The 144,179-nt window shown below is 33.9% G+C and overlaps 1 long non-coding RNA gene across 1 annotated transcript in view; it reads right to left on the bottom strand.

Moving 5' to 3' along the window:
- Nucleotides 1-138,323: 138,323 nt before the first annotated feature.
- The window catches only part of LOC149534416 (uncharacterized), a 6,884-nt gene continuing 1,028 nt past the window's right edge, over nucleotides 138,324-144,179 (bottom strand). Inside the window, exon 2 of the long non-coding RNA XR_016357191.1 lies at nucleotides 138,324-143,582. This is a non-coding gene — a long non-coding RNA (uncharacterized LOC149534416). The remainder of the gene's footprint in view (nucleotides 143,583-144,179) is intronic.

Here is a 144,179-nt window from a genome sequence, read left to right as displayed (position 1 = left end):
TGAAAACTATAAAGTTCTTCCAATTTACATTAAGCATTTACATAACCCATTAGATTATCATCAAAAGAAAATTGAAATATAGTCCAACATGATTTACAACTGAGATTTAATAAACTTTTCTATTAAATCCCAAAGAATAGAATAGAGATGAATGAAAAGATAAGATTTAGGATGAACAATTAACGTTCAGCATTTGTATTAAGTTCTTTGAAATTGTATACAACTCAAAAGACCATCCCTATCAGAATATAATACAATTAGACTAGCAACTGCTAACTCTCTATTCAATTCTAGAGAAAAATTATAGTATGCATGGGTTGACTCAAAACATGAACAATACTTAGTTTAGCCAAAAGAAATTTAGATCCTCTTCTAGCCTTGGAAACTCACTTGTATAGTGTAAGTTGCAAAAATCTTAAGGTCTAGAGGGAAAAGGATAGTTGTCCTTAAACAAAAAGGTTTACATACAAGACAAAAAGTAATTTTCACTGCTATACAAGGAGAAAAAACACATTTGTAGCCTTTTTCTTGATAACAAAATGATTTCTTTATTTGTTTCTTTGTGGTGGGGCTAGTTCTATTTTGGAACTTTCTTGTTCCTCCATAATACATGATGATTGGTCCTTTTCTTCTTTTTTACATCAGGTTGTGGGACCACATTTTCCTCTGAAAATATTCTTAGCTCAGTTTGATAAGGGATTTATGAAATCAATTCCTTTGTTCTCTCCTCAACTATTTAAATAGCTTTATCAACAAATTTCAGCTCCTCTATAGTTGTTGTCTTGTCCACAAACTAGTCCTCAAATGCCACCTACAATAGTTGTGAGGCTAAAGAATAATCTACCACCCACTTGTTAAAAATTGTGTCATCTAGCCAATTGAAATTCAGAATCTCTCTTTCTCTTTTCCCAATCTTTTTTATTCATCAAAATCTTGTTGGAAAGAATAAAAGAATAATTTGACTTGAATAACTTCTTCAACAGTTATTTTAAACCATATAGTTTTCTTTATTTACAACATCGTTTAATCTGGCACTCATTATTTCTTTTAAATCATTCCTCCACTCCTCCTTGCCTTTTATAATGCCCATGCCTCTTAGCACATGGGGAAATAGATCGAACTAATTTCTGAGATTTTAGAGAAACATATTCTCAATTTGCTTTGCAACATGTATCTTTTTGTTAAGAAATCAATAGATCACTTTCTTGATCAAATATTTTCTCAATCTGGTCATCAATTATATCAATGATAAAGAAACATAGAGTGGTGATGATGTCATCCCTAATGATCCATTTATTAAAAATTTCTCTCAAGGTAGTCTCATTGATCTCTAATTCCTTCCAAATACTAACTAACTTTAAGAATTTTGAATAGAAAAGAGTCCATTTTACTCTATCCACCAAAAAATAATTGTGTCCCTTATCCTACCTTCATGTTATATACCCAATTCTACATGCAATGCCTAGAGTTCTATCTTTTCTTCATCTAATTCCTCTATAGTGTAAAAATCCTAATGTTGAGGTGTATCTAGGATCTCCATTAGAGGTCCAGTGGGAGGTGGGGGAGCTAGGCAGGAGGCAATTAAAAATTGGTTGGGTTCTTCTCCCACCTTTCTCTTTCCTTGTTTCTTCTGTAGTTTTGAAATGATTTTGTCCATTTCATTTATTCTTCCCCTCTCATCATATGCTTCTAGCACTTTTTCAAATTTTGCATTTAACTCAAGAATTTATTCTTGTCTTTTTTAGCTGATTCCAAACCAAAATTAGCTACTTCTTTATTCATTCGAGCAACTCTCTCACTGTACACTTCCCCAACTCTATACACCACCAGGCTTCCCATTTCCTCAGCATCTGAAACTTCTTGGAGTCTTTTTTTATCTCTCTTCTAGATAGACCATATTACTAGGGCCTTATGATCATTGCTATATTTTACCAATTTATGGTCTTCTCTTACCTCTTTCTTAGTATTGAATTTGGTTTCCTTTACCTTTCTTACTACATCAAAAATCATTGTGTTAGTGTTGACATGAAATTTTTCACCCTTACCTAAAGGTAACCTTGTGTAATATGGAAACAATCTTGAAAGTGTGGGACTTTTCAATTAGAGATTGAGCCTCCAAAGAAGTTTGGCTTCCTTACTATCAGCATGCACCTAACTACTTCCTAAGAGGAAAAGTGAGAAGGAATGCATGAAATAAATCTACCTATTCTAATCTAAGAGGGGTGATACACCAAATAATATTGTTCAATATTATCTATGCCCAAGGAAGCACAATTCATCAATACAATTCTCACATATACAAATTCTATCTTAACTTTAACTCAATAATCATGCATAGATCAAAGATCAATAAGATGATATAAGGAAAGAGCTTCACTCAATATCATCTAAAGATAAATTGACATAGTGTATAACTGAAGAATGAAAGCAATACATCAATACAAGGAAAGAAGATATTGCCTAATATATTAATGAAAAGAAGGAGATGCAATAGAGAATTATATTCATTTATAGGCAAAAGGTAAATTACAATATTAGAGAATATAATAAAATGCTATAGAATCAAAGAAAAGGCTGGCCTTTGGAGGGTTTACAAAACTTTCTTTTATAGCTCAAGCATAACTGAGAAACTTCTTGTAAGACCCCACCAAGGGATACAAAAGAAATAGCATAAATTTTTACTAAGTTTTCCAAATATTATTTTTAAAATATTTTTTTTAGATAACATATAACAACAATCTTAAAGTAGTAGAAGCAATAACATACAATCATACATAAGAAAACATAATAGATTACATTCCTTAAGGATCCCAAGACGTTGAGTCACATTTAAACTTAAATAAAACTAAGTCTAATAAATAACACATCCACATGAAAGAATAACTACAAATCCAAGTATATTTAAATAATATACATTTTTTTTGAATGCCACTTGGCAATAAAATTCAGAATGCACAATCATTCACTATACATGTCACAGGGTATGAAAGGCTAAAAGAATATACATTTATAAAAATAGATTACATCATCCTTTTTGGATCCATGAAACAAGTACAATACAATAAGTAAAATCATCCATCAAATAGATACAACCATCCACCATAATACAGAAAGACAGAATGAAAGGAAATGTAGAAAAAGGAACTCTAGCCATGGCATCAACAGATGGATCTCAATGGTAAAAGTAAAAAGCACTACCACCCGACCTTGTGGTAACCCAAAAAGGTCCACTCCCACCATGCAAGGGAAATAGTCTCAAGTCCCACATAGGATATCACTCTCAAAAATCAAATTAATATCTAGGTCAAGGAAAACCCTAAAAGTAATCTAAGTCAAAGGTTCCAAGATAAATAGACATCTAGACCCAGAGGTAAACAAAGACACATAGGAAATCTATACTACTAGTGGGAAAGTGTCATCACACGAAGCAACTCTAGGGTTGCCTGAGTAGTCTTTTAATCCTTTGACCCCCTAGTGACTCTATGGGGCACTAGTATCCTTTCGTATTGACAAGGCATACTAACGATGCATGGTCACAACCAAGCATCCTCTCTACTCTCATCCTAGTCTGTACTAGCACTCAAGGCATGGGCGAGGAAAGACAAGACTCTTATTAGATTCATTTTACTATCATTTAGTGTAGTGTTTTCACTTGTTAACTACTTACAATGGGTTACCCTGGCAACCACTTTGGGCCCCAACCTCCATTGCAAGCCACTTCCCAACTTAACAATAGATTACCTACCCTAGGCTCATAAAAGTACAAATCAAAGAATCACAATTTTCCACCTCAGCCTTATACAAGTGATTGGAAAGCATCAAAAGATAATCCACAATAACACCTCAATTCTTTACAAGCAACTGGAAAGCATCCCAAAAATAACTAATCAAAGACTCAAAGGTTAAGTCAAATATGTCATATCGTTCCTCACATTATCATACAAGAACACTAAAAGCAATAATGAACAATAGATCCAAACTCATCATAAAGTATACCAAACACATTACCATAGTTGAGTTTAAAATATCAAAATCAAAGCATCGTCATAATATCATGAACATGGAACTTCCAAGCCTCTAGTAAGTGTCCTAAGACTGATCAACACTCTAGTCAACCCAAACCCAAAACATAAGACAACATACAGTTAATAGTGTAGGTTTCATAGTTTGGTTTTATTTTCAAAACACATACTTTGAGTTAACAGTAGGGTTTAAATTTTCATTCAATGTAATTTTTTGAATATATGAATTTTATAGTTTATCATTACAACTTAATCCATTCTCACTTCAAAACAATTTGCATAATTTATCCTTAATTTATGAAGTCACAAATATCCCCATTAAATATTACAAGATAATTTAAAATAATTATCTATAAAATTATTAAAATAATAAATATCGATCATTAAATAAAATACTCATGATTCTATTAATAATCAATTTATTAAATAATCATAAAGTAAATATGTTTTAACATTATTGAATGATACTCATCAATAATATTTTTAATTACTAAATTAATAATTAATAATTAATAAATTAAAACTTAATTTAACAAAATTTAAAAAATTATAAATTATAAATGCATATATTAAAGCATTTAAGGCTCCCCAACCTAGAAAGCTGTGCGGCCCCTTTTGATCGATGTTAGTCACAGTGGGTCTGTGGTTGTAGTTGCAGTACAATGTATTGTTGTCACTGCCATAGTCCTCACTGCAATCAACACAGCATCAAAAGTGTTGTCGGGAAGGGAGGTGGGGGTAAAATCTGCCTCTTTTTTTTAATTTTTTTTTAATATAAATTTTGATATAAAATGATTTCAAAATTGCCCCTCCCCTATATATATATATACATGTACATGCATGTACATGTATATACATGTATATACATGTACATGTATATACATGTATATACATGTATATATATATATATATATATAAACATTTGCAAATTTAGTTTGATAGGAAAATCTAGATCAACCGGTCAATTTTCAATTTAAAATTGATTTCTTTTCAAAATTAACTCTGATCAATTAACAATTATTCAATTCATGGAACAAGGGTTTCCTAATTTTCAATCCTCGTGTACAAAAGAATTCATATGAATAATAGTAATTCACAATGAGAGATTGAAAGATTTATCACAGACCAAACTTTAAACAAACAATTTAACAAGCATGATGAAGACAAGAAATTTGAAGAAACATAATGCACTGGGTGAATAAAACATGAGGCTCTACCTGGTTCTAATGCTAATTCACAATCACCCGAAGATTGTTAGAGAAATCTCTTCTCTCAAAACCTTCTCTCTAAAAATTCCCTTCTCTAAAATTCTTGGTCCCTACAAAATGAACTCCCAATCTTTGATATGGAGTTCTTCCCTAAAATCAGGGCATTGATTATGTGATCATGTGAGGGAACTCGCTGATCACAATCTTTTAACTCTTTATTAACTTTTTGGATATTCATGCACACTTTATGCAATTTAAAACATCTTTCATAAATTAAGTTCTCTTTCACTCTTTATTTAATTTTCAAAGAGTTTTTAATATAATATTTATTAACTTAAGTAATAATAATATTTAACATTTATTTAAAAATGATCTCCTAAATATATTATTATTAAATTAAATAATTATTATTACGCTCTCAAATTAGAACTATAATTTTCTTTTTAAATTTAGTTCTTTTTATTTAATTAATTTCCCAATTAATTAAATATAATTAAATATTGAAATTATCTTAATAATTTTTCATTAAATTGAATCATTAATTAATCTTTTAATTTGACTTAATTAACAGAAAAATCATCAAAGTATAATCAAGCATACACGAAGTAATTAGTACCAAAGTAGTCTCATCATAAAATCAACTGAGTATGAAAACAATATCCAATAATCTGGAAAACATTGCTACTAATCATCAAGCATAAGCATAAACTGGCCTAAAAGAGTTCGGCAATAAAATCAAGAAAGTTAACTAGGGGTAGGCACTACACTTCTACCTTAAGCCAAAGCTCAACTACTATCATTAAATTCCCAAAGAACAATCGCTACTAATCCAAAGAAAATTTTATTGGGTGCATGCACATATGTAGAAAATCATGTCTTCATATTGATTTTGACCTCAAAGAGACAAAAATGGTGGTCATAACTGCATAGCCAACCAAGAAAGGTAACTCAGAGCAATGGTGGGGTTTCCTTTGTATCAAATAGGCATGGAGATCATCAAAAAGTAGTTGTAGACAATCAAGGAATTAGTTCACCATTAAAGAGTTTCCTTTAAGAGTGTTTTCAATACACCAGATTAGATATGTCATCAATCTGACTATCAAACCTACCACGTGGCACAATAATACTAAACCATTTTGCCACCTTACTTAGACTTTCAACTATCTATTGACTTGTGCTCATCACCTTGTTAATTTATTTCCTTCAATAGTTGTCTAACCTTGGGAAACTATGAAGCGCTTCATTTTATGTTTATTGTAGCTTCACAGCTTACCTTTAATATATTCCCTTAACTGTTACGACCCTGCAAGCAATATGTAATTAGAATAGGTAGTTTTCTTTCATGCATTCCTTCTTCCTTTTCCTCTCAAGAAGTAGTTAGGTGCACCCTAATAGTAAGGAATCCGACCTTCTTCAAAGACTCAATCTCTAATTCCAAAGTCCCATTCTTTCAAGATTAATTCCATATTGCATGAGGTTACCCTTAGGTAAAAACTTTAGGCAAGGGTACAAACTTTCGTGTGAAAAGTTAGAAATTTCCCATTCTAGAAGTATGAGCACTCCTAAATCTTTCAATAATTTTCTTCCCCTAAAGGGGTTTTTTTAATAAATTCTTGCATCAAAATGGTCATTATCTTGCCCTCTATATCAAATTATTATCTATTAGGTTGCTCTTCTTTTGCTTTCTTACATTTTGCCTCAAAATGTGTTATATTACTTCTCCACAAAAATTGAATGAAGGCCTTGGATTTCACAAAATCTTCATCATCCAAGAATCTCTTGGTAGCTTGTTCAATAATAGGATCCATCTCTTTCTCTTTGAAATCTTTACTAGTGAGAACTAACAATGGCATGGAAGGCTCTTCGGGCATTCCATCCTTTAATTTTGATGTTGTTGTTAAAACATCATTATGCCACCCTATTTGTTTCAATCGCTCCCTCAAGGAGTCTTCACTGTCAAAGTGGATAGGGCTTTAAGATGGAGAATATTCTTCTACCATTTATGAGGATCCTTCATCCAATTACTACCTCTTTATAGCTAATGTTGAGGGTGGGATATCTTAATGTTTCCTTTTGTAGAGTGGTATAGGTTGTACAACTATATTTTTGGCAACTACATATCTTTCTTTTCTCTGGAGGGTGTACTACCCTAGACTGATTATAATTTTATTTGCCATTCTCCTTTCTACCTCCTTGGCTTGATATGGGTATGCCTTTATTAATAATTCCTTATTTTCATCTAAAGTTTACATAATCCCAACAAAATGTGCCATGATTTTATTTACTTTATCTCCCCAAAACTTGATATCAGCTAAGGGGTCATATTTCCTATCTAAGGTATTGAAAAAGTCCAAAACCTTACTATAGACCTTCCATTTTTCCTTCTCCAATTCCTTCTCTTGCAGAGAAAATTCATTTCTAATTATATCTTTAGTAAAGTAAACTATTTGTTTGTATGATTTAGCCTTATTTCTTTCCTTGAAAATTTCATATACCCTTTCTGAATCAATAAAATGAGAATGGGATTAGGCCATTTGATATTTGTTTATGAACTTGCTGAAATTCCTCCATCCTCCTTTGGTGAGCACAAAATTGTGAATGACTATGAAATTTGGAAAGATAGTTCCCCTAGATCTTCCAACTAATTCCCTCTCTTCAAGTCCTCCAACCTTCCATACATATTCAACAATCCCTAATTTCAAAGGCACTTGGTATGGTAGGACATGAGATTTCCCTTAAAAATCATATACTCTAAAAACAATTGAAACCGAGTAAAGGATAATATATCCCTAGTTGTGACTAACCTTCAAACCCTTAGCATGATCTTTAGGCCTGGTCAACTCTAACAAGGATTGGAGAATTTGAGGGTTGTCTCTAGTTAACAGCATCCTCATCTTTGAAGAAAAAAACTTGTTAAAATGGATCAAACTAATATATATGACTTCCCAAGTCATGTCTATGCTCTAGAGCTGAACTAGTAGCTTCTCTCCATCATTTTCTAGATCTAGTTTCATGTCATTTGTAAAGATAGAAACACCCTTGTATGGGCACATGTACATCAAAAATGAATACCCAAAAAAGGGCTTATCAACCTTACTTCTTTGATTACCTTAGTTGTTACCCTAAAAATGTTATCTTTGGTGTAGTTCTTAATAACCCTCAATATAGGATCATACATTTTTTCCAACAACGTCAACAAATACTCGTCCATGAAAACATTAGGGACAACCAATTTCCCTACATCAAACTCCCAAATATTGCTTAGTGGCGTATCACGTTTTCTCTATAAAACCCCCCTTCTAAACAACTCCAAACCACCAATAGATGTCTCAACATCTCTCAACCAATTCCCCTTTTCATAGAAACCCTCGTCAATTCTTAACCTAGGGTTTTTAGGGACTAATTTCTTTTCTTTTTTTGCCTCATTGGTAGAAAGCGGCAATTGTCCCAGAAAGTCATCATGTACATTTCTATGATGATAATCCCTCTTTCTAGAAAAATATCTTTGAGGAGGCATATTATCAATTCATAAAAACTTTAAAACTAAAAAATCTTCACTATAATGTTAGGGCACTTACTCACAAGTCATCTGATTTGAGGAAGACAATTTTTTCATAACTATTCATTATATGGAAGCTAAAAATACAAGCTCTTTTTTCCTATGCTTCAAATTTGTTTCGTGTTATAATAGGTTATGGAGTAAATTATAGACTTTATGCAAAAAAAAATTCATACGAGGTTTCCTTGAAACACCATTAATGCTCTAATAGTCAAATTGTGCATGTTACACTAAGAATTTGAAAGATGGTCATTGATTTCGACAGAATCTAATGGCTATGATTCAAACTTTGAAATTGTACCACCTTTTACCTAGTGTGATACATGTCTAACTCTTGCATTCTCACTTTTTTTAAAACTCAAAAACTTTTATTACACAAGAATACAACCATCCCTGATCAATTTGCATCTTATGATCAATAGCATACTTGTTTCCTTAACATTCTTTTCATGAGATGGGCTCACTCAGACATGTGTCATTCCCTCACATTCTTGTGTTGGTTAAAACCTTTAGATCTTCATTATGTGAGAATACAAGCACCATGGATCCTCAGGTAATGGATGGTTAAGATCTCTGCCTACTACTATATTCAAAAATTGGCACAAAGGGACATGTGGCTAATTCTCACATTATTGTTTTAGTTAAAATTCAAACAACTCTATTTTGCAAGGATGTGACAGCCATTGATCTTGACTTGATTTGATAGCTATGAGAAATTATTAATCTTTTTCATGCTCAATGTTCAAAGAGAATCAAAGCATGACATATGGTATTCTATACTGATATCATCCCTGTTGCAACTCATAACACAAACTAGTCCCACAAATTCCACATGTCAATTTCTCACATTCTCACTTTGGTTAAAAGCTTCACACTTTGACTTTGTGAGAATACAACCACAATGGATCTTCATCTAAATCTATGACTACAATAAAATGTGCATTCTTTAGGATGTTGAATGTAATACAGGCCCATAGGAACACTTGTCATCTTCTCGCATTGTCGCACCTTTTAAATGGCTAGCACCTTCTACTAAAAATTGGCTAATAGTGATATGTAATTATTGTCATTAATGGAAACACATGATGTACATGTTGATAGGAAACCTTAGAAATAAAGATGCTTAGTATTTGGCTAATAGAAAATTGTCTATAAGTATAGAATTTGGTTTACAATAGTGTATTGTTTTGTTTATAACATGTTGCAAATGTCATATTATGACAAGAAAAGTTACATGGAGATATTATACATGTCGGCGATGATATGTATAACCTTAGAAGTTTGTATAAATTGTACAGACAAGAGTTAATCATGTTTTGATGAAGCAGGACAGCGGAATTGAAGGAAAGAATTGTTTTGTTTCTAAAACATCTACTTGCCCAATTAGGGCCGACATCCTAGATGTTTACTCTAACTTGGAAAAGTGAATTGTGGTCTTAGTTGACCCAATAGTATTTTATGTAAAGGCATGGTATTTATGCAAAGGACTTCTTGTGATAAGAAGTGTGCTATTGTGTATCAAGTGTGCAAACTTGTGAGATTATGTAATTGTGAAGTTATGCAAAGTCAGTGAACTTTTGTGAAAGTGATATATGCAAAGTTTTGTATGAACTATCTAGTGATCTGAGATCAAGCTAAAGATCAAAGATTAGTGAAGGAAGAAAAATAATAGTAGATTACATGTTTGAGCAATGAGCTCTTCTTGTAGTTGAAATTGCATATTTGGGCAGTGGGCTCTTCTTGCATACTTTATACTACAACTCCTAACAGAGTTGGAATCTCCTAACAAGGATTCAAAGTCTCCTAATAGGGACTGGTTATACTAAATTTTCTCATTGACTCCTAACAAGGGCCATCCTCTAACAAGAAACATATATATTAGTATATTATCTAGTGGGTATCATCCCCAGCAAGCTTTTCCCTTGGCAGGGTTTCTCTAGTTAACAAAATATGGTGTCATGAGTTATCTTTGTGCATTGTCACTGTTATTGTTCAACATTACTTTATTTTTTTGTTATGCATGGTTTAAAATAGGTAATAATATCTATTTGGTGACTAAAGTGTGTAGATTACTGATTCACCCCCCCACCACCCACCCCCCCCCCCCCCCCCCCCCACGCCCCCACTCTTAGTAATCCCTATTTCTAACAATTGGTATCATAGCATAGTTAATTTAAAGAGGCTTAATAGCTTAAAATTAAGATCCCTATGGATATGGAATAGATGATGAATAACCTCAAAGAAGCTCTTGAACAAATTGATCTCCTTACTGAAGAAATAGATAAGCTAAAGGATAGATATGAAGACTCCAAAGTATACATTGGTTAGTTGAAAGAAAAGATTGAACATATGAAATCAAAGCCTGAATCTACTAAATCTAGAACTACCAATGATGACTATTCAAAGTTGAGATAGAGTACAAGATCTTGAAGCATGAGTTCAAGATTAAAAATCTAAAGTTGAATTTGAGAAATGATCCTAGCCAAGTTGAATCTGATTTGAAAACTAAAAATGCAGATCTAAGAGCAAGTCTGGCAAAGAAAACATTTAAGTTTGAAGCATTGAAAGAAGATCATGAAGAACTCCATAAGTACAATACTATTGTGAAAGGTCAATCTTCTAAGAAACCTAAAGAAATTGAGCAAATCAATGAAGTTAAAATCTTGGATAAACCAAAGAAAATGGAGACTCCCAAGACAACCAGGTATGAATTTAGAGGTAAGTGCTTTTATGTAATGAAATAGGTCATATGAAAAATGATTGTACTAATAAGTCATTTAATCATGTTAAGGACTTTTATTGTCATAATTGTCATGGTATGTATCATAATGAAATTGATTGTAGGAAACCTAAGTATGATAATGATAGAAGAAATAGTAGAATGTATAGAAATACTAATCGTGCATATAGAAGAAGATCTAATGAAAGGATATTGAGAGAAATAAATTATTATGATGATAGAAGATAGATCGTGTGTTATAAGTGTAACAACTTAGGACACATTGCTTAGAATTTTTATGCACTTGATGATCAGTAGAATCCTAGAAGCAGAGCACCTGTATGTTAGTTATGCAGTAACTTTGGACACACAGTGAAGTATTGTAGAATGGACAGAGACTTTAGAGATAGAAGAAACTTCAAAAATAGAAGGAATGAAAGAAGGAACCAGGAAAAGAACTCTGGAACTAGCAAAAGCAATGAAGAAAAAAGAAACATTGTTAGTGAACTTCAAGAAGAACTTAATGAAGCATTTGTGAAAGAAACAAATATCTCAAAAGAGAAGTTAGATGATGATGAGACAGGAAGATCAAAGTTAGTTGTTGAGTTTGATTCAATTAATTAAGCTTGTTCACAGCATCAAAATTTAAGAACTTTGTGCAGAGACTGAATTAGAGGTAGTGAAGTTGAGAAAAGATGTATCTAGTTGTGTTTAGATGGTGCCTATGGTTGCTTGTGATTTGGAACTCATTTAAACAAGTTATGATGGAATTCAAAGTTACTAGGATTATAGTAAAAAGTTGATTCTATAAAAAAAGATGAAAAATACATTTTTGCAAAGAATTTCATGATGCAAAGTCTTGAGAATTATTTTCATGATAGAAGGAGGGTATAGTAAACCTCGGGTTCCATTTGAAGGTTGGATAGATGACTCTAGATAGTTCTCTGATTGCAAAATGTAAATAGAAGCTTTTTCATATTTGTGAAGTACGCAATTAATGTAAGTTTCAAGTTGATGCATAAATGGAGTTAGAATTGAATTTTACTTCATTGTGAACACATTCAAAGTAAAAATCATTCTAAAGTGACTTGTCAGAGTGATTTTGAAGCAAACCCTATTTTTGGAAAGAGGTATTTTATCATTTTTCTACAATATGTGTTCGATAAAAGATATTGTTGATAAGAATCATGGATATGTTAGTTGTTCACAATTTTGATAATGAGGATAGACCTAAGTTTAAGGTGGTTTCCATAAAACCTAGTGATGAAAACCCTAACTCTACATTGTCTATCACTCTGACCAACCTAGTCCATCTGGAAGATGTAGAAAATTATTTGAATTACAAGTTTGAGTCTATTGGTAGTGAATATATGAACAAAGATATGGAAATAGTCTTTAACTATGGCATGATTATGAAGCATATATTTGAACACTTAAAGGAATTTGATTTGTTTAAGTATCATTTCTACCACAAGCTAGATACAGGTGAATGGACTCAAATCATATTGAGTAGGATACATGATGGAAAATTGTGATGCAAGATAATGTAGTAGACATCTCAACTGACCTTATTCATGAGGTAACTAGTCTTAGAAAACAAGGTTGTGTACCCATAGGAGAGAAGATGGTTAAGAAGAAAGTAGAAAGTTACATTAAGGCTATATACAATGTGAAAGCCATGGTAATCAGCTCCATCAAGAAGGATGGTGTGAGATTTCTTAGTAGAATTATTGCTTATTTAGTTTGTGCGAGTTCTAAGATAAATGAACTTTTTGCTCAATTTATTTATGTAGCTTATAAGATGTGTGTAGAGAAAGAATAGGTAAATCTAAGCAAAATACTAAGGATGCAACTCTTGGAGAACATTGAAAAGATTAAAAGAACAAAGAATGGTGTGTTAAGATTCCAATCATAGATAAATCACATATTCTTTCATGTGTTGAAGAGATTTCCTTAATTTTTAGTAATAGATATAATGAGTACTTACAACTGTACTATGGAAAAGATTATAAAGGTATGCAGAAGGCACCCTGCAAACAAGGTATTGGATAGTAGCAATTTGATTATGACAACATTCCAAAATGCGATGAAATAGAGATTTAAGATCTCACCTAATTGTGGATAGGTTCAAGGAGGACATATGTATATTAGTTGATATAGATCACACCTACATTCAAGTAGTGGAACCTTGGGAGATATTTCTAGATCCTTTGAGTTATGAGTTGAGTGATGATGTTGCAGTTGGCTACATTGACTTGTTGTTAAATTCTAATAGAGATAAAGCTAAGTATAGAATTGGCATGTATGATGAGATCATTTAGCATGTTCATCAAGCAACATTAGAAAAAGCATCTCACAAGAAGGTTGAGTCAATAATGAAGAAGGCATTATCTGAGGCTAGAATGATAGAGAGTGAATCTAAGGCCTTGAGATAAACAATGAATCAAGGTGTATTGAACATACAACCCTTGTCAGTTTCATTTGTTGAGACAACCTTGGGATAGAGCATACCATATGTAGCAGTGTCTAATGTTCAGTCCAGTGAACACAAGAGAAAATCAAAGAGATTAGTTGAAGTAGTGTCAACTAAGACTAAGAGATTCAAATAGATGGCTTTAGGACCAAGCTGAAAAGGTGACTCCACCTAAAAAAGCAGCAAGAAAAGCTCGGCAACCATGGAAGCCAAAGATTGAGAAAATAAACATAGTAATTGCAAAAGAGGGGAACTTTGTTTAGATGAACAAGTTTTATGATCTTTATAATAATTTTGAGAAGGATCAGATTGATATATCTACTATAAAACATATCATTGTAAATGATCTAAGCATGAAAAATATAAAAGGAGTAGTGGACTAGAAAATTTGTGAGAGACTTATAGAGAAGAAAACTCCAACAAGAGAAGAAGATCTTCAACTTTGAAAGTCTATTCTAAGGACCATCTACAAGACTAATTATGAATATGAAATTAAGATATTGTTGAATAACCTCGCTCCATACTTAAGAAATAAATTGAAGCCATTCTTATTTATGGGTGGTGAGAAGGATACATTGAGAAAGGAGACTGTAGAAGCTATCAATCAAATGTTGTCAAAATCACAAGTAGCATCTCCTCTAGCTCCTAGAATCTTGAAAATGTTAGTCAGTAGTGACACTATGAAAATTGATCAAACCAATGTTACTCTTAGCATTAATGATACCAATTCATTTGGTGGTTTCGATCCAAATATACTAGACACCGAGTATGTTGAACAAAAGTTAAAACAAATTGAGGAAGAGAAGAGACTAATAGAAATTGAAAAGCAGAAGATAGAGGAAGCCAAGTAGAAATTTCTTGAGGATGAAAGGAAAGAAAGGAAGATGAAGATAATAGGAGAATTACGGAAGAAGAAAGGAAAAGGAAAATAGAGGAAGAAGAAAGGAAAAGATCTGAAGAGAAGAAAGAAAGACAGGAAAAGGAAACGAAAGAAGAGGAATAGAGGAAAGCTAAGGAAGCAACAAAGAAATAGAGGGAAGATGAGACTAAACCATTTAGTTCATCTACTCTGCTCTCTCTTGCAAGTTTGGCTACTAATGATGATGATCAAACTAATCTAATTTCATCTTTATCTAAACTTTCAAAAAAGAATAAGATAGTGAAAAGTTCATAGAGATCACTAATGGAAGTGACTAATAGATTGCACATTACTTTGATAGTATAGCATACTGGGTTAGATCCCAAACTGAGAGCACAAACAGTGCTAAAGTCTTTCAATGAGGAGTTTACTAATTTTCTAATTGTTGCAAAGGTGAATGCTCAAATTTCCCATGATGCTAACTTTCTTAGCACCATTTTTCAGAACATCAAGAATGACTTAGTCAATCTTGATACATGCATAAAAGAACTTTGGAATTGTCAGCAGGAAGGAAAAGTTTTGTATGTTAAGTGTACCTTATCTCACAAACTGACTAAGGATTTGGACAGTTAGTTAGAGGCAAAGATGAATGAGCTAGAGGCTTTATCTAACCTAATCCAGCACCCATCTAGCAAAGTTGATGATATTGAGAGTCAAGTTGCCAATTTTCACAACGAGATCAAGAAACTAGAACTTCAAAAAGAGAAGATATTAAGGAGAACATCTGATTTTTGAGAATCCATTGCTCTAAAATTATCATTTGTTGAAAAATAGCTAGAAGAATGTGTCAAGGCCAAGGACACATATACAAAACTTTTGTATTCAAATATCAATGTAGTTGAAATTGCATCATATGCATTATGTGCAATTCTTACATCAGCAGAATCTACCAAAGAAACATGGAATAAAGGTATGAACAGTTTGAATACCATTTTTAATAATTGTATGAAGATTATTTCAGCATAAAGTCAAGGACAACAGTTTTGAACATTTTTTGACAATATCATGACATTTTGACCTTTTTCATTGATGTCAAAGGGGAAAAGATGTATGCGAAAATTGTATACATTAGATTTTTGGGAGAGATACATGTGTAGTATGAAATATATTGTAAGGGGGAGCATACATGTAAAGTTTTAATAGATGTAATATTTATTTTGATAAATTTATTTTTGTCACTAAGCCAATTTTCCCTGTTTTGTTGTCATCAATGCCAAATGGGGATATTGTTGATAATTTGCTAATAGTGATATGTAATTTTTGTCATTAATGTCAACACATGATGTACATGTTGACAGGAAACCTCAGAAATAAAGATACTTAGTATTTGGCTATCAAAAAATTGTTTATGTATAGAATTTGGTTTACACCAGTGTATTGTTTTATTTATAACATGATGCAGACATCATCTTATGACAAGCGAAGTTACATGGAGATAGTATACATGTTGGTGATGACATGTATAACCTCAAAATTTTGTACAAACTATACAAAATAAAGTTAATCATGTTTTGATGAAGCAAGACAGTGGAATTGAAGGAAAGAATTATTTTGTTTACAAAATATTAACTTGTCCAATTAGGGTTGACATCCTAGATGTTTACTCTAACTTGGAAAAGTGAATTGTGGTCTTAACTGGCCTAGTAGTATTTTATGTAAAGGCATGGTATTTATGCAAAGGACTTCTACTAATAAGAAGTGTGCTATTGTGTATCAAGTGTGTGAACTTGTGAGATTATGTAATTGTGAAGTTATGCAAAGTCAGTGAACTTTTGTGAAATTGATATATGCAAAGTTTTGTATGAATTATCTAGTGATCAAAAATCAACCTGAAGATCAGAGATCAGTGAAGGAAGGCAAATAATAGTAGATTACTTGTTTAATTAATGAGCTCTTCTTGTAGGTAAAATTTCATGTTTGGGTAGTGGGCTCTTCTTGCATACATTATACTACAACTCCTAATAGGGATTCAAAGTCTTCTAATAGGGACTAGTTATACTAAATTTACTCATTGACTCCTAACAAGGTCCATCCTCTAACAATGAACATATATATCAGTATATTATCTAGTGGGTATTATCCCCACTAAGGTTTTCCCTTGGCTAGGGTTTCCCTAATTAAAAAAATATGGTGTCATGAGTTATCTTTGTGCGTTGTTACTATTATTGTTTAGCATTACTTTATTGCTTTGTTATGCATGGTTTAAAGTAAGTAATAGCATCCAGTTGGTGACTAAAGTGTGTAGATTACTAACTCACCCCCACTCTCAGTAATCCCTATTTCTAATGCCTTTATTATGCGACAACATGAGGACCATCAATCTTCCTTATGATCAACATTCGAGAAAATGCAGTGTATTCTATCCTTTGGGGACCTGCAAGAACACACAGCAATTCCTCACATTCTTGCATTCTTTGAACATCGAATACTTTCATCTTGCAAGGATGTGACAACCCTCGATCCTTACTTAAATCAATGATCAAGAAAGAAAATTCAATCTGATGCAGGAACCAATTACAACAGAATATTTGAAGTAATATGTTTTGGGCATCACTATCCATGCATCAAAATCTCATATGTCACTTTGGTTAAACTTCAATCATCTTTATTTTGTGAGGATATAAGAAACATAGATCTTGGCAAGATCATGGGGTTATTGTTAAAATGTTGACTTATTTATTTCCTTAGGTCCCACAAAATAGGTGTCACTCCCTTTCTTTCTCACTTTAGGTAAAAATACTACATCTTCAAACTATGAGAATGTAACATCTATAGATTTTTAGGAGATCAATAGTTACAATAATAACTCATCACAAGGGTTACAAAAGGTAATTTTTTGGCACACAGGCTAACCACAACAAAATGATAGGTTAAAAAGAGTTGTGAGTTAGGGTAAAAACTTAATGTCATGAAAGACTTCAAAATTAACAAAGAAAACCTTTAAGAATAAAATTTTAAAAGGAGACTAGGGTTTTTCAAAGTATTTTACATTAATATTCAAGGTTCAATTCAAATTTTCCACCCTGGAAAAGGATTCGACTATTTTATTTTTCACAAATATTGTAACAAATTGCAAGAAGATAGGGCATAAAATTAGGCTTTTTCCTAGGGCAAAAAACACACAAGAAATGAAAACCCTAATTGATCAGATAGTTAAAAATAGATTTTCATAACACATCTTTATGATTTTTAACAAGGTGAAAAACCAAGCCAATAATGGCTCTGTCTAGGGATGATAAATAATCCATATTCATACAAGGGCTTAGAATATCTAATAGAAGTAGACCACGTACTTGATAAAATTGACAACTTTCTTAGAGGGAAATGAACACAAACAGGAAAAATACAACAAATATATATATAGGAAACACGTCTATACAAGGATTTGCAAAATATACAAACCTAAACTACTATTCATGGAAAGAAAAGTTCCTTCAATAGAAATACTTCTTCAAGAATTATCCATGAACTAGAAATTCAAGGATATGTCCTAATAATTCTTTCAAAATATATGAATCTTCACCCCATGTGGATTCTATCAAGTATGGGCCAAGACAAATTGGATCAAACCTTGCATGATTTCCTTTGTCTTCAATCCTTGCATTCCACATCAGAATCATGTCTTCAGGCTAAAAAAAATTTGCCCCTGCCTTCTTTTCATATAAATATTTTTCTTGCTACTACAACTTTGTATTTCTGGTAGAGGCCTCCTTCTTGATTTATTCAAACCTACCAATTCATTCTCTCTTTCTTGCATGTCATCTACTATATCATCATCATACATCTGGAAGTAATTGTATAGACCTATTAGATTATTTTGAGGCATTCTAGCTTGGACTACATATACTAAATCAAAAGGTGAAACATCTATTACCTTTAATTTTCACTCTATGAGCCCAAATTGCCAAGTGAAGCTTCGAATCCCATGCCTTTTTATTATCATCTAGTGTCCACTTAATGATCTTCAAAAAAAAATTTATTAGTTGATTCAATCTTCCCATTCCCTTGTGGATGATAAGGGGATGATGTTTATCTTGTAATGTCATACTTGTGACAAAATTTTATAAATTCATCTTATCTAAAATGCATGGAATTATATGTTACTATTCTTTTAGGAAACCCAAATCTAGTTATTATATTATTCAACAAGAAATTTTTTACCACTTTACTAGTATCTTTCCTGGTAGGAATGATCGCTACCCACTTTGTGAAGTAATCTATTGCTATTAATATCCATGAAAAACCAGTGATGTACTTAGTTGATATTTCTCCTATGAATTCCATTCCCCATTTATGGGAAGGTGCTTTCAATTCCATTGACTTCAAAGGGGTATTCCTAGAAATTTTTTAACCTTCCAATAAATCTTTGTCAAGGATCACATTTCCTAACCAGAGCTTGTGCATCTTTAAATAAGCTTGGTCATCAGAAGCCATCTCTCATTACTTTATGGGCAGAAGTTTTTTTCCATGTAATGAACTCCACATACTCCTAAATGCATTTCAATGAGTCCCCTTTCTAACTCCTTATGATTAGTACACTTCAACAATATTCTTTCAAAATCTCTCCACCATAGGCTTCAATTAATAATGATGTATCTAATTTCCTATAATTTCATAGACCTTCTCTCATTATTAGTTAAATGAGATGGAGCTTCTACATGTTGCAAATAGTATATAACATTTATGTACCAATCACAGTTATCCATGTCACATATGTCTGACCTGTGGTTCTCATTCCTAACATTGATATGGTTAGCATCCAAATTTGAATGAGCCATAAATTTTGCTAACATTTGGCCTCTTGCAAATTTTGCAATCTAAATCTCAATATTAAACTCCTGGATTATATTAATACATCTACACCTCCTGCCAAACACCTCTTATTGAGAGAATATATCTTTTATTGTTGCACTAGGCACAAATGGAATAACAATGCCACCAACTAGATAACACTTGAAAGCTTTCACATCTTTAACAAGAGCATGTGCTTGCTTCTCATTAATCTCATATTTTAATTCTACAAGTTGGAGTGACTTTCTAAAAAATGCAATGGGTTTTTCATAACCCTCTTTAGTCTTTTGAAGGAGGACTACATGAAAGGATGCAAATGAAAAAATATGTATGGGTTTTCCAAATTTGGGGTCCTCAACGCTGGTGCATTTTTATGGCATATTTGATTTCTTGGAAAGCAATAGATGGTTCACCTTCCCAATTTATTACTGCTCCTTTTTTTAGCATTTTAGAAATAGTTCTATTGATCTCAGCAAAATTAGTCACAAAACTCCTAAAAATATATATTTGGCCAAAGAAGGACTAAATACCTTTGACATTTTTGGGCTTAGGGACCTTATCTATTACTACCATTCTTTTTGGATCAATCTTAACTCCATCTTTAGACACTATATGGCCAAGAAATTTTCTTTATGTTACTTTGAAGCTACATTTCTTTGGGTTCAATGAGACTCCATACTCCAAAGCTTTTATGAAGTTCTTTTCTAAATGCTTGTAATGGTCTTCAGCTTTCTTGTAATAAGTTGTTAGATCATCTTGATATACAACCATAAATTTTTCTATATATTATTTGAAAGAAACATTCTGGAATATAGCTCCTTCTCTAATTAAACTGAAAGGCATCCGAACATATACATATGTTCCCCAAGTATTTGTAAAGGTTGTCTTAAACTCCTTCTTCTCATCAACCATTACTTGGTTATACCTAGAAAAACTATCCATCATGGACATCAATTCATAACTAGTAAACTATTGTAGGATGGCTTCCATGTTTGGTAATCCTAATTATCTTTCAAGGAAGCAATATTTAGATTCATGAAGTCCACACACAACCTAATGTCACAATTTTTCTTTCTTACTAGCACTAGATTAGATACCCATGAAGAATGTATGATGGTCTTAATAATCCTCCCATCCCTTAGCTTCATAATCTCTTCTTGCATCTTGGGGGTTAATGTAGGATTAACAAGTCTTTTCTTTTGTCTGAAGAGCTTGAGATTTTTTTTAGTGGTATAACATGTTAAAATAAGTCTTCCCTATAAGCTTTGAGGTCATGATATGACCATGCAAAGACATGCCTAAATTTCCTTAATAGGTCAACTAGGGGCTTCCTTTTTGAAGGAGAAAGATTTTTTCCTATATATACCTTCTTGGGAGACTCAGTTGTCCCTAGATTTATTTCTTCCAGTTCCTGTGGTTTCTTTTCATTGACTTCTAAATCATGAACTCTATCATGATTGTCAATGACACTCTCTAACACTACTAATCCTTTAAGAACTTTGTTTTTTTTAGTTACAAAAAGTCTTGGCCAAAAATGGTCTCCTTTCCATCTATATTCTCAACCAAAGTACTCCAATCTAGTTCCTAGCCATGGTATTTATCTTTAGTTAGGAGAAAATTTGAAATGTCTTTATCATCCTTAAATACTTTCCAATCCACTATGTTATCATGAATGGATGGCTTGTTCTCCATCTTAATCTAAGAAACACCAATAAATGATATGTTATCAAGCTTAATGGCTACATTAGCCAGTAGATCAGTTATCTTATTGTTACTCTTATCCATCCAATAAATACCAAAAGCATCAAATGCTTCAATTTGATCCAAAACAACATTTATGTATTGTTATAACCTTTTATTCTTGGATGTATTTGTCTCCTTAATCTAAGACATAACCAACTTTGAATCACTAATAGCATGCAATTTTTTGATATCATGATTTGTTGCCACATTTAACCCAAGTAAAAGTGCCTCAAACTCTACTATGTTATTGGTACAAGTGAAATTCAACATGAATGAGTACCTAAATTTGTATTTTTCTCTAGGGATATAAAAACTACTCCATCCCCTGACCCATCCTTAAAACTATCCCCATAAAAATACATATTCCAAAGATTCTAAGAACCCAGGCATTTTTCTACTTCTTGTGAGATTAATGGGACTAGCTTTTCAACTTCTTGAATGGTGATTTCTATCCTAAAAGAATTTATCTTTGTATCTAGAAAATAGGTATCATCTATATCAATATTATCTTCAAGCATATGGGTGACCCTTGTCTCTCTATCAACCTTGATGGCTTTATCTCCTATGTGAAAAGTGGAAAAAGATAGGTCATATTGTAGGCTACCTCCCATTGGAATGCTCCATTTTCTTGAGAGCAACATTCCATATTGTGGAGGAATATCAACTACTAGGACAGTCATAGTTAAGTCAACATCAAGATAAGCAACTAGTCTAAATAGAAATGCATTAATTATACCTATGAAAGGGACTTCTCTAGAATCTATAGCCCTACAAACCAAACCAAGAGCTTCCATGATTTTAAATGGCATTACAGTGTTAGAGGCTCTTGAATCAATCATGCAATTTTTTAAGGTTTTTCCATTTATGATTAGGTTAAGGAAGAAAGGGTCAATATTTTCTATATAATAAGAAGATAAATTATCCAAATACATTTGAGTTATTTGAGACATGACTCCATCTTTCTTTTATTTTACTACAAATGGTATTTCCTACCCTATTGATGACTCCTTTTCAACAATTTTATTGTTCCCATTTCCTCCTAACCAAGAGAAGGATTTACTTTTATGTTCTTATGTCCTAAACATTTCAAATAGAGGAAATTTAATAGTAATTTGTGATAACATAGAAATCATATAAATAGGATAATAAACAAGAGGTTTAGATAAACTACCTTTGGCTACTTGTACTTGAGAAGTAGGCTCCTCCACTTGTCTAACAATATCAAGACTTGATTTCTTTTCATGTGTATTCATCTCGACTACCTCTACACCTTGGAACTAAACTTTCTTCTTAGGTTCCCATTTTTTAGCTTTAATTTCCTTGATCTTGACTACCACTATACCTTATTCCTTAGGGTCATCCTTCATCTTATGGGTTGTATCTTTGATAAAAAAAAATACTAGATGTTTTTCCCATGGGATTGTTTATTGTCCTATTTCTTAGATTATAAGCACTTTGAACTTGAGCCACCATCTCAATAGTTATTCTATCAATCTCTTCCTTGGATGGTGTTCTCAAATTTATATTCCCAACATCTAATATCATATTGCATGTTCTATCATTACTTTGATCTTCATTGTCTAAAAAAACTTATTGATGATGTAATCGATAAATATTTCATTGATTGTTGACATCAATCTCATATTCTTCCATATCATATTCTTCACCATGGTTACATAGATTAATCATATTAAAAAGCACATCTTCATGGCTCTTCTCTTCCTCTAATCCTTCAAATTGTGTTTTCTAATTTGTACAGCATGATTGGGCAACAACACAATAGTCAGTTAAGTAAAGGGATTGGAAAACAATGCACTAAGGCATATCCTCCATCATATTTACAAAATTCCTCTATAATAGATTAGGTATGGTTTCATCCTTTGGGCCATGGGTTGGGTTAAGAATAGGCTTTCCATCCTTCCATTTTTTGGTATAGGGATAATTTTGCATTCTGGTTTTCCTATTATAACTATTGTTAAACTGTGGTTTCTCACCAGAGCTAGGCTTATTTGTAGAATTTTGAAAAGGATTCAAATTCTCCAGCAAATTTAGAACCTAATCCCTCTTATCATCCTCAAGCTTTTTGTTTATGAAAAGCTTGTCACCTTCCTTCCTATTTCCCCTAGGATTGAATAATTTTGGATCATCTTTCCTTCCCAACTTATCATATGTTTTTCTATTGTTTTCAATGTTGAAAGTTATCTTGAAAGCATCCCTCAATGTCTTGGGATCTTTATCTCTTAGAATATAGGTCATCTTGCTATCAAAAGCATTGAAAAATATAGTGAGACACACATTCTCACCTAGTCTCATGACTTGAAATAGTTTATAGATTCCCTTTCTTACATTAAAATCAAATGTTGACTCATTCTAATTTTTCTTGATATTATTGAACTTGTTCAACATGAATCTTTCATTTGTGTTATCACCATATTTCTCTTTGAAAAGATTTTCCAAATCATCCCATGATCCAATACTATCATCAAACAGTCTTCTAAACCAAACCCTTGTTAGAATAACTAAGAAAACCCTTGATCATAGGGAAAACCTCAGTGGGGATGGTACCCACAAGATGATGTACTAATATAAATGTTCCTTGTTAGAGGATGGACCCTGTTAAGAGTATATGAATACATTTAGTATATATGAGTCCCTATTAGGAGACTTTGAATCCCTATTAGGAGATTCCAACCTTGTTAGCAATTGCGGAAGACAGTTGGACCCACTACCCAGATAGCTTCAAGGGAAAGACTAATGAACCCACTGTCCAAATGATATATGTATTATTCCTTGTAGAATAATAGAATTATATTGTATTGTTCCTTCCTCTTCCTCTTTCCTATCAACCAGACATTTTCTCCTTTTGATCTTGTAACTAGATCATAAATCTAACATCTAATAATCCCTTGGATCACTCACACGCATTCCTCAAGCACTCTACTCCTTTTCACACTTTGCACTTCATACAATGATCACCATACATTACAAACAAGGAAAACATCTTTCCTTTATACCTTATCTTCAAAATAATTCCTTGATTCAACCATAAGGCTTTCCCAATTAATTATAATAAGATAATTAATTAATTACAATTACAATAGCACTATCAACTTATATTCTATATAAAAATTCACACGTGCAATATTAGGGCTTGTGCACTCGTTGATGTCATCAGATGACTATTCTCTATTATTGTTTGATTGTGCATCTTCTCATTGCATCTTAGATGTAAGATAGTGAACAAACATCAAGAATTTATTTCCCAATACTCCATCTTTAAATTACTCTATGTAAATTGGGTACATCTTCTATATGTTTTAAACTTAGACTCTACACACTTAACCACGTCATCAGGACATTGTGTCGTACATGTCCATAATTGTGCATTGCCAAACAATCAAACCATTGTGCATACCATTAAGATCTATTTCTACTACTCAACCAATCTTTATAGAAACCATGTTATATAACAAACAAAGTCATGAATGCAACATGGAAATACTCTCCAATACTTAGGATACTCCCTCAAAGTAGTATCATCAACATTCATGCTAAGAATCTCCCCCTTTGGCATTGATGGAAACATAGCTGAAAAAACCATCTAAGTTCCAAGAATACCAAACAATGTTCTTCTACTATTTTTGACTAGCATCAGTTGTTCACATGATAAAAATATTATCAATATAATAGGTGCACACTCCTACTTCTTATACATTAATTTTTTTCTTCACACTAAATAATTCACAATTCATCAAATGCATATTCCTACTTTCTTTCATGAATCTTTCTAAATCTCTATAAAGAGATATCTCTCCTACATGCATATTCTCTCCCATATACCTAGGAGTTCTTCTCTCCCCCATACTTAGGAGATGTTTCTTTCATGCATACTCTCCCCCATTGACATTAATGTCAAATCTCTCAATCTCAATGTTACAACATACCAATTGTTAAATACCAATTTCTAATATGTTGCACCAATTCTTCAACCATCTCAAGTGTCCAACAACACTATTCAATACCAAATACCATGAGTCCTCGATGACTCAAATCATCATAGATACTCACCCATATGAGAAGCATTAGCATTCAATCCAGGCTAACAATAGTACTCTATACCACTAGACTAATGCACTCTCTACATTATCTACTTAGAAGTGGGCAGGGGCATAACCCCAAGCATACCTCTTAAGTACTTAAATGTATGTTTAGGTAAAGGCTTTATAAAGATATCTACTATCTAAACTTTAGTACTCACATACTCCAATCTGATGTTGTTTTCTATTGCTTTCTCTCTCAACACATGATACTTAATAGATATATGTTTAGTCCTAGAATGTAATATAGGATTCTTAGACATACTCATTGTACTTGTGTTATCAAAATAAATGGTAATAGGTTCTTCAAACTCAATTCTGATATCCTTTAGCATTTTCTTCATCCACATAACTTGATTACAACTATTTCTTGCTGCAACATACTTGCTTAGCCAAGAAAGAAATCTTCCTCCAAGAAAGAATGCTCTACCACTGGTGCTCTTTCTATCATCCATGCAACCTACCCAATTTGCATCAGTATATGCACATAGAGTGAAATCACTTAATCTGTCATAACAAATTCCATAGTCAAATGTTCCTTTCAAATATATGAATATTCTCTTCACTATTGCAAAATGATACTCCTTAGGATCAGCTTGAAATTGAGCTACAATCCCAACTGCATTTTCTATATCTAGTTTGGTGTGAGTCAAATACTGCAAACTTCCAATCATGGATTTTTACTTTTTGTGATCTACTATAGGTGTCTCATCTTTGTTGCATAACTTGTGACTAGTTATCATAGGTGTAACAAAAAATTTATAACTTTCTAAACCAAACCTTTTTAATGAATCATTCAAGTACTTAGCTTATGAAATAAAAATGCCATCACTATTCTGCACAATCTACAATCCTAGGAAAAAATTCATTTCTCCTATCATGCTCATTTCAAACTCATTCTTGATCTCTTCAAAAAACTTATCACTTGCTTCATTATTACCTCCAAAAATTATTTCATCAACAAATATTACAATAATCAGCAAACCATTTTCAACTTATTTCAAATACAAGTGTCTATGTGTCATAACTTTAGCAAATCCAAGCTTTGCCAAATAAGTATCCAACCTTGCATACCAGGTTCTAGTTGCTTTCTTCTGGCTATATAGAACTCTCTTTAGTCTTCATACCATGTCTTTGTCTTCTTATAAAGGAAAATCTTTAGGATTCTCAATATATACTTCTCCTTCAAGTTCTCCATTTAGGAAAGTTGATTTAACATCCATCTGATAAACCTTGAACTTTTTATTTGTTGCATAAACTAAGAACATCCTTATTTCATCCATTCTAGCTATAGGTGCATATGTCTCTACATAGTCTATGCCTTCTTGCTATGAATATCCCTTGCATGCAAGTCTAGCCTTGTTCCTCACAACTTCGCCTTGCTCATTCATCTTGTTTCTCAATACCCATTCGGTTTCTATCACATTCTTATCTTTAGGTCTAGGAACTAACCCCAATGTATCATTCTTCATAATCTAATCAATTATTCCTTCATTTCTTGAATCCAATGATCATCTTACATGCTTAATTGATGCTCTTAGTCTTAACTTGAGATATCAAACATATCTCATTATTTACTATATTCCTTGTCATCAAACATTTGTCTTTGCTTCCAATTATCTACTTAGGAGGGTGATTCTTTGTTAGATTCCTATTAGAGGTAGGAGTTGACATCTCAACTCTTATCTCTTCTCTAGGTCCAGATCTTTGCTCTCCTCTTTTCTCAATAGTTAGCACATCATTCTATAAATCATTTTTAGTCTCAAAGAAAACTTCATTATTCTATCTAAGAATTTAAGAATTATCTTCTTCTTCATCTAAATTATAATCTGCCATATTTTCCTTAGTTCCAAAATTTTCATCAATCCTTAAATTTGTACATTCAACTATTGTCTTAGTTCTATAGTTAAAACATTGGTATGTCTTTCTTTTCAATGAATAACCAAGAAACATGCCTTCATCACTTCTTGGATCAAACTTACCAATATCATCATCTCTCTTAATGTAACATTTGTTCCCAAATATTCTGAAATACTTAACTAATGGTGAATGACCAAATCATATCTCATAAGGTGTCTTATTCATACCTTTTCTGGTTTGTACTCTATTTAGAGTGTATACTATTGTATTGACTATTTCTCTCCAAAATATATTAGAAACATCATTCTCAAGCAACATCGCTCTTTCTACTTCTGCTACTAACATGTTCCTTCTTTTAGCAATCCCATTTTTCTCAGGTGTTCTTAGTGAAGATATATGTCTTTTGATTATGTTCTCTTCACAAAATATGGTAAAATCTCTACAGGTGAATTCTCCTCCTGACGTAGGCAAAAGAGGTGAATAACTAGGGCCAAAGGCTCACCCAGCTATCCAAACCACCCTGCAAGAGTTAACACAATGGAAGCAAACACAAAGAATAGCAACCAAAGGAGGAAAAAGAGTGAAATAATTTTATTGATTCATCAAAATATCTTCATATATGCCTAGCTATAAGGCCTTCTGGGTTAAGGCCAAATACAAATACATTTACATTCAAAGATCAAATAGCAAATTTGCACTTTTCATTATTCTCTCTAATCCCCTCTCAAAAACTTCTCCCTACTCTCTTTCTCTTTGTCTCTCTCTATGTTGATTCTAAGCCTAAACACTCTATTTATACTTGCCAAAATGGCTTACAAAACATTCTACAACATAGAGAAGCCCCAAGTCAGCTCTTTACAAATATTAACTACCTAATAAAAATTAAATGCGAGCAGAGTCGGCCCAAACTAGAACCAGACACAGACAACTTAGCAAATGAAAATTAGCATTCAACACCAATAGGAACTTAGCACCCAAAGGAAATCACTCAGCACCCAAAGGAAATCACTCGACACCAACAGGGGCTTGGCACCCAAAGGAAATCACTCGATATTAATAGGCGAATGAACAAAGAGTGCAGCATTGCCAAAAACCCAGGATGCTCTTGTATCAGACCACCAGGGTTGGAGAAAATGATTCTCCTAAATCATGCAAGTGTCACAACCTAATTTGAGTCCAACTCAGATTAAGAAATACATGTAGCATCTTCAATTGGTCTATTCTTCCATTTCACCAAATACTCATAGTAATCTTTCCCTCTTGTACTCTTACCAATTCTTTGATCCAAAATCTATTCAACTTCTTCAATCTACTTCTTAGGGTAATCATTAAGTACAACAACTTCATCATCTAACTCCTGATACTTATACAAATTAGCAATATTGAACATAGGAGATATATTAATGTCCTCAGGTAACTCAACTTGATAAGCATTACCATTGTCAAACTTCTTCAAGATCTTACAAGGTCCAAATTTATTCATCTTTAGCTTGTTGTATGTTCCAACTAGGAATCTTCCTTTCTTCAAATGAACCATCACCTCATCACCAACTTGAAAATCATGATGTCTTCTAAATTGATCAGCATTCTCCTTATACTTCTGATTACTTTTTTCCAACCTCAACTTCACTTCCTTATGCAAAGACTCCATAAAATCAGCAAATTCTTCTCCTACAGCACTTTTCTTTTCTTCACCAGCAACATCTCTCAAATTTGATATACCTCTAGGATGCATTCCAGTAACAATCTCAAAAGGTGTCTTCCCTATACTCTTATTCAAAGAATTGTTATATGCAAATTCAGCTTGTGCCAATACCATCTCCCAATTACTTGTCTTATTCCCAACTAAACATCTTAGCAAATTACCCAAGCTTCTATTCACAACCTCTATTCGTCCATCTATCTATGAATGGAATGTAGAACTAAACTTCAGCTTAGTACCCATCTTCTTCCACAAAGTCTTCCAAAAATAACTAGAAAACTTACTATCTATGTTAGAAATAATGCTTCTTGGTAATCCACACAATCTCACAATCTCTTTAAAGAAAATTTTAGCAACATGCTCAACATATGATGTCTTCTTACATGGTATGAAATGAGCCAGCTTAGAAAATCTATCCACTACAACAAATATGGAATCATACCCTTTCACTGCCTTAGGCAATCCAAGAACAAAATCCATACCGATGTTAGTCCAAGGTTTCTTATGAATAGTAATAGGTGTATACAAACCAGTATTTTGACTCACCCCTTTTGCAACTTGATAAACTCCACAACTAGGGCCAAAGGCCAACCCATCTATCCAAACCACCCTACAAGAGTTAACACGATGGAAGCAAACACAAAGAATAGTAACCAAAGGAGGAAAAAGAGTGAAATATTTTTATTGATTCATCAAAATATATTCATACATTCCAAGTTGTAAGGCCTTCCAAGTTATGGCCAAATAAAAATACATTCACATTCAAAGATCCAACAGCAAATTTGCACTTTCATTCTACTCTTTAATCCCCTCTCAAAACCTTCTCCCTACTCTCTCTCTCTCTCTCTTTGTCTCTCTTTGTGTTGATTCTAAGCCTAAACACTTTATTTATACATGCCAAAATGGCTTACAGAACATTCTAGAACATAGCAAAGCTACAAGTCAGTTCTTTACTAATATTAACTACATAATAGAAATTAAATATGAGTAGAAGTGGCCCAAACTAGAACCAAAATGTAGATAACTCAGCAAATGAAAATTGGCATTCGGCACCCACATGAACTCAGCACCCAAGGAAATCACTTGGCACCAAAAGGAAATCACTCGACACCAACAAGACCTTTAAAGCTCCCAAAGGAAATCACTCGGTACTAATAGGAACTTGGCACCCAAAGGAAATCACTTGGCACCAATAGGAACTTGGCACCCAAAGGAAATCACTTGGCACCAACAAGAACTTGGCACCCAAAGGAAATCACTCGGTATTATCAGGAAAATGAACAAAGAGTGGAGGATTGCCAAAAACCCAGGATGCTCCTACATCACCTCCTTTATCTAATCTCAAACACTTTATCTTAACACCATATTTATTCTCAACTCTATTCTTAAATATGTTAAACTTCTCAAAAGATTCATATTTCTCTTTAAGAAATGCTACCCATATCATTCTAGTGAAATCATCAACAACAATCATAAAGTACCTATCACCATAGAATCTTCTTGTTCTAGAGGGACCACTTAGATCTATGTGAATGATCTCTAGCTTTTCTATCATAGTAAACTTCTTGTTAGGGAATGATACTTTCTTCTGCTTAGCTAAAATATATTCTTTACACACAACTTTAGTAGGCTTTGTAATCTTAGGCAAGTCTCTAACTACAAATACATTACCTTTGGATCTAGTGCTAGTTCCAATTAGCTTATCATCTCTATATTTGATAATGCAACTCTTCTCAGTGAACTGAAACTGATAACCCTTATCCACCAACTATCCAACACTCATTAAGTTATGCTTCAATCCATCAACAAAATAAACACCATCAGTATTAGTTTTGCCATCAAGAGTAATGGATCCAATTCTTGTTGTATGAAAAGCCGCATTATTACCAACTCTAACAATACCTCCATCATGATTCTTGAACTTCATAAACTTACTCATATCACCAGTCGTGATGTGAACAACCACTATCTTTATCCAATCAAATTTATTTTCCACTTGGGAAATTAGAGCTCTTTCTTCTATAATTTCTCTATCAAGATCATCTTCCTTGATAGCCAAAAATCCCAATTCATCATCACTTTCACTTTGGTGTTTCTTGTTAGATTCTTCATCCTCATTTGCATACAAAAAATTTACATCTCTATATATTCTAGGCTTAAACTTTCCCTCATAATTTTTCTCTCTTTTAGGACATTTAGATGCATAATGACCAAATTCATCACAAGTCCACATTCAAAGATTTTCTTACCATCTCTTTCTCTTCTTACAAGAAGGGCCATTCCTTCCTCAATCTTCTTGTCTTCATCAGATCTATTGATGCCAGAAAAATCTCCACATGTGCTTGTACTCCCTGTCAGATTAGGTCAAATGTTCAAAGCTCTAAAATATTTGTCCACTCTATCTAGAACTCTAGACTATCTCAAATATACTTCTGTAGATTCTAATCTTCCAAGAAAAATTTACTTTATGAAATCCTTAGTGCAAAGCATTACTCGTTGAATCATCTGAGCTATTTTTTTAAATGGTGGTGTCAAACTTTTCAAGATCTTCCATATTACTTAATCTTCTTCCTTAGTTCTACCATGAGACCATATTCTTGCAACAATTTTTGATATTCTACCAATATAACTTCTTCCAAATTCATCTTCCATCATGTTAGCAACTTGAAATGCACATATCCAATTCTATAATCTCATTCTCTTTACATGTAACTATCACCTTCAGAAGTATATTCTAATGCTTTCCAAATTTCATAAGATGTTTCAAGTGACTTTATCTAACTGTATTCATTCTCTACAAGAGTTGATAGTAGAGCTTCTATTTCTCTTATGTTACACATGAATTGAATAGATCTCTTTCATCTTCACTGCATCCTTCTAGATTTTCTTCTTCAATGATTGTCTTCTTACTCTTTGTCAAGATCCAATATCCCAGACCCATGCACAATAGATGAGTCTTCACCTTCTCCTTCCAATTTTCATAGTTGGCCCCATCAAATCTAGGACTATCCTTTCAGAAAAGATTTTTCATTGATCTCCAAAAGTTGTTAAGCTTATCCTTCAAGGACTTGATGCTCCGATACCAATTGTTAGAATATATAGTCCACTAATATAACTACTCAAGGGGGGTGAATCAGTTATCCAACTATTATCACAATTATCAACCTTAGACAAACTTAACCATATGATTAATATAAATTGAAACCACAACAAGATACTCATACACAATAACACTATATATGTTAACTAGGGAAACCCCCCATTAGAGGGAAAACCTTGGTGGGGATGGTACCCACAAGATGATGTACTAATATAAATGTTCCTTGTTAGAGGATGGACCCTGTTAAGAGTCTATGAATACATTTAGTACATATGAGTCCCTATTTGGAGACTTTGAATCCATGTTAGGAGATTCCAACCCTATTAGGAGTTGCATCAACCCTATTAGGAGTTGTGGAAGACAACTAGACCCACTACTTAAATATATTCAAGGGAAAGACTAATGACCCCATTGTCCAAATGATCTCTATATTATTCCTTGTTGAATAATAGAATTGTATTGTACTATTCATTCCTCTTCCTCTGTTATATCAACCAAAATTTTATTCATTCTTAATCTTGTAACCAGATCACAAAGCTCACATCCAATAATATGTTGGATTGCTTACATGCATTCTTCAAACACTCTATTCCTTTTCAAACTTTGCACTTCATACAATGATCACCATACATTACAAACAAAGGAAAAATCTTTCCTTTATACCTTATCTTCAAAATAATTCCTTGGGTCATCCTTGAGGATTTCCCAATTAATTATAATAAGATAGTTAATTAATTATAATTACAATAGCACTTTCATCTCACAGTCTATACAAAACTTCACACATGCAATACTAGGGCTTGTGCACTCGCTGACATCATTAGTTGACTATCCTCTATCAGTGCTTGATTGCACATCTTTTTAATGCATCTGAGATCTAAGATATTGAACAAACATTAGGAACTTCTTTCCCAATACGCTATCTCTAAACTTCTCTCTATAAATCAGGTACATCTTCTATATGTCTTTGACTTTGACTTTGTGCACTTAACCACATCATCAGGACACTATGCCAAACATGTCCATAGTTTCACATCACCAAATAATCAAACCATTGTTTGTAACATTAAGATCTATGTCTTCTACTCAACCAATCTTTACAAAAATCATGTTATGTTGACATCAATGACAAACATAGTCATGAATACAACATGTCAATACTCTCCAATACTTAGGATACTCCCTCAAAGTAGTATCATCAGAATTCATGCTAACATCCCTTGCATCCTCAGTAAGGGAGTGTACAAATAATTTCATAACCACATGCTCATGTTCCACTTCATATTCATTTAGCATATCAATGAATTTACTGAGAATTCACTGATATGCTCTTCACTAATTATAGCATTATTTCTCAAAAAATTAGTGACCTTATCTCTTAAATTATTTGAGATAGAATGGGGAAAACTAGGGATACCTAAAAAGGTTATTTTCTTGTATTTCTCCATGTAAATAGGCATTTTCTAAAAACCTAAAACATTTGAACTACTAGGTCCAACTCCTTGGTTTTGTATAGGGCTATGAACTTGTTGGGTCACAACTATTTGACTAGTAGTTGTAGAAGAGGAAATAGGTACTGACTAGGAAAAACTTTGGCTATTCACTATAGGGCCACAAATTGGGTTAGAAGGTATAGCTTGTGTATTCTAGTTTGACCAAGATGTTAAACTAGAGGTGGATTTGAGAAAATGTATCTTTCTTCTTATCTTGATGGTCTAAACCTCATTCTCAACCTTTTCCAGTTCTTTATCCAGATCTTCCCTTTTTTCCTTTTCATTTTCCAACTCTAAATAAAGTTATGACATGACAAGGTTTTTTGAGGTAACTTGGGGTTTATTAATTTGTATTCCTATAAATTTTGTCTTTCCTTTATCAGGACTTTTTATACTCAAATCTATGATATCTGCTTCAATATATTTGTATAGCTAGACTTGGGAAATGACAAGTCCTCCCTTTTCTCTCATTAGGCATTCTTGTTCTTGGATTCTTAACCTTATATCTCTCATATCTGCAAAAATGTTTGAATGCAAAGTAACAGATCTTTCTTCCAATTTTTTATTTTTCTCTTTGAGAGTTTCCATTCTTCTAAGAAGGGCCTCTCTCTCTATGAAAGAATTCATTGTGATTACTTCATTTTCTTCTTCCAAAAAAATGCATTTGGCATCCTCCTCTGCCATTTTCTTCCTAAGAGTTTCAATTTCTGACAATAATTCATTAGGGTCTACAAAGGTGGTCTCTAAATCTACTAGATCATCTAAATCTATGAGGTTTCTCTCAATGTGTGGGACTTACCCTATGTTTGTCTAGCATTCAAGGTGTTCTTATACCCCCACCTATAGTTTATTTCTTTAGTCACATTAGGTCTAAAAATGGTATCTCCTATAGAAGAAACAACTTTATCATGGTATATTCTCTCCTCTAGTAATAGGGTATTGAACATTTTGCCTAAAAGTATAGTGTTCTTAGATTCATAATTAAGAGACGAATATTCTCTTTCTATTACTAGTTAATATTGTGAATGAGTAGAGCCACTATCTCTAGGCTTCCACTTGTGGTTAGGATCTCCCTTCTTCTTTGTCTGGTTCTTTCTACCCACATGAGGCAATTCTATATATAGAGGTACTTTTGGGTTGGCCTTTGTGTACACTCTTGTATTTTTCCTTCTATCTTCCATTTGGAACAATTACTTTGAAATATATAGTAATATTTATAGATCCTTTGACCAAGCCACCATCCAATAAATGGAAAAATAATATGGCTATTAGATAGGAAAATACCACAAGAAAAGAAAACATGGAAACAAATCTGACACAAGGGCCCAACACAGAAAGACATTAATATGGTACACTTTGGTAAATGTAACTTTTTCCTATATACAAGGAACTAGTCAAGAACAACCCACATCATCTACTCCTTGGTATTGGAATTTTTCTTAGATTCTCAAGGTTTGTCACTTAAAAGAGACCAACACAAGCACAAGAAAAATATGATTGAAAAATGACTGTAGATGTACAATTTATACCAGACTCTAGTATTTTTTAACAATGAATTTCTTTACATAGTTCCCCAGTAAAGTCATTATTTTGATGGCTTCTAAATTGACACAATTTCAACAACATTTTACAATATCAAAAAACCAAGGAGTCATCTTAAGAACCATAATGGGTATTCTGAGAAGAAGGTAAAAGGGCCAACTAACAAGAATTTGGGATCTTCTCTACTTTGAATTCTACAAGATTCAAATGGGTTTACCTATGAATTCATTTTTATTCACTTAGTATTCAAATTTTCAATATGAACTCCATAAATAATGGATGGTTTAGCCTTCTTTCTTATAACTCTAGAACAGTCCAAGAGATGACAAATAGTTATTTTATCAAACACTAGAACTTCATGAGTCAAGTATAGACTGATATTTCAAACTTCAACAACATAAAAGTAAAAGATTGATTTATATGAATTTTGCATCATGCCAGATATGCTTACTTGATTGACTTCAAGGATGACTAGTGCCTTATTTATTGGGCTACAAACTCATAGGAATCGTACATTTAATTTAGGATCTCATCTTGACACTTTGTGAAATGATTATCAATACTCATTTCTAGATCTCATACTTATTCTATCTTCAATGAAAACCAAAAAGTTCTAAATATAAGTCAACATGAATTATAACTGTGATTTAAAATACTTTTCTATTAAATCCTAGAGAATGGAATAGAGATGAATGGAGAGATAATATTTAGGATGAACAATTAACTTTCTATGTTTGTATTAATTTCTTTGAAATTGTATACAACTCAAAATACCATCCCTATCAGAACATATCTAAATTAGACCAACAACTACTAACTCTCTATTTAATTTTAGAGAAAAATTATAGTATCCATGGATCGACACAAAACATGAACAATACTTAGTTCAACCATAAGAAACTCACACCCTCCTTTATCCCTCGAAATTCACTTATATAGCCTAAGTTGCAAAAAGCTTCAGGTCTAGAGTTTTGTTTTGGAAATTTCTCATTCCTCCACAATACTTGATGATTGGTCCTTTTCTTCTTGTTTTTTATCAGGTTATGGGACCACTTTTTCCTCTTTGGTTATGCTTATCTTAGTTTGATGAGAGATTTTTGAAATCAAATGCTCTATTCTCTCCTCAATTGTTTGAACAACTTTATCAACAAACTACAGCTCCTATGTAGTTGTTTCCTTGTCCACAAACTATTTCTCAGATGCCACCTATAATATTTGTGAGGCTAAAGAAGAATCTATCATCCACTTGTTGAAAATTGTGTCATCTAGCCAAATCAAATTTAGGATCTCTTATTTCTCATTTCAAAATATCTTTTCCCAATCTTATTAATTCATTAATATCTTGTCAAAATGAATCAAAGAATAATTTGACTTGAAATACTTCTTCAATGGTTCTTGCAAACCATATATAGTTTTCTTTGTTTACAATATCATTCAATCTGACAATCATTTCTTTTAATTCATTGCCCCACTCCTCCTTGTCTTTTATAATGCCTAGGCCTTTTAGCACATGGGGAAAAATATCAAAAAAATTGCTGAGATATTTAGAAAAACATATTCTCAATTTCCTTTACAACATATCTCTTTTCTAGTAAAAAACCAATTGATCATTTGCTTGATCAAACATTTTCTCAATCTGGTCATCAATTATATCAATGACAGAGAAACATATAGCAGTGATGTCATCATCCCTACTGATCCATTTATTGAAAATTTGTCTTAAGGTAGACTCATTTCTCTCTAATTCCTTCCAAATACTCACTAACTTTGAAAATTTTAAATAGAAAAGGGGCCAGTATATTATTTCCACCAAAAACAAAATTGTGTCCCTTATCCTATCTTCATGTTGTAAACCAAATTCTACATGCAATGCATATATTTTTGTCTTTTCCTCATCTAGTTTGTATGTAGTGTAAACATCTTGATGTTTAAGTGTATCTCAAATCTCCACTATAGGTCCAGTGGGAGGAGGGGGAGTTGGGGAGGAAGTATAGCTGGGTTTTTCTCCCAACTTTCTCTTTCCTTGCTACTTCTCTAGGTTAGAAATGATTTTGTCCATTTCATTTATTCTTCCTCCCCTCTCTTTATATGATTCAAGTACTTTTTTGAATGTTTCATTTAACTCAAGAAATTTATTCTTGTCTTTTATAGCTACTTCTTTATTTATTTGAGCAACTCTCTCACTATCCACTTCTTCAACCCTATACACCATTAGGCTTCCTATGTGCTCAACATCTAAAACTTCTTGGAATCTTGATTTAGCTCTGGATAGACCACATTAGTAGGACCTTGTGATTGTTTCTATATTTTACCACTTTATGGGCTTCTTCGACATGTTCCTCAGTATTGAATTTGGTTTCCTTTTCCTTTCTTATTTCATCAAAAATCATTGCATTAGCAATGTCCCATTCTAGAAGTATGAGCAATCCTAAATCTTTTAATAATTTATTTCTTCCTAAAGGGGTTATCTTACTAATTTCTTGCATCGAAAGGGTTGTTTCTATTAGGTTTCTCTATTTTTTCTTTCTTACATTTTGCCTAAAAAAATTATATATTACTTCTCCACAAAAATTGAATGAAGGCCATGAATTTCACCAAATCATCATCATCTAAGAATCTCTTTGCAGCTTGTTCAACAATAGGATCCATCTCTTTCCCTTTGATATCTTCAACAGTTAGGGTTAAGAGTGGCATGGGAGGTTCTTGAGGTATTCCCTCCTCTACTTCTAATGTTGTTATTAAAATGCTATTATACCCTCTTGTTTGTTTCAATTTCTCCCTCAAAGATTTTTCACTGTCAAAGTGGATAGGGGTTTGATATGGGGAATATTATTCTACCCTTGATGAAGATCCTACCTCTAATTTTTTTCTCTTTACATTTGGTGTTGAGGGTGTGCTCTCTGAATGTTGCCTTTTATCAAGTGGTACAAGCTATACAACTATATTCCTGGCAACTACATATCCTTCTTTTCTCTAGAGGGTGTACTTCCCTAGAATGATTATAATGTATTCATCATTCTCCTTTCTACCTCATTGGCCTAATCTAGGTATGCCTTTATTAATAATTCCTTCTTTTCATTTAAAATTTGCATAATCCCAGAAAAATGTGCCATGAGTTTATTTACTTTATCTCCCCCCCAATTCGATATTAGCTAAGGGGTCATATTTCCTATCTAAGGTATTGACAAATTCCAAAACTTTGTGATAGACCTTTAATTTTTCCTTATTTTCTTCCTACTCTTGTAGAGAAAATTAATTTCTAATTAGATCTTCAAGAATGTAAACTATTTGTTCATATGATATAGCCTTATGTCTTTCTTTGAACATTTCGTGGAACCCTTCTGAATCAATAAAGCAAGAATTGGATTGGTCCATTTGATATTTGTTAAAGAACTTACCCAAATGCCTTCATCCTCTTTTGGTGAGCACAAAATTTTGAATGGCTATGAAATTTGGAAAGATGGTTCCCTTAGATCTTCCCACCAATTGTCTCTCATCAAGTCCTCCAACCTACCATAAGCAATCAACAATCCCTACTTTCAAAGGCACTTGGTATGGTAGGACACAAGGTTTCCCTTGGAAACCATATACTTTGAATATATTTGAAACCAAGTAAGGGATAATATCTTACCAGTTGTAACTGATGTTCAAAACCTTAGCATGATCTTTAGGCATGATCAGCTCTAACAAGGGTTGAGGAATTTGAGGGTTGTCTCCAGTTAACAATGTCCTCATCATTGAAGTGGAAACCCTATCAAAATGGACAAAATTGGCATATGTGACATCCCAAGTCATGTCTCATGAATTGAATTGGTAGTTTCTCTCCATCCTTTTCTAGCTCTAGTTTCATCTCTTTTGCAAAGATAGAAACACCCTTGTACAGGCACATGTACATCAAAAATGATACCATCAAAAGGTCTTATCAACCTTACCTTTTTTTATGCCAATTAACCCATTATATATCTCCTCAGCTAAGTAAGATACAAAATTAAATATAGAACTCATACCATACTACATAATTTGGGCAATCATAAAAACTGAAGACCCCTAGATGTGATCATACACATCCATGCCAAATATTTTTAAAAGGGATATATAAAGGGCTTGTACCCTAGGATTGAAACATTTTTTTAACAAGGGATCTGGGGTGTGAGATATTACAAGTGAAAGATGCCCTATCTTTGCAAAATGTCCCTATAATGGCCCTCCCCAAAGATATACTCTCTGGGCATCATATCTTGATTGCAAGTCATCCAAGTCAATCTTTTTATTCAATGCAAGGTTAGGGTTCAGCATAAAGACTTCTTTGATTACATCAGTTGTTACCCTAAAAAGGTTATCTCTAGTGTGGTTCTTCACAACCCTCAATACAGGATCATGCCTTTTTTCCAACAACATCAGCAAATCCTTCTCCATGAAAACACCAGGGACAACCAATTTCCCTACATTAAACTTTTAAATATTTCTTAGTGGTGTATCATGTTTTCTCTATGAAAACCACCTTCTAAACAACTCTAAACCACTAATAGATGTCTCAACATCTCTCAACCAATTTGCCTTTTCATAAAAACCCTCATCAATTCTTAGCCTAGGGTTTTTAGGGACCAATTCCTTTCCATTCATTATCTCATTGGCACAAAGGGGCAATTGTTCGAAAAAAAAATCATCATGTACATTTCTATGTTGATAATCCATCTTTCAAGAAAATTATCTTTGATGAGGCATTTTATCAATTCAGACAATTTTTGAAAGTGAAAACTCTTCATTGTAATGTCATGGCACTTACTTACAAGTCGTCTAATCTAAGGAAGATAATTTTTTCACAATAATTCACTATATGGAAGCTGAAAATCCAAGCTCTACTTTCCAATGCTTCAAAAGTGTTTCACTTTATAATAGGCTATGGAGTAAATTATAGACTTTATGTAGAATTCATTCACACGAGGTTTCCTTGAAACACCATTAATGCTCAAACGGTAGAATTGTGCATGTTATACTAGGAATTTGAAAATTGGTCATTGATTTGGGCAGAATCTGATGGTTATGATTCAAACTTTGAGATTGCATCAACTTTTACCTTTTGGGACACATGTCAAATTCTCACATTCTCTCTTTTGTTAAAACTCAAATACTTTTATTACGTGAGAATACAACCTTCCTTGATCATTTTGCATTTGATGATTAATAACATCCTTAGTTTCTAAATATTATTTTCATGAATTGGGCCCACTGAGACATGCATCATTCCCTCACATTCTTACTTTGGTTAAAATCTTTACATCTTCATTATGAAACAATGTGAGCATGTAGATCCTCAGGTAATGGGTGATTAAGATCTATGCCTTCTGATGTATTCAAAAACTGGCCCAAAGGGACATATGACTAATTCTCCCAATCTCACTTTGGTTAAAATTTAAACAACTCTATTTTGTGAGGATGTGATGGTTGCTGATCTTGGCTTGAGCTGACAGCTGGGAGAAATTATCAATCTTTGTCAAACTTAGTTTTTAGAAAAAATCAAAGTATCTCATTTGGTATTATATACTGATATCATCCCTTTTACAACTCATAACACAAACTGGTCCCATAAATTCTACTTGTCAAGTTCTCTCATTCTCACTTTGGATAAAAGCTTCGCACTTTGACCTTATCAGAATACGACCATCATGGATCTTCATCTAAATCTATGGCTACATAAAATGCGTGTTTTCTAGGATGTTGAATGGAATATGGGCCCACATGGACACTTGGCCTTCATTAAGAAACAACACAAGGACCATTGATTTTCCTTATGATCAACATTCAAGAAAGTCCAATGTACTCTATCCTTTGGGGACCCACAAGAACATGCAATAGTTCCTCACATTCTCACATTCTTTAAACATCAAATACTTTCATCTTGCAAGGATGCGATAGCCCTCAATCCTTACTTAAATCAATGATCGAGAAAGAAAGTTTAGCCTGACATAGGAATTGATCCTAGTGTAACAGGTGGCACATTACAATAGAACATTTGAAGTAATATGTTACCAGCCCTACTATCCATGCGCCAAAATCTCACGATGTCACTTTGGTTAAACTTCAAACATCTTTATTTTTTAGGGATACAAGAAATGTAGATCTTGGCAAGATTGTAGGGTTTTTCTTAAAATTTTGACTTCTTTATTTCCTTAGGGCCCATAGAATAGGTGTCACTCCCTCACTTTCTCACTTTAGGTAAAAGTATTGCATCTTCAAGTTGTGAGAATGTGACATCTATAGATTTTCAAGGAGATAAACAGTTACAATAATAACTCACCACAAGGGTTATAGAAAGGTAAATTTTTTGCACAAGAGCTAACCAAAACATAACCATGGGTTAAAAAGAGTCATGAGTTAGGGTAAAAATGTAATTTCATGAATAAATTTGAAATTAACTAAAAAACCTTAAAGAATAAGGTTTTAAAAGGGGACTAGGGTTTTTCAAAGTATTTTACATTAATATTCAAGGTTCAATTCAAATTTCCCTCCCTCGAAAAGGATTCAATTATTATATTTTTTTCACAAATATTGCAACAAATTGCAAGATAATGGGGCATAAAAACTAGGGTTTTTCCTAGTGTCAAAAGCACACAAAAAATGCAAACCCTAATTTCTCAAATAGTTAAAAATAGATTTCACAACACATCTTCAAGATTTTTAACAAGGTGAAAAACCAACCCAATAAGATTAACCCATTTTCAAAGAGGTTGGCCCAGATTTATCTCTTTCCTAAGGATTTTTAAATTCAAGACCTAAGGTTCCTCAAGTTTGTCCATTGATTACTATTGAGTTGTCATTTTGCATGATGCTTAATGATAGGAATCCTTTCAAACTTCTCCCTTGAAAAGCTAATCTAAGGATCAACTCCAAGGTTCTAGGTGATCTTGCAACCTACTAGAATCTGCTTAGTTGAAGATAAATATGAATGTTCATGAGGAGGCCTTTGTTGGTTTTGATAACTTTGGATAAGATGTAGAATCTGTTTACTACTTCAAGAGAGTAAACACATAAAAAGAAATGTATTTCTGTATTTTTTTATTTTTATGATGAATGCAATCTAACAATGTAACTATATGAATTTATAATTTAACTAAGGGGTTAGTAAAGAAAATAACGAAGGTAAGGTGACAAGAAATTTAAGCAAATAACATGAAAGTAAAATCCTAAAGAACATAAGCCACGGAAATAATGCATCTGCGAGTTAAGCTTTCAAAAAGATTGGTGGGTAGCCAATGAAAATAGGAGTAGCACTTCCTTAATTCCACTGATGCAATCATTGATGGGGAATTCAGTAACCGTACAATGTTTCACTTTTCATCAAATTTCAAGGCCATAAAAAGTGTGCTCATGCAAGACAAAAATTTATGCAAGGACAAGATGATGATCTCTTCTCAAATTAAGTACATCAGTGGAATTTATAAACATGTAGAAACACCAAAATTAAAAGATCGCACAACTACAAATAATATAATAAACATTTGGCTTAATTACATTCCATGAACATGCATCCATAAAATATAACACACTTAGGCAATATTCACTACACTCCAAATGTGAGTACCAAAAGCATATATTATTGCAAAATAATGGCGGCCTTGATTACATATTAAAATCCAAAATTTATAAGAAATCTTCTCCTCAATTTGTGCTAAGAGTGAGAGATATCTTTATGCAATCATATGCTTTAAACTAATAAAACAAATCTATTTATGTACAAACTATCTATCTAACTGGTGCTAAGTAGGACTCCATCCATTTTATATCATTAATTGGATGCATGAGCCTTTACATGTCTTAAAACAAAGAAAACATGAGAAAATAAGAAGAATATATACTTCAGTTGATGTAGAAGTGACTGGAAGTGGCAAAAATAGACCCTCCATCTTCATTAGGCATTTGTAGGAGTTAAACTACTATCAAAATGCATTTTTGATGCATTGAAAGCTCTAATTTTGGAACTGGTAGTTAATTGTTGGTGCACCTCTAACTTCTTTAGAATCTTCCAAGACACTATTTCAAAAAGTACACAAGTGCAGTAGCACACCTAGTGTAGCACCATAGTAGCACAAAAATGCAAAATTTCACTAAGTGTCAAAATTGAAATTCTGGCATTTGGGTTTTGTTCCCCCTTTATACCAAAACTATGTCTAGGTATTTTCCCTTGAATTTCTCTCTTATCTCAGTGACTTAAGCTACATCTAAAAAATCTAAGGTATTATATTTTTCCTTTACTTTCTAGTTGTAGTTATCCACTTCTATACGGGTTTCTGCAAAATTCCCAAGTTTTACATCAAGCTCTAATAAAGCTTCTTCCATTTTGAATTCTTGTCAAATATCCTCATCATTAGAAACTTCATCAAAAAAAAATTAGAAATCTCTTAACTATTACCTCTACTAGTATTAGTGTTTCTCGTGTACCATCTTCAAAAATGTCTAGGCATGCATCACTATAATGTTTCTCTAATTCCAAAATTTGCTCTTGGGCTTGGTCCTTGAGCCTATGTATCTTTGTGTGTACTATTTCCATTACTTTATTACTATTAGCAATCTTCTCTATCCAATCATCCATCTTATCCAGTTCCTCAACTATATATACATCCATCAACATCCGATACCTTTGGCCTTTGATTGCCTATAATGCCTGTAAGTCTTTCCCCCAAGTATGCACTTCATCAATTAAACCAAAATCTTGATTAAAAATTGCTACCAACTTGTCCACATTCTCCTGCATAACATGTAATAACTTAAGATTTTCTTGAATAATTAATACATCTTTCTCCTCAAAGCTTTCTCACCATTGCTGACAAGCTCTCAAAAATGGGTCCAACTACACTGCACCCCTATCTCTTCTTTCAATTGTCACATTTAAGGTTTCCTTAGGGTTTATGGGATCTAAGGGACCAACAACTTTGCTCAAATATCCCTTTAGGATTTCATTTTGTTGTCAAAGTGTTACCAATTCTGCCCCATCCTACTCTAAATTTTTGAACACTTCCTTCATCCTTGTTGTTACCATCAACTTTGTAGTTTCCAAGGTTAGCTTCCCAAGCATAACTTCATAAAATTGATAATCCATTGGAGTCAATTTTTCAACATTTGATTGTGGAGGAGGGATAGCTACATGAGCAAAAAGTTCTTGATTCTAATCAGTCATAACAAAAGCTAGTGCTTGTGCATCCTTTGGAGGTGAATAAGGTTTCCTTAGAACTTCTATCAATTCCATTCTGTCCTCCTCCTCAGTAGTGAATAGTTGTTTCTTGTTTCTTATCACTTCTATTTTGAGCCACCTTGGAATATGTTGTACCAAGGATTTACCTTTAGAGGATGAAGGAGTTTTCTTAGCTATACTCTTCCCCTTATCGTTCTTTTTTTGAGTCTTCTCCCTTCATGAGATATTAGCACCTAGAGTCTCTATGTTTGTGGAGCCAACAGTTCTCACCTTGGTGTCTTGGGAATTTTCTTGCAGTTGTTCACTTACCCATCCTTCTTCTGACACTTCATTGATGGATACTTTTTGTGGCTCTTCATCATGCTCTATTTGGACCTATTCAGCTTCTATACCTAGAGGAAGAGGGGCAACTGATGGGTGAAAGTACAAATTTGTGTCACCTTTCAGGCTGACTAATTAAAATGACTAAATTTGAGTTTTTTTATCTAAAATTTTTTTTTTTTTCAAACATATGATGTTGATAAATTTATTCTAGCTAAGTTATATATAGTCTCACACTTTTCCAATTGAATTACCAAAGAAATTAAATTATTTAAAAAATTTGACATTTCAATAACTCTTACTATTTTATATGATTTTTTTTAAATAACATATAAACACCATTTTATAGAGATCATAGTCAAGAATATTCTCATATAGAGTTCATAGTGTTTTAATTAGATATAATATATTGTAATTAAAAAATTCTACAAGTAAACATTTTAAAACTCAAGAAGATGTCAATTTTGAGAAAGCAAAAATAGTAAATCATATGACCTATAGTTGGGATGATGGAACTTCCTTAGGTCCTTGTGATTCGAGGGCATCTAACTCTAATCCTCCCATTGAGGTTAATTAGTTGGAATGTCTCTTATCTTATACCTAACCAAATCAATACCCACAAGCATAAAGTCAAAATCTAACATCTAAAAGACATCAGTACCCATCACATCATGCTCATCTATCCATTGTTGCATTTCATCTTCTAATGTAGTGGTTGGCATGGATTCATTAAGGATAGATGGTGGTGTAATTGTGGAACTTCTCCTCTATTCCTCTTTTGTGGCTTTGGCCAACCAAGTTCTCTGACTCAAAGATAGATTATCCTCTTCATCCTCCTCTTTTTCCTCTTCTAGAATAGCTTTGGGGATTGATGGGAAAGGAATTATTTTCTTGATCATCTTTTGTCTCCTCTTTACTAGAGTCTTAATCTTCCTTCTTTTAGGCATGGAGGTGGAGGCTTTCTCTATTTGTCAAGGTGTAGAAACCTCTTGTACTTCTATTTCTATTTCCCCTTGGCTTTGTGAAACTGGTGGTACTTGGGGATCAACTTGGACTTGTGCAGCTTCTACATTTTTTGGCCCATGTATATTTTCCTCTCCTTGCTATGGAGGTGCTAGAATTTCTCCCTTTTTTTGTTTAGCTTGTTGTGGAAATTTTCTCTTTCCCTTACCTTTACCCTTTTAAGCTTGATAATAACCAACTAGCCTATCAAGTTGCTGCACCATTTTTGGTCTCACTGGTGACTAAGTTGTAAATGTAGTCATGATTGCCTTTTCTCCTCTACCTCTAGCTAGATAGGCTTGTGCATGGAAGATCATTGTCTCAAGAATTGGATCAAGTTTAAATGGTTTCTTGATCCAATTCTACATCAGTTTGATGATGTTCCTTACCCTATGGTTGATGTCTAAGTTTTCTTCTCTATCTATCTCGGCATTCATAATAGGTTGTTCACCAATCTTATCCCTATTGAATAATGGATCAAGCAATTCCTCTATGTCCTACTACACTATCTTCAATAGAATCTTTATCTTCAAGGCCTTCTCTACTAGATACATAGTCATCCTACAATAATCTCTTATGCAGACATCATAGTCATTTTTTGTATTCATCCACTAATCTTCGATGGCTTCTTCATGCTGGAATATTTTACCTACTAAATATTGCACTTTCCCAATATTGTCAAAATATGGACAAGGAGAATTATACTCTTGCAAGGGATATTGATCCCATTCACTTTCAAAAGAAGGAATATCTTACCTTCAGTCCACCTGGAAAGGTCCTATAGTCATAGGCTAGGTCCAACATAGTTTATGTTGCTTTCTAACTTTGTCGTAGGCAGACAAAAGTTGTCAAGAAACCTTTAAGAGAATTAATCTATCACTAGGATACCTAGGGAGCTTCTTAGGGTTGATAGGTGTACCTATTACCCTTAAATATATGTGAATATATAGAAGTGGATATAATAAGCTCTGACTAGTGATATTTGTGTAGCTACCTCCTATAATATTATCTTCACATAATCCCCTTCTATGAATCGGATAATTGCAAAGATGAAAGCATCATTTACAATTCTATATTCTTTGCTTTGCCCTAAAAGCCTCTTCTTCACCAGCTTAGGGTATATAATATATGGTCATGCATTTGCATCCTGCATGTTACCCCTCTTATAAAGCCCTAGATAATCTATTGCCCTTGCTGCTAAAAAGTATGCCAAGTATGATGTCATGTAAAATTTCTTATTTTTCTTTGCCACCACCAACTGCTCACCCAAATTTTGGCTGAGAGTAGAAGCCCAATCTAGTGGCATCTCTACTTTCTTTATTGTCTCAATAAAATGCACCATAAAAATATTCAACACTCCAACTGTCAGTAAACCCATAACTCTACTTAAGATTATGATTGAGTATCCAATATCTTCCTTCATGTATCCTCTCGTCATATCTACTTTGCCTATTTTCTTTCCTAGAGGAGTCTTCTCTATAAAGTATGAAGATTGGATGATCTCAGAAGCCTTGTCAATATGTTCCCCATACCATCTCTCTACTTGCTCATAAGTTAGTCTAATGAATTGATCTGCCCTTTAGAAATGGAACACTTTTTCAATGTTCATGGGTCAAAGATTAAGGATGATCTCTCCTATTATGGTCTTGGTTACCCTCTCTTTAGGAACAAAATTCTCTATAAGGGTCATGATTAGTTTTGAAAACTATACTAACATTGGGTGTGATTTTGCATTAATAAGTCCTAATCAAATAAATGCAAAGATCATTTGAGACCTCTTAGTTGGTTTGTTGCATAGTTTTGAGAACTCTCCCAAATCTATGTCTCAAATCTTGAAGTAGTCATCTTAAAACTATTATTTTGTAGGAATGCCCTGAAACTTGAATACTACTAGTTTTGGTGTCATTTTCTTGCCAAGGGAGGATAATGAAGATGTCATTGTATCTACAAAAAAGTGTGTCCATTACTATGCAATTGAAGAACAATGGATTAATGACACCCTAGATTATGACGAGCAAACTCCTAAAAAACCTAATGCTCAAAAAAAATGAAAACCTAATTTAAAATCTAAAATTAAAAAATGGTGCACCAGGCACACCAACTAGGTGCACTTTATGTGCCCTCTTTTATATGAAAATTCTAGTATGTGTTGTGCATCAGTGCACCTCATGAGGTGTGTTGATGTGCAACTCATACTTAAGTGTGAAGAAATTTTTTTGATTTCTTAAGGTGTGCACACCTTAATTAGGTTTTACAATTTTTATTTTTTAATTTTGTTTAAGGTTTTTGAGTGGAGAATAAGGTGCATAGTAGTGCACCTAATTAGGTGTGCTATTGTGCACCTTAATCTTAACATTGTTTTTTGTTTGTGTTTCAAGTGAGGGACAGAGATGGAAAACCTAGTGTGTTGTGGATCTGCAAAGACAACGAGTTGGAAGATGTGAAATAAAAGAAAAGTGGTGAGGAAAATGGGGTGGGGGGTTATATAGACCCTACTTGCCTTTGGTGTTGCGCAAGCACACAACTATGCATCACCAAAGGTGATGTGTTCCTCATTATTGAGACACTAGCACACCAAATTAGGTGCACTAGTGTGCCTTTTAAATTATTTAAAAGAGTTGTCTGAATTTCTTCTTAGGATTCTAATTTTTTGACAATTGGGCTTTCTAGTTAGAACTCGAATGCAAACTAGGGGACTAGAAGAAACCTCAAAAGGACTCAAACCCCAAACTAAGGATTTGTAAATCCAAAAAATTAAAGTAGGAGGTCCCCATTTTTTATCAAAATGGGCATGCATTGTGGAACCACAACAATTACTCTTACTTTCAAGTTGACCTTTTTTTTTTGTATCCCAAAAATTAGTATATAAGGAGGCTTCAGAATTTAATTTCCATCCATAATAATTCTATAACACACCAAGAGAAAGAATACAAACATTAGGCTACTTCAAGGAATTATTTTCAAGCATTCATCAAGCTCGATTATTTCCTTCTTGCATCAAGCTTCTTCCTTCAATGTGGTTGTTTAGTTTAGATTCTAAGGATGAGATATACCATTCCAATAATTCATTGCATTCCATTATTCATCAAGGAATGTCACATACAATCCCATTCATGCATTTTTTACTTCTATGGTTTCCTTTTGGTTTCTTTCAGTCAAGGCTCTTACATTATCATAGTTGATCACATATCAAATTCAGTCTCATCTACAAAAGTAATTGTAACTTATATTGAATATATTTAATCCTACTACATGTTAGAGTTTCCTTTATCATTATTTCTTACATCTCAATATCAAGGTTAATTCCTTAATCTAGGGATTGACCAAGGCAAGCTCTTATCCAACCAAAACAAAAACTAATTTTTATTGTGTGCAAGAGTAGGATAGCTAACTTGCAACCATAGATCTAGAAACTACTTTCTGAAATACTTCCAAATAAGTTGGGTAGACTTTGTTATTGTATCCTAGGAATATGTCCATATTCCTATAAAGTGTCTAACCACTTTACCATTCATTCAAGATCTTCTTAGAGGCCTATAGAAAATAACATTTTCTAGATTTTCTATTGTGATCATGAATTCACATTCAAAAGTTGTATCACAACTTCAAATCCATGATTTTAGGAGAAAAAAGGAAAATCCCTTGCACATTTTGAGGTTAGTACTTTATCATTCATTTCACTTTTTATTCTATACATATTTCTATGTCTTGATTGGGTTTATTGCATATATTTGACACCTAGATCTATCTTACTCTTCTCATTAAATAAATTAGCTCAATTTCACATTTACATTTACACATCTTTAATCAAAATTTATATTGCATGAAAGGGGACTTGTTTTCACTTCCTTGATGTAATTTGGATTTAGCATTGGCATATCTTTATCCCTTTAGGATTTTCTAATCTAATTTGAGCTATATTTAGACTTATGTTTAGAAGCCCCTCTTTCTCTTTTATTCAATTTTATTGTGAAGTAAAGGCCTTATCCTATTGAGTGCTTCCACATTACCACTAAATAGTAATAGAATCAAACTGATGAATGATTCACTAGTTCCTCACAATAGTGAAATATCAACTTTAAGTACATCTCAAGAAATAATTCAATAAATGGTTTTTAGTTCAAACTATCCCCCAAAATAAAAATAAAAGGTAGAACACATAATATACATTGTCATTTCAAATCAAGAAGAAACTAACTAAACAACTTTAACTAAGGGAAAAGAGAAATTCACTCTCTTAAACTCTAAAGAAGAAGATAAAAATAACACTAGTGTTACCATCCCACATAAAAAATTACCTCATGATTATGAAAAAAAATATGTTTGAGTAAGAACATTGCAAAAATATGATTTAATTAATGTATAATTTTAACTAACAATGCAAGATTAGTCAAAAGGAAGTAGGGGAATATTCTTTGTCCATGGTGTAATCACCCAAAAATGGTCCTTTAGACTACAAGCCTCTTTTTTAGCATTTTTTCTTAATTTATCCTTTGCTTATTATTTTATCAAATCATCACTTTTTTATTTATTCAATTATAACCTATGGTTTGACCACCTTAGCCTAATTCTTTTATTTAATTGAAAGAATTTTTCCTCTTTTAATTAAACAAAAACCCCAAAATCCCACTTATCCTAAGTGTGCACATGAAAATTATTATTCCTAAATTAAAAATAAAATAAAAGACATTTTTTTCTCACATGAGGTGCACACTTTACAAGGTAGGTAAAATCTTTAATCTCATGCACACATCTTTTTCCTTTTAAACATATCTATTGATATTTCTTAGGTACTATTCTTGTCCACATGGATCACCCAAGGCTCATTCTTTACTCTTGATTTTGCCTCTTGTTCTCTACCATCTATTTCTCTTAAAAAGCATAATCTTGTTGGAAATAGAAATAGAAAAGTAAGTTATGAGAGAGGGGGGTGAATCAACACTTAAAACTTTTACCTCTAAAACATTTCACCATTCATCCATCTCATAACTTAACATGTAAACTGAAATATGTAGCCATGCATTACATCCATAGTATAAAGTAAATCAACACATAACACAAAATACTTTGGTTTCCTAGAAACCCTCCAAGGAGAAGGTAGAATTGGCATGGGGATGACACCCACAACTCTTCACTACTATAGCAATAAAGTGTGGAAAATTATGGTTAGAAAGTTTTAATCATAATCTATGATCTACACTATGAGAGGTTTGCCCTGTTAAAGGCTTACAAAGACTGTTAGGTCTCACCTTAACTAAAGGATTTAAACTCACAATTAAGTAATCACTTTATTAGGAAATTTACAAAAGTCTATTAGGACTAATATGTTAAGAGATTTACCCTGTATCACCTATTTAAATGATTCAGTACCTGGTCCTTCGGTTAGCACCTTTTTGCTAGATGTCAAATCTCCTCTTTACAACCTGTATCTTGATCCTCCTAATATAACATGTCTTCTCTAACATTTCACTTTTTTGGCTCTTGATTTAATAGTGATTATTATTACTAGTAGACAAAAAAAATTCTTATACCTAGAGGTAGCCAGTGCTCATGATTAGCATAATAAACTATGTCTCTGGGCCAATTGCACAAAGCACAATACTTCCTACAATTTTGGCTTTGTGAAACCAAGGTGGGAGTAACTTAGGGATTCAATTAACTTCTTGATCCTTACCCATAATCCCTAAAAATAGTAGATTTGGTCCAATTTCTCTAATATATGTAAAACAAGGATGAGCTACAATAGCTAACAATAACCCATAAATTCCCATAGATAGATGGTGACCACCCTTATACACTTGATACAATATTTGATTGATTCAGATTTGAGTATAAATTTGATAATGTAGTAGAATTTACTTCAATTTGTCTCTGATTTATATGACTAGTGCCTTATCCATTGCTACATAGATTCAACTATTAGTAGGGGATCTAATTCAAATAACTTGTAAATAAATTTTATCAACTGTAATCACCAATTCTCATTCTTATGAAATATCCCTTTTATAAACTCACTAACCCTATTGATTCATTGAAGCATTTCCTTAACTCCTTGAATTAAAAGCAACAATAGAACCAATATACAACTTATCTAGATTGTATTCAATCAATTAAACCTTATTTACTAATCTCAATGTAAAAAAACTCATAAAATGGAGACAGAGATTGATAACACAGATGTAGTGTAAGTGACCTTTTGGATTATCCTTTGAAAATATTGATACAATAACTAATAGTAACTCAATGAAACTTGAAATATCTTGTTGACTCTGTTATTGATATGAAAACATCATAAAATTACAAAGCTTGAAAGTAAACTTAGAAGAACTACACATAAATGGACCAACTGTTCTTTTGAGCAAGGTAAAATTACAAAATTCTCAAACCCCTACAATGAGAAAAGAAAAAGAATTTAAAGAAGAGAAGATATTTCAGGATCTTGAATCTTATTTTGACATGTGTCCCACTGAAATTGTCTTCATTCTGATTTTGTTGAAACTGATCTTCTTCATCTACCTGCAATAAAAAACCATAAATGATATAACAAAATATCTCATGTATCCCCTATTAAAGTAATTAGTGAATTATCCTCTAAAGAAATATTAGATACACATCATAAAATATACTAGAGCTTCAAATCTAATCTTGGTTTGTCACTTCTGCTTTGCCATGAAACTCAACTATATTTGCCGACAAAAATTCAATGCTTCCAACTACTTGCTTTAACACATTCAATTCTACCCTCATAATTGTCAATGAAATGAAATCTAATGAAAAAATTGGCTATATCTGATCTCATTTCCATCTAAAAATATCAAATTAGCACTTGCACTAAGGAGATCCCAGAATCATAAATCTTCATGTAGTTGCTTCTAGTGAAGATTTGTACAAAAATCAACTGCAAAAATGGAAAGTGCATCTTTTCCTAGTTCTAGCAGTATATCATACTACATAATTTGGATATAAATCATGTCTCTGAGGTCCATTCAAAATTCCAGCCTGCGGGCTATGAACAAAGTATTAAATTTTTAAAAAATAAAATACTATATAGTTTTAACTATATAATATCATTACATTTATCAAGCTTTTCAATCTAGATGTACATTCAAATCACTTTGAGATCTTAGAAATTCCCTTTTATATCTCACCTTTGCCACTTGTCAAATTTTTATTCACCACTTCACCAAGGTGGACCCCACATCTCCTTATGCATTTCAAATATTTGAAACATTTGAAATTTAAGAGTCTGCAATATTATGATCAAATTGTATTATCATAGCCTTGAATTTAATCTTTCCTGATCTTACAATTACCCTAGCTTCAATTTTATAGCATTGGACACACTATATTAAGCCTCTCTAACCATATGACATTCTCATTGGCATATCATCTTACATCTTCCTTTTGGGCCTCTTGACATCACGACACTGATGGATTATCATGACATTGCAATGGTTCACATCTTATCTTTTGATCATATGCTAACCTCCTGGGCATAGCATCGTAGGCCTTCCACTTTACTCTCCTAATCTCACGATGATCTCCCGAATGATGGTACGTTGCACGTTTCCATTCATTGAAATACTTCCTAAGCAGACCCCACATGTCTATGCAGCATTTGAAAACCATTTGAAAATTCCTCGACCACAAGATAATACAATATTATGAACTCAAACTCATTGTAACATTGTAAATCCAGATTTCAACACCTCTAATCATACACATCTATTATAGTATCATAGCCTTTTGTAACAATTTTGACCCTTCCTATTCTCTTCATGATCTCACAATTATATCATAACATCATAAGCCTTCATCTTTCTACCTATCCACTATGTAACCATCCATTTCCTCTTTTGATTCTATGAAAACCCAACTTGGCATAATATCTTAAGGCTTAAACCTTCCTCTCCAGATCCCATGGTGATGGCATAATATCTTAGACCTTCAAGGCATCCCAGTCTTACGATCTATCATAGCATCATAATACTTTGTTTCTTAATTGCCCAATCATACACCATGACTATATCATCTTACTTTTCCTCACCATGCTTCATAATCTCATGCCACGTTGTGCCCTATTTTGCTCCCTCTCTGCCTTCTTTTGCTTTGGACTACAGCTCCATCTTGGTCATGGACTATTCATCATGGCTCCTTCCTATGGATCTCCTCCTATAGTTCAAAATACCTTCTGCCACCCTATGTTGTGGGATGCTCCATTTCTATGTTGTGGTGGTCTTGTAAATTTCACTTGGTCACCGTGTCACATGCGATAAAAGACCATGCAAATTCTGATAGTGACATGGCACTTACTATATATTTCAAAGAGATCTAACGGTGTAGGTAAAGCATACCTAAATCTTGTCAAAACTAAACTGGGCCCTAGAGGTCGCTATGTCGCATGTGATAAAATGAATGCATCTTTCTATGGTGACAAGTAAACCACCATAGATCTTAAAAGATCTAACGAAAAATGATTATTTTGGGAGATTTGTGTAATAAAAGGTCTTTCAAAGGTTCCCAAAAATATACATATAATTTCAAAATTATTTTCTCACTCAATTTATAAGGTGGAAATAAATGACCTAAAGGACTTGATTGGGGCATGAAACTTGTTCAATTAGGGTTTTTCTTATGCTTAGTCAATTTGGAAAACACCAAACCCTAATTTTCACATAAGGACCAGGAACATTCATAGTAAAACATAATCTTAAAATATGAGGTAAAAATATGACCAACACACTACTTGACTTCACAACTGATTCGTTCTCCTTAACTGATTTTGATCTACTGCTCATTCAAATATCCATCTTCTCCATGTCTTTTCCACACAATATACTCTCCTTAGTATCCTCTTTCACATGCATACTCCCCTTTAGGGTTTACTTCTTTAAATAGGCATTTAGAGATGACCTTAGGTAATAATCAATAGCTCTAGTTGATTTCTGTTGCTGCCTAATGCTTCCCTTTTTCAAATTGGTTACATATATTACATAGGGATGTGTGGCATCACTTAATCCTTATCTCTTCATATTGAAAATTTGATATTATGTCAGCAAAAAATGCTTTACATAGAATTTTGTGCCATTACAAACATCTATGGCATTGATTGGTTACTCGACATCAATAGGCTTCTGATGCTCGACCTTAACTATGCTCTTATTTTGTTTTCTTAGCTATTAAATCACTCGCCATGCACTATCTTTTTGGCATACACTATTTGCTCAACACTTGAGTGACTCAGCACATACTAACTGCTCGGAACCTACTAGTTCTTAGCACAAACTTGTCATATCACTTGGCATGTATTTTCTAGAGATTTATGCTCAGCATGCTCTGATCACTCGACTTGCACTGAACACTTTGCTTGCTCTATTCACTCAACATGCGCTATGCACTTGACCTAAATAGTAGCTCAATCATAGTGATGACCAACGAACTATGTTAGATGATGACTAAGTGTTTTGTCACTATAATGTCAAAACCATAATGAGAGTAGCAATCCCGCCTTTGACATGAGTGGAAAAAACACTTTGTCATGACATATACATTCTTTCTTCATGCATAAGTCAAACAATGTTTACATTTTTCTTGGTCTATATACAAAAATTTCAAAGCCTTCAAAATTTGCAAAAAAAAATTTTGTTACCTTTTTATGTTACTCCCCCTAAGAAAATACTTCATCTATGTTCTATGTCTCCTTCTGGGTAGATATATGCCTTGAGAATATCTCCAAAATCTTCAAAATCTAAAATCTCCCTTTTTTAACACTTATGTCTATGAGGGTTGTACATTGACTATAAATTTATCTAGGAATGGCTTATGAACTTCCATTATGATTCCCAAAGAGGAATCCCAATTCTCTCTAGTTGCATCAAGTGATTGAATCTATATTTCAAGATTTGTTTCCATATCTACTAGACCTTCCTGTGTAGAAATATGGAAATCTTTCTTCATCAATGTCTCTACAAAGGCTTGTTCCTTCTATAACACTTCCACGTGTGGAGTCAACATGGACTCTATGCTAATAAGAGTTGATCTTATATTTGCATCTTTTGCTTGCAAATTGGCAAGCCTTTCTTGTTTCAACATTAGTCTCTAAAAATGTAATTGACTAGTGCCAAGAAATGTTGCCAATGAAGATCTAGTAGACGTAAGATCTCCTTCCACCCTATCAATTTCCTTTTGAGTCTCTTGGGTAAAGACATTGACATTACATAGTTTACTATATAAAGAGTAAATGTTCTCCAAAACTTTCTTCACACTATTAATTTTAGTTGATAAATCAACTTGTCTTAGTTCTATAGCACTGGACATATTATCCATGACCTTGGTGTGAAATTTCTTCTCAGACCATTCCAATAATTTTGCATTGGTCTCCATATAATCATTTTAATCTTATCAAATGTATGTAAAATTTTCTCTAAGATGGTCTTATTGGACAATGAGTCTAAAATATCAAAATCATCAATGAAAATATCTTTTATTTCATGCAAAACCTATTTTTTCTTGTGCTCTCTTCTGAGCTTCTCTTGTTTTGATTTCCTTTGTAGGGCCTCTTGTAGTATCTCCATCTCTTCCAATTGTGATTGTTATTAGATTAAACTATGGTATAACAATCATCTCATCTAAACTCACATCCTCCTATGATGTAGTTTTAGCATTCTTTGGTGTGCTTGTACTTGGCATTGATATATGTAACGGTGTATCCTGAGTAATCTATGTCTCAAGAGTTTGGCTACTAGGAGGAGTTGAAATGAGTAGAAAAGTGACTAGCATCTAAATTGTTGCTTGCTCCTCAATCTCAATAGTTATATTATCCTCTTCTACTTGATCATCCTCTTTCTCATTTTTAACTTGCTTTGGTGAGGTGGGTATAGGAGGTGGGTATAGGAGGTAGGTATAGGACTGGCTTTCTTACCCTTATTCTCTTCATTTCCTTCCTTATCAATTACCACAAGTACTGGTTTACCTAAGCTTTGTAGACTAGGCAATAATATAGCTTGTTTCTCTACCTCTTTCTCTTTCATCTTAATGACAAATTTTGGCATTGCAGATGGTGTATTGTTAAGCTTATCATTCCTCTCCAAAATATTATCTTGTGATATTGATTGTTCATTTGACTCTTTCTCCTTTTCCTTTACAATAAATAGGGGCACAATAGATGTGTCTTGTTGTTTTGTATCAGTGGATGTTATCTCATCCTTTTGAGATTCATAAATCCTCACCAATATGGAATTAATGCATGGAATAGTTGTATTGGTGGATTCTTGCTATAATTTCTTATTGTCATCACCACTTAATGGATTTAAATTTTGTGTGTTGTTATCAATTATGTCCTTAATAGTTACTAAGTCTTGTTGACTCTCTTTCTATCCTTGTGTAGAATTGGTGCTCAGCTCATTAACATTTGTGTGTTCTTGTATGTCATCCTGAGTTGTCTCATCCTATTCTATTTCATTCTTCTCTATGTTTGTTCCTTTCTTCTCTTCCACTATGTATGGTCAATCCATAGATTATTTTGCAAAATAATTTTCTCTAGGTTACCACCTCTTCAACTCTACTTCTCAAAATATGAAAGGCTTTGTATTTAGGAGAAAATATCCCTTTGTGTTTCTCTACAGCCTTTGGGATCTTTTTCTTATCAAATTCAATAATAACTTGAGCTAAAGTAGCCTCTTTGATTTGTTTTTCAGTCTCCAACTGAACTTACATTTCTTCTCAACTCTTTTATATAGGCTTTTAGGTAATGAGTTGGAAATCTCTGAAGGATTTGTCTTAAAAGTAGCCATCACATCATAAATAGCTTCTTCAACATTATGCTTATCTTCATTGTCTAATTTATCAAAATCAATATGTGGAATCTAGATATATCTACATTGTTCTTTACATTCTCACATAGATTATCAATATCAGATGAAGGATTGTGGCTAACCACTTTGAATTTTCTGATGTCATCTAATTCTATACTTTCATCATCTACATCCTTCTTATTTTCTTAGCAGGTAAGCTTTTCTCTATTGTATCATCCTTCCTTTTCCCTTTAGAAAATTGTGCTTCCTTGGCTTGTACAATGGAAGCCCTTGTGCTTGACCTTGTCAAAGGTGCAGCTAGCTTCTATTGTATTTTCTTTGCTACCTTCTTAGGTTTCTACTCTTTCTTCTGTCGTGCTTTCCTTTTCTTTCCTTATTATCTGTTGCTAAAGAGATCGTTGCCATTTTTTCTATCTAGGGTTTACAAACTTGAAATAATGTAACTCGATACAAGTGGAATACCTTTTGAATTGATGGAATAGTGTCCTATTATAGTAGAATCTTATCTTCAATTACTAAAATCTCTTTCTCAATTCACCTTCTTTCTCTTCGATTGCATAGTAAGTGCAAATTATTTTAAAAACACTATATAACCTTGAAATCCTTGCATTAAATTCTTAGTGCATATACACCGGTAAGCTCAGTCATTAAAGGATTTTCAAAACACTTGGTTATCATAGCAAGCTCAAAAACCACTACGATACCTTCATAACTCAGCAGTAACTATAATTCTCCAATACTCAGCAACAACACAAAATGTATCATAATGATAGATTAACTCTTTCTTCTAACCACTTCATTGCATCTTAATTCATGTTGATAAATATTTTGATTCCTCAAATTCTTGGAAATGATGAAAAATATATTATTTCAAATATCAATTCCACACATACCATTGAATGCCTATTTGGGGGTGTTGTGATCACCTCATCAATTGGATAAAGTGACCTCATATTGGCTTGATGTGCTTTAATCTTCCTTCTTTCTCCATGTCATTTTCATCTCCATCTTTTTCTTTTTTGCATCTACCTTTGCTTTGCCTTTGTTTAATTCATTGCTCAGCGTAAGTGACCAAGTTGGATAGTTTATGCTTACATGACCGACCTTAAGACAAATGAATCATATAATCTCTCTATTTAACCACTTTTTGTAATTTTCTCTAAAGTGAGTCCTTATGCAATTTATAGCAACATGATCATATTCTCCACAATAGTGATAACTGTACCTTGTGTTGTAATCCCAATTATAAGAATTTCCATGATAGTTTACCTTTGTTTACTTGTTTTATGTCCACTTAGATTTAGATCTGCATTCATATTCTTTGTGTCCATACTTCTAACAGTTGTAACTATTGGCTCCTAGTTTAATAGTGATTTCAACTACCTTTTATGATGCTAGAGAACCTAGGAATTAGCTATAAACCATTATAGCAACTCTAAAAATCACAAAGAGCCAACTAACAAGACATTGAAGTCTTCTTCTCTTTGAATTCTACAAGATTCATATGGGTGTACCTCAAGAATTCAACTTTATATGTTCTTCAAATCAAGATTTATGACATGAATTCTAATGATAAGAGATTATTAAGCCTTATTTCTTCTAATTGAATGGTGTTAAGATATAGTAACTAGCTATTTTACCAAAATCCTAGGCTTATTAAATCAAGTACAAGTTAACAATTTCATATTAGTTAACAAAAATATAAAGATTGATTGATAATTGTATTTTGCATCATGCAAATCATTCCACTTATATTAACTCACAAGGATGGCTAGTGCCTTATCTATTGGGCTATAACTAACAGAGACCACACACCTACTTTTGATCCTATCTCAACACTTTGTGTAAAGATTTATCTATATTCATGTCCAGATCTCATATGTATCATATCTTCACATAAAACCATGGTTTTCTTTCACTTTGCATTAAGCATTTACATAATCCATTAGATTACTAGCAAAAGAAAACTGAATATAATTCAAAGAGAATTACAAGTGAAATTCATTAAACTTTGCTATCAAAATTTTAGAGAACAAAATAGAGACAAGAGAATAGACAAGATTTGGGATGAAATTAGCTCTCAATATTTGTCTTCATTTGCTTCAAACTGTATACAATCTAATGATTATCTCTATCAAAAATAACACAAAAGACCAGCAGCTATAACTTAGTATTGAATTTTGGAATTGATTTACAATCTGCATGGACCAACTCAAAACTTACATATGATGATGTAATAATAGAAATGCATACCCTTCTCTAGCCTTGGGAACTCACTTATATAGTGTGAGTTGCAACAAGCTTCAAGCATAGAGGGAAAAGGACAATTTTCCTTGGAAAAAAAAGATTTACATAAGAAAAAACTTTCATTATGACAAGGATGCTTGAGAAAGGACAAAAATTGGTGTTTGTTTGCCTTTTGCAACAAAATGGCTTTCTCATTGATTTTCTTGTGGTGGGGCCAATTCTGTTATAGAAACTTCTTGTAAATCCACTGCATCTAATGATTGGCCTTACTCCATCTATTATTCTCTAGGATATGGAACCACTTGTCTTGCATATTTTGTGTCAGGCTCTATAATCTAGACTATAATTTGGATATTAATCACAATTGGTTGCTCTTTTTCCAAATCATCAATTTGAGTGGCCATGTCCATTGTTGCAGTTGGTTGAATATTTTCCATTTCTTCTATTTGAAGTAATACATTAACTAACTGCACTTTTTTATGGCAATTTATTTTTCCACATTTTCTTTTCACCTGCCAATCATCTATCCATTTGTCAAAAAGTGCATCATCAGGCCAATTGAAACTTAATATTTCTTGTTCTTTATTTAGGGTATCTTTTCTCATTCTCCTTATCTCAATAAAATCTTGTTTGAAAGAATAAAAAAATAATTGTAACTATATAATTTCCTCGATAGTTCTACCAAACCAAATGTATTTTTCATCATTTACCACCTTATTAAGCTTGATGCTCATCAATTCATTTAATCCTTTGGCCCATTCCTCCTTTCCTTTCATTTGACCCATACCTTTGAGTGCATCAGGAAATAGATCAAAAAAATTACCAAGATACTTGAGGAAGTAGTTATTTATCCTTCTTTGCCAAAAAAATATTTTATGATCAAAATCTAAGAGATCATTAGCTTGATCAAAAGTTCTTTCAACTTGTTCATTAGAAAAGTAAATGACATGACAACAAAGGGTTATGATGGCATCATTCTTGCTGATCCATTTGTTCAAAATTGGCCTTAAGGTTGTCTCATTATTTATCAATTTATTCCATACATCTACGAACTTTGATAATTCTAAATAAAATAGGGGCCAACCTACCATGTCTACTATATACAAAATGGTATCCCTAATTGTTTCTTCATGTTTGATGCCTAACTCCACATGTAGTCACCATATTTTTGTTTTTTCTTCTTCAAGCTCCTTAGCTGGATAAAGTTGTGGTTATTGAGGAGTATTTGGTATTTATACAATTGTAATGGTATTAAAAGGTGGTACTAGGGGATGGGGAGAAATTCTAAGTGGGGCAAATTGTGTGCCTACCTTCCTTTTCCCAAACTATTTCTCCAATTGTGCAATCTTGCTTTCTAATTGGTAGATCTTCCTCCCTCTTTCATCATAGGCTTCCAAAACCTTTTCAAAATTTTCATTTAGTTCCAAGAATTTGTTTCATATTTGGTTGCCACATCTACACCAAATTCATCCATTTCCTTTTTTGTTAAGGATATATTTTCACTGTCTACTTCTTCAACTCTATAGACCATGAGATTGTCTGTATGCTTAGAATCTGAGACTTCCTAGATTTTGGCCTTATCTCTCTTCTAAATGGACCACATGACCAAGGCTTTTCAGTCATCACTATATTTCACCCCTTTATGGACTTCCAAAACCTCATCCTCGAATCTAAAATTGGTCTATTTTTCCTTTTTCACTGCATCAAAAACTATTGCATTAGCAATGTCCCATTCGGGTAACATCATGATTCCTAAATCCTTTAATAATTGCCTTCCCCCTTTAGGTTTTTTCTATCCAAACTATTCCATGAGGTTGGCTTTGACCTCCTCTTCAATATCAAATTCATGCCTATCTAGTTGCTTTATTTTGATCTTCTTACACCTTGCCTCAAAATTATCTATATTGTTCCTTCACAAAAAATTGTATGAATGCTCTTGACTTAACAAATCTTTCATCATCCAAAAATTTCTTTGATGCTTGTTCCACTATAGGATCAATTTATCTTTCTTTAAAATCCTCTACAATGATAGCTAGTGATGGCATGGGAGGCTCTACAGGTGCTCCCTCTTCTACCTTTGTTGTAGTGATGATAATATTCCCTTGGCCACCTATCTATTTTAGTTTCTCCCTCAAGGAGTCTTCATCATCCATATGTATGGGGGTTTATGAAGGGGAATATTCCTCAACCTTGGATGAGGAGCCCTATTCTAATTTTTTCTTGTTTATAGCAGGTGCAACAAGTGGACTTTTCTAAAATTTGCCTTTTGTAGAGAGGTACAGGTTATACACTTCTTGCTACAAAATATCCATCCCTTTTCTGTAGTGTGTATTGGCCTAGTTTTATGATTGCTCTGCTAGCCAATCTTTTTTCTATCTCAATAGCCTAGTTTGGATAGGCTTAAGTCAAAATTACTTTCTTCTTATTTAGGGTTTGCATGAACCTAGCAAAATTATTCATAAGCATATTAATCTTATTTCCCCAATATCTTATATGAGCTAGGGGATTATACCTAGGCTCTAGAGCATTAATAAATTAAAGAATTTTTCTATATACTTTCCATTTTTATACCTCTTGCTCTTGCAATGAGAATTCATTCCTAATTATGTCCTTAGGAAAATAAACAAAATGCTTATAGGATTTACCTTTAGTCCTATCCTTGAAAATATCATAGAAACCCTCAGGATCAATAAAACAAGAATAGGATTGGACCATCTGGTATTTGTCCAAAAAAATTCCTAACTACCTCCAACCTCCCTTAGTAAAAAAAAATTGTCGACTTATAGTAAAATGAGGAAAGAATGCACCTTTGGATCTACCCATTAGTTCCTTTTCTTCTAATCCTCCTACTTGACACAAGAATTTTGACATCCCAACTTTCAATGGCACTTGATATGGAAATACATGGGATTTCACTTGGAAACCATACACCCTAAATAAAATTGAGACTAAATATGGGATGATATCCCCCCTAGTTATGGCTTATTTTCAATCCCTTGGCATGATCTTTGGGCCTAATAAATTCTAATAATGATTGAGGTATCCTAGGATTATCTTGAGTTAATAAAATCCTCAACTTGGAAGAAAAGTATTTGTCAAATCTCACAAAATTGGCATCAGTGACTTCCCAAGTCATATCTGCACTCCACTACTGAATGGATAGTTTTTTTCCATCCTTCTCTAACTCAAATTTCATCTCCTTGGAGAAAATAGAAACACCATTGTACAAACATGTGTACATCAACATGGAATACTAGCATAAAGGTTTCTCTACTTTGGCTTTGTTGATACCTATCAATCCATTGTGGATTTCCTTTGTTAAATATGTGGCAAAGTTAAAAATTGAGCTCATGCCATACTACAATGTTTGAGAAATGATGAAAACTATAGACCCTTGGATATGGTCTTTCTCATCCATCCCAAAGAGTCAACAGAGAGAAAATTATATTGCTTGAGCCCTAGGATTGAAATATTATTTTAGTAGTGGCTCTAGGGTATTTGTTGTCACCAATGGCAAATGACCTATCTTTACAAAGTGTTCTTGCAATGCCCCCCTCCTCAAGCACACTCTATGAGCATCATACCTAGCTTACAAATCCTCCAAATCAATATTCTCATGCACTGCATGGTTAGGGTTTAAACCAAAAAATTTCCTAATCACCTCTGATGTAACCTTAAAAATATTATCTCCAGCATGATTCTTGACTATCCTTGACACTGGATCATATCTTTTCTATATCATTGTCAATAAATCATCATCAAAGAAAACATTGAGGATAATTAATTTTTTAAATATCAAATTCCCAAACATTCCTTAGAGGAATATCATGTTTTCTCTCAAAAAACCATTTATGAAATAGCTCTAGATCCCAAGTGGATGTTTCGGCATCCTGTAGCCAACTGGCCTTGTCATAAAAACCCTCACTAACCAATAATAGGTTTTTTGGAACTAACTCTCTACCTTTAGCAGCCTCATTAGTAGAGAAAGGAAAATATTCTAGAAAATCATCATGTATACTTCTTTTTTGGTAATCTACCTTTCCCAAGAAATCCCTTTATGGAGGCATCTTATCTATATTATTACAATCAAATTGCAATTTCTCAGATAACTAGAGGTTTTTAGTACTTACCTAAAAAACTTTCTTTCTTAGCTTAAAAATTTGTTAGCAATAATTTGTGGCTTTGATAAAATGCAATTTGAACTTTGAATCTTGTTGCACTATAAAATATTTGTTGCTTGGTACTCAATAATGCAATGAATTGCAATTTGTATTCCAATTAGCTTCACACAAATTCACATTGATTAGCATTGATGTTCTATCAGTTAAATTACAAGTCAAGCCATGAAATTTGAAACCTAACCATTGATCTAGGAAAAGTCAAATGATTTATTTTTAACTCCAAAGGCTGAGTTACTTTTTTGAGAATTAGGAAACATGTCAACAGATTGCTTTCCCACTTTAGCTAAATTTTGAGCATCTTCAAATTGCAGGGAAGTGACGACCGTCAATCTTCATTTGATCAACGATCCTAAAATATCCTAGTTGTCTCTACATTTATTTCAAAACTATGGGCCCACTAAGACACATGTCCCTTCATTGCTTTCCCACTTTGGTTAAACATCGTACAACTTCAAAATGTGGGAAAGTGATGATTGTTGATCTTGATTTGGTCAACGATCATGGGAAATGCAATACCTTCTTTTATTCTCTACATTTTTGGCAAATCAGGACTCACCATTTGGAACCTCTTATTGACAGCAACATTTGGAAAATCATGAAAATAGTTGATCCCACCATATCCACATGTCATCACCTCTCTTTCTTGCTTTGGTTAAACATCATATAATTCAAAATATGGGAAAGTGACAACCATTGATCAAATAAGGTCAGACAGTATCAGGAAAAAGATGATCCTTTGTTAGAAACAACATTTTCAGCCAATAAAAATATGTCATTTGGAACCTTTTCTGACATATTTCCTTTTTTTGCGGCCCACAAAAAGATGTGGACCCACCATCTCCATATGGTAGCTTGTCTCTTCCCTGCTTTAGTTAAAAATTAGACACTTTCAAAATGTGGGAATGCAACAATCATTGATCTTTATAGGATCAATGATCACAAAATCAAACTCACCAAGGGTTAAGAACTTCAAACAAATAATGGGCAAGCTAACCCTAGGAAAACCTAAGCTTTAAAATGAGTTATACACTAGGTTAAAAAGAATTTTCACAAAAAAATTTTAAAAGGCTCACAAAAGCATATAATAAAAGGTTTTTCAAAGGCTTTTAGGGCTTTATAAAATCTTCTCATGCATATTTTGAAACTACAAACAATGTGAACCAACTTTTAAGAACTTAGGGTACAAAATACATTAAGGCAAAAAAAATGAGGGATTTTTCTAGGGCTTAACAATTATAAGATACACAATCCTTGATTTCAACTGGATTTTTTACTATAAATTTCTAGAATTTATAACATGTAAAAAATCAAGCCAACAATAACAATATCCTTCAAATTTTTGAGTGTTTATGGTTTTTGTCTTACATGTTAGCTTAAAGAATAAATTTGACAACTAAGTGTCAATACACTTAACCAAGATCAAGAGTAAGTGTCGAGTAAGATAAAGTGCTGAGTGTAACAAGTGTTGAGTGTTAACAAGTGCAGAGCTATAACAAGTGTTGAGTATAACAAGTGTTGAGTGTAACAGGTGCCGAATGTTAACAAGCGTCGAGTGTAACAGGTGCCAAGTGTTAACAGGTGCCGAGTGTTAACAGGTGTCAAGTGTTAACAAGTGCCAAGAGCAACAAGTGCCAAGAGTAACAGGTGCCGAGTGATACATTTGTGTTTAGGTGCCAAGCTATCTAGGAAACAGCATGTGCCGAGTATCAGTAATACTTCAAGAGCTGAGTAACTCAGTAGATCAGCATAAAAGTTTAAAATTGCACAAACTATGATGCAAACAGTTTTTGCAGCCGACAGAAGGTAAACTTCGAGGGATTTAATGATAAAATTGAATCTTTTATTTTTCTCATGCAATTCGCATGCAGGCAATAAGAAAAATGATAAAGACATGCAACCAATCAGTAAAAAAAAAAAACAAGTATTGAGCAAGAAATTGAGATTCAATATGGATTGTAGATCCAAATCAAACCCTAAGTCTTTGCAGTCTGTATAAGGAAGACGAAATTTCATTGTAAATACATGGAAGGACATACAAGGGTGCATAAGGAAATTTGTTTTCAAAATAAAGGGTTATCATATCACAAAGGATCAAGATCAAGAGAAGGCAGAAAAGGAGCCTGCATTCAGCAATCAAGGACTGTAATCTATCAGGTTTATTATATCTAATACTCTCTAGCAATTGTATTAGAATGAAAATCCTATGGTGATAGGTTAGCTTTACAGCTATTTTGTAAGATCCTTTTGATTAGGTGATTAAAATCCTTTAGTAGGGTGACACTTCATGTTAAGTGTTTGTAAATCCTCTAACCAAGTCACTATTAATATAGTGTAAAGCCTTTAACAGGGCAGGCCTTTAACAGGGAAAACCATCAGAAGTGGTTGAACAATATTGTTGCAGTAAATTTTGTGGGTATCATCCCCACCCCATTTTTACCTTCTTATTCCTGGAGGGTTTTTGGGTTACCAAATTCCAGTGTTATGAGTTATTGATGCATGAGTTTTGTTACATGTTTATTTGATGTATTTACATGCATGCAATTTACTTTAAGTTAAAAGTTTTATTGACTAAAGTGTGATACTTATGATTCACCCCCCCCCCCCCCCCCCTGATAAGTACTCTTTTCATATTTGAATGTTCCAACAATTGGTATCAGAGCCATCCAGGTTCTCACAAGGAAAAGCCTAATAGCTTGGAGGAAAAGATCTAAAGATGGAAGCTTTCAAACTTGGAAAGATCATTGAAAATCAGGTGATAGATGTGCAACTTGCTCTGCATAGCTTGGAGGAATTTAGAAACAAATTGAGAAACTCATTAAAAAAGAGGAAGGATCTAGCCATAGCTGAAAATGATATACACTACAAGGAGATTGATACCACCAACATATTTTCTAGTGGAGACACTAAAGAGTTTGATACAGCAATAGCAGAACTGATGGAGAAAAATAAAATTCAAGCAAATGAGATAAGATCTCTCAAGATGGAACATGAATCATAGGCTATAATGATATGTGAAATTACTGAACAAAAGAAAAGAGCAGTTGATGATAAGGTCATGATGGAAAATGACAAAAGGAATCTTGCAAACAGACTTGAAGAAAAATGTACTGAATTGACAAGGATCTCAACCATGCAGATGGATACACTTGCTCAAATGATGAATCTTCATCATGAACTCAATATGAAAGATATTAAGATCTCTACTTTGAAGATACCAAAGGAACAAATGCAGAATGAATTAAACAGAGAAAGAGAGGTGGCAAAAAATCTCAACAAATCAAGTGAAGCCATCAAATATTTTGAGCAAATACTGAAATCTCCAAGATCAACCCATGATACAATAGGGCTTGGATATAACAGCACTAAAGTAGGAGAATGATCAAAGAGTGCAGAACAAAGAAGTGAAAAAGGTAAATATGTTAAACCTACATGTCATTTCTGTGGAAAGAAAGGACATACATCTAATGTTTGTAGAAGCAAGAATGCCCATCAGCATGACAAACCCAAAAGCATAAATCATTTTCATAAATGCAAGAAGCAAGGTCATCAAGCATATGAATGCAAACATTAAGATTTGATGGACATTGTTTTAATTGCAAAAAGTATGGACATAGAGCTTTTGAATGTAGATCAAAGTCTATGTGGACAGTAAATCAACCAGCAAAGACATCAAACAATGAATTTTGGGATTACAACACTAGGTACAGTTGTCACTATTGTCAAGAATATGAACATATCCCACAGAAATTCATAAGAACACATTTTAGAGGGAACTACAAAAGATGGTTGAGTCAAACTACATGTTTCAGTTGTTTAAAAACTGGTCATGTCAGCAGGAATTGCCCAACAAGGTCAAAGGCATCAAGTTCTAAGTTCAGCAATGGAAAGGCAAAGATAAATGTTGGACATATCAGAAGTGAAATGAATAAGACATGGAGGAAGAAAGATGAGTATAGCACATCAAGTATAGAGATCACTTCACCTAATAGGTCAAGTGATCACACTTCATCAAATTAAGCAAAGAATAAGTGTGTGGGATTGATAAACCAAGTTACATCATAAATCAGTCCCAAGACATATAAGAACTGCAAAAATGAAATCAGCATAAGCAAAGATGCTAAGTGAAAATTGAGAACTTTTTTTTGAAGATATGTCAAAGTTGCCTTTAGGAGCCGAGTTGCTAACAATGACTGAGTTGATAGTTGATGTCGAGCTGTGAAATATCAATAGGAGCCAAGTAAAGTAAAACACAATGGGAGCCGAGTCATGACAAAACTTTTCAAGTGCCGAGTAGACAGTTGGCAGCGTACTAAGCATTTATTACTCTATTCTGAAGGGTACATAAATCTAATTTTTGATCATTTTCCCACCATTCAAACAAGAAGCAAAGCCGAGAAGAGCAAAGAAGATCAAGATCAGCTCAAAAGCCATTTGTGAAGATTTCAACAGTGATTGAAGACAAGTTTCATCGATTTAAGGTATTTTACTTAAGTGCCGAGCTACGTAGGACCTATAAACTTGTTTAAATCATAAAACCTAGTTTGGCAAACAATGGCATCTAGGTCAGGAACCACTAAGGGTATAGAGAGTCATGAAGTACAGTTGGTCAGCAACGAAGTTAAACAACCTGAATTTAAACCCATTCCAGAAGTAGCATACAAGAATGATCCTGCAGGTGCATTATCAGTTATTTCGGATAAAGTTGTTATGTTCCAAGATGTTCGTAGATGTTATAATTGCAAAATTGGTGCCATAGGAGACTTAGAAATCTATAATGCATATGATAAACTATGTGAAAACAAAGTACTAAAAAATGAGTTTTCAATAATAGAAAGAAAAGGATTAACCAAAACCCTAGCATTTAAGACTGTTTTCAAAACTGAATGGGTACAGATAGTTCTGAGCTGAATACATGATGGAGCTTTTTGGTTAGAGTCAGGGCCAGTAAAATTCACCAAGAAAACTGTTCATAGGGTTACTGGTATTCCAACCCTAGATCGGCCAAAGACCCTGCGAAGTGACAAAAGGGAAGTAATAGAGAAAAATACAGGTGCCAAATGGAACAATAGAGGAATGACTATCAACACAATCATAGATCCCCTACTAGATTTTGCTGTGAGAATCATTTCACATAAATTCTATCAATCAAGCAAGTTAAATGGTGTACCTTGTATAGCAGTTGATGTTGCATACAAGATAATCAAAAGGGATCACACTTATGATTTGGCAGAGCTCATGTTTCAATAGATTAATGAAAATCTGGGAGCTATAAGGAAGAGCAAGGGAGCTCAATGCAAATTTGGATCAGTTTTAATGTGCATGTTTTTCTATCTGATGAAAGAATTTCCTTCTATGGGTAAGGTAAGATGGAATCCAGATAAAACAATTGTTGAACAAATTAATGGATACATTGAACAGATGGGTGAAAATTTTGATGCCCAAATGACTGGTTACTTTGAGGACTTCAAAAAGTCCATGAAACAAAGAATGAGAATTCCAGTCTCATTGACTGAGAAATATGAAAAAGAAATTTTTTTCTTGTAGATATAGATTATACCTACATACAAGTAGTTATACCTAGAGTAAGATGGCTTAGGCCACTAGGTTATGAACTTGATGTTGATCAAGCCTCTGCAATAATAACAACCCTACTTGCAGAAGAAGCTGATAAAAATGCAAAAAAATTTGGAACCTATGATGTTGTCAAATCAAAGGTGATAACAGATTTGAAGACTGCTTCAGCAGTAAAGAAGAAAGAGAAAATGGTGAGACAAATCAAGAGAAAATTTGGCATGGAAGAAGAAGGAACAGCAGAAGAAGAGGGAGAAGACATTGAAGAAGAAGGAGATAAACTTCAAGGTCTGACTCAAGGGTTAGGTGAAGATAAAGAGGAAAGTGTTAAGGTAGAAGAGGCCAAGGAAGCACCAGTTAAGAGAAAGACCACAACTCCTTCTGCTCCTCAATCCAAGGGAAAGAAATTAGTTGCTCCTGCACCAAAGAGACCTACCACAAGGGCTGCAGCACAAAAAGCCCAAGAGGAGGCAAAAGGAAAGAAGAAAGACTCAAAGAAGACAGCTGCTGACTCAAAGAAAAGGAAATTTATTCCCCAGCCTGGAACAGATGAGGAGAAAATAGAGTTAGAGGATAATAGTCAATTTCAAGTGGTAAGACACAAACCCTAGACTGTTGTTGATAAATTATGTTCAAAACTTAGGAATAATGATTTAAAAGGTTTAAAGAACTTGAATTTTTCTAAGCTCACCAAAGAAGAGAAAAATAAATTAGAGGAATCTGTGTATGCTATGATGGCCTGTATATAAGCACACACCTCTAGAATTAGATGAATCTATGCCAAGAGAATTGTATAAAATTGTAGAGGATAAATGGCATTTTTGTTTACAAATGGAAAAAGAGATAAGGGAGTCAACATTAGCCAGATTGTTGCCTGATTTGACTAAAGATCAAGTAATAAATGCAATAAAAAGTCATAATAACATATTCACTCCCAAGTATAGAGCATTCAACATATTGCAGAATAAAATTGAAGAGGTAGTTACTAAATCCACAAGATTGTGGAAATAGTTTACAAAAAAATAGAAGATGTATATAATGAAGAATATAAGGCAGAGGTAAGTGCCAAGACAAAGGAAAAGAAGGTGTCAAAAACCAAAGAAAAAGAGAAGAAACTAGTGGAGAAGAAGAGTAAAGAAGAAAAGGAAGAAGAGGCACATAATGAGGAGAAAGAGGAAGAGAAAGATACAGCTGAGCCACAAGATCAAAGTATGCAAGACATATAGGTATCTCCTCCTAGTCTTCCTCATGCCACCATCACACCTGCAGATATCATAAAGATAAATGATGTTACAGACACTTCAAATCCAAACATCAATCCATTAATTGCAGAGGATATGGAAATCCTTGACCAATCATCACTAGTAGCAAAATTAAGTTCAAATCATGTATCGGTCAGTGTTGATGAATTATAGAATCCAGAAGTTAAGGTAAAAGCAATAGTGCCACCCTCAAACATACAAACTACTGGTATTCTATTTCTTCCACCACCACCTCCACCAAGTATAGTCTCTTATACACTTCAAATGCCGAGTACAGCAGCAGGGGAAATAAAAGAAACATCTGAACAACCAACAAGTTCAACCCCACCTAGCAATCATAAAAGGGATATTCAAGTTGAAGAAAAAGATGAGACAAAGAAAAAGGAGGAGACTACAATACAAACATTGGTTGCATTACCAAAATCTGGTACTCCAACACAGACTCTTCAGTAGTCGAGCACAGATGGATTACAGCTGCAAATTAGGACTCCAGGCTCGAGCTCATCAAAGGCAGTCAGGAAACTTCACTATGGAGTTCTTGAGCTTGATGAAGAAATAAAGACCCCATATTATGAATCTAGCACTCTTACTGAAGAAAAGATTAATGAAATTCAGAGTGCATTGGACAAAAGAAGGAGACAAGAAGCACTAAGAAAAGAATACAAGCATAAGCTTACCTTGAATGAAATTAAAGATATATTCACAGAAGCTTTTTACTTACAATCTCCAGATGAGTCAAGACCAATTATAGAGCAACTATCTAATATAGTTGACCAGGTGACTAATGAAGACCAGGAAACAAATGCCAGATTGCTTGAATGGTCAGAAAGGAAGTTCCAAGGTAAGGTAAATAGTAAAATATCTGGTGATATAGCACTGTCTCAAGAAGAACTGGCAAAGAAAGTTATAATAGTTAAAATTGTGCTAGGAAACATATTTTCCCTATACAACAAGTTGTGTGATTTTTCCACATTCACACAGGACACTAGCCAGAAAATACTGAGCTTGTAAAACAATCTGAAAATTTCTAGCATGCAACTCCCCACAAATCTAGCTCAGAGTGAGAAGCATTTTTTCCAATCGCTTCACACACAAAGAGAGTTAGTTGTATCAGCAGTAGAGGAGGCAAGCACAAAAGCTAAATTGATGCAAATTCAATCATCAATAACTCCTCTTTTGGAACTACTTCACAAGGAGCAGATAAATGCCGAGACGGTCCTCAGGAAAGACCCCAATCTTTCTTCATCTGATGGACTTGTACACCTAGCAGCAGAGATTTCCATCTAGCATAAGACATTGGATGTCACATTAACAAATTGGGATGCAGCTCTGAAGGTACTCCTTGAAGTAAATAGCACATTTTTGGCTAAGTATGGCATTTCATTGTAAGACCCTTGACATAAGTGTCAAAAAGGGGGAGAATAAGTAATAAGAGAGTAATAAGAAGTGATTAAGTATGGGGGAGTTAAGTACAGGAATGAAATGATAAGTATGATAAAAGGGGGAGATAGAAAATTTTGAATGTAGGATAAATTAATGAGTCACAAGGATCTTAATTAAGTGTTTTTGCCACTCATGTCAAAGGGGGAGATTGTTAGCTTAAAGAATAAATTTGACAACTAAGTGTCAATACACTTAACCAAGATCAAGAGTAAGTGCCGAGTAAGATAAAGTGTCGAGTGTAACAGGTGTCGAGTTTTAACAAGTGTCGAGCTATAACAAGTGTCGAGTATAACAAGTGTCGAGTGTAACAGGTGCCGAGTGTTAACAAGTGCCAAGTGTAACAGGTGTCGGGTGTTAACAGGCACCGAGTGTTAACAGGTGTCGAGTGTTAACAAGTGCCGAGAGCAACAAGTGTCGAGAGTAACAGGTGCCGAGTGATACAGTTGTGTTTAGGTGTTGAGCTATCCAAGAAATAGCATGTGCCGAGTATCAGCAATACTTCAGGAGCTGAGTAACTCAGTAGATCAACATAAAAGTTTGAAATTGCACAAACTATGATGCAAACAGTTTTTGCAGCCAACAGAAGGTAAACTTTGAGGGATTTAATGATAAAATCAAATCTTTTATTTTTCCCATGCAATTCACATGCAGCCAATAAGAAAAATGATAAAGGTATGCAACCATTTAGTAAAAAAAAAAACAAGTATTGAGTGAGAAATTAAGATTCAATATGGATCGTAGATCCAAATCAAACCCTAAGTCTTTGCAGTCTTTATAAGGAAGACAAAATTTCATTGTAAATACATGGAAGGACATACAAGGGTGCATAAGGAAATTTGTTTTCAGAAGCAAGGGTTATCAGATCACAAAGGATCAAGATCAAGAGAAGGTAGAAAAGGAGCCTGCATTTAGCAATCAAGGATTGTAATCTATCAGGTTTATTATATCTAATACTCTCTAGCAATTGTATTAGAATGAAAATCCTATGGTGATAGGTTAGCTTTATAGCTATTTTATAAGATCCTTTTGATTAGCTGATTAAAATCCTTTAACAGGGTGACACTTCATGTTAAGTGTTTGTAAATCCTCTAACCAGGTCACTATTAATACAGTGTAAAGCCTTTAACAGGGCAAACCATCAGAAGTGGTTGAACAATATTGCTGCAATAAATTTTGTGAGTATCATCCCCACCCTAGTTTTACCTTCTTATTCCTGGAGGGTTTCTGGGTTACCAAATTCCATTGTTATGAGTTATTGATGCATGAGTTTTGTTAAATGTTTATTTGATGTATTTACATGCATGCAATTTACTTTAAGTTAAAAGTTTTATTGACTAAAGTGTGATACTTATGATTCGCACCCCCCCCCCCCCCCCTTCCCTCTCATAAGTACTCTTTTCATATTTGAATGTTCCAACATTACACCCATGTGCCTGATGTACTTGCTTCTTGTAGCTATAGAAATATCCTCTATTTTTTTTCTTAGGGGTTTGATTTCCACTATTACTCCTGCAAACATTTAATCTATGACCTAATTTTCCACAATGATGACAAGTGGGTTTGTTGATCTTTATCTTATTATTCCTTTTTTCACCACTTTTAGATGATTCTCCTTCCTCAGTAGTAGAATATCCCAATCTAGCAATATCATCATCTGTTCTTGGTGTATTCAACAACTTTTCAAAGTGCTTTATGGCTTCACTAAGTTTATTGAACCTTTCAATAAATTCCTTTTTTGCTTTTAATTCATTCTATAGTAGGTCATTATGTGATTTCATAGCTACAATCGCAATATCTTTCTTGTTTATTTATTGATTTGCAATTATCAGTTGATTCATTGTGTCTAGTTTCATGTTTGCCAATTTTTGCACATCTGATGTCTTCTCCTCAAGTTTGTTTACTAGTATTCTTTTATCTTCTTCAATCATGACTTTGTCTTCCTCATCTTTCTTTTTCAGTTCAATTATCTCACACAACATAAATAATTGAGTTTCTTGTTCCCTTTTCAAATTCCTGACTTCTTCATTTAGGGCATTATTCTTTTCCATTAGATCTACAAATATTGCATCAAATTCTTTAGAGATCTTGTCCTCAATCAATCCAGTAGTGTCTTCTTCTTGATATTGAGTGTCATTTCTCTGAATGGCCATTTCCTTTCTACTTTTAAATGAATATTGTAGTTCATCTCTTACCTCCTTAAGTTGATGTAGGGAAAAGTGTGTTTCAATCTTCTGGTTCTCAATAGTCTTTCCTAATTTGTAGACTTCTATCTTCAAGATCTTTCCTCCAAACCTATCAAAATTTACTTTCTAGAGAACAAGGTGTTGATACCAATTGTTGAAAATAACAATGGGAAAGTAAGTTTGAGAGGGGGGTGAATAAGCACTTAAAACTTTTACCTTTATAACATTTCACCATTCATCCATCTCATAACTTAACATGTAAACTAACATATGTAGGCATGCATGACATCCATGTTGGAATTCTTTAGAATAACTAAGAAGGGGGCTGAATCAGCTATCCAAGGTCCAAAAGTAAAAATAAAATGTTTCAATGCTTAGTAGACCCATATCCATAAAACTTTATTTTGCATGCATCCATTAGATCATACAAATCTTAAACTTTGCAGGTTACTGTCCTAGGTCAAAAAAATTTTGTAGAAATGTAAAGATGAAACATAACAGATTTAATAACACATTTGACAAAAGGATTTGATGTGGAAACCCAATTTGGGAAAAACCACTAGTAACATGCTATTTATTCTCACTCTTCTAAACTGATGCCCAATGAAAGGCCAACCATGATAAAGGTTACAATACGCACTATTAAATGTGACTTGGTTAGAGGATTTCAATCACCCTACTAGGCATGAACCTTGTTAGAGGACTTTAGATCATTCACTAGGAATGTCACCTAGTTAAAGGATTTACAAATGATTGTTAAGTCAACCTTAATCCAAATGATTTACCCTAGATTGATACAATGATTGGAAAGTAATAGTAAGGCTTAATCTGATAACAAATTACAGCTCACTTGCAGATTATAGATCTCTATTTCAGTCCTCCATTCTACTTAGCTTTCACACACTTCAACTTTGATAGCTTGTTCACCCTTCAAGTATTCATATTCTTAAGCCTTCTTTCTTTGCATGCCAATTGTAGTCTCTTTTATTCGACCATTCAATGAAGTAATACCCTAGACTCCTTTTCTTCCTTAGGTTCTCACATATGACAACCTTTGCCTCTGACCATCTCTCTATAAATAGAGATTTAATATCTTTTTTCACTTAACCATAATTATTGATTTTAGGGTTAGGTAGGTTTAGGTATGATACAATGAATCTACCTGCTTTTCTATTTGGTTCCTCTAGAAAACTCCTCCTCAATCTTCCTTGAATTCATCATGAAACAGTTCACACAATTCAAGAAAATAAAATAGTTAGCTTAGATTCATCAAATCTATGATTTAACATGAATACTATCACTTGGCATCAATACATTGTCACTTGACTTCCATATTATTTTTCCACTCAGTCAACACTATATTACTCAGTGAACACTAAAGTTTACTAATGTTCGGCATCAACTAAACTTTACTCAGCATAAACTAACAATCACCCAACTTGCACTGATTTTCATCTTTGCTTGGCACCTTTTTTTTTCACTTGACATCAACTAATTTCTACTCAACTTGCACTAATTTCTTGGCAAGGCTTGGAAGACACATTTCATACTTGATCTTTGTCCAGTCTTAACATGAGTAATCTTTCATTTCAAACTTTAAGTAGATAAACAATTCACTATAGTAGCAATATATTACTTGGTCTTAGTGCTTCTTTTAAATACCAAATAGCTCAACTTTTCTCTAGGTGTTATTTTTATCTCCTCTTCTCAAATCCTCTTCATCAATCAACTAAATGATATTTTCATACCAAAAAGCAATTGTCTCACCAGTAGGTAGTAAGTTTGACGTCATTTAAAAAATAATGATTGTTCCATTATAGGTTCTTCACTTCAAAATAGTCTTATATCAAAAATCTCCCTCTTTCGCATTGATGCCAAAACAATACTAAAAATTATACCAAAAATAAAATAAATCTTTGAAATTTCACCCTCTATCAATTTAGTATATATCCTTCCTTTGTGTAGGGTAAATTAAGCTTTTTCAAGTTCCTTTACTGAATCTTCTCCCTCTAACTCAAATCTCCCTCTTACTAGGTAGATGTATTTCTTTAGTTACTATATCTCCCTCAATAGAAAACATTAGGTACACTATCTCCCTCTTTTATAACAATTCCAAAGACTTGTCATCTTTTTATGTAGATATAATCAATTTTAGAGTCTCCCTCTATCACCTTTCATTGTGACTATAAATCTTCTAGTTTGGCTCCTTCATTACTTTAGGCAAATCCTAAAGTAATATCCACTACATCAAGTTGTAAGATACAACCTTTAGCTTGGTTGATGCAAGGCACTACTTATGCTTCTTAAATAGATTTGGATAGGGGTATCACCACTAGTTTACCTCTTAGATTCTCATGAACATCCTTAGGTAAATCTTTTCTGAAGATATCAGCTATCTGCTCTTTTGTATTCATATATTCAATCCTCGCTTCTTTTTCTTCAACTAACTCTCTCGAGTAGTGATACTTGATTGCAATGTGCTAAGTATTTGTGTGCATCATGGGGTTCTTTGATATATCTATAGCACTTGTATTATCACAATAAAGTACCATAGGTTTAGTGGTTTCCTCCTTCATACCTTTGAGTAGTTGTTTGATCCATACAATGTTTGTACAATTTACTGCAGCAGCCACATATTCAACTTTAGTAGTAGATTGAGATATGCAATTTTGTTTCTTGTTGGTCCAGGTGACCAACCTCTTTCCTAAGAAAAATTCTCCTTAATTTGTGCACTTTATGTCATCAATGTTGCTAGCCCAATCAGCAACAGTCTAGGCTCTCAACTCAAATGTTACTTTTTTCTTGTAGTATAAACAATAGTCTTTTGTTCCTTTCAAATATCTCATAATTCTCTTAACAACCATCAAATAATTCTCCTTAGGATTAGTAGAGAATCTTGCAACAATCCTAATAGATAATGCAATGTTAAGTCTTCTATATACTACATATTATAGTTTTCCAATCATAGACGTGTACAATGTTTGATTCACATCATTTGAATTATCATTCTTTAACAACTTGTGTCCTATCACGATAGGTGTGCTAACTAGTTTTGGATCTTCCAATCCAAAAGTTTTCAATATTTCCTTCACATATTTGGACTGAGTGATGTATATACCATATTTCATTTGATATACTTACAAAGCAACAAAATACTTGATCTCTCCAAACATAGACATCTCAAATTCTTTCTTCATTTCATTTGCAAATTCCTTACATAATCCATCTTGACCTCCAAATATGACATCATCAACAAAAATTTCAGCTAGTAAAATACCTTTACCTCCTTATGTCTTCAATTACATATTTTTATTATCATCAGTGCTCTCAAATCCAATCTTCACAAGATAGTTGTAAAGCCTTTCATACCATGCTCTCGGGGCTTGATTTAAACCATATAAAGCTTTTTGTAGTCTACATACCATGTTGTTGTTGTTAGCATCAATAAATCCTTCTAGTTGTTCTATGTAAACCTCTTCTTCTAATATATCATTCAAAAATTTTGACTTCACATCCATTTGATAAACTTTGAAACCTTTATGTGCAGAGTAAGCAAGAAAAGCTCTTACTACTTCAAATCTTGCAACAGGGGCAAATGTTTCTCCATAGTCTATTCCTTCTTCTTGTGCATACCCATTGAAAACTAATCTTTCCTTATTCCTTGTGACTTCACCATTTTCATATAGCTTATTTCTATACACCCACTTGGTTCCAATCACATTCTTGTTCTCTGGTCTAGGAACTAGAGTCCATTTTTTGTTCTTCTCAATCTACTCAATCTCTTCTTTCATGTCTTTACTCTAGTCCACATTTTCTAAGGCATATTTCATTTTCTTAGTCTCATGCATGCTAAACAAACATGTATCACTTCTCAACCTATTCCTTGTCATTGGTATACCATCTTTGTCTCCAATAATTTGTTCAGCAGGGTGATGTCTTTTGACGTACTTAGACAATCTTGGTTGTACTCCATTTTCCTCATTAGCTCTATCAATTTCTAAATCACTGTGTACTTCTCTATTAGGTAATTCAACATCTCTTTCATGTACACTTATCTCAAAATCAAAATGTGTCTCATCTTTTGTCTGCAACTCGATTCCTGACTATAGCTTGGTTCCTAAATACAACTTTTCGTTCATTGTATGTGACTTGGTAGTCACTAAAAGTTGTTTTTGATTTGCAACTTGATTTATAGCATCTTCATTGATAGGAATACCTTCATAAAAGAATATAAAATATTTGTATTCATCTTGTTCATTCATAGGTTCAACCTCATGTACCTTTGTATATTCATCAAACTTCACATTTGCACTTTCTACAACTTTGTTAGCATTAGTATTTAAACACTTATAAGATTTACTTCTTGTGGAATAGCCAAGGAATATACCTTCTTCACTCTTAGCATCTAATTTACCATTCTTGAAATCTTAAATAACGTAGCACTTGCTTCCAAATACCTTAAAATATTTTACATTGGGTGAGTATCCATACCATAATTCAAAAGGTGTTGAATGATACTTTTCTTGACTTGCACATAGTTCAAGGTATAGATAGTTGTACTTATAGTCTCTCTTCAGTATCTCAAAGAAGCATTCTTCTCCATCATGATTGTCCTAGCATGGTCCATTATAGATGTATTCCTCCTTTCAGAAATTCTATTTTGTGGAGGGGTCCTAGGTGCAAATGTATGTCTTTTGATTCCTCTGTCATTACAAAACATCTCAAACTCATGTGATGTAAATTCTCCACCTCTATCAGATCTTAGACATTTTCAGGCTTTTTCCTGTCTCATTCTCAACTCTAGCTAAGTACCACTTAAACATTTTAAAAGTATCAAATTTCTATTTTAGAACTGTAATTGTCATCATCCTAGATTAATCATCAACAAATAGGATAATGTGCTTGTTACCATTGTATCTTTGCAAATTAATTAGTATGAAAAATAATCCACACAAGTAAGTATGAACAATCTCCAAAATTTCTTTAGAGATGTGAGTCTTACTCCTAAAACTAAATTTTTTATCTTGCCTAACTTACATTGTTTACAAATTATATCATCTAGATTCTTCAATTTATACAAACCTTTGACTCTTTTCATGTGATTAATACTCACTAAGTTATCAAAGTTAACATAACATAACTTCTTGTGCCATAACTACACATAATCAAATTCTACAAAAAGACAAGTAGCACCATTCATATCAAGATAAAATAGATTAACTCTAGTTTGATCACCTTGTGGCATAACTACACGTAATCAAATTCTACAAAAAGACAAGTAGCATCATTCATATCAAGATAAAATAGATTACCTCTAGTTTGATCACTTTTTCCAATTAGTTTCCCATCAATATCATAGATCTTAGCTATCTTGTTCTCAAACTTGACTTTGCAACCTAAAATATTTAGTTGTGACACACTCAACAAATTATAGTTAAGTCCTTCAACATAATAAGCATTGTCACATAAGATCTTTTCTGTGAATTTGATAGATCATTTTCCTTTTATCAGATAGGGTGCATCATTACCAAGCCTTGCCCTATTTCCATCATAATAATTTGGTGCACTGAACTTACTTTTATCTCCAATCATGTGATGTGAACACCCACTATCAATGATCCATCTATCACTCTTGTTCACATAAGACATTGCAACATACACCACTTCATCATCATGGTCATTAGATCCATCTTTGGTTTCCTCTTCTGCAATGTAGTAGGACTTTTTACCTTTTTCTTTGTAATCTTTTTTTTGTCCTTGTCTCTTTTACTTTAATATTTCTCTCCACTTCTAGTGTTCTTCTTCTTTGGACATCTAGCAACAATATGACCAACTTCATTGCAATTAAAACACATGATAGGTAACTTACCTTTGAATTTACCTTTGCCTCTATGAAATCTCCTTGCTAGCAGTGATTCTAGCTATTCTACATCTTCCTCATCTATATCACTATCACTAGAAATATACTTGACCTTTTTCTTCTTCTATTTAGGTTCCTTTAATGACAACTTAGCTTTTAAAGCAGATTCAACATTATGAGATTTAAAATTATCAAAATTAGAGAACTCAAATGTAGTGATCTGGTGTAGGGACATCCCAATAAATAAAATGTTAGGACTCTTTTGAAGTCTTTTGAATCATTAGGTTTTTATTAGGAATGTTGGCTATTTATGTTGACCCAGTTATAAGACCTAGTTCCAAGATTGGCACATTATAAGCCCTTGGTCAACTATGGTCAAAGGTGTCACATAGCCTAGAATCTTAGGATAGATTGAGTTTTCATGTTTTTACATGTTTTGGTCCATGCTAGATTGGTTAAAACCAATTTTGGTTACCTTAGGCAAAGTTGCAAAGTTGCTAAAAAGTTGTCAAGCAACTTTTAGCAAAAAAATTTGCACAACTTATAATTTGAATTCCCAATAACCATATTTGGTTTAAATGGTTGTTATAACTATTTGGAAATCCTACATAGACCTTCCAGGCAGGTGGTAGGCATAGAATGTGTAAATTTTCTTTCAAATCAATAAAATATCATTTTTTTTGTAGAATCTGGCGTTGCAACTCATTATATAGACTCATTATGATACATAGGTATGGATTGGTGACATTTTTGGATATCTTGGTGAATAATATTTCTAATTCACTTGTAATGAGATCCTAACTTACCTTCTAACTCCAAATATCCTAGTTTTACTGATTGTTGTTGCAGTTTCTTTTAATTACCTCGAGTTCCTTAGATTTTTGCTCATATCTTGAGATTCCATCATGGGAAATTAATGGCCTTGGGTGGAATCTAAGTGTGAAAAATTTAATTTATGGTTATTTTGGTCTCATGTAAAAATATGCAAACATCAAGGAGAAACTTGATGCCCTATGCATGCAAGATCCAAGTGCATGCTAGGAATGCATAGTAGCAACTTCCACAACTCACTACAGAAAAGGTTTCAAGGCCTACAATCTCATTTACAAGTCTTTTATGTGATCCCCCTCATGTTCTAATTATTGTATTAGAGTTTTTTTTAGAGGTTAGGGTATTTCCTTTGTAAATGGAGGCCTAATTGGTTAATCCTTCTAAGTAAGCTCATAAGTTTTACTGGCTTCATACTCATCTTGAGATCCTAGTGCTTCAGCATGTTATGTAACCCCTAAAAGGGTATTTGAATCAGTGATCCATTCCTTGGCTTGTTTGGATTTTGCTAAAACTAATTCAAGTTTTTAGAATTCAAGGGCTATAAGCCTTGTCTCAGGTTTGTGAAGCAACATTTGGATAGATGTTGCATAGTTTGATTCTAATGATTGTTTCATGTTTTTTAGGATCTAAATAGACTATGAGTATGTCTTAAAGTCACCCCTATTCATGTTATTTTGGGGAGTGAATGTATCAAAAGTACCTTTTAGTGCCCTATAAGAACAACTATTGATCAGTTGTCTTTGTGATAGCTTTTCCTTGTGATTGGGATTTCCTAGGAGTGGTTTAGGTTAAGATAACCATAACCATCATGTTAAACACTTCTAATAGGTGTTTTTTGTTAATTGGCTTTGTAGAGACACTTACTGTATTCATACCTTCAGTGAAGAGGACTTGGGGAACCTTGTTTTTAACCCACCATTGGTTCCATTGCATCAAGTGGTATCACAGTATGGTTCTTGCTGAAGAAGATAAAGAAATCCCTACCAAGCTAACTAATGTTGAACTAGCAAAGATAATGAGAGAAAAAAGAGAAACCATTGTTGCTCTTGCAAAGAGTTTGAAGGAACTAGAAGGAAAGTTGAAAAAAGAGGAAGGGACACAATCTGAAGAAGATCAAAATATGGAGGTTGAATACCTTAAATAAGATGGTGAAGTGCCTACCAAAAAAAGACCTCTCTTGAATGCCCTCAAATCCATGGAGAAAAGAACCATGGAGGGGAAGTTGGAAAATTCAACTTTTAATGGAAAAATGAATGTTGATAAAGCATTGGATTAGATAGAATCCCTAACTAGCTTTGAGTGTGAAGACATACTAGAGAAGTAGAGGGTAAAGATGGAAAAATCCAAGTTGAAGGGAGTAGCCCTAACTTGGTGGAACTTCATCCAGACTAAGAGGGTGAAGAAAGGAAGAAACATGATTTCATCTTGGGATACAATGGTGGAATTAGTTAGGGAGATATATATACTTGATGATTATGGGGCTCAACTCCATAGAAGGAAACAATATTTTTGAGTATTTGAAGAATAGAGTGTCTCAATATTCTATCTTGACCTTGCCTGATTTTAAGAAGGTGTTCACTATTGAAATAGATGCTAGTAATCTAGCCATTGGTGTTGTCATAAGTTAGGAAGGCAAACCTATTACTTTTTTCACTAAAAAAATAAATGATGCTAAGAAAAGATACTCAACTTATGACCTTGAATTGTATGTAGTAGTACAGGCTCTCAAAAAATGGAGACATTACCTTTTGCCAAAGGAATTTTTTATTTATACTAACAACCATGCTCTAAGCTTTTTCAATTCTCAAGAAAAGTTAAGTGTGAATCATATCAAATGGATGGAGCAACTATAGGTAGACACTTTCACATTGAAGGACAAAAAAGGTGAAGCAAACAAAGTGGTTGATGCCCTTAGTAGAAGGGTTTTCCTAATTGAATAAGTTCAATATCAGAACATTGGGATTTATTCCCTCAAACATCTCTATGTAGGAGATCCAAAATTTTAAGAAGAATTTAAGGTTTGTTCTAAACTAATAGGAAAATGTTACACTAATTTTTTTTAATACATTATTCAAAATAATATTTTATTCAAACATTCTCAACTTTGTATACCAAGATGCTCTATGAGACTAGACATCATCAAGGAGAAGCACTGTGGTGGCATGGGTGGCCACTTTGCGATTGATAAAACATCTGACTAGATTAATAGGGTTTCTCTTGGTCTAAAATGTCTAATGACATCAAAAAATTTGTGGAACTTTGCACTATATGTTAGCAAGCTAACAGTGTATCCACAAATCAGGGGTTATACCAACCTTTGCCAATACGTACTAGACCTTGGGAGTCCATTTCAATGGATTTTTTAATGGGGCTTCCTAGAAGAAAATAGAGATTTGACAATGTGTTTGTTGTTATAGATAGGTTCAGAAAAATGGTGCATTTTGTTCCATGAAAAAGTACTAATGATGCCTCACACATTGCTCACCTTTTCTTTAAAGAAATTTTAATAATTTATGGCTTACCAAAAACTATTTTTTTAGATAGGGATGTGAAGTTCCAAGGACATTTTTGGCATACACTTAGCAAGAAATTGGGCACAAATATAACATACAACTATTCTTATTACCCACAAACTGATGGCCAATCAGAAATGGTGAATAGGTCACTTGGAAATTTTCTTAGGTGCCTAACTAAATAGTATAATCAAAGTTGGGATGTTATACTCCCTCAAGAAGAATTTCCTTTCAATGATTCCTTGAATAGGTCCACCGGCAAGACACCTTTCCAAATAATGTATGGTCTACATCCTAGAGGCCCATTGGATCTAATAGACCTACCTTCAAACTTTAAAATCAATGCTCAAGGAGAAGACTTGGAAAAACTCATCAACCAAGTCCAAGAAGAGGTAAATTCTAGATTGTAACAAACAACTCAGTAGTATAAAGAACATACAAATAAAGGAGAAGAGAAGTCCATTTTCAGATTGGAGATAAATTTTGGGCATATCTCAGAAAAGAAAGGTTACCAAAGGGCAAGTATTCTAAGCTACACATGAAGAAGGTTGGCCCATACATAGTTTTACACAAAATGGGAGAAAATTATTATGAAATATCCTTGCCCCTACATTGTCTATTTATCCAATCTTTAATATAGTTGACTTGACTTTCTACAAAGGTGATGCGGGTTGTGATATTTCTAGTACCTCTACAAGTTCAAATCATGTTGATACATAAAATTTTGTTACAAATATCCCTCCTAGAAAACTAGTGACATTAAAGAAAATATTGGAACCTAAAGCCCTTAGAAAAACTAAGACTAAATCCTATATGTAGTGCCTTTGCAAATGGAAAGGATTACCTAACATTGATGCTACCTAGATGATTGAAGAACGGATCCTTCAACATGGCACTACTATTGATCAACTTGATTCAAGTGGAAACTTAAGCTCTAAATTTCATGGGGAGTATGGTGCAATGGTACCCCAATAAATAAAATTTTAGGACTCTTTTTAAGTATTTTGAATCATTAGCTTTTGATTAATAATGTTGGCTATTCGTGTTGACCCACTTGTAAGACCTAGTTCCAAGATTGGCACATTATAAGCCCTTGGTCAACTATGGTCAAATGTGTCACATAGCCCAAAATCTTAGGGTTTATTTATTTTTCATGTTTTTACACGTTTTGGTCCATGTTAGATGGGTTAAAACCAATTTTGGTTACCTTAAGAAAAGTTGTACTAAAAGTTGCTAAGTTGCTAAAAAGTTGTCAAGCAAATTTTAGCAAATATTTGTGAAAAACTTGTAATTTAAATTCCCAAAGACCATATTTGGTTTAAATGGTTGTTATAACCATTAGGAAATCCTACATATCACTTTCAAGCGAGTGGTATGCATAGAATGTGTAAATTTGCTTTCAAATCAATAAAATATCAAGTTTTTTATGCAAAATCTGATGTTGCAACTCATTGTAGAGACTCATTCTGACACATAGTTACAAATTAGTGGAATTTTTGGATATCATGGTGAATCATCTTTTTAGTTCACTTTAAATGAGATCCTATCTTGACTTCTAACTCTAGATATCCTAGTTTTACTAATTGTTGTCACAGTTTCTTGTAACTACCTAGGGTTTCTCACATTTCTACTCATAACTTGAGATTCTACCATGGGAAATTAATGGCCCTAGGTGGAATCCAAGTGTGGAAAATATATTTTATGATTCTTTTTCTCTCATGTAAAAAGATGTAGATAGCAAGGAGAGTTAGAAATAAGGATTACTGAGAGGGGGGTGAATTAGTAATGTACAAACTTTATTTGCCAACTGGATATTATTTCTTACTTTAAACCATGCATAACAAAGTAATAAATTAATGATGAATATTAATAGTAACAATGCACAAAGATAACTCATAATACCATATTTTATTAACTAGGGAAACCCTAACCAAGGGAAAACCCTGATGGGGATATACCCACTAGATAATATATTGATATATAAGTTCCATGTTAAAGGATGGACCCTATTAGGAGTCAATGAGAAAATTCAGTATAAGGAGTCCCTATTTGGAGACTTTGAATCCTATTAGGAGATTCCAACCCTGTTAGGAGTTGTAGCACAGTAGATGCAAGATGAGCCCACTACCTAAACATGCACTTCCAATTACAAGAAGAACTCACTACCCAAACAAGTAATCAAACTTTTGGAGTATAGGTATTGTAACTTGTTCCTTGACTAATCTCTAATCTTTAGCTTGATCTTAGATCACAAAATAGTTTTCACAAAATTTTGCATATATCACTCTAACAAAAGTTTGCATATAATTTCTCAACATTACAATTACATGATAGCCCACTTCTTATCACAAAATGTCCTTTGCATAAATACCATACCTTTACACAAATTGTTGCAAGGTTGGCTAAGACCAAAATATATGTTTCCAACTTAGAGTAATCATCTAGGATGTTGGTCCTAATTGGACAAGTAATTATTTTGTAAACAAAATAATCCTTTCCTTCAATTTTGTTGTCCTATTTCACTAAAACATGATTATCTCTATTTTGTAGAGTCTGTACTAACTCTTAAGGTTATACACATCATCATCGACATGTATACTATCTCCATATAATTTTTCTAGTCATAATATAATGTTAGCAATGAATTATAAACAAAACAATACAATGTTGTATACCAAATTCTATACATAGACAATTTTCTAGTTACCGAACACTTAGTATCTTATTTCTGAGGTTTCCTGTTACATCATGTGTTTCCATAAATGACAATTATTACTACATCTATTACAATTGTCCATATTTACATATGCTCCCCCTTACAATATACTTTACAATATTTTTTACCTATTGTATCTCTCCCTTTAAATGTACTTCTCCCCTTAATAATCTTAACAATTTTCATGTGTACTTCTCCCCCTTTGACATTAATGGCAAAGGTCAAAATGTCAAAATCTATCCAAAACTATCAAAAATGTTGTCCTTCTGCCTTAAGCTAGTAGAATCTTCATGCAATCATCAAAATTTTCCTTAATACTATCCATACCTTTGTCCATGTCTCCTTGGTGGATTCAACAAAGGTGAGAATTGCATATAAAGTATATGATACAATCTCAACAGCATTAAGATTTGAATACAAAAAGTTAGAATAGGTGTCTTTGGCCTTGACACATTCCTCCAATTGTTCTCAACAAAAGATATTTTTAGAGCAATAGACTCTCTAAAATCTGATATCCCCTTAAAAATTTGTTTCTTTTGAAGTTCTAGCTTCCTAATATCATTGTGAATACTGGCCACTTGTCCTTCAAAATCATCATGTTTACAAGATGGATGTTGAATTTGGCTAGATAGAGCCTCTAGCTCACTCATCTTAGCTCCAATCTGACTGTTAATGTCTTTAGTTAGTTTATATGATAATGTACACTTAATATATAGTATCTTCCCATCATGTTGACATTTCTAAAGTTCCTTGATACAAGTATCAAGACTAACCAAATCATTCTTAATGTTCTGATAGATGGTGCTAAACAAGTTAGCATCATGTGAAATATGTGCCTTTGTTTTTAAAACATTCAATAAGTTAGTAAATTCTTCATCAAATGACTTCAACACTGCATGTGCTCTTTGTTTTGGAGCTACTTCTATGTATTGTACTACCAGAGTACTGTGTAATCTATTAGTAATATCCATCAAGGCCTTCTATAGGCTCTTTATTGTTCTATTCTTCTGAATAAGCTTTGACAAGGACGAGATCAAATTAGTTTGATTGTCATCATCCGATGCTGAGCTAGCAAGTGAAAGTGGAGTAGATGAACTAGAAGGTTTAGTGTCATCCTCCCTTTGCTTCTTGGCTACCTCTTTTACTCTTTTGTATTCTTCTTTCTTTTCTTTTTCTTTTCTTTCATTTTATGTCTTCTCTTCCTCTATTTTCTTTCTTATTTCCTCTTCTACTATTATTTTCTTCTTCCTCTTCCTTTCTTTTCTTTTCTTTTCATCCTCAAGCAATTTTTGCTTGGCCTCTTCTAGTTTCTTATTCTCTTCTTCAAGTAAACTCTTTTCTTCTTCAATTAGTCTTAGTTTGTCTTCAATATCCTCAGTATTGGGTTCATTAAGTTTGGAACCTTCAAAAAGATTAGTAGCATCAATGTTAATGGTAACATTGGTCTAATCTATCTACATAGTGTCACCACTCACTGACACTTCTGAGGTTCTAGGTGTTGGTGGAGATGTTCTCTTTGATTCTATCAACATCTAGTTTATTGTTATTGCAGTCTCACTTCTTAATTTATCTTTCTCACCCACCATAAACAAAAATGGTCTTACTTTATTTCTCAAGTAAAGTGAAAGATTATTCGATAATCTCTTAATCTCTTCTTTGTCATCAGTCTTCCAAATAGTTCTTAGCATACATTTCCAAAGTTGTAAATTTTTTCTCTTGCATGTGCCTTCTTCTCAATAAGTCTATCATAGACTTTCTGGTTTACTATCCCCTCAATATCCTTCAATTTCATATTGTTTGCTATAATGTATCTCACAGTAGAGATATCAAACTGATCCTTCTCAAAATTGTTGTACAAATCTTTTAAAATAATCATCTCAAAAAAGTTACCTTCATTATCAATAGTTGTGTTAATATTTTATATCTTTGAATTCTAGGCTTGTCAAGCTTTTCCTGTTGATTGCTTTTTTGTTGTTACCTTCTCTACTTGCTTGACTTCTTGTTCTTCTTCTTCTTCATCTCTAGATTTGACAATTTTCAACAATGTCTTTTGCCTTTTTCCTAGTCTAGTGGCATATTGCTTGACCCTTTTTGTCTTTGTGGTCACTACTTCCACTAATCTCTCATATTTTCTTTTTGGCTCACTAGGTTGCACATCTGACACTACTACATATAGAATGCTATGTTCCAAATGTTAGATTGTGGTGACTGATCAGGAAAGTACTGTACAGTAGCCAACATGGTAGCCAACATATTATGGCCGACATATGGCTAACATGTTATAACCCTAAAGCGGTTTAATACTTGTATAAAAAGGGCTTAGGGTTGGGTATTTTTCATATGTTGTGATACGAAATTGGTTCTTGCGGCGGTATTGAGCTGTAAGGGATTACGGATTGTAATTAGGTTGTAATCACTGGATTGTAATAAGATCGGACTTGCTGTTTGGTGGACGTAGCCCAGGGATTGGGTGAACCACATTAAATCTTGGTGCCTTGTGTTCATTTCTGTGTGTTCTATTATTTTTTTATTATTGGTTATATTTGCATGTAGTTTTTTATTTCTGTCCGTGGTTTATCCTAATACCAAAGATGTCCCTACAATAGATACTGACAAAGGTTGCACATTTAGTATCCCTTGTTTCATGGTTTACCTGACTGCCTCAGATTCACTCTCAGTTGTACCAGTCTCTAATAAGGATTTCTTCATGATTAACTCTATCTTTGTATGTGATGCCTTCTCCAAGGTTTATTGATGAGTAGACTAGGTAATCTCATCATAAGTTCCAAATTTCTATTTTTCTTTATCCTTCTTTGATTTCAACAATAGATCAATATAACCAATTTTGATATCATCATTCAATTCATAACCCAAGGGATCAAAAAAAAAATTCTCAATATTCTACTGCTTGAATATAAGTATAATTTGTATCAACCATAATGCAAATATCTTCTTTAAATATGTCTACAATTGCAGGTGTGATTCTAAATCTCTGTCTCATTTCATTCTGAAATATCTTCATTATCAAGTTCCCCACTATCCAATATTTTATTTGCAAGATGTCTTTTGCATACTTCTATGATATTTTTCATTGTACATCTATCACTGCTCATTATATCTATGACTGATAAATATGGAAATCTTTTAAGTACATGAAAGAATATGTGATTGATTAGTGACTAAAATCTAAACACACTATTCTTAGTCCTCTTGATTTTTTCTAGGTTCTCAAGTAATTTCATTCTTAGAATTTCACTAAGGTTAACTTGTTCCTTCTCCAAACATATCTTATATGCTACATAGATGAATCTGGTTGATAATTCATCAATCTTTAAGCTTGCACATACAGAGTAGGCAATTGATTCTACTCTGAATCTTACATCATCTTGCTTAATGGTGTTGATCATCATGGCCTTTCCATTATACATTGCTTTAGTATAATATTCAACTTTCTTCTTGACCATTTTCACACCTATAGGTACACTTCCTTGTTTACTAAGAATAGTTACCTCATAAATAAGGTCGGTAGAAACATCAATTACATTATCTTGCATCCATAGTTTTCCATCATGTATCCTACTTCATATGATCTGAGTTCATTCATCTGTCCAATTCATGGTAGAAATGATATTTGAATAGGTCTAGTTCCTTTACATGTTCAAATTTGGGTTTCACAGTCATGTCATAATTGAAAACTAATTTCATGTATTCACTCCCAATAGATTCAAATTTACTATTTAGATAACTTCCTACATCTTCTAACTATATTGCATTGTTTAGAGTAATGGATAATGCTGAGCTAGGGTTTCCTTCAGTAGGTTTCACGGAAACAACCTTCAACTTAGGTTTGTCCTCATTCTCAACATTGTTCACTACTAACATATCCATGATTCTATTGAATATGAACTTTTACCAAATAAATTTGTGGAAAAATGATAAAATGCCTCTTTTCAAAAATAGGGTTTGCTTGGAAATTGCCTTGACAAGTCACTTCTAAATGCTCTTTTCTTTGGATGTATTTGAAATGAATAAAAAATCAATTTTGTACTCCATTTATTCCATCAACTTGAACTTGCATCAATTGTGTACTTTGCAAACACAAAAAAGTTGGTAATTACATTCTGCAATCAAATAACTACTCAAGATAATCTATCTAATCTTCAAATGCCACCCGAGGTTTACTATAGCCTCCTTTCATCATAAAAATGCCCCTTAAGGCTTCACTTCATGAAATTATCCACAAAAATGTAGTTTCCATCTTTTGCTATAGAATTAACCTTTTCTATAATACTAGTAACTCTTAATTCCTTCATAACTTGTTTAGACAAGCTCCAAATTACAAGCTAGCTTAGGTACCATCTAAACATAACTGGATACACCTTTTCCCAACTTCAATACTTCTAATTTGATCTTAGAATGAAGTTCTCAAATTCTAATGTAGTAAACAAGCTTTATTCAACTTAGTTGATTCAAACTCAACAACTGACTTCGAACTTCTGTCTCATCCTCATCTAGGTTTTCTTTAGACATGTCTACTTCTTTTACAAATGCCTTATTAAGTTCTTCTCAAAGTTCACTAACAATATTTCTTTGTTTCTCATTTTTTGTGTTAGTTCTAGAATTCCTTTCATGGTTCCTTCTATTATTTCCAATGTTCTTTCCATAATTCCTTTTGTTCCCAAAGTTTCTTCCATTGTTCCTTTTATCTCCAAAGTTTATGTCCATTCTACAATACTTTTGTTGTACGCCTGAAGTTGTTGCATAACTGACATACTAGTGCTCTGCTTATAGGATTCTATTGATCATCAAGTGCATGAAAATTCTGAGCAATGTTTCCTAAGTTGTTACACTTATAACACATGATCTATCTTATGTCTTCATAAGATCTTCCTTCTCTCGATGTCCTTTCATTAGATCTTCTTCTATCTTCAGGGTTAGTAGTTGTAGACATTCTATTATTCCTTCTATCATTATCATACTTAGGTTTTATACAATAAATTTCTTTATGACCCATACCATGACAATTATGACAATAAAAGTCCATAACATGATTAAATGACTTATTTGTACAATCTCTTTTCATATGACCTATTTCATTACATGAAAAACACTTACCTCTAAATCCATACGTGGTTTCCTTAGGACATTCCACTTGCTTTGGTTCATCCAAAATTTCAACTTCCTTTTCTTGTTCAACTTCTTTGGATTTATCAGAAGATTGACTAGATTTAATCTTATTATCAGATGTATCCTTTTCTTTCGGATCTGATCTAATCTTAGGTTTCTTCATAGACATGTTAACTAGATAACCAAGATTTCTCTTATCATAAGTATGTCTTTGTATTAACATTGAATCATCAAGATTTTATCTGCTAGAATAAAGATTCTCAAGCTACTGCTTGCACTAAGTTAATTCACCTTTCATAATAGTATTGTACTTATGAAGTTCTCCATGATCTTCTTTCAATGTTTCAAACTTAGATGTTTTCTTTGCCAAACTTTGTCTAAGATTTGCATTCTCAAACTTCAAATCAGATTCAACTTTGCTAGGATCATTTCTCAAAGTCAACCTCAGATTCATAATCTTCAATTCATGCTTCAAGATCTTGTACTCTATCTTCATCTTTGAATAATCATCATCACTAGCTCCAGAATTAGTAGATTTAGGCTTGGATTGGAGATGTTCAATATTTTCCTTCAATTGACCAACATATACTTTGGAGTCTTCATATCTGTCCTTTAGCTTATCTCTTTCTTCAGTAAGGAGATCATTTTGTTTAAGAGCCTCTTCAAGGTTCTTCATCAACTTTTCCATATCCATAGGGATCTTACTCAAGTTTTTAAACCTCTTAAAATTAACTATGCTCTGATACCAATTGTTAGAAATAGGAATTACTAGGGGGGCTAAATTAGTAATCTACAAACTTTAGTCACCAACTAGATATTATTTCTTACTTTAAACCATGCATAACAAAGTAATAAAGTAATGTTGAATAGTAATAGTAACAAGGCACAAAGATAACTCATAACACCATATTTTGTTAACTAGGGAAACCCTAGCCAAAGGAAAACCCCGATGGGGATGATACCCACCAGATAATATAATGATATATAAGTTTCTTGTTAGAGGATGGACCCTATCAGGAGGCAATGAGAAAATTTAGTATGAGTCCCTATTAGGAGACTTTGAATCCCAATTAAGAGATTCCAAACCTATTAGGAGTTGCAATACAGTATATGCAAGATGAGCCCACTACCCAATCATGCACTTCCAAGTACAAGAAGAGCTCACTGCTCAAACAAGTAATTAGACTTCTAGAGAATAGGTACTATAGCTTCTTCCTTGATAGATCTCTAATCTTCAGCTTGATCTTGGATCACAAAATAGTTTTCACAAAACTTTGCATATGTCGCTCTTACAAAGTTCACATATAATTGCTCAACATCACAATTACATGATAGCCCACTTATTATCGCAAAATTTCCTTTGCATAAATACCATGCCTATACAAAAATTTCTACTAGGTTTTTAAGACCACAATATACTTTTCCAAATTAGAGTAATCATCTAGGATGTCAGCCCTAATTGGACAAGTAATTATTTTGTTAACAAAATAATCCTTTCCTTCAATTCTGCTGTCCTATTTGGCTAAAACATGATTATCTTTGTTTCGTATAGTCTAAAATGACTTTTGAGGTTATAAACATCATCACCATATAGTCTAAAATGACTTTTGAGGTTATAAACATTATCACCAACATGTATACTACTTCCATCTAACTTCTCTAGTCATAATATAACATCAACAACAAGTTATAAACAAAACAATACATTGTTGTATACCAAATTCTATACTTAGACAATTTTCTAATTACCTAACATGGAGTATCTTATTTCTGGGGTTTCCTGTAAGCATGTACATCATGTGTTTCCATAAATAAAAATAATTACATATCTTCATTATCGAATTGTCAACAAGGAGAAATTGGATTCCCTTGGCATGAAAGATCCATGTGCATGTTAGGGATGCATAATAGAAACTTCCAAAACTCGCTATAGAAAAGGTTGTTGATATTACAATCAAGTCTATTTATTAGTGACATATACACTTAATTAGATGGTTAGTAGCTACCAAGCTTATCTTTTAGTTTATAAAAACCAAGTAATTTAGGCTATACCAACTTCTACAATTGCTACTTAGTTCTAGGAACAATATTCAATTCACACTGAGTAGTATCTAACAAGTTGGTAATTATTAGTATAAACCAAGTTTCATTGTGTTTACCAATTTTCTCAATGCAAACCAAGCTCTCTAGTGTTTACCAAGTTTTTAGCTTCAATAATGTGAATCTAGTATTGACTAAGCTAAGTAGTGTCAAACAAGTGATTTAGTTTATACTGAGCTCACAGTGATAGTGTTGACTAAGCTATATAGTGTCAACCAAGCGATTCAATATATATTTTGAGTTTCACAGTGATCATTGACTCACTAGTGTACAATGAGTTTAGACTACTTGGAAGTGATTAGCATGAGTTGAGCTTCTACATCTACAGAGTGCATGATGATGTCAAGCATTGACAATGGTTGTTGAGTGTCAGAAGCTTGCCGAGTTTGTCTTCAAAACCTGAGTAGCTGCAATTGGTCCAACTTTGTGTATTTTGGTGAGACTTGTATTGTAGCCAATTTTGATGAATTGAAAATTGGATTGGTATATATGCAATGTATTATATCAAATCCAATAAGAGAAGAAATGATGCATGAATATAAAAAGATAATTATAAGAGCATAAGTGTGAAGTAAGAAGGCTACAAGCAGTATAAGGAGCAGAAAAGATTTATCCATCACAGCAAGGTGATCATTATACTCCAAAGGAATCTCATTTAGCAAATCCAAGTTGCAAATCAGAAATGAGCCACTGATTCATCCTAATAGGTGGAATAGTTAAATCCTTTCAAAAGGTAGACTTAATAGTCTTTTGTAAATCTCTTTACTGGTTACATACTTCACTATATGTTTCCTTTCACAAGGTAGACTTAACAGTCTTTTGTAAATCTCTTTATCGAGCACATACTTTATTGTATGTTTGTAAATCCTTTTGCAAGGTGAACCTATTAGTCCTGATTTCTCCTAACAGGTAAAATCAATAGAAGTGATCATTATAAGCCTTAATAGGCCAACTTTACATTGTAGTACTAAAGTTTGTGGGTATCATCCCGACCCTAGTTTTACTTTCTATTTGGAAGGCTATGGGTTACCATATTGTGTCAAAGTGTATAAATGTTTTAATGCTTTCAATTTTTAATTCATACAATTAGATTAGAACACATATGAAGGATTAATTAGTGAATTAAGATTAAGTTTTATTGGTTACTAATTCACACCTCCTCTCTCTGTAACATAGCCTATCTTATATTTCCAACAATTGGTATTAGAGCTTTGTGGTTCTCAAATGAAAAGTTTAATAGCTTGAGAAAAGATCAGGGGCAACAGAGTTATTTAGACTTGATAAGGTTATTGACAATAAAAGGATAGATTTGAAATTGGCTATTGGGAAACTTAAGAAATCAAAGGGAAAACTCTCTTAATCCCTAAAAATAAGAAAAGATCTTTCAATATAGATGAATGAAAAACTCAACACTAAATAAAGAATTGAAGATATCTATTCATAAATTAATTTAGATGAAGCTAATGAAGCAATTGGAGAACTATTAGAAAAGAATGGTATACTTCAAGAAGAGGTAAGGAAGCTAAAAAGAGAACAAGAAATTCAGTCTATAAGATTATGTGAAGCCATGGAAGAGAAAAATAAGATAAAAGAAGAAATAGAAGGAAAGAACCATGAAATTCAGCATCTATCCCTTCACTAGGTAGACTTCATTAATCATCTTACTAATGCAAATGAAGAAATCATGAATCTAAGATCAGAGAATGAAAGATTGTAGAATGATCTAAACATTGAAAAGAAAACCAATGAATGGATGATGAAATCTCAAGCAAACATGAATCAATTAAATGAGAAAATCCAATACAGACAAAAATGAAAAGTAGGAATTGGATATATAGAAGAAGATGAATCATCCAAGCAAGGAGCTCAAAAGAATCAAAGACCTAGTTGCAATCATTGTGGTGTGATAGGTCATACATCAAAAAAATGTTGGAGTAATAGTAAAGCTAAATTCAATGGGAAATGCTACAATTGCAATAAGCATGGTCGTAGAGCTAAAGAATGCAAAGAGAAACCTAAATTTGAAGGCAAATGTCACAAATTCAAGAAGCATGGGCAAAAATCTTCTAAATGCAAAACTAAGATATTGAACCCAACAGAATAAATTGTAAAAGCTATATTTGGTTGGGACTACAACACATGGTGCAAATGTCACTACTGTGGAGAATTTGGACACATTGGAATAAACTATGTAAAACATCACATGAGGACAAGAGACACCACTAGAAGATGTTTAATTTGTATAGAACTTGGACACCTAGCCAAGGACTCTATGAGCACTGGAAGAATTGAAGAGGAGAAGAAAGCCAAGGTTGACAATATCAAAAAGCAAATGAGATAGCAATGGATTCCAGAATCTTCTACTCAATAATTGGGTGACTCAAACATTTCGATTTGATCTCCCACAAGGATAACTGGAACTAAGATTCTAAACTAGACATTTTACATCAGTTCTAGTTAGCTAGATGGAAAGATCTATATCAACATTCAAGATGCCAAGGGATCATTGAGTGTCTAAGGAAATTCTAGACCTTACTGAGCTAGGTCAGGTCGTAAGACCCTACCGAGTAAGGTCGGGAGTAACTAAATCATTGTATGGACACTGAGTCATGGATGACTCTACTGAGAAATTAATTTAAACCGAGTGGAAGATAGTATTTCATCAAGCAAGAAAATGTACCAATCGTTTATGGCAATTGGAAAGTAAAATTTGTTAAAAGGGGTGATACCAAATTCATTTGTCACCATGAATTTTCAAAGAGCTATATGCGAAGAGTGATTTCTATGCACCCAAGCAATCTATTCAGATTATTGTTGAGATCTTTCATGTTTTTCATAAACCCTACCAAGCATGGCATCCTTCAACAGCAAAACCAACAAGGGGTTTGAGATTTTGGTTCAAGGAGTTGAGTGGAAAGCACCAGACTTCAAGTTGATTCTGGCAATTGTGGAAATGCTTGATCTTGCCAGAGCTCAGTCACAGATTCCACCTAAGGTGCTACTAGTTAATGATATTCACTCTCATTTTTGTTCTTGAATTCAAGACATTGGAACCCTAGAAATGGATGAAACTATGGAAAATTTGTGTATTAATGGTGCATTAAAACCTAAGCATCAACACTTGGAAACTAAGGGTTTTATCCACATTCCACACATGCCCCAAGAATTTCAAATAAAATGGATAAGTTTTATCCTTAGTTGTGTACACAATGAGTAGCTATGGTTGTAGCATCCTATTCTCATAACAAATAAAATGATTCATCAAATCATAGGGCTCCTAATGTTGACCAAGGAAAAAACTACCGAAACCCTAAGTCGGGTAGAATTGGAAAAGAAAACTCTTGCCAAATGGGATGGAAGAGGTATGAAGATCAAATGTGTAGCTGACATGGATTTGAAGTTTGGAATTCATGTAATAGCACATAAAATATATAGCTCTAGTCATCTCAATAGTGTATCATGTGAGGTAGTTTATCTCACTCTCAAAGTGGTGAAGAACAACATGTTCTTTAACCTTGTCGAGTTAATGTTGAACCAATTCAACAAAAACATGGAGAGCATCAGAACTTTGAAGAATAAATCATGTAAGTTTGGTTCACTTTTAACCTATTTATTCTTCTTTGTACAAAAATTTTTCCCTTAAAAAGGTATAGTTATATGGAGAAAAGATGTGCCTATACTATATCAAATTAATGAGTATACAACAGAGATGGTTGAAAACTATGTCAGTATCATGGATAATTATTTTGATTCATTCAAAGAAAAGATGAATAACATATTCAAAATTCCCAAAAAATTTGTAGAAGATTACAAGGATGATGTTTTTTTTATGGTAGATTGTGACAAGGTATACATACAAGCAATCAAACCTAGAGTGGTGTAGATTAAGCCTTTAGGCTATGAAGTTAACATTGATGACACTGAGGACATCATTGAGGCATTTATGAATGAACTTGTAGATCCCAAGGCCACATATTTTGGTACATATGATGAAGCCAAAGCCAAAATTCAACTAGAGATAAAGCTTCCTCACACTGTCAACAAAGGAAAGAAGAGGATAGCAAAATTGAGACAAACTAGTTCTACTCTCCTATTGATAGAAGGCAATTGAGATGATGTAATTGAAGATGATGTAGAAGATGAGGTAGATGAAACAAAGTCAGAAGAAGAAGAGCCAATCAAGAAGAAAGGTAAGGTTATTATAACCAAACCTATCAAGTCATCTACTATAGTATTTACAAGAAGAACATCTAGAAATAAATTGAAATTGGCTGAAGAAGTACAAGATATGATTTTCAAACGACCTCCACCTACATTTCAAGAGAAATTGAAAGACATTGATTCTAAAGTTGGCATGGAAAATTTTAAATCATCGAGATATAAAACTATAAATGTAGAAGAGAAGAAGCAAGTTGAAGACATGATTATGTCTAATCTAGGAAAAAGGAAATATTCACCTAATCAACTTGCATAGTGAATTACCAAAGAACTTATGGAAAGAATCAAGCCAAGATGGGAACATGCCAAAAAAATTTCAAAGGACATATATGAGCAGAATCTGAGGCAACTCATGTCGAGTCTTAATGACAAAGAAATAAAAGAGTCTGTGAAGTAGAATAAAGAAAAACTTAGTTTGAAATTTAACACTTCCTTAATACTAATCAATGACATTGAACATGTAGTGAAGAATGCTACTAATACATGGAAGAATATCTACAATCTTCATCAAAAGAGTGATTTTTTTGTTCGTGTCAGTGATAAAGAAGATGATGAAGCCAAAGCCAGAATTGAAAAAGAGAACAATGATGATGAAGAAGAAACAAATGGTGATAATAAAGATGAGTAGGAGCAAGAATAGGAAGCCACTAAGGAGAATCTCCCTAAGATTCAAAGCATTGAGGAAACTAACTCTGAAAAGATTGCAACAGCAGTTATGGCCTCATTTTCTCACTCTCCAAGCAAAGCTTTAAAGCCATCAAGCTTAGAGAAAGATTCTGCCAAATTGGTTGTGGAAAACATTGCAAATCGAAGAACTCAACCAATCTTTGCACCTATTCAACTAAGTATTTAATTGACTGAAGTGATCAGCACTTCATCTACCAAGTAGTCAATGGTTCCTCTTTCATTAGTTTTGGCTACTCAGCAACAAGGTATTCCTTCTATTTCCACTATTGTTACTATTCCAAGTATACAAATAATTAGTACAAAGATAGTTGAAAGAAAGCCTCAACCAAATACTAAGGTTTCTAGAAAAGGCAAAGATAAGGAAGAAGACATTGATCTTGATGAGGATATAGTTATCCTGAATTGGGATATCTCTACTCTAAATCTTGATCAAATGCATATAGTAGGTGAGCTATTGTCAAAGAAAGCTAAGCAACAAAGGCTTAGAGACAAGAGAAACAAAGAAAATCAAGTGCTAAAAGATGCAAAGAACATTCTTGCAGATGCGCTTAGCACCAAGGTTGATACCTCTTAACCTATTTTAGATCAATTAGTAGAAGTGGTTCAGAAATTCAATGAAGATTTGAATGGGCAAGAAAAATTGTTGCAAAGAGAAAAGAAGAAATTTGAATACAAAGTATTAGAGCTAGTTGCATAGAAGATTGCAATATATCAAGTAGACTTATCTACTATTCTAAGCTCATTAAACCTCTACCAACAATGTTGCTTCTCTATTCGATAAACTATGTGATACATCTATCTTTACTTAGGAAATCAAAGATAAACTCTCCAAGATAGATAAGACCTGAAGGCAAGCACACACTAGTTGTCGCTTGACCCAAGCTATAGTTCTACTCATTACACAAAGATCAAATTTCTAACTGATATGCAATCAGAATTACTAAGAAAAGAAACCAAGATAAGGGCCACACTTGTAGATATGCAAGGCATGATTATTCCAAACATGGATGCATTGTAGAAACACATTACACATGTCAAAATTCTCATCCATGATAACAACTTCTCCATAGCTGATCACATGATGGAGTTATCAGCAGAAGTTCACATTGCATTGCATGCAAGCATGGTGTTGCAAGAAATTTGGGACAAGACAATGTCACTAATTTTAAAGGTACATTCTAACTTCTTGTCACATTTTGGCATAATCATGTCGGACACACCTTTGGCATTTATATCAAAAAGGTGGAGAATATATAAAAAGGGGAGAATATGTGATATTGCAATAAAAGGGGGAGAAGATGAGAAGATGTATATAATATGTAAAGTATGTTGAATATATATATGTATGAGGGAGCATCATAATATTATACATATAAATGTACAAATATTAATTTAAACAACTCGTACAAAAGCAATTCTAAAAAATCTCAAAAATAGAGTATGTTATCAAGTTGAAGACACAAGATAGAGACTAAAGATTGTTTTGAATTTTTTTTTTTTTAATTCAGTTTTGTTTGACAAAGTGTTTTTGTCACTAATGCCAAAGGGGGAGATTGTTGACATTACAATAAATTTTGTTTATTAGTGACATACAGACTTAACCAGATGGTCAGTAGCTACTGAGCTTATCTTATAGTTTACAATGTTAACCAAGTAATTCAGGCTATATCGAGTTCTACAATTTCTACCAAGTTCGAGGAACAATATTTAGTTCACATTGAACAGTATCTACCAAGTTGGTAATTATCAGTGTAAATTGATTTTCATAGTGTTTACCAAGTTTCTTGATGCAAATCAAGCTCATTAATGTTTACCAAGTTTGCAGCTTCAGTAATGTGAACCTAGTATTGACTGAGCTATATAGCATCAACCAAGTGATTTAGTTTATACCGAGCTCATAGTGATGGTGTTGACCGAGCTATGTAGTGCCAACCAAATGATTTAGTTTATATGCCAAGTTTCATAGTGTTCACTGAGTCACCAGTGTAGATCGAGTTTAGTCTACTTGGAAGTGATTAGTATGAGCCAAGCTTCTACATCTATTGAGTACATGATGATGCCAAGCATTGACAGTGGTTGCGGAGTGTCATAATTTATCTGTAGAACCTGAGTGCTTATAATTGGGTCAACTTTTTGTATTTTGGTGAAACTTGTATTGTAGCTAACTTTGATGAATTGAAAATTGGATTGGTATATGTGTAAGGTATTGTATCACATCCATCCAATAAGAGAAGAAATGATGCATGAATATAAAATGATAATTATAAGAGAAGAAGTGTGAAGTAAGAAGGCTACAAGTAATATAAGGAGTAGTAAAGATTTATCCATCATAGCAAGGTGATCATTATACTCCAAAATAATCTCATTCAACAAATCAAAGTTGCAGATCAAAGATCAGCCACTAGTTCATCTTAACAGGTGGAACACTTAAATCCTTTCAAAAGGTAGATGTTGTCACAAAAGTTTGCACCCTTGTCCAAAGTTTTTACCTAAGGACAACCTTGTGAAACATGGAAACAACCTCCAAGCTATGGGACTTAAACTATGAGGTTGAGTCTCCAAAGAAGGTCAGCTTCCTTTGCTATCAAGGTGCACCTAACTACACTTGGAGAGGAAAAGGGAGAAGGAATGCATGAAAGAAAATCTACCTATTCTAACCTAAAGGTGTGATGCACCAAAATAGAGTTTTCAAACTAATCTTTTCCCATACATGCACTTATGAACCATCATGACACCAAAAGATATACACATCCAGAATTGTTCTAATCTAACAATCACATGTAGATCAGAAAACCCAAATAAATGACACAAGGAAGAAGATAATTCACTTATATATCATTCATAGGCCAAAAGGAGATATAGTCATGCAAGATTGCAAATATCCACAATACAGTAATGAGAGACAATTAGGTCTTGCACAAAACATCAATGGCTGGAAAAGATAAGGTAGAATTTCATATAAGTTTAGAGGCAAAAGGGAATTTATAGTGAACTTGCAAAGCAATGTCAGAGAAAATAGAGAAGAGTCAACCTTTTCAAAATTTATAAAAACTACCTTTATAGCTCAGGAATATCTAAGATATTTTCTATCCTAAATTAAACTCAACCACTACCATTTAAGAGTGTAAAGAAAAATCATGTAGATCTAGAGAAAATCTGGTCTTGGTATAGATTCAAATACAAAGAAATCCAACATTTTCCCAAAATATAGCCTTGAGAAGATAGAATGGCACCATTAAATCACTCTAACCAAGTAGATGGATAAAACTGGAGATGGTGGAGTGTTTTTGTTCATTCACTAGGTATAGCATTCATCGAAAAGTGGTTGGAATCGATCATGAAGATTGAATCATGCAAGAAACCCTATCTTTCTCACCTTTGGCTTGATGAATTAGCAAAGTCAAAAAGTCAATTAAATTTTGCAACCAAGATGGGCCACATGGGCCAATAATATTATTTCTTTTTTCTACCCTAGCAAAGTCTCCACACAGTTAACTATATCACATACTAACCGAGCCAACTTTCCAAATTAATCACAATGTCACATAACGGTTAGCTTTAACTATGACTATCTATCTTTCAAATTGAGTCTACAAGGAAACGTTTCCTTCGAGTGCTTCCCCACACTTCTTAAAGTCCTTGCAATTCAATGATGTGGGAATGTGCTAATTGTCGATCTATGAAAGATCGAGGTCGATGAAAAATTTTGTTACTATGCTTGTCATTGTATCTTTTGGACGCATGAACTACTTAGTATAGACATGGCATCCAAATGGCACCGCATTAAACCCTAGTGGCTCTACTTGTCCACATGTCAAACAGGCACATTACAGATTTCCTTAACTTTTGGACACTTCCACAATGCGGTGAAGTACCATCCATTGATCTTCCTACATCTGACAATAAAAATGAATTGGCCCACCAATGTGCTCTAACAACTCATCCATATCACATTGTGGCCTACAAAAGGGAAAGGCCCACCATATTTCATCAACTCATCACTTTGTCACTATGACTAAAGAATGTGCAACTTCCCATAGTGACAAAGTGACCACCATGGATCTGCTTGCATTAGATAGTAGGAGGTAGAAACTGGCACCCTTTAGAATAGTTGACCCCACATGTTCTTCAACCATAAGATTAGAACCAAGAAAATTCCTTTTATGACCTTATGAAATTTGGCAACATCGTAATATTTTATGTCTTCACCTTTGGCCTTATGATCCTTCAACATCCTCGATCTTACGACATCCCAATCTAATGACATCCTCTCACTCTCGTAGCATTGGAGATCAGTCTCTTTCCTTCCATGATCCTATGAGATCCTCTAACTTTTGTAGCATCAGTGCTTGATCTCTTCCCTTTCACGATCCTATGACATCCCTGATCTTATGATATCCCCTTTGGTTGTTCTAGAATATCATCGTATCACTAAAATTTCTCCTTTCTAATGCTACAGTGCCCTAATCTTATGACATCCTAACCTTATGAATCTAGTGTAACATCAAAAATTAGCCCTTTAAGGCCTCCGGCCACTCAACTGATGTGGAATCTTATGACTTTCTCTATCCTCTTTCAATGTTATGGTTCCTTGATCTATTGACTCCCCAATTTTAGGAACCTTCATATCACAACACTTGAGATCCACTTTCCCGACCTCTCGACCATATCATAGCATCGAAGGACCCCACCTTTTACTTTATCGATCCTACAATATATCACGACATCATGACCCTTTGAAAATTGCCTCACAATCTTATGTCATATCATAATATTAGAGGACCTTATGTTTCACATCCCCAACATTATGATGACCTTTGACATCATTTTGATATTATGATCTTATAGTGGACCCCTTGTCATAGCATCTTACCCTTATAATTTGGGCTTCCCAACCATATGATATCTTATTTTCATGACATTAAATATTATAATGGGAAGTGGTTGTTTATCTTTTTAAATTCAAACATGGTGATTTTGGTGAGAAGGAAAAATGACCAATAGTAGACTTAATAGTCTTTTTTAAATCTCTTTATCGAGTGTATGCTTCATTGTATGTTTGTAAATCATTTTGGAAGGTGGACCTAGCAGTCCTTATTGCTCTCAACAAGCTAGATCATCAGAAGTGATCATTGTAAGACTTAACAGGACAACTGTATACTGTAGTACTAAAGCTTGTGGGTATCATTGCCACCTTAGTTTTACTTTCTATTTGAGAGGTTTCTCAGTTACCATATTGTGTGTCAAAGTGTACGAATGTTTTAATGCTTTCAATTTTTCATGCATATAATTAGATCAAAATACATATGAAGGATTAATTAGTGAATTAAGATTATGTTTTATTGGTTATTGATTAACCCCTCCCCTCTTAGTAACATAGCCTATCTTATATTTCCAACAAAGGCTTCAAGGCCTGAGATCTCATTTATAAGTCTTTTATGTGACCCCCCTCATGTTCCAATTGTTGGATTGGAATTTTTTTGATAGGTCAAGCTACTTCCTTTGTAAATGGAGGCCTAATTATTTAATCCTTCTAGGTAGGATCATAAGTTTTACTGGCTTCATTCTCATATTGAGATCCCAGTACTTTAGCATGTTATGTAAACCCCAAAAGGGTATTTTAATTAGTGATTCATTCCTTCAGTTGTATGGATTTTTGAAACTAATTGAAGTTTTCAAAATTCAAGGGCTACACACCTTGTCTTGGGTTTGTAAAGCAACATTTGGATAGACATTGCATAGTTTGATTCTAATGATTGCCTCATGTTGTTTAGGACCTAAATAGACTATGAGTGTGTCTTAAATTTTCCCCTATTCCTTATGTGAGTTTGGGGAGTGAATGTGTCAAAAGTGCCTTTTAGTGCCATGTAAGAGCAACTAGTGATTAGTTGTCTTTGTGATAGGTTTTCCTTGTGATTGGGATTTCCTAAGAGTGGTTTAGGTTGAGATAGCTATAATCATCCTGTTAAACACTTGTGTTAGGTTTTTTGGGTAAATTAGCTTTGTAAGGACACTTATTGTATTTATACCTTTAGTGAAGAGGATTTTGGGAACCTTTTTCGTAACCCACCATTTGTTCCATTGCATCAAAGCCTACCTACCAAACCTTCAAGAGTCAGATTAGAATCTAGTATACATATTATTTCTTGTATTAAAGAAACTCTAATAGCATATATGGGTAGTAGTGTTATCAATACTTTTCTTAATATAGTATCATCATCTATCTTACTAGTAGCTCCTCTTATAGAATTAACAACATCTTTTATTCTAGAGCAATATTTAGCAACATTATCACCTTCTTGCATCCTCATATCATCAAACTTACCTCTAAGACTTTCAGATTTGGCTCTCAAAATATGTGCATCTCCTCCATAAATGGTGTGAAGAGCATCCCACATCTTCTTTGCACTATCATAACCCTTGATGTCATCAAACTCAACATAACTTAGGGTAGAAGAAATCTCCAACATCGCCTAATTGTGTTATTTCTTCTTTTTTTTAGATCATCAGTAGTTAGGGCTCCAGTAGGATTGACATGCTTATGGTGATGGTAGATTGTGCATGGTCTCCAAGACCTCCTAGGTGTAGCTTCATCAGACTTTTCCATGTAGGGAAGTTCTCCTTCTTAAGGTTGGGTACCTCTCTTTTTGACATCTTGATCTTTTTCTTCTAGTACCTTCAAAATATTCCTCTTAAGCATTGTGGTTCTTATACCAATTGTTGGAATTCTTTACAATAACTGAGAAGGTGAATCTATTATCCAAGGTCCAGATGTACAAATAAAACTTTTTAATTCTTAGTAGACCCATATCCATAAAATTTTATCTTGCATGCATCCATTAGATCATACAAATCTTAAACTTCGTAGGTTATTGTCCTAGGTCAAAACAATTTTGTAGAAACGTAAATATGAAACATGATAGATTCAATAGAAAAATTGACACAAAGAGTTTTCATGGAAACAAAATTTGGGAAAAACCACCAATAATATGCTACTAATTCTCACTCTTCTAAAGTGATGCCCTATGAAAGGCCAACCATGTTAAAGGTTACAATACACACTATTAAATATGACCTGGTTAGAGTATTTCAATCACACTATTAGGAGTGAGCCTTGTTAGAGGACTTTAGATCATTCACTTCGAATGTCACCTAGTTAAAGGATTTATAAATGACTATTAGGTCAACCTTAATTCAAATTGATTTACCCTAGACTGATACAATGATTACAAAGTAATAGTAAGACTTGATCTGATAACAATTACAACTCACTTGTAGATTACAGATCTCTATTTTAATCCTCCATTCTTCTTGAATTTCATGCACTTTAGATCTGATAGCTTTTTCATCCTTCAAGCATTCATATTCTTAAGCTTTCTTGCTTTGTATGTCAATTGCAGTCTCTTCTATTCGGCCACTGAATGAAGCAATACCCTTGACTCCTTGTTTTCCTTAGGTTCTCACACATGACAACCTTTAATCTAACCAACTCTCTCTATAAATAGAGATTTAAGATCTTTTGCCACTTAACTGTAATTGTCCATTTTAGGGTTAGGTAGTATTAGGTGGGATACAATGAATCTACCCACTTTTCCAATTGGTTCCTCTAGAAAATTCTTCCTCAATCTTCCTTGGATTTGCTACAAAACTATTTAACTTGAGTTTTATGTCACTAGCTCATCATAGTTATCTTCCATACACTTCACATAATTCAAGAAAACAAAATAGTCGGATCAGATTCATCAAATCTACAATTTAACATGAATATTGGCACTCAGCATCAATATGTTGTCACTCATCTTCCATACTATTCTTCCACTTGGTCAACACTACTTTACTCGACAAACACTATAGTTTATTGATGCTCAGCATCAACTAAAATTTACTCGGCATATACTAAAAATCACTCAACTTGCACTAATTTTCATCTTTGCTCGGTACCTCTTATTTTTCACTCGACATCCACTAATTTTTGCTTGGCTTGTACTGACTGCTTGGCAAGGCTTTGCAAACACTTTTCATACTTGATCTTTTTCCAGTCTTAACTTGAGTAATATTTCATTTTAGAATTTAAGTAGATAAAAAATTCACTATAGTAGAAATGTCTTACTTGGTCTTAGTGCTTCTTTTACATACCAAATAACTCAATCTTTCTCTAGGTGCTATTGTTATCTCCTCTTCTCAAATCTTCTTCATCAATCAACTAAACAATAGCTTTTAGATCAAAAAGAAATTTTCTCACCAGCAAGTAGAAGGTTTGACATCATTGACAAAATAATGATTGTTCCATTACAGATTCTTCACTTCAAAATAATCTTATATCAATAATCCATAGCATAAAGTAAATCAAAATAGAACATAAAAGATTTTGGTTACCTAGAAACCCTCCAAGGAGAAGGTAAAACTGGGGTAGGGATGATACCCACAACTCTTCACTACTGTAGAAATAAAGAGTCCCAATTATGGATACAAATTTTTTATCATAATCTATGATCTACCATATGAGAGGTTTTCCCTATTAAAGGCTTACAAAGACTATTAGGCCTCACCTTGACTAAAGGATTTAAACTCACAATTAAGTAAGCACTCTATTAGGATATTTACAAAAGTTTATTAGGACTACTCTCTTAAGAGATTTACCCTGTATCACCTATTGAAATGATTTAGTACATGATCCTTCAGTTAGCACCTTTCTTTTAGATGTCAGATCTCCTCTTTACAGTTTGTATCTTTATCCACTTGATCTAATATGTCTTCTTTGACCTTTCACTACTTGACTTCACAACTAATTTATTCTCCTTAACTAATTTTTCTCTACTACTCATTCAAATATCCATCTTCTCCATGCCTCTTTCACACAAGATACTCTCCTTAGTATCCTCTTTCACATGCATACTCCCCCTTAGGGTTTACCTCTTTAAGTACGCATCTAGAGACAATCTTTGGTAATAATCAATGACTGGTTGATTTCTATTTTTGCCTAATGCTTCCCTTTCTCTGATTGGTTACATACATTGTAAATGGATGTGTTACATGACTTGATCCTTATCTACTCATATTGAAAATTTGAGATTATGTTGGCCAAAAAATATTTACGTAGAAGTTTGTGCCATTACAAATATCTATTTCATTGACTAGTTACTCAGCATCAATAGGATTTTGATGCTCGGCCTTAACTATGCTCTTGTGATGTTTGTTCGACTTCTAAATCACTCAGCATGCACTAATTATATAGCATACACTATCTACGTGGCACTTGAGTGGCTCAGCACATACTAACTGTTCTTAACCTACTAGTATTTGGTACTAACTTGTCATATCACTCGACATGTATTTTTTGGAGACTTATGCTTGGCATGCTCTGATCACTTAGCTTGCTCTGTTCACTAGGCACACACTATGCACTCCACCTAAATAGTAGCTCGGTCACAGTGATGACTAACTAACTATGCTAGATGGTGACTAAGTTTTTTGTCACTACAATGTCAAAACCATAATGAGATTAACAACCATCTCCTCACTCTCTCATCTCTTACACTCTTACGATATTGTTGTGTTGTAGGTTTTCTTATATCTTTTAGAGTACTTGGAGAATTCTTGCATTCTTAGCTTGGTCTTCATTTTTCTTGTATCATGACATAGTTTTCTTTTATACATAGCTTAACTAGGTTGTTTTATAAGACTTCATACTTGTTAGATTTTATTTTGCATCTTGTATTTCATGTAAAATAGGTCATTTCCATTGCACTTCATTGACTCTTGAATATTGGCACTCTTTCCTCTACTACTTTGAATCTCCCATTTTATGGTATGTAGGGGCATCTAAGATTCCTAAGGATTTTTTCATTTTTGGTGGAAGACTAGAGGTTCTCAGCAATCTCTATTGTATTTCTCAATTGGAAGCTTGACCAAATGGGCTTGGTGGAGAAGCTTGGCACTTGGTTAAAGAAGAGGTGTGCTCGATTGTCCTTGAATTGGCATGTTGGCCAAGGCACTTGGTTTTTGAAGGAACTTGGCATATACAATGTTTCTCAACACTCACTATAGTTCTTGGCATGTGTTGGTTGTTTATCACTTGTGGAACTCAACAATACTTATGGTTTTTGTTGACACTCGACAATGTGGCGTATGGAATAGAGTTCTTGTGGATTAGATTGGCCAACTTGGTATATTTAATGTGTGTGATCGTGATGTGGATCGATCATAGGGATGTATGGACTTATTTGGGACTTGGATCTTTATTCTAGGTGCATTTAATGGATGTTGTAAGCCGACTAAGGATTCTTGTATTTAACATTTGTTGCAAGCCGGCTTGTGGCTTCAATAGGTATTTAATGTAAGGGTTTATTTAATTTGTAACTTGCTAGACCAACTTGTGGCTTAGTTGGGTATAAGTAGAGGATCTTTTTTAGTTGGGTATAAGTAGAGGATCTTTTGGAGTCTTAATCATTAATTCATTCAACATAGAGTAGATGAGAGGAGTGAAGTGTAGAAGAGCTAGTAATTATGGCTTGGGAATCAAGAAAGTTGCTTGGTGCCTTGCGAGCACAAGTTTAGATCTTGTCGGAGGCTTCTACCAGAGTTCTGTTGTGTTGCAAATTTGGAATAGCTAGGTTTGGGGTTGGATCTTGAGGGATCTTGTAGAACTATTACTTGCTTTGTATTTGGTCATAACCATAAAGGCCTTACAGCCCAACACATTGCATGTAATCAGTCTTTTTATGAATAAAGAATTGAGTTTGGTATCAGATCTTGTATCTTGTGTTGTGTTTCTATTGTGTGGTTATTTGTTGGGAACTAGATCAACTCCATTGGGAGCTCATTCAGTTATGTACTGCATCAATCATTAGCAACCATATTGTGCACTTGGATCAAATTTGATCATCAGTGAATCACTAAAAATATGATATTCAACAACAATGTGACACATTAACTAGAAATGTCATCTTTACTAGCCTTAAAATTTGACAAATCTGATAATTGGAGCTTGGCATCTGACACATATGTTCTCTGGTCCACAAATATCCATCCTACAAAATGACATCTTATGAAAATATTTGGGTTGAGAGATATTAAAAGCTTCCATTCTCATTATGTCATATAATTATATATGTCAAAAAGTAATAATATTCATTTCAAATAGCTCTAGTAAAAATGGAATATAGAATTTGGGGAGGTCAAAAACTTGCACATTAGTTCATGAAGACGTTGTCATAATGAATCAATAATCTAGACATTGTGAGAAACTATAGGTTACAAAATATAACATCTCCAACATGGGTACCTACAGATGTGTTAAATGGTAAAAGTCGACATTCTAATAAAATGCATCTGGAATTGACTTTGGAAATACGTAAAATGATCACCTAAAAACCTAAAACTTGAGACTTAAGTTCTCTCAAATATGTAGGATGCTTCAAAACAACTAGAATTTTATGAAAACTATATATTAAAATCTAATGAACATGCAAAGTTGACCCTTTCAATTATATCAGACTTGACAACTAGGGACTAAATAAATTGCATATGGAATGGGATTAGAAAAGTGAGAAAATGGATTCAATATGGGTTCAAAACTATCATGGGAAATGTATGTGATGTCAACAACACAAGTGTACACACAATTTGAACTTGCCAATCTCATTTCCTAAAATGCAAGACCTCAAACTAGGAAACTTAAAATTCTAGAAGAGTACAATCAACATATTTAACTGAAATACCTAAAATTTGGTAGATGCAAAATTTATCAAAACTAACTATGGAAGGGTGAAAATGGAAACATAAGCTATTTTATATGTAGTGAACATTTCCACAAGTCATTAGTTCCTAAAATTCAATAGGGTACAAAATGTGCTCTTGCAAAGTGGGGCACTTAAATCATTTTGTACTTGGACAAAATGCATATCAACAAAACTCTTCAAAATGAGACAAACCATAAGGTTTTCATGTACAAGGCTACAATTTGACAAATAGGATGAATATGAAAGGGATGAAACCAGTAAAGTATGCAATGTATGCAATGGTGAAACAAGTTCCTCCAAACAAGTACAAAAAGGTAATTTTGTAATAGTAGCAGAAATTCAACAAGGTAATCTCAAAAAAATTGAGAGTGCTAAAGGTCAAGTGTGTTTCTCTCTTCTCTTATAAGAGCATCCATTTCTAAGGGATGGCAATCTGTGAGGGTGTGAAGAACCCCATTTCTTTTGATGCATAGCATCAGGATCATGAACTTAATACTACACCTCATGACCTTCCTTCACACCAACTCGATAATACAAGAACCCTTTGAAAGGGTTTGTGGTAACCAAGTGAGATTCCCACTAAACTTGATGTGCAAGATGAATATCATTAGCCTAATACTAGCCTCACAAATCTTCTTACACCAACTCAACTACACACACATCCTTTAAAGGGTTTATGTTGACCAAGTGAGATTTGAATTGAAATTGATGTGTAGCATTGTGATGATTAGCCTAGCACTACACCTCATGACTCACCTTCACACCAACTCTACTACATGTGTGCCCTTAAAAGGGTTTGTGTTGACCAGGTGAGCTTTGAACCAAAGTTGATACGAAGCATCGAGATCATTAACCTAACATTGTGGTTCATGACTCGCCTTCACACCAACTTGGCTACACATGTGCCCTTAATAAAAAATTAGTTATTAAATTATACTATTTTAAAACATAAAAAAGTATACTATGTTATTCCAATTCTAAAATTATATTTTCTTCTAATTATGCTAAAATTGTCCCTTTTCTAAACTTTCAAAACTTCATTTTAAAATTAATGCTCTAAAATCTTCTAGAGACTATGCAAGATGATTGAGATGATCTGATTCATCCATCACTTCCTCTCCTTTTTTCCATGCAACATCCACTCATTAACTTCGTCGGTTGTCATTGTTATTCCTATCCACTAGTTGTGCTAGCATCTAAAAATTTCTCCACAACACAAGAGTAAATGAACAAATTTATCACCATCTTAAAGAGAGGATATCAATTTCTTTAAACAATATTGAAATTAGGCTCATGTTTAGTTTTTTATTTATTAATTATTTTCATTTATTTATTAAGCTTATTTTTATTATTTTTAAGTAAATTAACATTTTGATTCTAATTAACTAGCATATGTTGAATTACTATAAGTAATATTTTATTTAGTAAATTATAACTATAATTAAGTTAGATTTATAATTAAAATTATATAAAGTATATATTTATTTAATTGTAATCTTTTAATATACATATATATATTATTTCAAATTAAGCAGAACCAATGTACAACAATGTGTGTGTGTGAGGCCATTTCTAATAATTCTCTAGATGGTTATATATATATATATATATATATATATATATATATATATATATATATATTTCTAAATTTTAACAATTATATTATAAATAAGTTGTTAAAATATTTATAAAAATAAAATATATCAAGAATATATCATGCTTATTGTTTTAAATCTAATGATAAGAAAATATTAAGAAATTGATTGAAATGTGAAAATATATGATTATAAGAATGATTTATAAAATAAGTTTAAAATGTATATTTCTATTAAATTGTATATTTTAAATATTTTTATTATTTTATATTTTTTTATGATATAAATATTAAATATATTTAATTTTGGAGAGTATCAAATTATATATTTTAAAATGTATTTATTGTTTTTGGATTACAGTAAAAATGGGTTTTGGCGGGACTCGAAACCTCATACAACAACAAAAAGCTAGATAAACAAGTTAAAAGTCCCACGAGCTTTTATAAGGACCTGAAACCTACAAGAACAAAAGCAAGCTAAAAAACCAATTTTTACAAGGACCTGGGACATAAATACAGTCAAACATATACTATAAATGCTGAAAAAGAAAAACTACAAAACAACCAATAGAAACAGCCCAAACCAAAAACTCTAACTAGCAAGCAGAACCTGCAACAAAAATAGAGTAAACTTACACCAACTCCTTCACTATCTTAGTTGATTCTTTACCAGTATTAACAACCTCCTGAAGGAGGTCTTCGACAACCAAACTAGGAGAAGCTTCAATGGCTCTTTTTGTGCTCTATCTTGTCCTCTTGCTTGGGCCACCAATCAACTGGGCAACCACAAGGGAGATTATTTCCTCATTGCTTCTCCTTCCAATACTCGTCGCCACCACACAAATGCTAGAGGTAACCATGTCCATTTGTTTTATGTTTTCCTTAACTAGTTGCCTCAACCCTACACCATATGTCATGAGTTTCTCTAGGATGTTCCCAACTTTACTTTCTAGCTCAATTCTCTTGATTTTCTCATTTTCTAGGTTGTCCTATAATTCTCTAACATTTTTCTTCAAGGAGATGATCTCATTATAAAGCCAAGAATCAACCTAAAGGGAGGCATCCACCTTCAATTTGGCTTTGTGGAGGAACATAATTCTTCCACTGATCTTCACCTCCCCATTATGCTCATCATCAATAGTATACTCAGAATAATCATTTTCATCATGGACATCTTCAAGCATTAACTCCCTCTCCACAGCTGAAGCCCCTTTCTCATTCTCAACCTTCTGATTAGCATCATCAATTTTTGGCTCATGAGTAATAGGAGAAGTATTCGTGTCATTTTTGTCAATATTAGTTTCCACAGAGTGCCCCTTCTCTTGACCAACTTCAGGGGTTGGCAAGTTCTCTTTAACAGTCATATCTTTGTCCTTAGAAGAGTTCAAAGCCTCAGTCTATTCCTTCATTCCTAAATTCAGAGTACCGACATTGCTTCTTGTACTAGCATATTTAACCAAAGAGTCACCCTAACTACTGGAATACCCTTCATTGTTTGAACTATAATCTCCACTCTCTATCTCTAAACTGCCCTTGTCATCCTCTGAGATTTCATTAGGTCTAACATCCTTCTTACTCATCTTGACTATTCCTTCCTCCTTACTCTTCTTATTTTTCTTTCTCTTGACCCATTCATAATCCCCTTCCAAGTTATTATTTGAGTTTGTTTCCATTCGCTCTCCACTTATCTCCTTAATCTTCACATTATAAGTCTTTTTTTTTCACACTAGAATTATCTAGAGTGTCCTTTCCAAAAATTGTCTTTCTTTTCCCCGCTTAAGGAGATAGCTTTACAACATTCTCTTTATAGTATTCTTCAATTAACAAAATGAGCCCTTCATGAAAGACGGGCCTACTCCCTTTTTTCCTATGAGCATTGAGGTTGTTTTATAGGGAATACTTTAGGTAAAAGGGGAAGGAAACCCTATCCTTGATCTAAAATGGTTCAAAAAAATTAAGTGGAAATTATGTACACATTTTGACCATCCATCCAAAATGAAGTACTCATGAATGCATAATAACAAATCTTACTAGATTTCCTTAATCTGGTCAACATCAAAGAAATCCCCCTCCTCGTCAATTTCCTTTCTTCTTCAAGGTTTTTTGGGAATTTCTTAAGTGCGGCATTCAAATCTTAGTCTATTTTTTAAATTTAGTTCCCCCCATTGGAAGCCCAGTAATCTCAACTATAAACTCTTTGGAAAGAGACATGGCAACTCCATACAATGACACTTTCTCCCCTACCCAATTTTTAAATAATTCCTCAATGATATGAGGTTTAAAGCCATGCAATTTCTCAAGTTAAATGGTAAACTTACACTTTTGAAATCCCACACTGTAGCCTTCTCCTTCTAGTGCTTTCAGTTTGATGGCTCCTACTTCCTCGGCTCACCACACATCTTGCTCAACATATGAAGAGAAAGACCTATGTGATAAAAAAAAAAAAAATCAAAAATAGGAATTGCAACCTTTTAACTCTTTCCAAAATCACCCATAAAATGTGCCAAGTATAGGGGACAAAAATGAGGAGGTACTCCCTCAAACAATGATTATACCCATTATTAGTGTCAAAGTAGTCTTCATTCAAAATAATTAATTAATCCATTCTTCTACTACATGTATCACATCATAATGAATAGGCACCTATAAATCGGCTTCTTTGCACAAGTCATCCACCCATGTCAATAGCATGTTCGTACCAACAGCTTTGTTAGCAATCTAGTCGACAACCCTATTACCTTCATGATAATTATGGGAATTAAAAACTTTATCAAAATTATTAAGGATTTTTTTTAATTTCCCCAATTATCACTTTAATATTCCATGTTACCGAATTATTATTATTCAATGTATTAATAATGTTTAAAGAATCCCCTTCCAACCATAACTTTTGATAACCAATTTCCACTACCTTTCTAATAATGAACAAAGTTGCTAACACTTCAGCCCTAAACTAGTAGAGGAACATATAGGAACAGCCACAACATCCAGCACCTTGCTATTATGATCCCTTAGAACTCCACCACACTCAGCTCTCCTCGAGTTCCCTTTAGTAGACACATTCAAATTAGCTTTGAGTTGCCCCATTGCAGGGGATTTCCATATAACTCCCTCTCTATTGGTTTTTTCCTTAATCACTTTGTTTCTAGTAGGATTAGAGATGTTAAAATCCCTTTTGTTCTCATTCTAAGATAAGAAGTTCTATTTTATAGTCCTTAGAACTTTTTGACTTACCAGCCAAGTTGGACATGCTTTATCTCTAAAGATCCTATTATTTCTTTCTTTCCAAAGACCCCAACAGTGATGGGGGAGAGATAAATTTCATAGAATACAAGCTTCATGGTAGCTAACAGGACATTTCCAACTTTGGAAGCACTCCATAAGATTCTTTGGCTGAACCTGGTGAATGTTTCAGTACCCAAGGAGGATATTCCAAACTTCATGACTAAAGTTACAATGAATAAAAAGCTGGTTGTTGTCTTCACCATCCATCTTACACAGAGTAGATCTATTTACAATACAAAATCCCCTTTTATGAAGATTTTTGATAGTTAGGATTTTATTTTGAAGAGTGATCTAGAAAAAAATTCAATCTTAGGCACAAGCCCCTTCATCCATGTGTTTTCCCTTGGGGGGGGGATTATCATTCAAGTTAGCTTTGAAAACTTAGGCCACCTTATAGTTCCCTCTTAGGTCAATTCCCCATACCATAGAGTCCTCCTAGTCCAGGTTAAGATAGTAAAAATTGAGAGAGATTTGGATACTTCTAAGATTAGAATTGACCTCAACAAGATTCACCTAGCCATCATTTCTCCAATAGTTGAAAACAAAACACCCAAAGATTTGCTTACATCTTTTAATGGAAAAGACATCATTATAAATATTTAGCAATTGATAATCCATAATCTAGGCATCCTCTCAAGATCTCACCTTTCTACCGTCACCCACTTTAATCTACAACCTTTATGAAGACTATTTTTAGCCCCTTGAACTACACTCAAAGTGGACGAGGAATTGGCAATCACCTGAGAGTTCAGGAAATCTGATAGAGAAGAGGTAGTATGAAGGTATTTGAGCTTCCAAATAGACCTCCATTCCTTATCATCTTGATACACTGTCCACCCCTACTTGGAAAGAAGAGTATTATTCATACTTCTAATAGTCTTGATACCAAGGCCCCCTTTGCATTTAGGCTTACAGATATTCTCCCAGGTAATAAATGCCATCATTTTCCGGTCTTCGGTACTAGTCCATAAAAATTTCCTTTGGATCTTTTCAATAGCCTCTATTTATTTTACTAAAATTTTGAAAAGGCTTAGAGCATAGGTCGGAAGGATTTGAAGAGAAGACTTAAGAAGAGTCACTTTCCCAACTTGACTAAGCATATTTCCTTTCCAACTAGCAAGTTTCTTGTTAAAGTTCTCCATGAGATCCTCCCAAAAGGAATCAGGGGGTTTTTTATCCAAGGGAAGACCAAGATAGATCCTCGAAGAAGAACTAATAGAACAACCCAAGATATTAGCTATCTTCCTTTGTCTAGGGATGGGGGTATTAAGGAAAAAAATAGATATTTTCTCCCAATTGACCAATTGTCCAAAAGCACTAGAATATAGGTTAAGTGCCCTTTTAAAGCTCCTAGCCTCCCTTACAGACATTCAACCATTATAGTTAAAAAAATTGGAGAAATGGGAACACCTTGTCTTAGTCCTCTAGAAGGTTTAAAGAAATCAGATGAGGCCCCATTAACCAACACAACCAAGGAAGTTGTAGTTGCCATTTGGGATATAAGTTGTAAGCATCTTTCACCAAAGCCAAAATCCTTCAGCACTCTTAGGAGGAAACTCCATTCCACCTTATCATAAGTTTTCACAATAACCACCTTCATCACAAATCCCTAAGAATTAGAGGAGGCTATAGAGTGAATGTTTTCATGCACCACAATAATGGAATTCAAAATTTGCCTCCCTGGGAAAAAGAAACTATGCTGCTCTGAAATCATATTAGGGAGAATCTTTAGAATTCTCAAAGTCAAAATTTTAGATATAATTTTATATATCAAGTAATAGAGACTGATCAGTCTAAAGTTCTCTGGGGAATCCGCACCCACCTTCTTAAGGAATCATGTAATGCCTACCCCTACTTGACTTTTTTGTTGTATTGTCAGATTTTTTTAAGCCAGTTTTCTGATTGTGTTTTATAATTATTGGTACTTGGTTTCTAGATTAGATTAGATTTATTTCATACTTAATTTATATATGTGATGAGTTAGTTATTTCAGGTGTTTATGATTGTTTTGATGATGATATATGTATGTTCATTTAATGACTTTCAGTTATTTCATGATGTTTGTTAGATGAATGATTTATATGTGGTTTCTACGATTACTTACCACATACTTGCATGTGTATGGTGTATGTGTATGTTTTCTTTATGTTTGACATTTTTGATGTGGTTAAGGAAGGGAGTTGTAGTCACTTGCTAGTTGGGATCTACATGATGTACCACTTCCTGCCATTGTCTATTTAGTTGAGAATATATGTGTTTTTACATGTGTGGATTTTATGTAGATTGCAAGTACCATGTATCAACTTCCTTAAATTGCTAGGATGAGCGTACACTATCGTAGTATTTCAATGGTATAAGTAGGGAGATAACTCTTGAATCCAAATCCTAACCTAAGCCAATTGTCCTAAAAAGTAGGACAAGTATCTAAATTCGTCAAGTGACATGAATTCATGACTTTAACCCTTGAGTTTGATTATGTTCTTTGTCTTTAGTTGAGTTATCGTATTTAGTTTTGTGGGTCTGTTGTAATTTTTTGTTTTAATTAGATCAAATTAAAAGATAATTTAATAGAAATTTTATAAAGAAAATTCAATATTTAATCATATTTAATTAATTAAATAAAGGAATTAAATTTAAAGATTTTATTAATAATCTAATGGTGGCGTTTTATATTTATTTAATTTAATAATAATTTATTTAGGAGTTTATTTTAATAATAAACTCTAAATAACATTATTAGTTAAATTAATAAATATTATATGAAAAAAGTCTCACAAATTTATAAGAGAGAGTAAGCAATTGTTTAATAAAGTTTATTTTAATTAAATTGTATAAAGCATATGCATGAAAGTAAATATAATAAATCAAATTAAAGAGAGAAAGCTTATTAATTTAATCAAGATATTCTAATTAAATATCTAAAAGTTTGTGCATGAATATGTAAAAGATAATAAGATAATTAAAAGATTTTGATTAGCAAGTTCCCTCGCATGATTGCACAATTAGAGCCATAAATTTAGGAGAGAACTCTTTATCAAAGATCTAGAGTTCATTTCTTCATTAACCAGGTTTTGGAGGAGTAATTGGAGAGAGGAAGGTTTTTCAGAAGAAGGGGAATTGTTGTGTGTTCTATGCATCTGTCATTTTAGCATCAGATCTAGGTAGGATCTCATGGTTTTATTTGTATAGTAGTTTTCATTCTTTTGTCTTCTCCGTGTTTACAAATCTATTTTCAGTATTGAATTGAATTTGAAAACTCTTGTATGCGAGTTATTATTCTTTGATTGAGAAATATTCTTTATATGCTTTGAGAAATTGAAACCCTCGTGCTGAAATTATTGCTCTTCACTTTCAAAAGCATCTGCAATGAATAGAGGGATTGAAACCCTTGTTGTTAATTTGAAGTTTTTATTTTTAGTAAGTTTCCATTTTTAGAAATTTTTTTTTTAGCAAGTTTCCATTTTTGGAAAGTTTATATTTTTAATAAGTTTCTATTTTTGGAAAGTCTTCATTTTGGAAAGTTTCTATTTTAGTAAGTTTCCATTTTGGGAAAGTTTTCATTTTAGCAGGTCTCTTTTTGGGGAAATTCTCTATTTTTATTAGGTTTCCATTTCGAGAAAGTTTCTATTTTTAGCAGGTTTCCTTTTTGGGGAAATTTTTCCAAAGTTTAATAAATTTAAAATTATTATGGTAATAATTGATAATTATTATTATTAATTTTAATAAGTATTGTCAAAATTTTAAATTTAATTATTTGAAAATTTGATTTATTACTTTATTATTTATATATAATTCAAAAGTAAATTGAAAATCAAAGAAATTAATTGGGAGAATTAATAGTTAAATCAAAGAAATTAATTGGGAGAATTAATAGTTATCTTTAGTAAACTTGGGTTGTGCTTGATGATTCGATTTTATATGAAAATGATTTATATTGCTAGGGAAATTTTCTTATTTGAAAACCCTAGTAATTAACATAATTTGAAAAGATGAAAACTATAACCTGGTTGTTATTAAATCTTGTGTTTTGGAGATGAATTAACTATGAAAACTATGTTTAAACAACTTGTTATGATTTGTTGAGTGTTGAGACTAGTGTGGACTCGAGAACTTTATCGAATCTATAATACTTAAAAACGAAAATGAAAACTTGAAAATCTATAAGTGAAAATTGAATTTTTATGTTTTCAAACCTAATGACTTATGAAAAGTTATTGTTTGCACGTGTTGTATGTGATGTGTGGTTTACTAATGTTGGGTTTTGGGTTGACTTAGGTTTGACCAATTATGATGTTTACCAGAGGCTTGGAAGTTATTTCTGTGATGTCATGATGATGTTTAGATTATGATCTTTTATACCTAGCCATGGTGATGTGTCATGTTGTGTGCTATGATGAGTTTGATCAAAAATTTTGATGTGTTTTCTAGTTCTTTTGTAGAACTGAGGTGGTTGATGTATCTTTCCTAATATCACCTTTGAGGCTTCAATCAATTATCCTTGATTGCTTTGCAATTGCTTGTATAGGACTGAGGTGATTAAATGATTTGTTTGTTTGGTGATGTCATATTATGAGATGGATTTGGTTTATGTGTATTTGATTTTGGATCATTCCTGTTAGGATGACCATATTGGTGGAATCTGTGATTATGATCAGTAATATTTCAGTGCTTTTTAGTTGCTTGTTTAAGAACTGATGTGTGGTTTATAGTCATTTGAGATCTTTTGTTTTTGCTAAGTTTAGGGTAGGTTATATGTGTGACATATTGGGAAGTGGCTTGCAATGGAGGTCAGAGCCCTAAAGAGGTTTCCTGGGTAACTGATTGTAGTTTATTTTAACAATCGATAACATTTCATTAAATGAGTTTAAAATGTATTAATAAGATATGGTACTACATAAAGTCACTAGGGGGCCAGAGTCCTGGGAGACTCCCAGGGTAACCTTAGAGTTGACTCGTTAGTGTGCCTTATCTATACAAAAGGATATTGATGCTACATAGAGACACTATGGGGCTAGAGTCTAGAGAGGTTGCCAAGGTAACCTTAGAGTTGGGTCATGTGATGACACTTGTCCACTTGCATAGTAGATTTCCTACGTGTCTGTGTTGCCTCTGGGTTTAGTTGATACTTTTTTCTTTGTACCCTTTAAGATAGTTTTCTTTCAAGTGATTCCTTGAACCTAGATATTTTTGACTTTTGCATTTGCTATCTTGTTTGGGACTTGAGACTATCTCCTCAGAGTGGTGGGAGTGGACTTTTTTGGGTTACCACGAGGTCAGGTGGTAGTGCTTTTTCTTATACCGTTGAGATCTGACAGTTCGATGTTGTGGTTGGAGTTTCCAATTTTGTATTCCTTTTATTCTATTCTTGTGTACTATGATGGATGGTTATACTCTAATTGTATTGTAATTGACAGATCTTACAAGATGGTGTTCTCTATTTCATGATGTATATTATTTTAACCTCTCGTACCTAGTGACTTGTACAGTTGATGTTTGTACATTCTATTTATTTCCAAGTGGCATCCTATAATTGTATATTATTTAAATGGATTCATACTTGTAGTTATTCCATGATGTAGAATTATTATGTGTTAGATTTAATATTAATTAAACTTAAGTGTGATTCAACGTCATGGAACCCTAAGAGATGTAATTTGTTTTATGGTATGTGTTTATGTGAATGTTAATGCTTCCACTATATTATATCTATTGTTGTTAAGTTATTATCTTTCAAAAAAAATGTTTGACAAACTTAGTGAAACTTTAGGTTAATTTCTTTTGGGTTCCCTAGGGGGGCATTACAAATCAAACATAAAAAAGTGGAATTGATATCCTTAAACATTCTTCTAGCCCCAAATAACTGCTTCACTTGATTACATACATCTCTCCCTACCACATCCCAAAGAAATTGGAAGAAAAGCATGGGAGACCCATCTAGGCTAGGTGATTTATGCCCTTCAAAAGACAAAATGGCCTTGTAGATTTCATCCTCAGAGGGAATAGTAGTCAACATTCTATTATTCTCATCAAAAACAATTTGTGGAATAAAATCAAGAAACTCTCCTTGCTTATCCATATTAATTTCTTGATCTAACAAAAAAATAAAGGAGAAAAAGGAAACCAATTCACTAGCAATCTCATTTTTAGCAGTGATATCTTTTGGCCCCACCTTTAGCCTAGAGATGTGGATTGCTTTTCTATGCTTCATAGTAGTTAAGTGGAAATATTTAGAGTTTCTATCTCATTTCTTCAACCAAATGGCCCTATATCTTTTCCTCCAGAAATTTTCTTCCTTGGATATAATATCATGATAATTGACCAACTTTTCATTTTATTCCACTAAAAGCTCCTTTAAGTAGCCATATGTCTTTATTCTATCTTGAATGTCTTTTAACTCCATTTTCAATTTGGACTTTCCCTTAAATATATCTCCAAACATACTCGTATTCCACTTCTTCACCTTATCTTTATCATACCTTAGTTTTTTGGCAACTTGAAAGAGGGTCATCCCATTCACCTTAATATTCCACCATCCTTAAAACACCTAAAAAAAACTGGATGTTGAACCCACATTTTCTCAAATATAAAGGGAAAATTCTTTTTATCTTTAATCAAAAAAGCCACAAACACCAAAGGAAAGTGGTTAGAGGCAAGCTTGGGTATAGAGGATAAAGAGAAAATGAAATCTTGGGCCCAATCAAGGGAAATTAGGACCCTATCCAACCAAGCTTGAATGCAATTTTCCCCTGCTCTCTTGTTGCCCGTGTAAAAATGATACCTTGGAGATCCAAATTGTTGGAAATAAAAATTGGAAAGTAAGTTCTGAGAGGGGGGGTGAATCAACACTTAAAACTTTTGTCTCTAAAATATATCCTTAACATCCATCTTGTAACTTAACATATAAACTAAAATAACTTAACATGTGTCACATCCATAGCATAAAGTAAATAACACATAACACAATAAATTTGGTTACCCAAAAACCCTCCAATGAGAAGGTAAAATTGGGGTGGGGATGACACCCACAAATCTTCACTACTATAGTTGTAAAGTGTGGCCATTATGGCTACAATGTGTTTGATCATAAGCTATGATCTACCGTATGAAAGGTTTTCCCTATTAAAGGCTTACAAATATTGTTAGGTCTCACCTTGTTAGAGGATTTAAACTTATAATAAAGTAAGCACTCGGTTAAGAGATTTACAAAAGCCTGTTAGAACTACTTGGTTAAGAGATTTTCTCTGCATCACCTGTTAGAATGATTCATCACTGTGATCCTTCAGTTAGCACCTTGTTGTCTGATGTCAGATCTCCTCCTTACTATTTAGACCTTGATCCTCTTGATCAGATATGTCTCCTCTGTCCTTTCACTTCTTTACTCTGTTCATCTCAAACTGATTCTAGAATGTGTAACTTTGTCATAGCCATCTAAACCACCATGAATGCCCTCTAAACTCTTAGCATTTGTCTCTTTGCTTAACGATAAACTTATTAGGTTTTAGCCTTCTTAATATAACATTGGTGGTGATGGATTAGGTAAGAATCAATGGATGTGGTTTCTCTTTATTGTCGCCTAATACTTCCCTCAATCTAATTGGTTGCATGTATTGCATAGGGGTTTGTAATATGACTCCATACTTATCTCTTATAATTAAAATTATGATTATGTCATCCCAAAAATGGTTTACATATAAGTTTGTTCCATTAGAAACATCTATGACATAAATTGTTCCCTCAGCATCCAAAGGCTCTGATGCTTGCCCTTCACTGTTCTCTTAATATTGATACTCGACTCCCAAATAGCTCGACACACTCTATATACTTGGCACCAAAATCATTCAACACATACTATTTACTTGGCTCTCTATGTTGGCTTGGCACCTAAGTGACTCGGCATGCACTAACTACTTGGCACCTACTAGTGCTCAGCACTAACTGTCACATTACTCGACATATACTATCTAAACAATTATGCTTGGCATGCTTTGATCACTCAGCATGCACTCTACTTTGTTGAATAATGACTAAGTGTTTTGTCACTACTTTGTCAAAACCAATCTGAGATTAACATAATAAAGTCCATTAAATCCATTCCCCCTTCTAGCTGATTGGGATTACCTCCCATTTTTTCATGCTTATAAAGAGGAACATTGAATCCTCAATCATAATCTAGCTACCATTATAATCTTTACTTTTAAGACTAGATAATTTGTCCCAAAAAAATTTCCTCACGCTCTTGTTATTAGGGGCATAAATATTAACCAAATTCCAGCAAGTTCCCAATTTTAAATGTTGAAGCTTGACTACTATAAAATTCTTATTAGATTCAATAAGATGCCAAAGACTATAGATTGATTCCACATTATCAAAGTACCTCCTGAGGGAACTTCAAAGCTGCCAACTAGCACACCACATTTTTTAAAAGGCTTTAACTTTTTCATTTTTTCATTTTTCATTTTGGTTTCTTGAATCACCAAGATATATGGTTTATGATCGTGAACTACATTCCTAATCACATCCATCTTATGGAGACTATTAATCCCCCTTATATTCCAAGATATTATCTTCATTTCTTCTTAAGAGTGAACTCCAGAATAGTAGCTTCCTTCCCATTAGCTATATTTTGCAAACTCTCTATTTCCCTCTTGTTCTTGAGACTCATTCTTCCCACTTTTCCTGAAGATCCAACATCCACCTTCACTATAGGAGAGGTCAACTTCATTTTCTTCCTCCTAATAGAAACTCTGGATGATGAAACAGAAGAGCAATCTTCCTTTTTCATTTTCTTCCTTATTTGTGTCTTGTGTGTTTTTCCTTCTTTAACAACTTTTTGTTCATCTTTCTTGAGAAAAAATTCTATATTAGTCGTAGGAACTATATCAACTGACAGAGTATCATCGAGCAGAGGTTCTAAGATTAGAAGGTTACCCTCTTCAAGAGAATCCTCCACAAAATTTTCCAAGATCTTTTCTAGATCACCATTATCTACCTAAATTTCTCCTTCCTCAAAGTAACCCTCCATTCCATTATATTCTTGCCTCTCTTGTTTTTGGATAGACAATCTGGTTGGTCCAGCACAATCTCTTCTTCCACATTGTTCTTGAGGGGCGAAGGAAGAGGAGTTTCCTCCACCCTCATGGCATTATTACCTTAATTTTCATTCACTCCCCCTATATCATCTATCCCATCTTTACTAATATTCCCTTGAGTATCTTTATCAAGGGTGATAGCTTCTCCCTATGGAGCCTTAGGTTTCCATACCAATTTGAGATCCCTTCTTTTCCAGTGCCACTTTTTTAGTCATTTTAGGTTTCTTAGGGCATTTTCCAGCCCATTGATCCAATTTCTTACAACAAAAATAAGCATTCAGAAGATCTTCAAGTTCAACCTCCTATATCCATTTCCCTAGTGTAGAAAAAAATATTCGCTTTCTGGGGTAAATCATTAAGCTATGACACTTTCACACAGATCTTGGCATATAGAAGTCTTAGCCTAGCAGTTGTCATATTATCAATGGCAATTAATTATCCAAAGGATCCATCAATACCTTTAAAGATATCTTCATGTCAAAACTCCAAAGGGAGTCCTAGCAACCAAACCCACACAAGCATGGTAAGGAAGAAAGCATCAGATAAGTTCAGGTTTGGTTCCCATTTTTAACTGCGAGGGAGCTTCTTCCAAAATATCACCGTCCCCTACATATCACCATGTACATGTCCTCCTTACAAGTAAAGATAAAGGAAAAGAAACCTTTAGGCATAGCCGCAATATCAACCTGACCCCAGAGGGACCATTTCCTCTTTACCATATTCATTAAAGAATCAATATTTGATCGAGCCCCCAAAAATCTAACAAGGGTAAAATCCATAGCAGGTATAGAATGGTCAACAATAGAGTCTGACACAAATATTTGGAACTCACCTTTCTCCCAGCAAGATTTTGAAACAAGAGGGGAGAAGATTGTAGAAGTTGAGGAATCCAACTTCACAAATCCTCAAGAACACCTGCATGCAAATATCCTGCAATGAAGAGAAGCCAGAAAATGGAAAAAGTAGAGCTTAAAAGTTCTCAAAAATGTGAGAGCAAAAATGTATTCTAAGTTATGAAAACAAAATATAAAAGTTCAACCTTTTAAGGTGAACGAAACCCTAAAGGAAAGAAAACTAGGTTTGTGCATTATAATTAATATAAAATATTAATTATATGCACCTAAGAGAGCTAAAGCAACTAGAGTAATAAATGACTTACTCTAACACCCCCCCTTAAGTGAAGCTTAGGAGGAAACTAACCTAGCAAAGCTAAGAAAGTAGGAAAATGGGTCCTGGCAACAAGGCCTGATCAGGTACCCAATACAAGGAAATCTCTCTAAACTGGAGACAAAGGAGAAAACCCAGTGGGAAAAACCCCTCTCCAAAAAGAGATGAAAAAATAAAATAAAATAAAATGGCTCAAGAGACTCTCTCAAAACCATAAACAAACCCCTCATGAGAGAGAGATGAAACATCAAAGCCCCCCCAGAATGATGAAGCCCCTGTAGAAATGAACGAACCAATGGAACTCCAATGTGGAAGAAACAAGGGAACAGAACAAGGAAACCACTGAATGATAGGAAGGCCTAACTGATGCTCAAAAGAGTAGACATGAGAATCCTGAAAAGGAATCCCCAATGCAAGTGTGCTGACATTGTCATGAAAGAGGAGATGACCATCCTCTATAGAATCCGCAACAAGTGCTCCTGAAGGCTCAATGAGTGGAGCTAAAGGGTCTAGCAGAGCTAAAGAAGAAAAGACTTCAACGGAATGAGGTGTGGTGAACTCAGGAATAATACAAAGGTTCATGTGTCCTGACTGCACCACATGATGCTCTCATGAAAGAGAAGAAGTATGGTCTGATTATGGAGATGGTGGACCAAAGTGTGAGAAGGTGTAGAGACGGGTGGTATGATCAACGGTCCCCATAGCAATAAGGCCTCCTGTTGCACTATCTTGAATGTAGACTGAATCTACAGTGAACTCAACTAACTTCCCTGATCCACTGTGTCTAATCTGATACATTGAGAGAAGGTTTGCAGAGAGAGATGGAACATACAATACATCATTGAATGTACCATCCTGAATGCGAACTAAACCTTTCTCGCAGACTGTTAGAGCAGTGTTATTCCCCATGAGAATATGAGGAATCAGAGAAGCCTTAATAGAGGAGAAGACCCCTTGAGAAGATGCCATATGGTGAGAAGCACCTGAATCCAGTATCCAAGGGACCTGGGAAGGGGATGCAAGGGAAGCCCGTAATGCATGACCCTGTCCAAAATTCGATAAAGATGTCAAAGAGGTGGATGAAGACTGAAAGGCAGACCCCTGTGAGGTAGAAGAGGATGGGGATGAAATAGAGCTCTTTTGAAGAAGAGCTTGCAAATCTGCAATCTGTTTCTCGTAGCCATCAAATCTCTTCTAAAAACAATGTGCCTCATCATGAGCTCCTTTCTAACAATAGGAACAGGAAGGAATCTCAATCTTCTTTTTCTCCTTCTTCTTAGAAGAAGAGGATGGACCAGTAGAGTGCTGAGAAGAGGAATCAAATATCTACTTCGGCTTCTGCTCATGTATATCCTTGGTAAGTAATGCCTGTGATGGTGAACCTGTAAGTGAATCCATCTGAGTGAGCTTGGACTGCTCATGAGTTAACTTGTCACAGAAAATCTCAAAAGAGGGCATCTGATGTCTGTTACCCAAGGCATCCATAGTGGAGTAGAAAGTGGAAGAAAAGATATGATATTGTCCTCGCAACTTTGAGAGTATCAAAAAAATACACTCATCATCTATTTTGTTTCTACCACATCCCTGCAAGACTGTGCACAGAGATTTGAACTTCATCAAGAATTCCTCAATGGTGGGAAAGTTGTCAGGTGTTAAAGAAGTCAACTCTACATCAAGTTGAAGTGCTCGGAACTCATTCACTTGGCCAAACAAAGTCTGAAATTTGAGCCAATAAGCTCGTAGAGTAATCAAACCATCCAAGTGAAATAGTAGATTGTCTGAAATGTTCAGTGCAATCAATCCCATGGCTTCATCCATTTTGTTTTTGTGCTGAAGAACCTCAAAAGGGCGTTGTAGAGCAGGTTGGTTCGCATCTAGGCATGACCATAAGCCTCTTGACATGAGAGGCTTAGTCATCTGTGTCTTCCAGGTGTGATAGTTGTGCGGCATGAGCTAGATCACAGAAGGATTCGAGGCTTAGTCATCTGTTTCTTCCAAGTGTGATAGTTGTGCGGCATGAGCCGGATCACAGAAGGATTCGACATTGAGAGAAAGAAAAGACGAAAGTAGAAGGGTCTGATTCTGAAAAAAATTACAGAAAAGAAAATGCTCCCCCCGCCCCCCACAACGAATAAAAAAAATCCCCCAAAACCAAAGCAACAACTATGGAAAAATACAAAATTTGAGAAAAGAACTTGGGATTCTGATGCAGAGAAGAGGAAAATAGAAGCCTCTACTTCAATGCCAAATTTGGAAGCTCAAAAAAACTTATAATCACACAAAACTAGCACCATTTTCTTCGTCTCTAAGTCATCTTTTTGGTGCTTCTTTTGGATCACAAAAATACATCCATGTGCTCAAGTTATGAGCAAAAAACTGACCGCAGGTCCAGAAAAAGAACTCTAGAAAATTACAGAGACGGGCTTAAATTTGATGCCCGTACGGCCGTCGCCAGGAAAAAAATCCAGTCACCCAAAAGATGATGTCATCAACCAGAATGATGACGTCAACAGTCAAAAATGATGTCAGCTCAACGTAGCCTGGATGACATTAGCGACCGAAAAGTATGATGTGTCCTGTCGAAAAATGGTGTGTCATTGTCAGAAAATGACGTGTGCTAGCATCACTTGCTAGAGCGGCGACAGGTCGGTGGTCCACCAGTGGCGGTGGCGCTCGAGAGGTGAACCTGGCGGTGCCCGCTGGCAGAGACGGAGGATTGGGGGCGCGCGAGCCGTGGTGGCGGCGGGGTGTTGAGTGGGCGGCGCTGCCCTCTGAAATAGAGTGCGAGTGGAGCGCTGGTGGAGCACGAGCGGCCCCGTGGTGGTGCGCTGGTGCTATTGCAGCGGTGCCTTTTTTTAAAAAAAATTGCAATAAATGCAAAATATCATTCGTACAGCCTCCCGAGGGGGCTAAAAAAAATTTCCAAATGCCTAGAAGCCAAAAATGACAAGTTTTATATGTATCTTGACCATAAACGGCCTTCTAAATCCAATGGCGGCATCCGTTTGAGCCCAAAGTGCCCCCAAAAATTTGCCCTTCACCCTTTTGAAGAAAAAAAACTCCGAAAAAGCTAGGGTTTCTGACTACGAATCATGGCTTCAAAAATCTTCAGACAAGGAAGCGGCAAGTTCGCTCTGATACCATGTAGAAGTTGAGAAATCCAACTTCACAGATCCTTAAGAACACCTGCATGCAAATATCCTGCAATGAAGAGAAGCCAAAAAATGGAAAAAGCAGAGCTTAGAAGTTCTCAAAAATGTGAGAGAAAAAATGTATTCTAAGTTATGAAAACAAAATACAAAAGTTCAACCTTTTAAGGTGAACGAAACCCTAAAGGAAAGAAAACTAGGTTTGCACATTATAATTAATATAAAATATTAATTATATGCACCTAAGAGAGCTAAAGCAACTAGGGTAATAAATGACTTACTCTAACAAAGATGACTTACCCGTTGGCCTCTTACCAAAAAGTGAAGACCAAATCCTACCCCCGGCATCTTTTGCTTGACCCTTCTAACCAAACTCATGTGCAACCTCGAAGTCCTGATTACTCGCATGTGAAGAACCCTCCCCTCTAGACTACTCAAGTGGGACCCCAACAAACCCATGGTCAGAAGAAAGAATAATGATATTCTAGTGGTCAACACCTTCCTCTACCTCTTTAGAGCTCTCTGTTGAATTGTCGCCCTTATCCTCACCCTTTTCCTCTTGGATTCCTTCTAGGTTACAGACTGTATCTCCATTACCGCTACTTGCAACCACATTCCTGCCCAAAACCTTCATTCAAGAGTTGAGTGTGAGGATTTAATTAAAATGTGTTTATTGTTTATACTTAATATGTATTAAATTAATCAAAAGCAATTGTTTAGAAATCACTCTTATATTATTTTATATAATATAAAATTATTTTAAAATCACTACATTCAAAGTGTTTAAGGTTGTGGTTTAGATAAGACTTAATATCTAAGGTTACAGTTAGAAGAAGAGTCTAAGTTTATGCGTTAGTTAGGGTTAGGATTGGATTTAGACTTTGGTTTATGATCCTATTTGAGATTGAGGCTTAATGTTTCATGTTAGGGTTAAGGTCGAAATTAGGGTTATAAATAGGGTTTGGGGTTACAATTATGGTTAGGATAATGAGTTACATCATGGTTAATATTATGAATGATCAGGGTTACAATGTTAATAGGTTGTGTTAAGGTTACAACTGAAGTTAGATTTAGTAATATGATTAGTTTTATGATTAAACTTAATATTTTTATTAGGGTATGTTGGTCAGCATACCTATTGCACTGTAAGGTGTGATTGCTAGTATATAGTTATGTCGAAAGAAATAGTGAGCTCAAAATGAATTGCATAAATCAATTAAACATTCAAATAACTAAAGCCAAACAATATCAAGATAAGAGAAAAGAAAATAAACTTGTGCAAACCTTGATACCAACCCAATGAGACCTCCCTTGATATGTAAATTTGTCCAATATATTTGTGTGCTCAATGGTTGCTTAAGCTTCAATACATGTGGAGTGATATTGGCATGTGATGATTGATTATTTTTTGAACTCAAATTAGCATCATAATTTAGCTCTTGATGGTGGATGAAAAAAAATCAAATGGTTCCTCGATTTATAGGATTCGCAAGGGATGATTGGATAATGGAAGATGAAAAGTTTATGAAGGGTTGAGATGTATTTTGAGGGAAGCACGCAAATGTGTTCTCTCAAATTCATAGCATTATAAATGTGTCGCAATAGAAATAGTTGAGAAGACAATGGGATAGAGTAGATCTTTATAATAGCATTTATGCTCACAACCCCGAAAGATAGAATGGAGAATGTGGTCATTTTAGAGATGAAGAAACTCATGTGGTCACAAATATTTAAGAAACCCATGTGGGCTCTAACAAGTTGGGTGGGTATGGTTGACTTTGTTGGCTAATTTCTTTGATTAAGAATGTGCAAATGAGCATGATAATGATTAGACTAGGATTAAGATTAATTAGTGAGCAAGTGGGATAAGTTGGGTAAGTTGGGTTAGAAGCATGGCTTAGGTTGTTGGAGTGACGCTATGTGAGAGTTAAAGTTAAGAGTCATTTGCTCAAATATATTAAATAGAATTTATTTTATCTTGAATGGGAGAATCAAGATAAAATTAATTAATTTAAATACACAAATATTTTTATTGAAAGTAATGGAAACAAGGGAAAGTGTTAGTTTAGTTAGCTTTGGACAGTTGTTCGTCAATTTGTTATTATTTAGCAAGTAATTGTTTTGCTAACTAATTGGTTAGGTCAGAGACAAATATTTGTTAATTAATTGACCACTTTTGGAAACAACTAGAAACCAACTTGGTTAAAGTTGTTAAGTTGTTTTAATCTCGACCATCAATTGAGAATCAATCTCGGCCGCTAGTTTACCAATAGGAGTAGTATAAAAGGAGGTCAAGGGGGCATTTGGAGAACATGAAGTTTGGAGAAACATTTGCAGTGCTAGCAAATGAGTTTGTAAGTTTGCAATGTTAGCAAGGGTGCAGTATTGGCATGGGAATAGTAATGGGGAATATCAACGGAAGAAATTAGGAGGTTGTCAGAGTTCTGCCAGTGAGAGGCAAAGAATTTTGTATCTCTTGATTTGCTGAAGTTTAATATAATTCCTCATTTACAGAACTAGTTTTCCCTTAGGGGTTTTTCCAAGGACAGTTTGTCCGAAAATATTGTGTTCATTGTGTTGTGCATTTCTTTCCGTATTTTTTTAAGTGAAATTGCAGTTATGTTATTTTTCAATATTAGATGGGAATTTGTTTTCAGTAGTTTAATAATCATTTATGATAGGAGATTAATAATCAATGATTGCAATAGTTAATTTGCACATGGTATCAAAGCATTGTTGAGGGTAAAAGAGTTTTTCCCTAGGAAAGAAATTTTGATCACTTTAGATTTATTATTGCTTTAAACTCTGGAGCTGGCTTCAGCTGGTTTGAGAGATCACGATAGATTGGATGGTGCCTCAAATTTTGGTGTCTAGAAGGCTAGAATTTCTTTATTGTTGGAAGAGAATGGTATCAAGGATCATGCTACCAGTGTTGTACCTGTACCAACGGATGCAACACAGCTTGCAGCACATAAGAAGGACAATGCCAAGGCGAGGAGGATTATCCTTGATGGTGTCAAGGATCATATTGTTCCACATATCGCAGAGCTAGATACATCAAAGAAGATGTGGGATGCCATTCTGAATCTGTACCAGAATGCTACCACCAATAGGAAGTTGATTCTCAAAGAGAAGCTAAAGAATACCCAGATGAACCAAGGAGAATACGTCACAAGTTACCTCACTAGGCTCAGACTTGTCAAGGACGAGTTAGCAGTTGTTGGAGATAGCCCTAGTGATGACGAGCTAGTAAGAATAGCCCTAAATGGGTTTACTAAACAATGGAATGTCTTTGTTCAAGTTGTCAACGGACGAGATACTTTACCGAGTTGGGATCGACTATGGACTAATTTCACTCAGGAGGAGTTTAGACTGAGTCTTGTCAATGGGGCCAAGAAGAGTCAGAAAAATGAGGTGGAACAAGAAAACGTTGCCCTAGCAGGTAAAGGGAAAGCAAAGAAGGGATCTAGCAAAGGATCGAATTCACAAAGTGAGAAGAAGAAGAAGGACCTTCCTAACGTCAAGTGCTTTGGATGTCACGAGTTTGGCCACTATGTCAGTGATTGCCCAGAGAGGAAGAAGGGTAAGAAGCAGGTGGCAGCTTCAGCAAGTGCGAAAGAACTCTCCAGTAGAATGGAAGATGAGTTTGCACTCATAGCTTGTATGGTTAGCTAAACCTCACAGTGTGTTTGGTATATAGATAGTGGGGCATCATTTCATATGACAGGAGTTAAAGAGTACTTCTCTAGTTACAAGGAGGACACCAACATTCAGATTTCTATGGAAAACTTGTCCAAACTCAACCCAATTGGGAAAGGGACTATTCAATTTCAAAGGGAGAATGGAAAGATAATTCCTCTTCATGATGTGTTGCATGTTCCAGGCTTAGGTATGAATTTGATTTATGTATCTGTTCTTTAGGATAGGGGGTATAATGTACTTTTTAGAGGGACAAATGTGTTGATTAAGCACAAGGATTGGAAATCACCCATAACTATTGGAGTTAGGAGTGGTCGTCTTTATAGATTACAATTTGATACTCTTAAGGCACTCATGAGCAACAGTAATCCTAGAGATCTCGGAGAGCTATGGTATAGGAGGATGGGCCATATTCATCATGGAGCACTTAGATTGTTTTGTGAGACGGTGACAGGTGTTCCAGAAGTGAGCACAAAGCATGATGATGTATGTAAGGGATGTGTGTTGGGGAAGTTCATGAAAGCATCTTTTCCAAGGAGTGACACCAGATCTAAGGGTGTTCTTGATCTAGTACATTCAAATGTTTGTAGACCAATGTCGACGAAATCTCTCAGAAGATATGAGTACTATGTTACTTTTATTGATGATTTCTCTAGAAAGACCTGGATATACTTATTGAAGACTAAGGATGAGGTTTTCAATCGATTCCAAGAGTTCAAAGCTCTTGTGGAGAATTTGACAGGAAAGAAGACACAGATTCTTCAGTCAGACAATGGAGGCGAGTATAAAGGAAATATCTTCTAGGAGTTTTGTACCAGAGAAGGAATCAAGAGAGAATGGATTGTTCCTTACAATCCATAGCAGAATGGAGTTGCTGAGAGGAAGAACCGTTCTATATCAGAGGCAACAAAAGCTATGCTACATGACTAGGACATGCCTCGTTACTTATGGGCAGAGGCGTGTAATACAACAGTCTACATCCAAAACAGAGTTCCACACAAGGTGCTAGGGAAGATGACACTAGAGGAGGCTTTCACAGGGAAGAAGCCAAATGTTGGTCACTTCAGGATATTCAGGAGTATGGCATATTGTCATATTCCTAGAGATACACGTACAAAGTTAGATTAGACCGTAGAGAGGGGGTGCTTTGTTGGGTATAGTGAGACCTCAAAGGCATATAGGATTTTCATTCTAGGGACTAAAAGAATTATTGTCAGATGTGATGTCAAGTTCATGGAGGACAAAGCATTCAAGAGATCCAAAAATTTGCCAATAGATGATCAGATTGAGCAGCCAACAGAAGCCCAAGACTGAGTCAAGGGCAGCAAAGCTCAAGTACAGTTACCAGTACAATTGTAGACTCAGGTAGTGAAGATTCACAGAGTATGGAGCAACAGGTGCAACAGGAAATGCATCTAGAGGACTTAGAGGTTGACATTTCATCCTCTACAATTGGCAGCAGGAACCATGAGGTTCCAGATACACAAAGGGATACTCAGGAGTTTGTGGGAGCTCCTAGGAAGAGTGCTAGACAGTAAAGACAACCAGCCAAGTTCAATGACTATGTGGCATTAGTTAGTCAGTTGGTAGATAGTGAGCCTTCTAGCTATTAGGTAGCTGTAGAACATTAGGTATGGTGAAATGCTATGGTTGAGGAGTATTCCTCAATAATGCAAAATGATGTGTGGGCAGTAGTTTCTAGACCAACAAATAGAGCAGTTGTTGGATCACGCTAGATCTATAAGATAAAGCACAATGCAGATGCTAGCATCAAGAAATACAAGGTGAGGTTCGTGGCAAAGGGGTTCTCTTAGAATGAGGGAATAGACTATGAAGAGACATTTGCTCCAGTTGCCAGGTATACTTCTATACGAGCTATAATCTCACTTGCAGCACAAATGGGATGGCAAATCCATCAAATGGATGTCAAGACAGCATTCCTTAATGGTGATTTGAAAGAGGAGTTATACATAAAACAACTAGAAGGCTTTGTAGCACACAACAAAGAAACCCACGTGTGCAGATTGAAGAAAGCATTGTACGAACTCAAGCAGGCTCCTAGAGAGTGGTATGAGCGCATTGATACATACTTGCAAAAAATGGGCTTTGTAAAGAGTGAAGCGGATGCTAACCTCTACTACTTGATGGTTGGGGGTGAGATTCTCATTCTTGTTTTTTATGTGGACGACCTATTTCTTATAGGTTCACTAGGGCTCATAGTAGACTACAAGAGGAACCTTGCAGAAGAGTTCGAAATGAAGGATTTGGGACTTATGCACTACTTTCTAGGCATGGAGGTGTGGCAGACTGATGAAGAGATTTTCCTTGGTCAAGGGAAATATTGCATTCAAATCTTGAAAAAAATCGGGATGGAGGATTGCAAAGCCATGTCTACACCCATGATCACAAATTGGACGAAGGTAGATACATGTAGGGAGAAGGATGTAGATCCCACCTTATATAGACAATTGATTGGTTCGCTTATGTGTTTGGTCAACACTAAGCCAAATATAGCATTTGCAGTTAACTCTCTTAGTCAGTTCATAGTTGAACCAAAGAGAATGCATTGGATAGCAGCCAAGCATGTATTGCGTTACTTGCATGGTACAGTTGAGTATGGGATCAGATATATTTGAGGTGAAGGTATCAAGTTAATAGGCTATACCGACGCAAATTGGGCAGGAGTACAATGGACAAAAGGAGCACTTCAAGGTGTTATTTCAGCTTGGGATCAAGAGTTGTTTCTTGATTCAATAGGAAGCATATGTCTGTGGCTCTAAATTCAGCAAAAGCAAAATACATAGCAACTAGCATGGCGACATGTGAAGCTATATGGTTTCGGAAGTTGTTAGTAGCTTTGTTTGGTCAGAAGGTTGAGACTACAGTGATACATTGTTATAATTAGAGTTGCATTAAGTTGTCTGAGAATCCAGTGTTTCATGATTAGTCTAAACATATAGATATCAGATATCACTTCATCAGAGATTGTGTACAACGAGGAGTTGTTTAGCTACAGTACATACCTACAAAGGAGCAGGTAGTAAACATTCTGACTAAGGCATTGGAGAAGGCAAAATTTATCTTCTTCAAAGATAAGTTAGGTGTCATGCAGAACAGCTTCCTCGCTAAAAAGGAGTGTTAGTTTAGTTAGCTTTGGACAGTTGTTCATCCATTTGTTATTATTTAGCAAGTAATTGTTTTGCTAACTGATTGATTAGGTTAGAGACAAATATTTGTTAATTGATTGACCACTTTTGGAAACAACTAGAAACCAACTTGGTTAGAGTTGTTAAATTGTTTTAATCTCAACCGTCGATTGAGAATCAATCTCAACGATTGGTTTACCAATAAGAGTAGTATAAAAGGACGTCAGGGGGGCATTTGGAGAACACAAAGTTTGGAAAAACATTTGCAATGCTAGCAAACGAGTTTGTAAATTTGCAGTTTTAACAAATAGTCTTGCAGTGTTAGCAAGGGTGCAATATTGGCGTGGGAATAGTAGTGGGGAATATCAGTAGGAGAAATTAGGAGGTTGTCGATGTTCTGCCAGTAAAGCAAAGAATTTTGTATCTCTTGATTTGCTAAAGTTTAATATAATTCCTCATCTGTAGAACTAGTTTTCCCTTAGGGGTTTTTCCAAGGACAATTTGTCCAAAAATAGTGTTCATTGTGTTGCGCATTTCTTTCCGTATTTTTTTAAGTGAAGTTGCAGTTGTGTTATTTTATTTTTCGATATTAACTGAGAATTTGTTTTCAACAATTTAATAATTGTTTACAATAGGAGATTAATAATCAATGACTGCAATAGTTAATTTTCACAGAAAGAATAAATTAAATGGTTATATGTTACCATTAAATTAATTGGACTATGATTCATTAATTTAGTTCCACTAGAAGACTAGCATTTTTTAATCAAATAACTTTCAAAACTACTTTTTCCCGAGTCCATCACATTTTTTAGTAGTTACCTCTAATTTTTCTATTTATAAATTTATTTTTTTAAAATAGACCAATCAAGATTAGACATAAAATTGAGCCTATTCTGTATACTCTTCTAGATATGACACAAACCAACATAAATAAATAAAAGGAAAAAACTTTTTAAAAATGTAATTTAACTTCATGTTCCCATACAACTACTCTAACTATTCCATAGGACCCCACCCTAACCTAATGTAATGTAACCTCATGTTCCCATACAACTGCTCCAACTACTTCATAAGACCCCACCCTAACCTACAATGGAAAAAGGGAGCTTCTATTTTTCCTTTCTTTTATCACTAAATTTTCCCTTCAATTTTTATCATTAAAAATGATTATTTTAAAACATGAAACAATATTAGCATGGGGCATCCACTCCACAAATTACTTCTAAAAGACTAGGACTAGGCACAATGTTACTCAAAATAAAATTTGCACCATCGCTTTTTTAATCAACAATGGAAGAGTGGTGGGATTAGCCCATGTTTTCATGCAGCTACTTAAGTGGGATGGAGGGTTCATGTAATCACAAATCTGCAATGACTGGAGCAAAAAAAGGAATAGCTCAAAGACAGTTATTAAAAAACAAATGAAATGCTACTATGAGGCACATCATTCAAAGGTGTGTTATTGTAGTGTTCCCATTCGTGATTGTGTTCATACATCTATATTTTGCAATAATGGATTTAATGTGATATAATTGAATGTGCAATCTGAACCTTTTCCTTGGCATTATCGCTCCAAACGCTACTTTGACGCCTCTTGAGAATAATAGAGGACCTCACTAGATATTCTAGTGGATTGGAATAAATTTGCTTTTCCAAATGCTATGGTAAGTGTCGGTTTTAATTAAGCACACAAATTATAGTTAAATGTATTAACTCTTTGATATTTTTTTAGCTTACAATTTTACCAAGGAGAAGATTACTAACCATAGTTCAAAATCTCATTCTCTACCATTTAGCAAGGCAACAAATAAATTTATCAATAAATATTGAAGATAAAGTTGACAATTTCTCAAGAAAATATCACCAAAAATTTAAATAACTTAAATTTAATTACAAATACATTTTTTTACAAAATCTGAAAGGATATGCATCTAATGAGTCAATAAATGTGTAAACAGACCAAACAAGCTGATCTAGATTTTTAAATGCCATATGTATCAAAATTGCATCCTCATGTTGAAAGTTACTCGAGCTCTAAAGAAAACTAGAAACAGAAAATTGTATTTGTAAATAAATAAGCAAATACAAATGTCAAATAAAATATGAAACTAATCTACATCTTCCTCTTCCCCTTCCCACTAAAAAGAAAAAGAATTTAAAAAACTTATTTGTTAATTCAGATTTGCTTCAGATGTCTCTTAGAATTCACTTCAAATCTGAATGTGATTGATCTACAGGACTGCCAAAAACTCTCTTTCAAACCCCTTCTCTACTCCAAACACTCAAAATCACAAATTTATCATGAGAAGTTCGCAATTTATCGTGAACCAAATTATCTATCTGCCACTTCTCAGAGATTTTAATCTATGCATACAAAAATCTTACTCCAATTCATAAATTGGAGTCTCCATTTTGCTTTCTACTTTTTAAACTTACTCTAAGAATTAGTAATCTTGTCCAAATTTGTGAACTGAAAATTGGGGGCTCATTCTCTTGCCTTGAACTTTTACTACCCTTTCTTCCATGGTATACCGAACCACGTCCAACATCTTGGTTGTACAACATGAATTGCTATACTTGAACCAGTTCATTTAATGTAACCTTGAGCCTTTTTTTCTACCTTTCTTATTTATTAAAATCTATAGACAAAGATCAAAGTAAATTCGTGCAATAATAAACCAACTTGAGTCTCCAAGTATCGAGGCTTGAATTCTCACTTTCATCAATCCGTAAACTGTGTTTCATGCACCCTTTCCACCTTGATAATGTAAGTGGCTCTACAGGCAGGCGAAGAGCAGAGACAACTAGGATGTCCTGTACAATGTCATGAAGATCTACAGTGCCGATGTTCTATGGTTAGGATCATAGAAAAGACATATTAAGAGGGTATTGCTGCAAGATAGACTTTAGGTATTTCTTTCACTTTGCATAGTTGTCTTTGTTATGTCAACTGTCTATTTGATTTCTAGTAATTTGACAATCCACGAGTTATGCAAACTTGGTAAATGATTTGTTACTTCTGGACAGTGTGAATGTACACTGTGTTCCACATTCACATTGCCCTGCCACTGTTGTGAAGAATCAAAAAAGTATAACACTGATAATACTGTAATGGTTCATCATGATAGAGCAGCTTGATTTTTCAGTTGTTCATCAATATTCTGAAAATCGTCCTGTACCAAGAGAACTTCTGGTATTTCATTTTACAGTAAGAAAATACATTATTCATTTCAAGTACATTAATACATTCAGAGAAACAGTGGAAGGAAAACCTTGTAAAAGGTGTAGTCTGAGATCAGTCGGTTACATAAATCAACTCAATCCTTCTGTTTGGCAAGTTTATAACACTTGTGGCATGACCTTACCAGGTATCTGGCATGTTAAAACATGGAACAAATCTCCTATTTTGGGCGGGCAGAAGGCACGGACTCCCTTCTGCACCGCAGCCCACGGTACATAACTTTGTCAAAACACATGCCCCACTACAAAGTGCCTTTAAACTATATGCCATTGCACGAAGTTTTCTAATTAATAGCCAATCAATCGAACAACTCAAATTTGGCTGACAAGTTGACTTCCTCTTCTTACGTCGCAAACAATATATATATGAGACATCATGTTAATAAATTGAAGTTAGATCAAAAGGTGGAATTTGCCATTAGATCGAAAAGATAGAACTGTGACGCATTTGCCGATGGATACAATCTACTCGTATACGCTGTATTTGTTCTTTACAGTTGTCTTTTTATCTAGAGCCATTCCTCGTACTATTGGCTTATTCATTGCCAAACGAAGTTTCATATTGAGCTAACAGAGATAACGACAAATAGCACCTTTTCACGGCCAAATATTGTTGCCTTAATGCAATTTTCACAGTAACTTCAATACAACTCTCGTCAAATAACTCTCATCATTTCTGATCCACAATTAGTTAACAATATAAATATGAAGTACCGTGCTTCTGTTGGAAACTGATGCATCTGATCCAATCAGATGTGCTTCTGCTTATGCGGTTCGTATATTGCTTTACAAATAATCATATTGAATGCTTAGCGGCAGATGAAGCAACTATGTTGCATGTTGGGTATCAAGCTGGAAGCCCAGAGGCTTCATCTTGAAGAAGATTCGCAGATCATGGTTGATGGGATTGTTAAAGGCGAAATAGACACATGGTATAATAAATCCATAAGACACATTCGAATTTTGTTGGATGAAGTGAAAGATTTTCAGGTTACCCTTGTGCCTGGGAGGCTGCTAATGCCTTAAAATGTTAGCAACGTGGGAGCAGCGGGCTTCATTAAAATGTCAATTATGAGCCTTTTGAAGATTTTAGGACAATTGAACCCACGGAAGATTTGCTCCAGTGAAAAGAAAGTGACAAGGTGTGGTCACATGCTATTGGTGAAAATGTGGTAAATTCGAACAGTGTTGTGAAGGTGTATTGAGCATTGGTAGCGCAAAATGGAAGCCAATTTCTCATTGCGCACTTCTGGCCAGATTTCAGTCTTCAAAGGGACAATCGCACTTTCAAACGGCTTCACAATGTGTTCAAAGTTGATGGGAAGGACTTCTAGAAGTCTGTTTGATTTTTGGGGAAGAGTATTTGGACCAGGATGGACGCCCTCATTTGAATTTGGATATTTCATCGGCACTGGCTTTGATGGTTTGTGCTGGGATGGAGGAGATCTTGCAAGTGGATAAGGCCTGTTTAGAGCCCAAGTTGGCAGGAAGGTCTGAAGGACATTGTGAATAGAACGAAGTTGAAGTGAGGCAGCATATGGACCAAGGCCTGTGGCAGTTGATTGGTGAAGGGGATGACAAACTTGAGCCTCTGTTGGTCTGGTCTGCGAATTTTGCAAAGGTGCATTTGCCAAAAGCACAAGAGGGATGGTGTGACAGCTTGCAAAGGTTCTGCATTCCCGAAAGCATGTACAAGTGGCTGGTGTCAAGTCAGCAGCTCCAGTTGGCAAGGACGGGCGTCTGCTGGTCCATCGACAGTTACCTGTGTCTCAGCATAGAGTAGGTGGTGTAGGTGGCGGATCTTCGACTAGTACGAATGGTGATATTGGGTCGAGGAGTGAGCTTGGGTGGCAGGGATGGGTGGAGGGGACCGTATCCCCAACTTCACCCACAAGCAGGCCGCAGGATGGGGGGTAGTCTTTCATGGGCTTTAGTCTTGCTTGGGAGCTGTCAAACAGTTTTTGGTGGATTACTATGATGTATGTTACATGGTGGCTAGTGCTGGCTAGGCGATTGTTAGGTTGGGGATCTTTTTTGGTCACATGGTGACTATATTATAGAAGTAATCTCTATTTTCATCAATACAAAGCTAGATTTCTATTTACCAATCAAAAAACAATATATATCTTTGTGCATTTTATGTTACATTAGCAGTATTGATGCTGTTTATAGCAGTTCTCCTTAAAATAATAATGTGCAACTAAATAAAATTGGAATTCTTTCCACCATAAGCAAAATGTAAAACAGATAAAATATAAGCAATGGAGAACCTGCAGTAGCAGAAGTGGACAGTACCTTGCAGGCAGAACTGGAACTAGAGGGGGATCAGATGGGTGACATATAAGCACCACGACTTCTTAAGATGCCATCTCACTAGTTGAACATTTCAAAGATGAGCTTTAAATTAAATAAAACCCTAGGCAACAGTGAAAAAGCTTTAAACCCTGCTAGTAATAAGTTTCCTCTGCTTATAAAATTAGCACAACAGAGTCAAATTACATTCAGCAACCATTTCAAAAACTTAAAAACCTTTAAGGAGCCCACATATATTTTAAAAATTTCTTAACATTTTAATCGTATATAACCTCTTATTTAAATCTACTCTCTCACATCAGTTTCTAATCATCAGGTTTGCAGTTCTGCCTTTCTACTTTTCATCATATAGGTAGTTTAAACCTGCCTACTTCTAAAAACTTCCACATAACCAGGATCTGGTATGATTGTGTGTAAAGCATTCCATAATAAAATGACACTCTTGAGCACCTCCGTGATGCAGAATAAACATGTCTTATTTAAACCTGCTTTACAACAGTATATTTCAAACATCAGGTTTGCAGTTCTATCTAATAACTTTTGATCATATAAATAGTTTAAACTGCTTGATCCTAAAATATCCACAAAGCCAGATCTGATGTCATCGCATGTCAGGCATTCTATAATAAAATTACACTCATATCTCAACAACCTCCATGTTGCAGATTAGACATTTCATGTTTCCCACTCTTTCTGTTGGTGTCAGTCATCTATTCCCACTCTTCTTTTGGTGTCAGTCATCTACACGTTTTGCACCTCAAATTGTGAGAGTTAAAGTTGATTTTTTTCCCTTGAACTAGTGCATGGTGCTCTCTCCTATATAGTCTTCCTCAATATCTAACCTAGCCCAGGAGTGATTTCCAATATATCTTGTTTAGGTAACTCAACTGCTGGATCATGGAGTCTTATATGTTGAGATATGCTCCCTCCTATATTGTCTTCCTCAATATCTAACCTAGTCCTATTTTGTTTAGGTAACTCAGCTGCTGGATCATGAAGTCTTATATGTCATTATAATAAAGTTAAACTAGTGTTAATAACAAAACATTATATATCATCTCAAAATGATGGTAATCCACTCACCCCATTATTGATAGATCTAAACCACAACAAATTCACCTGGACTTCATGTTATGTTTACAATTATGAACATCTCTCATATGCCCTCTTCATATATGGCATCAACAATTTGTACCTTCTTGGCATTCATTAGAACAAATCATATTCACTCCAAATCCACTTAGAAGGAAGCAAAACAAGTTACTTAAAGCAATCAGATCTGAACCTGTCAATTTCTTTCGGATAAACCTTTCCAAGACTGAATAATCTCACCGAGAGTAAACCCAATAACCGGATAATTATATCTTGTAAGTTGAGATATATACTTTTACAAAGTATGATAAAGTTTTACTAGTGTTAATATCAAAAGCCAATACCATAGTTTCAGGACTCTCCACAAGTCGTGCGGAGTCACCGGCTTGGGCAGACCTGACCGCCCCAGGTCATGGAACATGTCAAGTCTGGGAACTGTCAAAAACATTATATATCGTTTCACTTTGACAAGGTAATTCACTCACCCCATTATTGATAGATCTAAGCCACAAAAAATTCACCTCTGGAACTTGTATTATGCTTATAATTTTGGACAATCTCTCACATGTCCTCTTCAAATATGACGTTAGCAATTTGTACCAACTAAACATTCATTGGTTCAAATTGCATTAACTTCAAATCCAGTACGAAGGAAGCAAAAACGAGTGACTTCTAGCATTCAGATCTGAACCTAACAAACAAAAATGTATAAAAATTTCCAACGATGAATAGTTTCACCAAGAGTGTAAAGAAATTGAGAATGAAGATCTACAAATTCAGTGAGGAGCAACAAGCATCCACCAAATTCATGTTAAAAACTAACTCAACGTTATCAAGAAACAAATCGTGCTTCTCATTTTAAAAGCAAGCTGCTCCTCATGAGATCCCACCATAAATTATAAAATAAAATAACACATCTATTGGACAATTTTGCATTTTTGGATAGAGTTCCTTTTGTATAACATAGTGCATAATACTGTTTAAAAATAAAACAGCAAATATATCAACGCTAAATGTTATGAGGTTATACAGATCATATAACATTTTTTTACAATTGCCAAAATAACATTCCTTACCAATTATCTAGACATATTTGTTATACTCTCCCAATTAGACTAGCTTATACATCACCACTGAACATTAAGTTGACCCAAGTCTGGCAATATTTATCTTCTAGAATCATTCCATTGGCAACTTGCACTACAAAACTTTGCGGCTAAATGGTCTTTACTGGATGCTCTCCCTTGCTTCCTATATTGTTTAGGTTACAGCACGTTATATGAATTGTCTTTTTATTTGTTGCTCTCACTATCTTACTATCTTTATCAGGTTAAGGAACATCGCAATTAAATGGTCTTCATTGGTTGCTCTGGCCATCAACAAACCACAAATTGGGCAAAAAGACTTTTCTCGTAGACCAGTAGAGAATCTATTATTTCAAGAATTGACAGTTCTGCCGTAGTGCCCATTTCTACATTATGAAAAAAGGGAGGTGCTTCTTTACCTATTTGTATAATATCTTTAATCATCACAATGAAACAGGGGAGATGCCATTCTTTATAAATTTACACCTGAAATAATACTTAGAACTCAGATACTCGAGAATCACTAAAATAATTACTTTCAACGAACCTTCAACCATTCTTTAAGACAGGTTTTCCATATATGCTGTATACATATTATAAAGAAAACCTCTGAAGCTCATTTATATCATAAAAATTGAAGAGAACGTTATTAAACAAAATGCTTCATTAAAACATCAATAAGATTCAATTCAAAAGCCATCATCTAAGTCCAAAAGCCTTCTCCAATACACTGTTTTCTCTTAGTTCACAACGATGCTGAGAAACGCTTTATTTAGTCACAAAAGCCATCTTCAATATCTATAAAACCTGTTTCACTGATTCTGCTAACAACTGTTGTACATCCTCTTCTTTGATAAAACATGCTTTCTATTTATTGACAATATTACTAAACAAAGAAACTCTCAAAAAGTAATATTGTCAACAAATAGAAACATGCACTATCAGAGAGGAAAATTTTCGGATCTGTTCTTACAGAGGGGCCCAAAAATCAAAACCTTCATCCAGCAAATGATTACACATTACCATTCGAGATTTTTCCCACTTGAAAGGTACTCCCTTGATGTGAATTTGACAAGAGAAAAT

This window comes from Cupressus sempervirens, chromosome 10 (genome assembly GCF_028749045.1).
Source record: "Cupressus sempervirens isolate cs-2001-9-10 chromosome 10, ASM2874904v1, whole genome shotgun sequence".
Classification (NCBI taxonomy): Eukaryota; Viridiplantae; Streptophyta; class Pinopsida; order Cupressales; family Cupressaceae; genus Cupressus; species Cupressus sempervirens.
This window is presented reverse-complemented; position numbering and strand designations above follow the sequence as displayed.